The 134,342-nt window shown below is 31.2% G+C and overlaps 11 protein-coding genes and 1 long non-coding RNA gene across 18 annotated transcripts; 5 read left to right on the forward strand and 7 right to left on the reverse strand.

Moving 5' to 3' along the window:
- The first annotated feature begins 318 nt into the window (after nt 1-318).
- On the forward strand, nt 319-2,585 carry LOC129919803 (coiled-coil domain-containing protein 63). The gene is made up of 8 exons (XM_056000858.1): nt 319-622; nt 686-847; nt 913-1,017; nt 1,087-1,277; nt 1,495-1,669; nt 1,739-1,921; nt 1,993-2,143; nt 2,197-2,585. Exons 1-8 carry the CDS (start codon nt 560-562, stop codon nt 2,583-2,585), a joined length of 1,419 nt encoding a protein of 472 aa, XP_055856833.1. The 5' UTR covers nt 319-559.
- A 95-nt stretch (nt 2,586-2,680) lies between these two features.
- Nucleotides 2,681-3,237, reverse strand: LOC129919812 (uncharacterized). Its single transcript, XR_008773118.1, has 2 exons — nt 3,053-3,237; nt 2,681-3,000 (listed from the first exon to the last, which is right to left on the reverse strand). It is a non-coding gene; the product is annotated as an uncharacterized LOC129919812 (long non-coding RNA).
- Nucleotides 3,238-3,923: 686 nt separating this feature from the next.
- On the reverse strand, nt 3,924-33,925 carry LOC129919808 (bicaudal D-related protein homolog). Of its 2 annotated transcripts, XM_056000866.1 has the most exons (9): nt 33,659-33,924; nt 32,962-33,158; nt 6,096-6,218; nt 5,867-6,040; nt 5,616-5,804; nt 5,296-5,554; nt 4,993-5,234; nt 4,522-4,776; nt 3,924-4,439 (listed from the first exon to the last, which is right to left on the reverse strand). In XM_056000866.1, the coding sequence occupies exons 2-9, from the start codon at nt 33,139-33,141 to the stop codon at nt 4,290-4,292; spliced, it is 1,572 nt and encodes a 523-aa protein (XP_055856841.1). In that variant the 5' UTR covers nt 33,142-33,158; nt 33,659-33,924; the 3' UTR covers nt 3,924-4,289. The 2 variants fall into 2 exon arrangements, with proteins under 2 accessions (XP_055856841.1, XP_055856840.1); XM_056000865.1 differs by having other exon boundaries at nt 32,962-33,925.
- A 3,195-nt stretch (nt 33,926-37,120) lies between these two features.
- On the reverse strand, nt 37,121-41,909 carry LOC129919806 (G patch domain-containing protein 1 homolog). Its single transcript, XM_056000863.1, has 3 exons — nt 41,763-41,909; nt 40,276-41,706; nt 37,121-38,486 (listed from the first exon to the last, which is right to left on the reverse strand). Exons 1-3 carry the CDS (start codon nt 41,818-41,820, stop codon nt 37,198-37,200), a joined length of 2,778 nt encoding a protein of 925 aa, XP_055856838.1. The 5' UTR covers nt 41,821-41,909; the 3' UTR covers nt 37,121-37,197.
- Nucleotides 41,910-43,486: 1,577 nt separating this feature from the next.
- On the forward strand, nt 43,487-47,771 carry LOC129919804 (dynactin subunit 1). Of its 2 annotated transcripts, none has more exons than XM_056000861.1 (3): nt 43,487-43,683; nt 43,725-43,825; nt 43,900-47,771. In XM_056000861.1, the coding sequence occupies exon 3, from the start codon at nt 43,915-43,917 to the stop codon at nt 47,593-47,595; it is 3,681 nt and encodes a 1,226-aa protein (XP_055856836.1). In that variant the 5' UTR covers nt 43,487-43,683; nt 43,725-43,825; nt 43,900-43,914; the 3' UTR covers nt 47,596-47,771. The 2 variants fall into 2 exon arrangements, with proteins under 2 accessions (XP_055856836.1, XP_055856835.1); XM_056000860.1 differs by having other exon boundaries at nt 43,744-43,825.
- Nucleotides 47,772-50,946: 3,175 nt separating this feature from the next.
- Nucleotides 50,947-54,726, forward strand: LOC129919805 (membrane-associated protein Hem). The gene has a single exon (XM_056000862.1). The coding sequence runs from the start codon at nt 51,235-51,237 to the stop codon at nt 54,598-54,600; it is 3,366 nt and encodes a 1,121-aa protein (XP_055856837.1). The 5' UTR covers nt 50,947-51,234; the 3' UTR covers nt 54,601-54,726.
- Nucleotides 54,722-58,852, reverse strand: LOC129919811 (transmembrane protein 161B). Its single transcript, XM_056000871.1, has 9 exons — nt 58,695-58,852; nt 58,142-58,519; nt 58,000-58,079; nt 57,715-57,930; nt 55,774-55,890; nt 55,570-55,710; nt 55,341-55,515; nt 54,986-55,273; nt 54,722-54,924 (listed from the first exon to the last, which is right to left on the reverse strand). Exons 1-9 carry the CDS (start codon nt 58,695-58,697, stop codon nt 54,805-54,807), a joined length of 1,518 nt encoding a protein of 505 aa, XP_055856846.1. The 5' UTR covers nt 58,698-58,852; the 3' UTR covers nt 54,722-54,804.
- A 5,336-nt stretch (nt 58,853-64,188) lies between these two features.
- On the forward strand, nt 64,189-67,807 carry LOC129919807 (heat shock 70 kDa protein cognate 4). The gene is made up of 3 exons (XM_056000864.1): nt 64,189-64,655; nt 64,742-64,951; nt 65,475-67,807. The coding sequence occupies exons 2-3, from the start codon at nt 64,747-64,749 to the stop codon at nt 67,181-67,183; spliced, it is 1,914 nt and encodes a 637-aa protein (XP_055856839.1). The 5' UTR covers nt 64,189-64,655; nt 64,742-64,746; the 3' UTR covers nt 67,184-67,807.
- Nucleotides 67,808-73,404: 5,597 nt separating this feature from the next.
- On the reverse strand, nt 73,405-83,992 carry LOC129919809 (uncharacterized). 4 transcript variants are annotated; one of them, XM_056000870.1, is made up of 7 exons: nt 82,909-83,992; nt 79,514-79,660; nt 79,280-79,441; nt 79,040-79,216; nt 78,799-78,957; nt 74,550-74,848; nt 73,405-74,488 (listed from the first exon to the last, which is right to left on the reverse strand). In XM_056000870.1, exons 1-7 carry the CDS (start codon nt 83,414-83,416, stop codon nt 74,411-74,413), a joined length of 1,530 nt encoding a protein of 509 aa, XP_055856845.1. In that variant the 5' UTR covers nt 83,417-83,992; the 3' UTR covers nt 73,405-74,410. The 4 variants fall into 4 exon arrangements, with proteins under 4 accessions (XP_055856845.1, XP_055856844.1, XP_055856843.1 ...); XM_056000869.1 differs by lacking the exon at nt 73,405-74,488 and having other exon boundaries at nt 74,686-74,848; nt 78,434-78,957; XM_056000868.1 differs by lacking the exons at nt 73,405-74,488; nt 74,550-74,848 and having other exon boundaries at nt 77,233-78,942.
- A 3,676-nt stretch (nt 83,993-87,668) lies between these two features.
- On the reverse strand, nt 87,669-99,175 carry LOC129919813 (Golgi apparatus protein 1). 2 transcript variants are annotated; one of them, XM_056000873.1, is made up of 7 exons: nt 97,224-99,175; nt 97,037-97,160; nt 93,273-93,670; nt 92,789-93,157; nt 88,773-89,142; nt 88,610-88,716; nt 87,669-88,555 (listed from the first exon to the last, which is right to left on the reverse strand). In XM_056000873.1, the coding sequence occupies exons 1-7, from the start codon at nt 99,006-99,008 to the stop codon at nt 88,385-88,387; spliced, it is 3,324 nt and encodes a 1,107-aa protein (XP_055856848.1). In that variant the 5' UTR covers nt 99,009-99,175; the 3' UTR covers nt 87,669-88,384. The 2 variants fall into 2 exon arrangements, with proteins under 2 accessions (XP_055856848.1, XP_055856849.1); XM_056000874.1 differs by having other exon boundaries at nt 93,285-93,670; nt 97,224-99,174.
- On the forward strand, nt 89,266-91,371 carry LOC129919814 (glutactin). Its single transcript, XM_056000875.1, has 7 exons — nt 89,266-89,536; nt 89,596-89,739; nt 89,798-90,310; nt 90,367-90,502; nt 90,564-90,760; nt 90,817-91,132; nt 91,190-91,371. The coding sequence occupies exons 1-7, from the start codon at nt 89,297-89,299 to the stop codon at nt 91,315-91,317; spliced, it is 1,674 nt and encodes a 557-aa protein (XP_055856850.1). The 5' UTR covers nt 89,266-89,296; the 3' UTR covers nt 91,318-91,371.
- Nucleotides 99,176-110,768: 11,593 nt separating the features above from the next.
- On the reverse strand, nt 110,769-119,303 carry LOC129919815 (zinc finger protein sens). The gene is made up of 4 exons (XM_056000876.1): nt 119,138-119,303; nt 117,155-118,044; nt 111,524-111,674; nt 110,769-111,073 (listed from the first exon to the last, which is right to left on the reverse strand). Exons 1-4 carry the CDS (start codon nt 119,301-119,303, stop codon nt 110,856-110,858), a joined length of 1,425 nt encoding a protein of 474 aa, XP_055856851.1. The 3' UTR covers nt 110,769-110,855.
- Nucleotides 119,304-134,342: the final 15,039 nt, after the last annotated feature.

Below are 134,342 nucleotides of genomic sequence, written 5' to 3' on the forward strand. Positions count from 1 at the left end.
GTCTAAGAAAATTTAAATGGAACCAGCTGCCCACAATATACACTCAAGAAAATTAAGTTCGGTGATAAGAAGAAACCATTTGAGATCTCGTAAAATTTAACTATAAAAAATAACTTGTGTTGTTTTGAACTCATAATCTGAAATCAATTCATATTTCATACCTATCAAAAACAAAGAGAAGTAGTTTTGAATAAAACAAATTCTTAGCTAAAAATAGTAAATTTTAAAATTAAAAGTGTTTTGGGTCACCATGGTGTATACGTACTATATTTTTAATTCTTTCTTTTATTAAAACACATACAAATCGTGCTTTGCAATTATTCTGAAACCATAATATTGATGTAAATTCTTGGAAAATTACTATTTTTTATATTCACACTGATTAGATATTTTGTTTATACTACGTAACCATGCACGCTTGGTTATTGTAACCATGATAAATATTTACTTAAATTAAACACATATCCATATTCTTGCAATTTTTTTTTTTCAAAACAAGCGATATTAAATTAAAAAGTTTAATTAGACAACAATTGATATGATTTAAAAAGTTTAAATTATGCCTGAACAAACAGAACTCGATCTACTTGCAGCTGCTGAGTATGCACGTCTACAAAAACAAGTCTGTTTTTACATTTTAAATACAAATCGAAAAATATTTATGAATTAAATGAAAATTTTACAGTTAAGAACTCTTCAATTGGTGTTAAGAAAACTTCTAGATGACAAAGCAAAACAACTCAAGAAACAAAATCGAATGATTTCTGTTCTTCAACAGGAGCATCAAGATTTACTGGTTCAGATAAATTGCCTTGAGAGTGGAAGCCATGCTAGAAAAAAATCAATAGTCTTTGAAAACAATTACCATAGAATACTGTTTTGACCTACAAATGTTTATTTTTTATTTTTCAGGCTGAGAAAAAACTAGTCAGGATACAAGAGCAATTTGTTGATCAGAAAAAAACTCTTGAAACCGAAAAAACAAGCTTGTGGGAACTTGAGGGTCATATTAGAAAGGTTTTATGAATTATTATGTATATTTATTTACATACATATCCTTTTCAAATATTTAAACCAAATCTTTAGATTGAGAAAGAGATTGAATCATTACGGAGAATTGAAGTTCCAGATAGTTGCTACAAAGAAGCAATAACTAAGGTGCAAAAGAGTGTAGTCAAGCTTGAAAATCGTCTAGATGTTGTTAATAAGAAATACAGTGATGCCTTGACAGAAAACTCTAAACTAAGAGACTCTATAGATCACATGCTTCAGGATAGGTATAATTAAAAATAACAATGTTTTTTGTATTTTAATGTTTAGTGTTATGAATGCACTAATTACTCTATCTAAAGAAAGCTTTTATGCAAGGCTTTTTAGTTTTTATTTATATTACTCTCGTATCTGATATTGTTTTACAAAGATCATGTCCTAAAACGTTAAAATATTGAAACCACAAAGTAGTTGAATATTCATTAAAATAAAAACCAATTCTAGAACGAGCTTTAATGAAATGTGGCAATCAATGGTGGAGCAATTTAACGAGGGCAAAAAATACATAATGGAGCTGATTGATCAATCAACTCTTGCATTTGACCAACGCGAGGAGTTAAGTACCAAGTTGCAATCACTTAAAGATCGAAATGAAAATGACAAACTCATGCATATTCAGGTTAGGAAGAATATTGTCCACAGTAGTTTTTGAATTGTATGTTTGAAAAATAATTTTTAAATAAAACAGGAAATGCGTGAAATGCAACGTCGATTAGAACATGATGCTAAGCTTCAACAATTTTTCGATGTAAAAGGACAAAGAAGATCGAATCCTGAATTGGAACAAAGAGAGTTTGATAAGAAGCAACAACAAAAGGAAGACTTTGAACAACAACTCTCCGAATACAATGGCATTATTCAAGAAATAAAAGTAAAATCTAATAAGTTTTTTGACTTTTTTCAAATACTCATTTATCGTTTTCATTTACAAACCTACAATAGCGTCTTTATCAAGAAGAAGACACCAACTGCTTGGCAGCACAGTTCAAAAGACAAGAAGAAGAAAATTTTGCACTATTCAGTTATGTCAACGAATTAAGTCATGAAGTTGAAATGTTGAATGATTCTACTCAGGAGCTTAATGATGAAATAGGTAAGATGCATTTAAAATAACGAAGCATAGTTTATAAAACTGCTTTATTCTAGAACGACAAAAAGCTGATCAAGCTGAAAAAGAGTTCAAACAAAAAACTGAAGACATTGATTATCTAACAAGTCAACATCTTATCATTCAAAGTTCTACCGAAGATTCGGTTAAAAGTAAAAAATTGGTTGAAGTGCAACTAAGCAAGTTATTGAGTGGAATAGAGATTATCTACAGCTTAATTCATTGCGATAATTCACCAATTCTAAATGTACTTAGTGCTAAAACAGCCTTGAGTGTTCATAATGTAAAATTGATATTAGGAGTTGTGGAACGACGAATTAATTTAATCATTAGTGAAAATGTTGAAGATTTATCTTCGAAAATTCTTGCTAAAAAAGATCGTGTTCCTAAATTCAATATAAAGGAAACTTCCAAAATGAAGAATTAACTGATAAATTTACTTTTTTTTTTTAAGAACTATAGTATATTTTAACTGTAATCAAGTATCAGAGTTTTACGTTTATTTCAAAATAAATAAAAAGATTTTCAAAGAATTAAATAAATTTTATTTTCAAATGAAATATAAAACAAGAATGAAGAAAATTGATTCGAATAATATACATATGTATGAGAAAGAGGCTTCTTAAGAAAAACTTCAACAATTTTTCCTATTGGTAAGTTTTCTTGTTATATTTTTCATTTTTGAATGCATCTCGTAAAAAGTGATATCTTATATCCGAATACGTGGATATGATTGTCGATTAACATAGTTTACCTTAAATAATTTAAATAATTTGTCTTCGTACCAAAGTTCCCCGATGAATTCCTGTAAGAAAAACTGCTTCACTGCTTTTTGCTAGCAGCTAGCATGCATAACTTATTGCCTGTTCTTTCATTCTGAGACTCTAGTAATACCTCTTCCATTGAGTTATTAATCCTGCATATAACAACTATAAAACAATTTCTCAATTGTAAACTGCGTTTACCTGTCTATTTTTTTTGAAGTGAAAACTACTGTTGCCGATGACCACCCACCAGCGTAGGAAGTTGGCTTTAAAAAATTCTTACTTTTATTTGTAGGCATGGTAGAAATATGATTGATACGTCATATAAAAATTGAAATAATAAGCTTTCAGATGATATAAAATTTATTATAGTTTATCATTTTAAAAAATTATTAAATGGTGTTAGAAGAGAAAAAAGATTGATTTTTTTTTTGCTTTTTTGATAAAAAGTGATTGGGTTCAAAAAAATCTAGCTCTTTTTGTAGATGTTGTATTGACATGGTCGATAAAAATATTTTGAGCTGAAACAATAAAAAAGGAAAGAGGAACTTTTTTTACAAAAAAGAAAAAAAATATTTAAAAATCTTCTTCGTCAAACGAGTGAAAATAAACTTAAGCGTTTTCTCAAGCTTTGAATTATTAGTGCGAACTGAGGAATTCCTCAAGTAAAAATGTTTTATCAGACTTTCACTTATGAAAAATCTCCACTTAATTCTTAAGATAATTCTTGACTTGAAATTTAATTTGAGTAGTCCTATAACCTTGACTTTAGTTTGATTCAATTCATTCAAATCAAACTAAACAATATAATAATACGTTTCTCAGATATAAGCAAACCTACAAAATTGCTGCAATTTTGTTTAGTGGTATCCAAATCTGAAATAGAATCTTTTGAAATCAAATGCAACTTTTTTACTTCAAAACCAAAGCGATCGATGTTTATGAAAGTGAGTGTATTTTTTAATACAATAAGATAAAAATAAAAACAACATTATATGAAGTGAGTTTTCGATGTTAAACATTTATTTATTCAATTTTAAATTGTTTTACAATTAAATATATTGATCTCTTTTGTTTTTTTTTTAATAAGGCAAGTTGTGAAAGATTTATACAACTACACACATTTTTTTTTTAATTTTGTCATAAATAATAACTATATTCATACTACATACAATTTTTTTGTTTTTTTTTTTTAAATATTAATTAAAATCTTAATAAAATTCATTTTAAAAGAGATACAGATTTTGCTCTTGATACAAAAAAAAAAATAATAATAAAAAATATCAGATACAAAAAGAAAGCTATTTGTGGTTCAAGTTTACTTTTTTTATAATAATTTTAAATGCAATAAGTCGCTTTTACTGAAGTTACCGTTGAAATAGGCTCCAAAGCTTGTACGAGGAAAATTTCTTGGCTAAAGTAATAGACTCTGTTGATGGTTGTTGTTGTTGTTTTGCTTTTCTGCTTGAAAGTAGTTTATTTTTCATTTGTTCATCTATTAATTCCTGCATATCCATCTTGTATATATAAAAAATAATAAATAAGTATCATTTAGATAAACTTATATTTAATTATTATTAATTTATGTGCTTAACTCACCTGCCATTGTTCAAGTTGTTGAGATAATTCAACCTTTTGCTGAATTGCTTCCAATAGCTGACTATTTGCCTGCATTAGATCAACTCTCGCCTTAGCCAAGTCAACTTCAGCTTTCGTTCTTTTTGTATTAGCTGCATCACGATCTTTTTGTGCTTTTGCAAGTATCTCATCACGATCACCATTTTCAGAAAGGTCTCCGCGAGCCTGATCGCGTTCCTCTTTGACATTAGTCAACTCAACATCAGCCACAGTAAGCTGTAATTATAAATGTACAACAAAGTTAAGTTAAAACCTAATTATTCAATAACCCTACAAACAATTTTGCCTCTATAAAGCTTTATAGAAGCAATGGTAGCATCTATAAAGCTTTACAGAAGCAATGGTAGCATCTATAAAGCTTTATAGAAGCAATGGTAGCATCTATAAAGCTTTATAGAAGCAAAATTGTTAGTTGGGAAGTTACTGACTTACCTTAGATTCAAGCTCTTTGATAATGCTTTGATTTTTCTTGATTTCATCGTCCTGTTCTAGAACAATGTTTCTCGTTTGATCCAACATTTTTTTAAAGTTTCCAGCGTCTAAATTAAGTAAAAGTCGTGTTAACTCATCTGCAATAGCCGAGAGCATGCCTTGACGAAAATCGGTTTCTCCTTCGGATTTAAACGTTGAGAGCGTAGTGTCCATTGACTCCAATGATATGTCTGAATGAAGGCCTGTTAAGGAATAATATTCTTTGTATTAAAGAAAACAATGCAAAAAATTATCTAACTTTACCTGAATCTTCTTCATCACTTATTTTCAACGAATCAACAAGCGTTTTAAGTTGAATGAATACAGAGCGTGCCTCAACCCACATCTGATTTGGCTTCTCTGAATAACTTAGATCGTTCATATCATCATCACATTCCATTTCAAATTGCAACGATTTTTTGCCATGTGAACTATTTGAACTGCTTGATATACCATCTGTACCTAGACGTTCAGTAAGGACATTGTTTTCCCTTTGTGATCGTTCAAGGGCTTGCAAAGTGGTCTAAATAAAAGGATAAAGAATCAATAAAGCTCGAATAAGTTTTATGAAGAATCTATCTCACTTCAAGTTTAGTCTCCTGCTCTCGAGCATGTCTCTCAAGCATGTGTATCCTATCGGATGCTTCTTCCAAAGCAGATGTAAGTGATTCTTTTTCTTCCTGAACATATTGTAAGCGTCTTTCAAGATCCAAACGCTTCTCAGTTGTCAAATTCAATTCACTCTTGATGGACTCTAAGCTATTCACATGCTCCTAAAAAAATTAAATTTATTTTTATTTAAGAACTTAATGAAGATGAAGTCAATATCATTTACTTGTAAGCTAGAGTTTCTGTAATTGTATTGGTCTTTGAGCTGTTGAATTTGTGCAATGAGTTTGGCTTCTGTTGAATGTGCTTCTTGAATCTGCTCCGTAAGTCTAGAATTTTGATTTGATAACTCGTCAATGAGAATTGTTTTCTCTTTTTCTGCTTGTCGAATTGCATTTTCCTAAAATTAAATTACTGATTTAGTAATTTTTTGAACTGATTTAAATTCGACTTACTTGTGCTTGCAATTTATCTTTTAATTCATTTAAGTCAGATTGTAGTTCCAAAACTCGTTGATCGCTTTCTTCTTCTGCAATCGCTAATTTTTGCCGCAAAACATGTTTTTCTTGTTCCAATTTCTGAAATAATGTAAAAAAATTTTAAAAAACACATTTAATTTTTGAATAAATATGTAAGTCTTAAAGTTAAAAGATTCTTATTTTTCTTTCAAGCTTATAAGTTTGCATTTCGTGTTTAATAAAATTACTCTTTTAGCTTAATATAGACGGGCAATAGAAAATTCAGCCTGTAACCAAACTTCCAAAAAGAAAAAGAAGGGTTTCAGTCCAATTAAAATAAGTTCCCCTTAAAGATCAACAAAGGCGCCCACTAGTCTTGTCTTACATAAGTCCATTGGTATTCAGTCTCTAGACTCTTACTTTTGTCCTATAAATTAATTAGCAATAGTTATTTTTACGAAGTCTATTTCGAGTTTATCTGTTGCAACTTTGCAAAGCAATACTTTTCTGCAAAATAAAAGTGCAAAGTGTTTCACCAAAAATTAAAAGTTCCCCACTTTGCACTTTAGAATTTTTGATTTGTTTTTTTTGCAAAGCAAAAAGTGCGGGCGTTGCACCAACTAAAAATGGAACTTTGCGTAATTTGAAAATTTGTAAAGTAAAGCTGTAAATAGTCACGATTCGTAACTATTCCAATGCACTTCCACACAGAGAAAAATATGACCCGCTAAAAACTAACAGATTGCCATATTGTTTTACCGTCCATACATTTCATAAGGAAACCTTATTAAAATCAACGATTAATAAGGTTTTTTTAAGGAGATTTCTTATTATTTTTATAGAGAAAATCTTATTAAAATTTGACTGAAAAGTTGATTTTTTTTTTGCAACTTAGCACTAGAACAAAAATCGCGATCAATAATTTCATGGCAGGTTGGTTCAGGTGGTAAGGTGGGCGACTAATGATTTGAAGTCTCCAGTTCGATTCCCAGCCTGGTCATCGTTTTTTTTATTTTTTTGCAGATTTTAAAACAATAAGGAAAACCCGATTGTTTTAATAAGGTTTCCTTCTTGGATGAAAACCATAGAGAAATCTTATTGTTTTTGTTCTATTTTATGTGGTCTATTTTTCTCTGTGCATGATCTGAGTTTAGTGTTTTGATCTGTGAAATTAGATGTTTGGTTTTCAAGATAATTCAAACATTTTTATTTCTTTTATTAATCAGCGGAAAAATTAAAATGGCATTTTTTAAATGTTATCTTCTTCTTCTTCCTTTTTCTCGGCGCTGTTATGATCTCGATGTCGAGGGGATCATAACTATCCCACGTAACTGCTTCACACTAGTGATCCGCCTGTGGGGTTCGCCGGGTTGACCTCAGAAATCGGCGGCAAGCCTCCCGGTTTTGTATTGTTCCATTTCTAAGGCCAACTGAATGCTGGTGGTTTTGCATTTGCTTGTACCAGGAGTTTTTAGGCCTACCTTTCTTTCTATTTCGTGTTGGAACGTTGGAACATTTTTTAAATGTTATGATGGAAGAAAATTTATTTTGAATTAAAACATGACTTTCGGTTATAATAATGAAATTGGCATTATTCTAAAAAAAAATTGGTCGTTTGACAGTTTAACATTAGCCGTTTTTTATTATCCCATTTTTGTTTTACTTTTCAATAAAATAATTTTCTCTCTGCAAATTGGAGTTTGGTGCAAACAAATTTGCAAAGTTAGAGTGCAAAGTTGCAAAATGAAAAGTGCAAAGTGGTTTGTGCAATATGACCCTGATCAGTGTCTATAGGCTCTTCTATAAAAAAGTTTCAGTCGGTTTTCTTTATTGTGGGCCCGAATAAAAATTTAATTCGCTCTAAAGGGCATCATTCAAAACGTTTAAATACCTTGACAGATAGAGAATGGATTTTTCACTAAAATTAAATTATAAATTTTATAAACCATAATGCAATTAAGCTATTTACTAAGTCGTGAAGTAGCAGCGATTTTTAAAACTCATAAAAAAAATAAGATATGTGACATATCACCTGCATCTATATTTGAATCCACACTCCCCTATTTTTTTTTCGTACAAAAATATTTACATAGCTTGGTCTGAGATACTTTTTAAAAGTAGGTACAATTGCTATTGCTATAAGCGTCATTCCAAACAGCTGCTAGAGGTACCTACAAACTCAACTTGTCAACTTAAAGAACAAATAACAAGCTGCTAAGGCGAATATAGAAAAAACCAAAACAATTTATTTGCGTAATCTTTTTTATATTTTGTTTATTATGAAAAAGAAAAAAATACTTTAGCGACAGTAACGCGTGTGAACGAAATTAAACATAATACAAAGTATAAAGAAAAGGTACACTTGCTGCTGGAGAATCTACAAAAACCCAAGTCTGCCTTTAAACACACTTTCTCTTGTTGGGAAGCAGCCATGTAGCGCCTAACTATATTTTTTTTCTCTTCATAGATTCATACATTCATGATATACAAGTAAAAATAAATACAGTTTAAATTTTAAAAACGAAGAGTTAATTAAAAGAAACAATAGTTAAGTTACATACTGGCTTGTTTGCGTGACATGATAAAAGCTGTTGCAAAAAATTCAACAACAAAATAAGTTTTTAATGCATCCAAAAAGTTGCTATTCGCATTACATTATAGTAAGTACATGAATTATACACTGACACCTTAAATGGTTACACAATGAGCGCAATTCAGTCCTCCTTCTCAGAGCTCACGGCAAAACATCGTTTTTGTTTTTAAGAGAGAGAGAAAAATAAGGCTTTGTCTTTTATGCAAGTTGCATAACGTCCATGGCAGAAGTCCATTAAAAGCGATTTAGTTGCTCCATTAATCCGCACAGAAACAAATCTTCAATATGTGTGTCTAGATCCAAATGCGAAAGCATGCAATATGGTCCATAATATGATGGTAAACCCAGTTGGCTTAAACACAATAATTTTACTGGCAACGAACTCTGAGTAGCGATGGGCCAACAATTATACGATTATTATGAAATTCCTATCCTATATACCTAGTTACATAGCTCGAATGAACTTGACCAAATTTGTATTGTGATGATGTTGTGAATTTTTGATTAAAAACGTAAATTTTTTAACCATGATGTCATAGTAAAGTTTTCAGATGCAAAATGGATCAAAAGCTATTGGTTTTTACTTTTATTTAATCTGATGAGTGATATGAAAAATCATGGAAAAAAGTTCAAAGATTTGAGTTGCAGTTCAAAATGTTTAAAATGAGAATGCTAGTCTCAATACTAAACCTGCAATCGATCTTATCATTAATAACTATTGAAATTAAGGTTTAAGCTGTTTAACATATTTTTTAAATTCCTTAAACCTTAAATTTTATCTGTAAAATCTTAAAACTATAAGATTGCAGCCGAAAAACTCATGAGTATCTCAATAATTTTAAGGATGATTGCATGCAGCAAATGCAGGATGTGAGTTTGGTAGGAAAGGGCATATGGAAGATGGAATCCTGTGATATTTCTACTACGGTGAGTTCGATAACTCCATACTTAAAAAAAAAACGAGTTAGGTATCTATTTGTTGAACTATATTATATGAATACAATTTTAACAAAATTGGAAGTCAAGGTTTTGCTTTGTTTTCAATTCTATCATTTTGATTGAATGATTCTTCTTACTTTTTTTTTCACTTGTTACCAATACAAACTTTTCTATACATTATCTTAACATATTCACACCATATTGCTTCTTGGAATAGTAAAAAAACAAATACCAAATGACTCATTCTGCTATCACACCATCACCAAAAGTGTACTTTTTCATTTTGCTTTTAAAAAAGAAAATAAATAAAAGATAGATAAGATAGTAGGTCTAAGTACCTAGATACATTATTGTAATTTATGGCAAATGCAGAATGTACAAGTAGTTTAGATAACAAAAAAAAAAAAAAATGATCAATTATTGTGGTGCACGTTCTTGTCTTTAATTCTAAATGCTCTTTGTTTGTTTATTAAATGAAAAGAACATTTAAATTATTATAAATTAAAAGGTCGAAATTTGTTTACAAAACCTGAAAAGGCAACATATTAATTTTGGAAGGAAAGTCCCTCCACTGACTTTCTTTTTGTCTAGAATTTAAAACACCAAAGATGTATGTCAAAGTATGAGGGAGCTGAATAAGAATTGAACATACAAAAATGTATAGAAATATAACAATCACGGTTTGCTATTATTTCTTGTGTGAGCAACTCTTTTAAAAAACCGATAATTAATATTTATTCTAACCGATAATTATATGATTTTATAGATCAAGGAATTGTCAACAGAGAAACACTTGTTGTAATATTTGATCAGCGCTGTAATCTTTGTAAAAACAGATGAATTTGGTATATAGCCGAAAATATTACGCATACACCACGGTGACCCATTCATTAGAAATGTTAACATTTCATATAAAATCGTTTTTTATTGGCCATAAAATAGGAAATAGTTGTTCTTTTTTGGTCACTCATCAGATTTTCTTTTCTCATTGCTCATTTTATTCCCCTATTTTGTGGTTTCATATCATAATCTGGTAATCCTTCGTCCGGTTTTTTTTCGATTTTTTTTTTGTAAAACGCATAATTTCCCTTTAAGTACAAGTTGAAATATTAATTGCATTTATTGTCATGTCCTTTTATTGAGAATTGTTTGTTCAGCTATCACAATATTTGAGCATACTCTTAATTTAAAAACAAGTGATGGTGTTTTTTTTTGTTTTATCTAAAATGTTGTATTTTTTAGATTATTTGAAGCAGTATTAAAACGTGTTTGTTTTTTTGTTTGTTATTTGACTGAATACCTCACCAAAAGTAATATATCAATTTGTTTCAATCTTTAGCATCATTATCGGGAGGAATGACTAATAAACAACTACAAACAGTATTCCTATTGTAAGGAATTTCGAAACTCTGGGTTAAGTGGAAAATTATTTGAGGAATTATGTGTTCAACCAGAAATTAAAGGGAATTGCCTCGAATTGAGGTTTTAAATTTTGTATGCAAATAAAATATACATTAAGGCTGTAACCTATAGAACACTGTTTGAAAATTTCTATTAATTGCAAAAATTGTTGAGGTGAGCTTTGACAAGACAACCTTGGTAGGTACTGTTTTGTCGTACAAACCCTTTCATTCCTATAAATGTACTCCATTTTAGACCAATCAACCTAAAAATCTTTTTCTAAAAACATTCTCCCTTCAAAGAGCAAGGCTAAACTTTATTTGTTCGAAGTTTGAAAACCTTCTTTATTTCAACCCAATTCATCATCAACCAAAGCTTTTTATTTATGCAAAGCAGGTATTCGCACTCTTGAAGGTCGGTCGTTCCTTAAATAAAAATTAATAAAGTGTTTTTTATTGCATGTTGGGAAATTTATTACTCACTATTGTGTTATTTTATTAGAATGACATCTCAAACACAAAATGACCATTTCGGTGGGACAAAAAAAAAGTAGAGCGTTCTACTATGTAAACACAACTTGAATATGTATAGGAAACTCTTTTTATTTTTTGTACTGGCCTTCACGGATTCATAATTACAATAAAAAAAAAATACATACTTTTATTTATTAAATTCGACGAAGCTTCCACGTATCTTTTTGGATTTTGTATAATTGAGAGATGTGTAGGTATACATTTGTGTAGGTTCAATTTACAATAATTTTAAACATCAACTTATATTTTTGAATGACAATAATTAAGTATAAAGTTCGTCAACCTTAAAATATTCAATCGTTTGACTGTCGATTATATTAAAAATTGTTATTGATGTAGATATTAGTTTTTCTAAACCCAAATGCTAATTTTCTGAATAAAATTTATGAGTGTGTTTGTATTTAAATGTTCTGCGACTCCCTCTACTATACACTTATTGAGTGTGATACTTTGTTCTCATCATGGAGCAAATAAAAGCGAAAACGCTTTCACCATAAAATATTTTTTTGAGAATTGAATGGGTTACTCTATCAAATGGATTCCTACTTTCGCCAGCATTATTCCATGGAAAATTGCTTACAATGGTTTGGAGCTCTGAAGATTCCTCAAAACAAAACATAATGAAGTAGTTGGTGGCGGCGGCGCAGTGGTTGTTTGGTTGATGGCGAAACGAATAGAAACTAACTTTGGCACGCTTTGTTCTTTTGCATATTTTTTTTTCTCAGTGACTTATTGTTTACTGTGGTATTATTCAAGTAAACAAAAAAAAAAAAAAACCTGCAGATATCTAGCAACCGTTAGATCCTACCTTGAAAATACGAATGTATCTTGTAAGTACCTACATTAATTAATTTGTTTCTTAAGAAAAAAAAAACAAAATAAAACTTAACTTTATTAAAAGACTGAAATTACCTTGGTCTTTTTTAATCATAGGTACACTAAAAAGAAAGAAGATCATGGCAATTTGAGTCTATCGAATCGGTCTTTTTCTTTTTGAGTGATAATGCGAATAACTTGCAGATAAAATATATATATTCTAATAAAAAATAAATTTCTATGTAAAAAAAAAAACCTTTAATTTGTATTAATAAACAAATAATTACCGATAGTGTTTGGTTAAAAGGGCCAATCTCTCATATTAATTCATTGCAGATATGTATTTGGGTATGTCGGTGTCGTGTCAATAACGCAAAATTATTAAATAAGTAGGTACTCGTAATCCGAACTTAGTTAGATTTTTCATAAATATATTTATAAATGTTCAACAGGGTCGCACGTATTTACTTTAAAGTCAAAAGACAACCTTGGAATCTCAATAAAATTATAATTATAAGCTTATGAAGAGGAAACAGTAATATCAATGTGTAATGTATAGTACAAAAAGAAGATCAACCACGTTTTTAAATATGCAGGAGCACCTTAATCCGTATTTAAAAATGTATTTTTACCCTTTTGAGTAGTTAGATAAATTAGTTTAGCCTAAACGATTTGACATTAGAAATTTGATAGCTTGAGAGATTATTTCACTTGGGCTTGAAACAGGCTATTAATCTTGAATTTTAATAATATTAGAAATTTGAAAATTTGTACGAGTACATCTAGCTTAATTTAAACTTGTATGAATTAAAGTCCGTGTATGATCATAAAAATAGGTCATCTTTTTTTTTAAAGCGCAGGTCTGCAAGTTTACACAAATTCAGATATGTGTAATAGATTCTCATCCATTTTATTTCCCAATACTAGTCTCTAACAAAATACCAAAAGTGAATAAAATTATAATAACGAACAAAGAACTTTATTTTTCTGGTTGTTCTTTTTCAATATCATCAACAAATTTAAATTTTTTTTTGCATGAAAAAATGTTTTAGTCAAATGTTTTTATTAAAAAAAACCTTTCTATGACAAGAAGATGGGTGTAAAGAAAAGCTTGAATGAAAGGAATTTTAATTTGATATAAAAGCTCGTGCCAAACGTAATTGCATGACACATAAATGGACCCGGATGCCTACTTAAATAATGAATAATAGCAGTTAGTATCTTCCATGTTCATGTACATTAAAATATATATAACACGACTATGTATTTAAACAAAAGATAGAAAAAAAAAAAAAACATTTGTAGGTAACAATAACAATACAATCAACTGCTCAAAGTAGACAGACACATAGGTACTTTATATCTCACGACAACACCAAGCTGAGTTCTGCATAACCAAATTAGGTGAAATGCTTTGTTTTCAAAAGGGAAGACTAGATATAAACACATTAGATGGTCGCTCTAAAGGCAAATAAACTTTAATACTTCCGCAATTTAATTAACAAAATAAAATGGAATTTTCATTAAAAGAGCTATGGGAATTTGCTCTGACATTGAGATGTCTTTGGAAAATAAATTTAACATTTCTTTAAATTCAAAAAACACAAAGAATAAAACAAAACTCTTTTTTGTTTATCAGAACAAAAACATGAAGCAACAAATGCTTATCTACGTGTTAATTAAGAAATACAATTTCAATTTCCTCATTTGAAAAATCGAAACTCAACACGTGGATGTAGAATTGGAATAGGTAGATGCTTCAATTCTAAATAAATATCACACTCGAAAGTATATTGTGCTTACTTTGTGTGGGTAGTGTTAATATTAAAATACGCCAACGTCAGCTTAGGAAAGGATTAGATCATACAAACAAACTGGTCACCACTTTTTAAACACAAACTTACAAATTAAATAAAATAGTCACTTTTACCATGAGATCATTTTTAAATCAGGTTATATTGAAACCAAATACATATGTGAAGTTACCCATCAAAAGAGCTAGATACATTGCCAGAGCTAGAACATTGAAAGGTTTTTTTCATTGGTTATAATTTAATATTTGGGAATCTACTATAGATTTAAATCTATTATGACAAATAAAAATAAAAACAATTTCTATAGACGAACAATAGAAAGGAAATGAATAGTTTGCAATAGATTAATTAATTTTCGTTAAAAAATGAAACAAATTATTTCCAAGTTATTACTTCACAAATATGTTAGATTTTTTTTTTATTTGAACTTTAAAAAATGGCAATATCTGGGAACCGTATCGAAAAGCTCCGATTTTGATGATTTCTTTAATCAAACGTCGGCGTCGGATGTTAGAAATATTCTGAATACTGTGTGTCCTGATTTTACCCCTGGTCCTAGAAAAATGGTTTATATCTTTTTTAATACGTTGTTTAATGTAGACAAGAACCTCATAAAAAAAATTGGTTTAAGTCTATATCTAAAAAAATGGAAAATTGTCCCCACTACTATATTAGAGTGTTTTCCTTAAATAACCAAGGCAATATTTTGATATCGTTTGATTATTGAAATTAAAAAAAAAATATAGATTTGATTAAAAAGATCTAAATTTTAACTTAAAAAAAAACAACGCAATAGCGACAATTTTTAATCCATAGACGTTAGAGGATTTTTAACTTCCGAAGTTTGAAAAAATAAAACAAATAAATCGGAGCTGTTCCGCTAACGTACATTATTTCAATTTTAAAATATGAACTTATTTTATTATGTCAATCCAACACCCTTTTCTATCCATTACCCATCGCTAGCATAAGCATCGTTCGGAAACATTCTTAATGCGATTTGAAATGTTGCTTTTTGAAACGTTTTCAATAGAAATTTCTTAGATGTATCTTTTTTTTGTAATTTGATGCAGATTTTTGTGTTTTTAAGATAATAATAATTAACTCTCACTTTCATAAAAAAAAAAAACAAAAAGGTACAAAATATTTGTATGTTTGTTTTAGATATTATTTAAAAGAGTTTATTCACATTCACGATGGCAGATCATATGCGAGGCACTTAGCAGTTTGTTGATTGCGCTAATTTTTCTATTTTACTAGACTCTACGCCACCAAAATATTCATGGGTATTTTTCAGTTTCACCTCGAGAAGTTGGTCATACAGTTGTGAGTCATTCTTTACACGTTGCAACCATCTTTGTTCATGAAACAGAATTTTTGAATTTAAACCTGTTTTTTTCTTCAATAATGTTCAGTAATATAAGTGGTAACTGGTAAGTGTGATTGATTCTGAGAATAAAAAAAAGCATTTCCACAGATTTGCATGGCCAGCTCTTTAAGTTAAAGTTAAAAATAACAATGATATTCCTATTGTCAAATATTCATTCAAAGAAAAAAAAAATATTAATTAAGACTGCAATTCACCTTAACAATATTTTTTCTTGAATTATACAAATAATGTCCAAATTCTCAAGCCATGGCCTTTAAATTTGAATGGTTTTTAATTTCATCAAAAAAATACAGAAATAAATTTATCACACCTCTTTTTCATCTTCACGGTCAAGCTTTATCAAATCGAATTGGGTAAAGAAAATAGTAATTTAGTTAATCATCTGCATTCTATGAGTCCCATTCCCATACCGTGTCGTCATTGTTTTATTATCATAAATCATAGATTAATGCATGAAAAAAAAAGGTTTTCAAAATGTCAGCGAAAAAGAGAAACTATAGTTTTCTTATGATCCACTTTGCATTGCTTTTAATGTTTAGGTATTATTTTACAAGAAAAGAAGGTCAAAGGTGTAAAAGTTGAAAGACTTACAATTTACCACCACAACTTGGACTTGCCTATGTTAAACCAGTTCATTGGATACTTGTTCAGACCTTTAAATGAATTCATACACTCACAGAGTAAAAATAGGTTAGGTGGGAATCCTAGCGATCGTGCGGCTATATCATTTGTATGTAGGCGCACTTGAAACTTGTCTGGCCATTTAAGAAGGCAATGTCTATACTAAAGTGTTCTGAAATGCACAGCAGCGCCTTGTATAAACAACTATAATCTACTCACTACTCCAGAGATGTAAGTACAAGTTTTCTTTATACATTTGTCATATCATTTAATGCAGGGTTGGATTTAAACCCGCCCTGACGCATTTATTTTCTCAAATCTAAGTTCATCTCCAAAGTCGCGTATGTGAATTCATCAAAATTTGGGTCCATATAATTTACTCATTAATAAATAATTACTGATTAATGAAAAAAACGCAAAAATCGAGTTATAAGTTATAACTTTTTACTTACTTTTTAATTTAGAGTGCACAAAATTTATAAAAATAGTAAAGGATAATCTTTTGTATAGAATTATAACAGGTAACAAAGTTAATTTCAGAAAAGAAAATGTCTGTATCATCAGTGAATACCGGCTTATGTTTTTCTATTACACAAGGATGCGCCCAACACAATACAATCTTTTTATTTAAAATCCAGCCCTGGAATTCAGTTCAACTCATTTCGAGGTCTTAGCTTTGACTATACTTTTTGTAGAGCGTGAGATCTTAAAACTTGTTTTTGAAGCTGATTCAAACAGGAATTAATGTTCAGAGTTTTTCATGGTTTTTAGTACATATTTTCCGGCCTTTTTTTCAAGTTTGTAATGTTAATTATGCTATCTTATAACCCATAAAAAAACATCATAACTACTATTACATACCAAAGAGGTCGTCGATTCAATGTAAATAAAGTTGCATAAATTAAGCACATTAAACATAAACATGAATATTGCCGCATCTCGTAATTAAATTGTTAAAGAAAAGCCGGCTGTGTAAATTAACATTTGTTTTTTTTTTTTTTACAGTCAATTTGTATTTGTGTTTGGCATAAATAAATCGGAACTTGTTGGCAAATCCAAGTTTAAACAATCTTTTTGTTCTTTGCAATATTGCAAATGCAATATCTTTTCATTCTTACTGCGCTTAATAAAAAAATACTTTTGATTTTTCAGATGATAAATGTTTATTATGCTGTAAACACAAATACATATTTGTAATGCATACATTGATGAATGTAATTGATAGTTTTTCCATCATTTTGTAATATCGTAATTTTTATTTACGGTTCCATTGGTATAAGAAAGAAGATAATAAGCGAATTGTTTTTTTGTGTATTTTTTGTTGGTATATATTTTCAGTAGTTGGTTTTTGGTTTTCTTCTTGTTTCTTTTGCTTTCCGTTGGAAGTATGCAGACTGCAGAGTTATAAACAATATAATGTTGTTTTTCCGCGCGGCAAATGTGAATGCGCTAAATAAATTCAACAGAGTCAAACGCGTCGGACGCATTAACATGAACGTGAAAACGCAATATATACATAAATACATATGTATTTACACGTACAAGAGTATATTTGTAATGGCGTTAGCGCGCACTGAGTCATGATGCACGAATGTTTTTGATGGAGCGATTTACAAGGGCCTTAACGAAGCGTAAACATAAGAAAAAAAACAAACTATATCACAAGCTTATTCATACTTTTTGCATCAACTTACTTTTTGTCCCACAACAATTGTATGTGGTACTACTATTATAAACCAAGTATACATGTTAATTAATAAACCGTTGGTTTATGCTAGACTGCGTGTTTTCATTTGACATTGTATTGGCACAATTGTGCGATGCTACAAATAATTATACAAGAAGATTTAGATTAACCTTAGAAAGGTAATCATATTCTAACTCGAATGTAGATTTGTACAATTTAAGATTGGTAGATAAATATATGCAAAAGTTACAAAATTTTAATCCAGTTAGAATGATGTTTAGATTATTTTTGTTTAATAAATATTCAGGGGACTAAACTGTTACTTTGCAAAGCATTTTATAAAGCGCTCATCACCTACAGTTGTTCGATCTTTTTCAAGCCATCAAAGACATACATAGACGTACAGACGCAGAAAAATGATCGTTTAAAAACAACGTAAAACTCGTGTAAAATTAACAGAGGAAGATTGTTAATATAGCACCTGCAAACTAACACCGGTTAAAATTACACGAGTCGACTCGGTTAATCAAAATTGTTTAATCTTACCCACTTTCCCGGTTAAATTTTACTAATATCTCAAATTTTAGCCGAGTATCTTGATCAATGTAAACAAGTTGATCGGTTCAAAAATGGTAATTTTAAACAATTTAACTTAACCGAGGCGACTACGTTGATTTTAGCAAGTACGTAGTTTTTAACCAATACTACGTTATTTTAAACACATCTTTTTCAACCCACCGAAAAAACCTCTCGGTACGTCCATTATTTTTCTCAGTACATGTATAAAGTGATAATCAACGAAACAAATATCTTGTAAATCTGATGTTTCCCAATATTTGGATACCTACTTTACTGATAGAAATGCTACTCGACAAGCCCGACTAACAACTTTGATTTTATAAAGCTTCACAGATGCTTTTGTTGGCTTCTATGATGACTTAAAGAAACAAAACCGCTATTGGAATGGACCTGATAAACACCAAGAATGATAAAGAGGGCATTAAAATCTACAGTGACTCAAACATTACAAATATTGGTTGATTTCTGGTTAAAAACTTTTGCTAAAAACTTTTATTTATTCCAAAAAAAAAAAAATGCCCCTGAAAGCATTTTTACCAGAGAAAATAATAGACAGAAATGTCCTCATTTATGAAATAAAAGCTTTAACTAAATGGATTAAACTATATCTTTGAGATTTAACAAAGAAAGATTTACGGGTCACTGTGGTGTATGCGTAACTTTTTCTCGAAAAAAAAATGTTAATTAAATTAAATAGGTAATCTTAAAATTTTTTTTACATGATAACTAAAATTAATTCTAAAGAATTGCAAGGGTTCTCTTGAAATTATCTCATGAAACTAAACCTGAACTATCTGTACTCAAATTGCACGCACCTTAACACAGTTTATATAAAAAAGAAAAAAACAGAAAACAAATTCCATACCACAACTTGAAGTAACCATCACCTGAATCTCATTGTATCTTCAATGAGACCTCATTTTTTTTATTCGAGTCTTTCTATCTATGGTTCTTAATAAAAGTGTATATAAACATATGTACGTATCTTTCGTAACCCATCTCTGGTACATAAGGTTAAACATCGTTACTATATGCGGCCTCTTGTTAAATATTCCATTTCAAAACTAGATTAATATTTCCGTTTCTTCTCCATTAGTGATTTATTGTTGGTATCTGAACGGAAGTAGTTTTTTGTTTTGTGTTTGTTTAAATTCAAAATCGAAAGTAACAAACATAAAGTATTCATTTTGTTAATTTAACTGTGCTGTGCGTTTTTTCTATAGACAACAGTTTACCATCCAAATATGCATTCATTTTTAACAAACATTCGATTACAGCAAGCTATATGCATAATGTTTATTCCCTTTGGTAAAAGAGGCGTAGGGTACGCAAAGTATTGCATAAGCATTTTGGTCTTAACTTTTTGCTTGATTAACGTTCCAATTGTGGTAAGGTTTTTTTGTTTCTTTCTTTTAATTGATATTTCAAAACAAAAACAATTTCGTACATGAAGTGCAGTAAAATCTTGTACAAAGAGAAAAAGGAAGAGAAATATCAGGTTATGGTGTTTGATATGTTGTGTATTTATTTTTTTTAGGTGAATCTAATGCTTATCTCTTCAATCCATTTCTAATCAAAATCCAATGAATAATAAAGATGTGTGTCATTTTCTCAGAAATTGTATCACAAACACTAACTTTTCCACTATCTTACTATCTTATTGTAAAAAAAAAATATTTGTTTATCTCACAGTACTGATTTATGTATTTCACGAATTTTCATTTTTTCATTGATTTTGGTAGGAACTTATGATTTTTTCACGTGTGTTTCCCCCTTTTATTTTGATTACTTTTAACTTAGATTTGGACACTTAGATCAAATTTACTTCATAAGAAATAAAGCACTTTGCAAAATGATGAAAATTCAATCTTCCATTTAAGCTAGGCATGTCAGCATTGAGGCAACTCTATATAGAGGGCTCACAGCTGTACTGGGCCAAGTCACAATAAGTGAATTTGATGGAGAAATTAAGAGTGTATGTTAATACTTTGTCTTTAATTACCATACAGAAACGGCTTTATATTTTTATCGTTATCTTAGAAACGAAAAATTTTTTGACATAGCTCTTCACAGACCTTAATAAAGTTTAGTCTTGTGCAGAGTTTCGCATTAGATTTGAAAAAAAAGACCATTACCCCTTGAATACAATGGTTTAGCTGTGGCTGTAGCGTAGTGTAGTAAATAAAATATTTGCTTTACAAAAAATGAAAAAAAAAAAAAATCAAGATTACCTACAAAATCTAAAAATTGAACTGTCACTAGCACCCTCTTGCGATAGCGAATTAAAATTTCACAAAGTTAATGTTATAGATAAGTGGAACAAATTTAGCGAAAATCGAAAAAAAAAACATTTTTTGGATCACACTACCTACTCTCCATATATTCACTTATTGAGTATTTAAAATCAACAGCACTAATGGACAATTTTTTTTATTTTTAGATTTTCGTAAAAAATCAATGTCGAAAAAAATTAATTTTTAAAAATTTCTTCAAATGCATTGAACGAGGTGTTAAAACAAAGGCCTTTTCACAAATCTGATCTGGTTGCTAATGTCGTTTTCTATTGACGAATCTCAGAATGAGATTTGTGAATTTGACAGCTGAAAGGGGGGTGAAGAGGGAAAATAGTGGACAAATCTCAGATTTCATGATCTATTTGCGTCTTGAGATTCAAAAAAATGACAAAAAAATGAATCTGAGATTCAAGAATCTGATTCTGGATTTTTATCAAGATTCACGCATACAAACACACGCACTTTCACACACACTCCTCTGTTTGACATTTGTCTGAACATTTGTTGTTGTTTTATTTTTTTTATACGCACATATTTCGCACACAATTACAAAACTAGATTTCATATTCTATTTGCAGTGGAAAATCTGGGAATTTTACACACAAATCTCAAAAGTCAATAGAAAACGACATAAGTTATTTGCAATTGAAAAAAATATATCAAAAATGTTTTTTACATGCGGAAGCAGCTACTTTCGATCAAAGTGTCGAAGTAAGTTTTGGTTTAATGACGTAAGTTAATAGTGAACTGGTGGCAATTAAAATGACACCAGTCTGGTACTTTCATGAATTACCTATATATTTTTTTTAATAACGAGTACCTAAGGTAGTAAGTTTTGATTTTGGGATCTATTTTCTGTTGTGTCTAGTTTCGCGTAAGAAAATTGGAATTTTTTTAATTATATATGGTAAATGCACCTCTTTCTTAGTTTAATTTATTTCGTTTAATTTTCAAGTTCGAGTTTGTGAATTTGATTTCTTTTATTATTTAAAAAACAATTGAATTTTATATATTTGCTTTCTTTCAATTTTTATTTTTTCTTCAATACGAAATAAATAATATAAAATTTTATTATATAATGTTTTCATTCGCCAGTCGTCACTCAAATGTTTCTACAGATATTTGTTTATTTGTTAATTTTTAAATTGAAACCAGAAGTATTATAGGGCTTGAGCAAAAGTACCTGATAAAAACGTCTGGAAAAGTTTTAATGTCTACAAAAGAAATTTCTTAATGGCGCCACGTGTTGTTCAAATTAAAATTTGTACCAGCTTTTTTTCTTTGTTCTAACTGGAGAGTTAATATTATGCACCTATCATGTAGATTGTAGATACATTTCATAAAAATACTTTTCAAAATTGTTACATAAACTCAAAATTGTTGTCTTAATTTTTATTAATTTTGTTTTATAAAATAAAATATTTTAACTAGCAGAAAAAAAAGAGAAATTAAAACTCCCAAAGCTACACACTTGAAAGGTAGAAGTGACCGACCTGAGTCATCCATTATTCCAACACTTACCAAACCAACTCAATATAGATATACAGAGATACAAATAAAATTTTAACGAATACAATAAAAAAAAAATAAGCAAAAAAAATAAATTTTGCAATAGACAACAATAATCAAAACAAAAATAAAAATAAAAAATTCCTGACGCATAACTTTTCAAGTCATTTGTAAATATTTCTTCAGTTTAATAATTAATTACAATTACTGTAGTACGATAATGAGTTTTAGCAGTGAGTGTCTGAGTGAGGTAAGTTGGGTTTTGTGGTGCGATCAATTAAATGAAAAATGTATACAATCGCATACTTCATACCTGTACCTACCTAGTCGAAGAATTTCTCTCCGGACTTCGGATTCGGATATATTAAAAAGTGAAATTGCAATTTTTCTCCAAAGACACTTTTTTTAAATTTTAATATGGGCCGAACGATCATAGATAAATGGAGTGCTTTAATATAAAAAAAACGTGAGATTCTTTATAAGTTGAATGAACCAAACTCTCTTAAGCCCTCATTTACAGAGAGATATGTATATGTAAGGCATGAGAGAAAGGGTAAACAAATAATATTTAAATGCAACCCGTTACTAAAGTATAATGAAATATCCACGTTTAATGACTTATCCAGCTGAGAAATAGTTAGTATAGGTATTTCAAGGCCTCAACAATGCTAAATGGATTTAATTTATGACTTGAATGTTTCCTTTAATGCTTTTAATAATTATTGTTTGAGGGCATTGAAAAATGATCATTCATTAATCCATTCTAATAGACAAGGTGTCATTATTTTTGTTTTAATCAAAAGATCGCAATTCGCAAGTTTCAATCAATAGATCTCAATTTTGAAAGTTTGGTCTTTTTTGGAGGTGTTCCCATTCGTAAATACATATATTTGAATCTTAATCCAGTTTCTTTTGCAAATACATAATAATGGATAACTGGTTCTTGGGTGCTTTGTCCACTGTGTGTGACTCATTTTATAGCTTGGAGTGTGTTAAACTTTAGCATTTTAAACGTTAAATAAATAAGCTTGAGTAATTTATAATATTCGCTTTCCTCAAGGTTTTAGTAGCACTTTGGTTTGAATGGCGGATTTGCGCTTTCTGATGGTTGTGTTATGTTAATTGATGACTTCAGTCGCGAGTTTCATCCGTTTCATCGTATAAAATGCTCTCTTCGCAAACATCGGCAAATATGAATTTTAATCATTTGATTAAATGAGTTTCTTATATTAATACGCCCACAAGATACTCGTTTGTATACAAATAATAATAAACAAAAGATTGTTGAAGTTTTTATCATATTCATATTTTAACCTATAAATTTATATACTATAGTAAATTAATATGTACGATTGGGTTGCACATGTTATTGCTCATAGAACTATTAAATAAGTAAGCATTGATAAATATGTAAGTAAGTAATACCTAATATTAGAGCTCTTTCTTTATTTTTTGCTGACTAAGCTAAGAAATTTTTAAGATGAGTTTTTAAAAAGCTTCTGAAATAGTACAGGAAAGATAGACTTTTTCGTGGAACGAAATACAGGACGGCTGAATTTTTCAAATCTGAAAAAGGGGTATTAGAAAAGCTTAAGTCCTGGTTTTCGGGACGCCACCCCCCTGGCGAAATCCGCCATTTTGGAAAACGCGAATCACTCTATATCTCCAAAACTATGGGTCCTATTGAAATGGTTGTCAGACCAAAGTTCTTGGAAATTTAATTATCTTTTTCTTTGTAGTACATTATTTTTCTCAGCGGGCAATAGTTTTGAGGTTATGTTGTTTTAATTTATTTTTTTTCGGTTGTCTTAGGATTATAACAATCCCAGTACTAGCTACATAATTTTTTAAACAGTAAAAGTTATAGACCATCAAATTTCCAATAATTTGGTATATTTTCAAAAGTCATGCGATGTATGAGTCGAAAGTTATTGAATTGAAAACTATAGTCTAAGTACAGGAAAGTTAGTAAAGAAATCAGGCATTTTGTGGAACGAATTAAAGGGAGGCTGATTTTTTCAAACCTGAAAGAAGGGTATTAGAAAAGCTTAAGTCCTGGTTTTCGGGACACCAACCTCCTGGCAAAATCCGCCATTTTTTAAAACGCGAATTGGTCTATATCTCCCAAACTATTGGCTTGATCGAATAAGTTACTGAACCAAAATTGTAGGTAATATAAATATCTTTTCTTGTGCATGCACTGTTTTTCAGCGAGGACAACACTTTTTAGGTTATGTTGTTTTATTTTTTATTTTTTCTGTTTTTTTAATTTTTCTCAGTCTCTATGATAGAAACATAATTTTGTAGCATCATTAAAGTTGTAGAACATCAAATTTACATTAATTTGGGATACTTTTGAAGATTATATGACTTACGGAACTTAAAGAGCAATCCCTCTCAATATTTTCAAAAAATATACTAATATGTTTTTGCATAAGGTATGAAAAAAAGGCTAAATCGGGTACCTAATGTAAAAACAAGAAAAATATGATATGAGGGGGAGTTATTAAGGTGGGTAATGGTAAAACTTACAATATTGAGGTACACATATTTTGTTTTAAGTCAAACATCATACTTTTATGATGCAAAAAATTATGTTTCTATCTGTTTCTATCTTCTACTGAGAAAAATTAAAGAAAAAAAAAACAGAAAAAAATAAAAAATTAAACAACATAACCTAAAAAGTGATATCCTCGCTGAAAAACAGTGCATGCACAAGAAAAGATATTTATATTACCTACAATTTTGGTTCAGTAACTTATTCGGTGAAGCCAATAGTGTAGTAGATATAGACCAATTATCGTTTTTCAAAATGGCGGATTTCACCAGGTGGTTGGCGACCCGAAAACCAGGACTTTCGTTTTTTTACTATCCCTCTTTCAGATTTGAAAAAATCAGCCGTCCTGTACATCGTTCCACAAAATGCCTGTTTTTTTACTAACTTTCCTGCACTAATATTATAGTTTTCAGATCAATAACTTTCGATTTATACATCGCATGACTTTCAAAAATATACCAAATTATTGGAAATTTGATGGTCTATAACTTTTACTGTTTAAAAAATTATGTAACTGATACCGGGATTGTTATAATCTTAAGAAAACCGAAAAAAAAAAAATAAATTAAAACAACATAACCTCAAAACTATTGCCCGCTGAGAAAAAATAATGTACTACAAAGAAAAAGATAATTAAATTTCCAAGAACTTTGGTCTCACAACCATTTCTATAGGACTCATAGTTTTGGAGATATAGAGTGATTCGCGTTTTCCAAAATGGCGGATTTCGCCAGGGGGGTGGCGTCCCGAAAACCAGGACTTAAGCTTTTCTAATACCCCTTTTTCAGATTTGAAAAATTCAGCCGTCCTGTATTTCGTTCCACAAAATGCCTGTTTTTTTACTAACTTTCCTGTACTAAAACGTATTCTAATAGAATAGGTTCTTAGTAATTTTACAATAGTCGACTGTCTAAACTCCGTATTTTCCCTATCAATAACAAATCGTCTTCTGTCTTACTCCTCAATGCTTATGATATAGGATTCTATGTCGTTCTTTTTTCAGTTTATATGCAGACCAAGTATCTGTTGAAAATAACTTGCTAAACAAAAAAAAAAAAATGATATTCCTTAAAAACGAAACTAAAAAAAAGGTTTTATGGCGTGTACGAAATATTTACAGCAATTTTGTAAGTAAAATTACCTCACATCCAGAGGCGGCGGAAGGGGTGTGCGGAGTGTGCCCCCGCACACGGCCCCGCGCTTGGAGGGGCCCCGCGGGCGCCAAATGAAAATGTCTCAACCTTTGGAAATAATAACATCCGAAAAAAAACATGTCTCTTTTCTTTATTCATATGATCAAACAAAAAATAATTCAAATTGGCTTGTTTCCACTCGATTTCCATAATTGCATTGGCCACTTTTTGCAAAAGGAAGAAACGAAGAATATTTGTTTTTTCGCTAGAAAAAGAAAATTAAACAATAAAAGATTATTGTTTAACTGTTTTTTTCTCAAGTGAAGCACATAATTAGTTTGCCAAACAATATGGATTATTTAAAATTTTTGCTTTTTTTATTCCCAATTTAATTTAAAACTTAATGGAATGCATAAATTTTTTTCTACAAAATCTCAGTTTGAAAAAAGTTTAATTTTCAATTTTGTAGGTGTAGGTATTTAAAATTGTACGAAGCTTGTATAAAGCTTAGGAATAGGTAAACTTAAATTCCTCTAAAAAAATTTCTTTGCTCGCTTACGCTCGCAATCAGGGTTCGGACTTCAGTTTCAAAATTTCGAAGCAAATTTGAAAAAAAGTGAAGTAGATCCCAAATTTCGGAAGTAGATTTCAAAATTAAACTTTCAGAACATTTATTTACAAAAATTTATTCTAAAATAATTATTTTTCAACAAAATTATTTTTCTTTACTTTTTTTATTATAATCTTTTCCAAAAAACCTTTCTCATCTAGTGGTGCTTTGGGGTAAAACGGTTAATTCAGCATAATCTAACAAATTTTTGATCAGGAATTCTCCAAAATCAGTCAAAATTATTTTGATAAACTTTATTTATATCTTCAATTCGAAGAATAATTGACCTCCATTCATCATTTGAGATTTCAGTTGAGCTTTATTTCTCAATGCCTCGACCAGATTTAAAATTGAAGTTAAATTCCTTTCTCTAAATTTATTATTTGAAAAATATTTTTCAATCAAGAAATAGAAGTAGATCCTGAAAAAGAGAAGTAGGGAAGCAGATTTTATTTTTTTCCCAAAATCGAAGTAAATCTACTTCGATCGAAGTAAAGTCCGAACCCTGCTCGCAATTTATATGATATAACAGATTTTTCACACTTTTAAACACTTTGTTAAGGGCTTAGAACATTTCTGTTTTCCGCCACCAATTTTTTGATCTTCTGAAAAATTATTAATAAGGACCATTTTATTCAGTGGAATTTTCGAATTTTAGCTGTTCCGTATTTGAACACATTTTCCCACACTTTTCCCGTTATAAATCAACAATTTTTCTCAAACAAAAACGTGAATAATTTATGTATTTATTAGTTATTAAAAAATAATATTAAATTATTGTTAAGTATATAAGTATCTAACAGAGGAAAGCAAACATCAACAGAAACAATTACCATTAGTCAATATAACTGAATTGAAAAACTTCCAACTAGACCATGGATAAACACAAACAATAGGTCGGAAAACGAAAAATATGTATAGTCCCACAACTTTATTAGTTATCTTCCTGTATTAAGCAAGGCAGAGAAAGCCCCTTGATTTTTCCGGTCTCTTCTTCTTCAGGTCAAAAGCCAAAATGAATCACCAATTAAAAGAAGCAATAAGTCCTAAATATTCCTAAAATTACATTTTGATGCAAATAATGTCGCCTCTATACGTAAGCTATCGCTTCGGTTGGGCCAAAGAAAGAAATCACAACCGTTTTTATAATAGAAATACAAGTGATTTTAAAAACAATAGTTCAATGAAAGAAACAAATCCCTTCTTGCTACTGATAAATTTTAAAAAATACAATAGTCGGAAAAAGTATTTTGACAAAATCAACAGTTTTCTTACTGATGAGAATAATCTGTTACGGTTAAACATAAAATAAGGAAGTTCACGGTTATTTAATAGGTATATTATGGTGAATCTCATGATGGTCAATGGCAATCATATAATTGGTATTATGCTCCGAGACTGCATTTTTTTGTATAAAAAGTACTAATTTTTGAGGGAAAAAAGTATTTTGACAAACGTTCTTTTTCAACGTTGGTAAGGTAAGGTAATGCATTTTACGTGCTTCAAGCACGTATAAAACTGACAGATTTGTTAAGGATTCCGATATGTAAAAAATTGGGCAAAACGGCGGAACTCAACATTGAAATTAGTCTTCTGTTACAAGTCATAATTTCGGTGTGTCTGTTAAAAAAACTGTGGAGAACTGAATTTATAGCGGGAAACTAAAAATTACTAAATATGAAAACACAAAAATATAATTATAGGTACTATTCAAAATTTACCACAAATGGACAAAAAATGCACTACAAAAAAAATAGACGCATTTTGAAGAATTTACTTTGACTCAAAAAAGTCTGGATTTGAAAATGTCATTCTCTCATCAAAAACTTTGTTAGCAAAAGTACCCTTTGCATTGAGCTCGAAAAAGACAATTTTGCCGTATTTATGGGAAGATAATACAGTAACCTCATTAAACAAAAATTGAATTCTCAAAGCAAACTTTTTGGCCAGTTTCATTTGTGAAACAATTTTTGTTGATTTTATGTACTATTTTACGTGTACTATTAGATTAATAATTTCTGCAAAATTTCATACCAAATTTATTTAAAATAGTTTTTTTCGAGAAATGTTTATAGTCATTATTGACTATTAAATAGTCATTATTGACTATTAAATAGTCATTATTGACTATTTCAAAATAGATAGGTACTCCAAAATTATTTTCCTAGGGGCCCCGCAAATTTATCCTCGCACACGGCTCATTTTGGTCTAGCGCCGCCTCTGCTCACATCCACTAATAACTAAAATTAAGTTGAAAACAAAAATGACTACAATCTAGTGCAATGCAATATTAAATTAGGCTTGTTTTTTTTTGGCAAATCTATAGACATGATAAGTGGAAATACGGCCTCTTGTTTATTCACTCCAAAACTTCACTTCCTTTCCCTTAAATTTTTTGAAAACGATTTATTTCAATTACTGTTGATAAAAAAATAAAGGGCCTGTTTATTTGGGGTCAAAAATACTGCAGTCTTCAAGCTTCTCCAGAAGAAATTGAATGTGCTGCTCAAACACTTTTCCTATCTCATCCATAGTTGAATCAGTGGCGTAGATAGCTTTTTGCTAAGGGGGGGGATAGATTTAGTTCGCAAATTTTTTTTTAAGTTTTAATAATGCTTCTTTGTATTGTTTTTATTCTCTTTAAATTGGAGAAAGTTCTTTCGGTAGTTGACGTAGAAACCAGCAGTGTAGCTAATATCTTTAATAAAATATAAATACCAGGACAACTTTTTTCGGTGCAGCTTTCGAGCGCTTTCAATGAGTTCATAGAGAAAGTATTTTTCCTTCTGATCAAATATCTTTTCTGAGTTTTTAATTCTTCACACAGAGAAAAATATGACCAGGACCACCTAAATACCAACAGATTTCCTTATTGAACTGTTTTATGAAGAAACCTTATTAGATACACAGAGAAAAATATGACCCGCTAAAAACTAACAGATTGCCATATTGTTTTACCTTCCATACATTTCATAAGGAAATCTTATTAAAATCAACGATTAATAAGGTTTTTTTTAAGGAGATTTCTTATTATTTTTATAGAGAAAATCTTATTAAAATTTGACTGAAAAGTTGATTTTTCTTGAAACTTAGCACTAGAACAAAAATCGCGATCAATATTTTCATGGCAGGTTGGTTCAGGTGGTAAGGTGGGCGACTAATGATTTGAAGTCTCCAGTTCGATTCCCAGCCTGGTCATCGTTTTTTTTATTTTTTTGCAGATTTTAAAACAATAAGGAAAACCCGATTGTTTTAATAAGGTTTCCTTCTTGGATGAAAACCATAGAGAAATCTTATTGTTTTTGTTCTATTTTATGTGGTCTATTTTTCTCTGTGTAGAGATTTCTTATTATTTTCATGTACCTACAAAATCTTTCAAAATTTTTTGTAAAATTTTCATATTTTTTCCAACTTGGCACTAGAACAAAAATTGTGACCAATATTTCTATAGAAAGTTGGAATAGGTGATCCCGTACATGATCGTATTTTTTTATTAAAGAAACAAAACCGACTTCCATGGATCAAAACTGGGTTTTATGGTTTTTCTAATAGTACTGAACAGGCACCAGCTTTTCAATACCTACAAAAAGAATTATCAAAATTGGTTCACTCGGTCCAAAGTTATGAGGTGACAAACACAAAAAAAAAAGTACAGACGAATTGAATAACTCCTACTTTTTGGAAGTCGGTAAAACAATTAGGAAATCCCGATTGTTTAAATAATATTTTCTTCTTGGATGAAAACTATAAGGAAATGTTATTGTTTTTGTTCAATTTTATGTGGTCTAGTTTTTGGTAAAACTCAACAGTTTCATTAAATTTTTTAGCTGCTTTGTCTATTTCAGACGAAGAATCCTTAGAAGGAACCGGAAACCCTTCTAGTGTGTTTTCATGGTTTGTACATTTTTCTCAAGGCCCATTACATAGAAATCGAGAAAAAGATTGAAAACAGTAACACGAAAATATTCTTTACTGTACTTTGAACCGAAGGGTTCGAACGATTCTTTTGTCGCTTCACTATTCTCTTATGTTTAACGCCTATGTCAAGGATTTCAGCTAATTTTTCTCATATACAAAAAAACTTTCGAAAATGAGTCGTCTTCTGCCCGTTTAATTTTTAGTTGATCCCTTAAATCTTTAGCGAGCTCCATTGCTTGGACCAAGTCTAAACTCACTCTTTGAAACACCGACTTAATGGCAACGAAAGTTGGTAAACCATATTTATAACCTTTAAGCTAATCAAGAACTCGAAATCCGTAGCGTTTTTTTCAAAGTGCGCTTCTTCAACTTAATTATTCATGACTGTTTGTACTGCACAATTATCGATCCCAATGGGGGGGGATATATCCCCCTGATCCCCCCCCTATCTACGCCACTGAGTTGAATCATTTATTTTCAAAACATGATAAGTCCATGATTTAAAAATTTTTCAGGAGAATAAAAAAACGTTCTATTTTCTTTTGTTAAGTGTAGCAAAATGTATAAAAAATATATTTTGTAGAACTTTTACCTAGCTATAGAATATCGTTTGGTATTTACTTTTTGGACCGATTGTTTAAAAGATAAAAAAATAAAAACGATTTTGGACTTATCATACTTTGAATATAAACGAATGTGAAATAAGTTTTAAAATGAATATACAATTTTTTTAAAGCCTCAGTCTATCAAACAATTGCATTTGGGAATAGAATATAATGTTTCGAGTAGTTATTTTACTTGAAAGACGCTTTCAACTTAAGATTTTGAGTCAGTAGTCAGCTTTCTCTATGTGTAGTCAATTACTCATAAAAAAGTTGCTGTTTATTTTTAAAAGATGATAAGTCCGGGACTTTTATGATGTTTTGACAATAAAAATTTTTTCGCTTAGCTGTAAAATCGAATATAGACTGAGTAGATGCTTCATATTTTGAAGGCAGGTGTGGTTATCCCCCAAGAACATAGGTATTCAGTTAAAAAAACGAATTTTGAAAAAAAGTGGACTTATCATGTTTTGAAAATAAACGATTCAGTTCGGAAAAGATGTACTTTTTCTAAGAGAAGGGTTAATCCATACCTCTATACCTCAAATACTACTGGCGCAAGACGCAACCTGAAAAATGTAGATACTTCTTGAAAAAAAAAATTGTTTTCAAACTAAAAATTTTGATTTTTTTTTTGGATTTAACGTTATTCAGAACTAGACACATATGTTGTGATTTTTTACTTGCTTCTTTGTTCAATATTTAAATCTCAAAAACAGCAAAAACTTCTTTTTTCAAAACAGTAACTAATTATTCTTTAAAAGCAATGCATGGGATGGGAACTATGTACATAAGCACCCGAAAGGCTTTTATTAATGACCTCTTTTTGACCCCATCAAACAAATTTGTCTTGGTTCTCTGGGCTAGGCAAATATAGGTAATAGAATTAAAATGAAAAATTAAGGAGGCCTCTTTTTTTCAAAAGCCCATTATAAAAAATATTAAAAACATTTGATCTGCCTAGAACCAAGGGAGGGCAAATGCCTCTTTTACCCCTCTTTGTGGGCGCCAATGAATCCACATTAAACAAGTGTTCATAATAAAACTGGGTAAATATTTTAAGCTTGAAAAAATATTTTTAGAAAACTGCTAAAAGGACAATAAGACAAAAATATAAGACAGTTTGGATTTCATTTTTATTTTGTTCTAGTCCATGTAGCAATAAGAAAATAATTATCAAATTTGTAACTTTTTGTCACGTAAAAAACTATGGGCACGGAACAGCGTATATGAAGTATACTTAACCTGCCTACATATAAAAATAATCATTCCCTTTTTAACATACGCATTTGCAAATTATAATTTATGTTTGTGGTACCTATATTTCTTGGTTTCATGAATGAGAGCCATAACTTGATTCTTACGAAATGGACGTTCCCAAATTTTTGTTGTTTTTTTTTCCTTTGTTTTGTTTTTAACCAAAATAACTATGATGTCAAAACAAACAAATAGCTATACCACACCATAACTGTCCTGTTGTGGGTCATAGTGCTCGTCAAATAAGGAGTGGATATATTCTCTATCTTCATCTCTCCATTCGTAATATTAACCTACCTACATAGACATACCTACAACTGCTGCTTACATACTTAATGTGTGCTGTGCCATACTTTAGATATTTTATTCAAATTTTCATTTCACGAAACACTCAAGGACATTTGATATGAAAAAAAATGGCGTTCGTTTTTTTTTGTATCTGTATGTGTGTGTATGAGTGTGTTTGTATAGTGTATCTGATGTGCTAAGTGTCAGTGTCCACTTAAGTGCCACTAGGACATTTTTTTGTTTGAACTTCTGACAGAGTGAAAAAAATCAATAAACTATAAAAAATTAAATTTGAATTTTCCTCCTTTTCAGTAAAACTTACCTCAAGCTTTTGAGAATAATCTTCTATCAGTTTTTCTTGCTGTTTAACCAGCTCTTCATTTTTCTCCAACAATGCCTTGCCCAGTTCTGCAGCTAAGAGTATATCCGCTTCCTTTTGCTGTAACTGGCTCCAAATATCGCCATCAGCTTTCTGGCCAACTAATGTTGATCGGGCCTCCATATCCAAAATATAATCCTCTAAATTTATCGAACTCGTGCTTTGATTACTTATATTCATTAAATGATTTTGCTTATTCATAATACTTGAATAAGACATACGTGTGATTGAATCAACTAATATTAAAACTCATCAATACAAAAATTAGTATTGCACTGGCTTCAATCACTTTTTTTTAAGCATTTGCATTAAGAATAATAATTAATTAACTATATACTTTGATGAAATGTTAAATATAACATCTTTGGTTGCTTAATATTTTTATTTTAACAGACAGCAGATACACTATGTTGTATCTAGATACATTTTATGCGATGGTATAAAACTTTATTTTCTTTTTGTTAGCAATTTTGTTAAAAAAGCGAAACAATAAAATAATAATGAGAGGTCATAGAATGAAGGTAAAAATTTGTATGAGATATATTTTTTTTTGTTGTTGTTGGTGGTTTAGAAACAATGGATGGACGGGTTAGTCACTGTCACAATAAAAATAGCAAAAGTATAAGACTTTATTCCTTACAATTTTCTTTGTTAAAGGGAATTTTGGGAAACGTATTGCATCACAGAGTAACACAGTAGAGCGTTTCTTTTTTTTTTTGATATTTCTTTTTTGTATGAATGTATTTTTAGGTTAATAGATGGTATCGATAAAACACTGTACTGCACAAGGTAAATCCGCGAACAAAACGTTGTCTTACTCTTAACCAAGCAGGCTTTGTTTTGACTGAAAAGTTACCAAGCAACTTCGTTCTACTCACGCCAGTTGCTACTCGCCAGTGGCAGTACCAGAGCCAGAGCCACAGTACCTACATTCAAACTGACAAGTGGCGCAATCAAAAGTGAGTTAAGAGTATCTTCTAACCTGTTATCTATTTTTGGTGGTGTATAACCATGTTCTCTTAATCGAAAGTACCTATGTGTGTATAGTTTGGTTATATTTACCTTACCTTTATTATGATTTTATATGAAAGTAACACTGGCACTATAAAGGTAGACAGAGGCAGTGAACCTAGACAGTAGGCATATGAAGATGGAGTTTAGACTTTTAGGTACTAAAACTATAATAGTAATCATAAGGCTTCTGCTTTGTTATGGTTACCGTGTTTACTCATAAAACCAGTAGGAACTAGGAACTTCTACCCTTATTTTATTATTATTTGACAGAAGTTGTTTTTAGCTTAAACATAGATACATGCCATTAATGAATAATTAATATATTATCGAATTTTTTGCTCTTAAAGACTGGTATAAAACTATTTTTTTGATGTTTAAAGAGGGTTTTCTAGGAATAAATATTATTTTTATAGACAGATGTTCATATTATTTAAGATTCTATTCCTTTCTATGCATTTGTTTTTGTAATTTTTGTTTTTCTTATAAGAATGATGAACACCTGACATTTATTGCAGATTGCAGGTAGTTATAATGGAAATAACAAGGAAGCAATCATGTTTATGATGCACCGCAGTACCGCACGCATGAGGTAATCTGTCTCTTTATCATTGAGAGGGATATATAGGCTCTTCACAACAACAATTAGCAAAATGGAGCGAACAGAAAAACATTGTTGTTGGTTGTTGGTTGAAATACTAAGAAAAGAGAGTTTTTGCTGTAGGTGTGTACAGTGTAGGGTAGAGGCCTAGAGGAGGAGGGTGGTACGAATAGATTCTATAGGTTTAGATGAAATTACGAAGATGATGAGTCATAAAATAGAGACAGTATTTTTTCATGCTCTTAAATAAATAATAGAAATGAACCAAAAAACCTATCTTGGCCAGTTTTGATACTTCCACTTTAAAACAAGACGTAAATATTGGTATTACAAAAATTAAAGAGTGGCCAAAACAACTGTTTCTCTCAGACTTCAATTCAACAATATGCCCGGGTTAAAGAGAAAATAACCTAAGTTTCTGTTACCTTACCTAGATAAAAGTAGTTTATAGGTACAATTTTATCGTGACATATAGGGTTCGGAGCTGTGTTAATTTTTTTTACTTTATTGTTCAACAAATTCTATTTTAATATATGTATAACTCTTGATCTCAAAATAAATTTTCGTTTTCTATATAAAAAAAATGTTTCACATACGCCACAGTGACCCTCTGGTTTCTTACCAATTTAATCACTCACTAAATTAAAAATTTAAAAACAAATTACTTTTGTGTGACGGTTCACCAGTTGTGATAATTATATATCGTTGTTTAGCAGAAATTTAACATCTGGGGATTCTATCATCTCAGAACTCTAAACAAGGGAGTGTGCACATATTTAATAATATTGTCCTAAAAAATTTCACATCAATACGGCAATTAGTTTTAGAGAAATTAGCGTATTTGTAAAAACATATTGACTTACAGGTTACAGCCCTATTCTGCTATTTGATTCACCTGAATCGAAAGATTTCATTCCTTAATCAAGTCAAAGAGGCTTTGAAAAATCTCAACTTTTCGAAAGCATGTGATGTGTCCCGCTATCTTAGAAACTCTAAGAAAAAAAAAAATTGCTTAAATATAATTTTAATGCCCATTTAAAAGTTTCTTGTATAGGGCCGTTAGTTTGCATGGTTCCCAAAATGTTTAAACGCGTTTTTCTCGAAACTGTGTTTTCAAAGTCGGTGAGAAAAATTTCTCCTAAACGGCTCCGATCGGCTCACACGGAATATTTTGTTTGACAATAATTCGATTTTTTAAGCCACTTTAGGAAGCCGCCATATGGTCAAAAATCAAAATTTTGACTATTCCTCCGTTCATTACCTCTATTCATCTATTCTTAAAACGAATCTTTTGGTGTTTTCTATTTTAAGTAATTTTGATCAGAGATATCTTCCTCACCGCTAGACACCTATAATTTGTGGAAGTCCTCTAGTAGATATACTACAAAAATAAAAGAACTTAATATTTTTGTAAGTACTTCGCGAATTCTTAAAATACAATAAATTCTCTATATGTACATTTATTGTAATAGAAAGCCTCTTCACAAAAAATTCAAGAACGAAGCAAGATTTTTCGCACTTACAACTATAACACCTTAATCAAATGAGACATAAAAAAAAGACCTTTTTAAGGTTTGTTCATAATTTAAAACCAAAAGTTTCTTGGATATCTGGTTTCTGAGATATTTCCAACCCAACAGTTTTTTTTTCTTACATTCTGAAGCCGATTTGACCAAAGTCTCGAAATTGGTTTTGAATTAAAGACATGAGTTCAAAATAAACAGGCCCTTGCATCAGGTAAAAAAAAATGAAGAATATTTTTTTTTGATTTTCGAAAAAAAAATCTCTTGACTAACAAATGCATTTTCAAAAATTTCTTCCAAAGCCATCGACTTCATCAAATGAAAGGTTCTTTAAGCTCTATTCATAGCTGAAAACCAAAAATTTCCAGGAGGTCTGGTTGCTGAAGTATTTGCAATCGAAATCATTCCGGAAAGATATTTTCGCATAAAAGGCTAGAAAAAAGTTTTTGTTAACAGATATGAGTTCACAGTAGACAGGTCTATGCATTCAGATAAAAAAATTACAAATCTATTTTTTTTAAGATTTTTGAGAAAAAATCAAAATGCATTTTTATTTATTTCCTCCAAATCCATCGAGTTACACATCAAAAGAAAGGTCTTTTTAAGCTCAATATATTATTAAAAACTTGGAGGTCTGGTTCCTGAGATATTTCTAACCAAACATTTGTTTTTCTTTTTCTTTTATCTTTTGACCAAAGCAAAGTCTCGAAATAGGTTTTGAATTAAAGTTATGAGTTCATAATCAACAGTTATGAGTTCATAATCAACAGTTATGAGTTCATAATCATTCAGGTAAAAAATTCAAATCTATTGTTTTTTTTTTGATTTTCGAAAAAAATCCAAAAAAAAAAATTGCCAAAAAATACATTTTTAAAAATTTCCAACCCAACATTTTTTTAATTTATAAAAAAGAAAGTTTTTTGCACTATATTTCTTTAAAAAAGTTACCAACAGTGAAAATACTATTTTTTAAAGATTTTATTATAAATATTTACACATGTATTAACATTTATATTGAAAAATAAAAAAAAAATTTGTATTAATTTATTTTTTATCTTTTTTATGTTTCTTTGATTTTTTGTGTTTGTGATCATCCTTCTTTTTCTTCTTTTCCCGTTTTTCCTTTTTACTTTTCTTGGAAGATCCGCTTTTCTTTTCAACCCATTCTTCAACAATTCGAGTGGCTTTTATCGGTTTCGATGACAACAGCTCAGCGAGTCTTTTATCGATATCAGCCTCTTCGCTAGTTTGTGTTTTACTTTTTAAAAGAGAGTCTGGTATTTTAGGACCATAAGTATTTTCTAATTCTGGAGAAGTTTCTTTAATATTTCTTTCATGTTTTGGTTTGAAAGTTATTTTGTTTGAGTTTTCATTTGTTTCGACTTCAGTCTTTTTAGATTGGTTTTCTGTTACTTCGGGCTTTGCGAAGAGGGCTGCAAATATACCCCGGGGTGGTGAGTGATTTCTTAATATATTAATAGGAGCCGATGGCTTTACAAGACTATCGGCTATATCAGCAGGAATAACAGGAGCGGAGCTTTTTGTTTCATCTTCATTTTTTGTCGCTTTATCTTCGTCATCCTCCTCATCTTCACTGGAAGAATCAAATATACACTTGAATAGATCTTTCTTTTCTGAAGGATGTTTATTTTTGCTCTCCTCAATTCTCAGTTCCAATTCAGTTTTTGGCTTTTTGCTATCCACAAGAGGTTTTTTCAAACCAGGAGATTCAGGTGGTTGAATATCTCGAGATGTTGACGGAATAACATCGTCAACAGGTGAATTACTTTTAGTTTTCTGAATGTTTTGTGGTTGCACCTGTTTTGCTTTAGGTTTTTCAATATGTTTTGGTATAATAACCGGTGTCACAAAATCTTTCTTAGAATTTATTGAATTTTCTATGTAATCAAAAACAGAGAACTTGTTCTTTTTGGGGACTTTGGGCTCAACTAAAGTTCCTCCAAAGGGTTCGGGTATATTGAAACGCTTGCATATCAACGAACAAGGTTTCCAAAGAACTTTAGTTCTCTTCACAACTACCGTAATTTTCTTATCGATTATATTGGTGGGTGCTTTTGCAACAACTTCATCAGTGGTTTTGGAAACAAATCTTTCCGACATCATTCCATTGAGTGGTTTGTATATGCTTTTAGCTTGAACAAACTCTTTAAGCTCCATTTCCCTGTCCCATTCCGACAAGTGTACTGGCTGGATTGTGATTAAAAATGCCTTAATGTCTTCCTCTTTTTTTAAATTTGCCTCTAAAAACTTTTCATATCGTTCTTGCTTTGCTTCATTACTAGCAAAAGGTTTAAATACTCCAGGTGTAGTGTCTGTATAGAAAAAAAAATTAATAAGCATTCATGTTTTCAAACAGAAATTTATAGTGGAGTTACTTAAGCTCAAAAAATGGCAATATTAGGGAACAGTTTAGATTTTGATGATCTCTTATTTCAAACGTCGGTCATTAAAAAAAAACTTTAGTCTATAGATTAAAAATAGCCGGTGTTGCCGTTTAGATTTTTTAAATTTAATTGAAGATTTTTGTGAACAAACAAAATTGTTTTGTCAATGAATTAATTGTTTGGGGTAAATATTGCCAATAAAAAACATTTATTAATTTGTTTTCAAATATTTTATTAATTTTTAAGAATATTTAAAACCTAAATTGAGGTTTTGTCTAAAACCGCTTTGATTTTTGGAACCCGAACTTATTTTGTAAATTAGAAAAAGAGTAATTTAAGCCGTAATTTTGTAATTCAAAAATATGAGAAGGAATCGTAAATATATAAGCTATTAAATACGGAAACAAAAAATTTTAAATATTGAAATGCAAGAGAATTATTGAAGCACATAAAAAGGGCAAACAAATGCTTATTTTCTTATTTTTATGTAAAATTTTGCGAAATAATTTTTTAAAATATTTTTTCCGTGTTATTGGGGTCAAGTTTAATTATTTGAGTAACTTTTTTTCAAAATTGGAAAAATCATGAATTTAAGGGTTAAGCTATAGATGCAATTTTCTCATAAATTGACTTCAAACACAAAAAATATATTTGAACATAACGGCAACACCTACCATATTAAATATACGTTTTTAAAAAGCTAGAAGCTTATTCATATTTGTAAAATTAAAATTAATTAAATTTAATGAAGGGCTTTTGAAAGAATGGTAATTAAACTCAGATTTTTGAAAAAAAAAAAAACTATTGAACTAATTTTAAGATGTCCTTTTTAAAACTTTTACGTAACATAAAATGCATTTATTTTTCAAATTTTTTGGGGGACATTTGTTATAATTTAAAATTATAAAAGGAAATGTCAATATGTATTGCAGTTTATGAAAAAAATTAAAAGTATTCGAAGAACTTTTTTTAATAGAAGTTTTAATACAAATTTAACTTATTTTTTTTTTAAGTTTAACATTTAAATTAAAAGTTATTTTATCTTCATTCAATAGCCCTTATTATTGAAAGTTAAATAGCAAAAGTTTTAAGTTCTTATTTGTCTTTGAGAAAATCAGCTATTTCAATGCACAAATTCAGTTTTTATCAAAAAATCCAATGAAATTGAATAAATTTTTAATTTTTTGTTAAAAACTGTAATAAATATTACCTTTTTCTCTTCGGAATTCATCTAATAATATTTATGGCCAAACAAATTTTTAATAACGTTGAGGACTATTCTTTCAAAAACTATACATATTTTCATATAGAAATGATTGTTTTTTTTTTTATTGTATGTAAATATTGTAGGTGTTGCCGTTGTGTTCAAAATATTTTTTTTTATTTGAAGTCAGTTTGTGAGAAAAGTTAATTTATCGCTTAAACGATGGAGGACTGTCCCTTACTTTCTTTTTCCATACATTACCTAGAGAATCTTTTGTTATTATTTATTTTATGAAATGTATGTTAAAAAAAATTAATTTTAGTTTTAAAAAACAAAACGGCAGCATCGGCAATTTTTAACCTATAGACTTTAAAGTATTTTTAATTACCGACGTTTGAAAAAAAAAGATCATTAAAATCAGAGCTGTTCGGCCGGGTTTCCTAATAATTTGCTTTAGTTATTTCACTAAAAAAGGAAATAAGAATTCATGTTTTCAATCAAAAATTTACTTACCTAAAGACTTTGTAAGTTTCTTAGCTTCCGACAGAATTTTCTGATTTTCATTGTCAACAGACTTATCAAGCTCACTGGACTGCATTATTTCAACTCCAGCACTGGTAACAAGACCTCCTTTAACAAAATTATCTTCTTTCGACGAGATCAGTTCCAAGAGTCGTTTGGTCTTATCTTCTCGTTCCTTGTACTTTTCATTAATTTGCTGCAAATATGACTTTTTAGATTCAGAAGCCTCCATTTCGGCCTTCTGCTCAACTGCCTTTTTATTCACTCCTTCCAGTATACTCCTACGATCATCTGGATTCAAATCATGTCGACCTAATCCTTTTCGTTTTCCTTCTTCATTTTGTTTTAAAAGTGCAAGTTTTTCCTCTGGCAGAGGATCAAAGCGGGATTTTCTATGAAGAAAGTTTCTTGGTTGGAAATTTGCTTTAAGCTCAACTATATGCACGATTTTGTTGACATTTGAATTTTGTGATGGTTCGGCAAAACCCTCAAGAACTGTCTGATCTTGAGTTTTTGGGAGTTTCGACTTCTCGCGTTTCTTTTTGTCACCCAAACTAAAGTCATACTTTGTCATATCGTCCCTAGCGTAAATATCTTCGTCCTCTTCCTCTAAAGCACCCACCCCAAATGCTTGTCCTCTTATAGACAGTTTTTTGTTATCTTTCCCCAAGACTTCTAAAGGTCCGAACAAGTTTATGTGAGACCTTGTTTCGCCAGCGACCTGGCGACTCAATCCACTATAACCCAACCCAAAGACGTTATCTTTTATGCTACAAGTGAATGGCTCGTAATCATCGGGAGCGAATGTAAGTGCTTCTACATCGTCATCATCTTCTTCAGACCCGTCTGAACCTAGATTAGGAGAGATTTCTTCTTGACTATCACCAGACTTGGTGCAGCCATACATTTTCATGACATACATTTCTCTATTGTTCTGTTGTTTGGAGCGGTTTTTCTCTTTTCTAGTTTGCCTAGCTCCAATGCCTTGGTTAGGCTTCCAACCCATACGTTTCAACAAACGTACAGCAACTTTTTCTCGAGCTGGCTCAAGAAGTTGCTGCAACACGGGAATACCCGGAATCGCGCCGCTGTCTCTTAGAGGCAACTTGCGTTTTCGACTTGAGGAAGTGTCATCGGTTTTGGAAAAATCTTCCCTAGCTTGGATACGCTGAGGTGCAATACCAAACTCACCCAAATCTTCATCGTCCATGAAATCGGTAGGTAATTGTTGTTGGCGTTTTTCAGCCTTTTCGGAGCGTGAACTTTTGAAACTTTGCGGTTTCCAACCTTCAAGGGAACCAACAGTATTCCAGAAACCAGCACTAAATCCACCAGTGAATGCGCCATGGAATCGGCGTTTTCCATTTTCATCGGTAACGATTTGATCTTCGATAGCGACGGGTTTTTTTGATGGAATTTCATCTGAGAGAAGGAGGTTGTTTTGTAGAAGAGAATTACAAAATGACTTGGATACAAACCTTCTTCTAGGGGATCTAATGGAGTTCCATAACGACAAAGTGGGGCATCTTCTTCCATTTTTTGTTTGGTTTTGCATACAAAAAATAATTCTTAAAAATTTTTCCTAAAAACAATTTGGAAAAGAGCAGAATGACGATGGGAAGCAAAATGTCAAAATCAGAAAAATCACAAATGTCATTGCGAGTAGGCACTGCCAGACTCGTTTTTTTTTCAATTTTTTAGTCCAAATAAAAATAATGGGAAAATAATTTTTTCTCAAACTTTATTTTCCAAAATAAACAGATCATTTCTTTTTTATTTTCTGACCATGGACTGCCAGGAGCCAACTGCATTTAAAGCCAGTTGTACAAGTTGTTTTATTAGCTGGCTATTTTAACATACATAGGACCGACCTTGAACCATTTCTAAACCTTAGCTTTACCACCAATTTTAGAAAATAAAAGTTGATAACCACGGATTAAATATTTGTACGGGACCTTACAAGTTTTGGGCTTACAGAACTGTTAAAATGAGTCGGCTGAGTGAGGCCAATGTGAACACCTTCTTAAGTCTAGTACACTGCTGATGCGAAACGAAAAATTTTCAAGTCTCCAAAGTCGCCAACAAAAATGCTAACGAAAATATATCATCGAGTATTCTGTCAAAGTCAAAATAAAGAATTCAAAATTAACTTAAAATCAAGAAAAATCCACAGAAACTGTATCAAATTCGAAGAGGACAGAATAGCAGAGTACAAAAATGTACCTTTTATAAGTTTTGGATGCGTAGTTTTGATTTTATGGGATTTTGAATTTTGCATAGTTTGACCCCACAAAGACTCATATTAACGGAGTTATGTATTTCCGTTTTTGTGAAAAATTATGATATTTTTTTAAGGTGCATATTTTAATTCCAAAATTGTATCCAATTTTCAAAGAGGACTGAATAGCAGAGAATAATTTTTAAAGAATTAAAGGTATAACCCTGGTACGCTGCTCGCGCTAAATTTTAGCTGAGATAAAATTCCCATACAAGTTATCGATAACTTGTATGGGATCCATTTTATCTCGGCTAAAAATTTTCGATAATTTGTATGGGAGCTAAAATTTAGCGCGAGCAGCGTACCAGGCTTTAAGCTTTAACTAGATTGGCTCGAAAAGTGAAAAAGTACAAAAGTGAAAATTTTCAAACGCATTTTTGTATAGTTTCTCGTGATGAAAAATTAAAACAAATGATGCAGAAAGCTTATTTTTTGGCCTAAAAAACACTTTGTATACTCTTTATCACAAAACAATTGCGATAGCCAGAAAAAAATCTTTTCACTTTTGTACTTTTTGAAAAAGTGGTGTATGTAGTTAAGGCTTTAAACAACAATTTTTGTAGTTTTTTCCTAAAACAAATAGCGCTAAAAAGAAATAAAAATTTTGTACTTTTGTAAATTTCCCACTTTTTTCACTTTTAGAACTGCGTACTGAAAAACGAAAAGCAAAACGAACGAGTCGATTTTTGCCGTGCGGCGAAGCTTTTCAACTCGTGTGAACGTAAGTCGCAGGTGACTAAAGTGACACTCCCCATAGAAAAATCCTAGTCGATCGACATATCGTGCGGCTAAAATCGACTCGTGAAAAGTTCCCATAAGTTTGGAAGGGTGTATGCAAGTTTGTCATTCGTATGAATCCAGCATTAATAAAAGGAATTTTCTTACAAAACAAATTTATCCAAAAAGGGAAATATTTTCCCTATATCTGGTAACACTATTGACAACAATCATCAGTCATCTGCGTTCCTGTATTTTTTTTTGCAAAAAACCAAAATCCACAAAGTTTTTTCAGAAATACAAAAAAGTTTTTAACAAATTCCAAGTGTTTTTTACCCCAAATAAACCCTGGAATCACTTTAAATATAAAAAAAATAATTCCAATACAAATATTCTGGATACAGGTATGAATAATGACTCACTTTCTATATGCCCTCGATTAAAGTTGATTTGTATTCGCAAAGGTGGTTCCACTTGGCGACTACGTCACTCATTGGGAGAGCCTCAATCTCTGCAATACAAAATATCACCTCAAGAATATATTAGGTAAAAAAAACAACTTAAAAACTTTTTCAAAATTCATATTTATCCCATCATATTCATTATTTATCCCAAAAAAGTCGCAACCCTAAACGATGTCTGAAAAGACCATTAAAGTAAATGCCCGAGTCGAGATCGCCGGAAAAGGTGTCCGAGGCAAGGTTGCTTATGTTGGCGTCACCGGATTCGCCGGTGGCAAATGGGTCGGAGTCATACTCGATGAACCAAAAGGTAAGAACAATGGCAGTGTAAAAGGTCATTCCTATTTCCACTGCATCGACAAGTACGGCACATTTGTCCGTCCCACTCAGTTGATTCTGCTCGACGAGTCTACCGAAGATCTCACAGACGGTACACCGACCACACCTCAACCCACAACCACTCGATCTCGATTGAGCACTTCTCGTACTTCTCTTTCTTCAAGTAGACAAAGTCTAACCGGTTCCCGGACACAACTCTCAACTTCTTTGACTGAACGCAACTTTACCGCAGGCAGAAAAAGCCTAATGACACCGCCGACAACAACTGCAACGGCAACTTCTTCCACAGCTTCTTCATCTGAATCTCATCCATCTTCGAAGCGAGCTTCTTTTGTCGAAACTGGGTTTTTAGAGATTTTAAAGCCACAATTTACTCCCAGTCAGCCAATTCGGTCCCCCTCGTTTACTGCTCCTCCTCCAACTATGAGTGCTCAAGCTGCTGCTGAAGAAAAAGCAACTAATGCTGAACAACAACAAATAATCGAGGGGCTTAAAAGTCAAGTTGATGATTTGACTGAAAAACTAGAAACACTCAAGCAGCGTCGCTCTGAGGACAAGGAACGTCTGCGAGAGTTCGACAAAATGAAAATTCAATTCGAACAGATGCAAGAGTTTAGGTCGAAAATAATGAATGCCCAAGCTCAGCTTCAAAGAGACTTGCAAAGAGCAAAGCAAGAAGCTAAAGATGCAATCGAGGCTAAGGAACGTCATGCTCAAGAAATGGCCGATTTGTCAGATAACGTTGAAATGATAACTCTTGACAAGGAAATGGCAGAGGAAAAGGCCGACACTCTTCAGCTGGAACTAGATTCCACTAAAGAAAAGATTGAAGAGTTGACTCTTGATTTGGAGCTTTTGCGGGCAGAAGTCCAGAACAAGGCTGAATCAGAACATGGCAACAGGCCTAGTGGCGATGGCACTGTTAGTGCTTATGAAATTAAGCAACTCGAGCAACAAAATCATCGCTTGAAGGAAACACTTGTCCGTCTTCGTGACTTAAGTGCACACGATAAACACGATATTCAAAAATTAGCCAAGGAACTTGAAATGAAAAAGTCTGAAGTAACTGAATTGGAACGTACAAAGGAAAAACTGTCTGTAAAGTTGGATGAACTGGAAGCAACTGTTGCTGATTTGCAGGAACAAGTGGATGCTGCTTTGGGTGCTGAAGAAATGGTTGAACAATTGGCGGAGAAAAAAATGGAATTAGAAGACAAAGTAAAGTTACTCGAGGAAGAAGTTTCCCAATTGGAAGCTCTTGAAGAAATACACGAGCAGTTGGTGGAAAGTAATCATGACTTGGAAATGGATTTGCGCGAAGAACTCGACATGGCAAATGCTGCCAAGAAAGAGATTCTCCGTGAACGGGATGCTGCCATTGAAACAATATACGATCGCGATCAGACTTTGATAAAGTTCCGTGAATTGGTACAAAAATTAAATGAAAATATTATCGAACTACGTGAAAAGAACTCGGAAACATCTGCTGCAATGAAAACATCAATGCCGGATGTAGGAGGAAAGAAAGACGCACTTGTAAATGATTCCATTGACTATAAACAGATGTTTGCCGAATCGAAGGCCTACACTAGAGCAATTGATGTTCAACTAAGACAAATCGAATTGACTCAGGCTAATGAAAGAGTTCAAATGCTAACGGCTTTCATGCCAGATTCATTCATGAATCGTGGTGGAGACCACGATTCGATATTGGTTATTTTACTTGTCGCTCGAATTGTATTCAAATGTGGCATTGTTGTTAGCCAGACGCGGGAAAGATTCCCAGCCGTTGACAATATTACCAAGGACGCTGTCATTCAGGGTCATAGTGTGCATCAATTTGCTTTCAAGTCTAGATTATTGCACTACATTCATAACCTGCAGTGTGCTTTGCATCAAATTCTATATGGATTGAACTGTTGTCAGCCTGATACTCTGCTCAGAGCAGGTGGATCGCTTCCTGAAATGATTGCACAGGAAAAAACAGTCGATTCGATTATAGAACTGCTGAAGCAAAATCAACTCGATGAGAATTCATTCACGGAAAACATTGAAAAATGTGTTTCCTTCTTCAATGCTATGAATTCTGTTCTTTTAGCTGGAGAGGATCTTCTCAATGAAACACAAATGATTAGAGATTGTGTTGCTTCGCTGGGATCTGCCTGTGATTCTATACTCACAGATGCTTCTATGATTCGCGCAATTATTCGAGAAACAACCGATACCAGCGACACAATACTCCTGATGCAATATGTCATAGAAAATGCCGACAGCGTGAAACAAAATATAAAATTGATTAAACGTCGCCTGCCTCAAGATCTCCATGTGGTTAAATGCAATATATCGCCACATAAAATCGAAACTATGCGCACAATTACAGGTTCATTGAGTAAAATAATGTCTGCTCTGCACATCGCTTCCAAACAGGCTGTGCAAACAATAAATTCATCAATTGAAAGCGATAACGCAGCAGAGACAACTATTGAACACTCCAAGTTCTGGGAAATTCTCTCATCGGCTTGCGAACGTGTATACGAACAAGACGATAGAGGACCATCGCAGAACTTTAAGGCTGTTCTGGCTCCTGCCAACACCGATCTAGCTCAGCTCGCTCAATATCTGCTGGATAACGAGTATGAGATAATGTCTAGAGCCAATGCGAGGGCCGCTGAGAAGCAGGTTTCTCCGATTTTATTGCGTGCTCAGTTCATAAAGAAGCAATTGGAACAGAAGAATGTTCTGGCTGCTACACTGGAAAATCGCGAGGCTGATATAAAGCAATTAAAGTTAGCTGCCAAGATGAAACAGAGTGAACTCTCCGAGATGCAAATACGCAAAGATATCGCAGAGAAAAAGCTGTCGGTGCTACAGCATGATCATGAGGTGACAATTGAAAAATTGAAGCGACAATATGAGGAGACTTACGATCTTCTTAAAAAGAAGGAGAAGGAGTTTGAAGATACAATGGATCATTTGCAGAGTGACATTGAAGCTTTGGAGAGTGAGAAGTCGACGTTACGTGAAAAACTAAAACTTAACACAGGTAGCACTTCAAAGAGAAGTGACACAACAACTCCTGCTTCGTCAACAACTGTGAGCACTACTGTAACTGCGGGCTCGCCAATACTGGCGGAAGAGGTTAACCTCCTGAAGAGTGTGCTTATAGGAGAACGTAACGAACGATTGCGCTTGCAAGCTGATTCGATCAAACAAAAGTTAAAGAAATTCGATCCCATTCACGTGCCTCGAGCCAAGGATAAACGTATTATTGAGCTAGAAAATCAGTTGGCAAAAATGAAGCACGAATGGGCATTGTCATATTTGAGAACATCGCCCTCGACTAAAGCTTCAAGTATTGAAATGTATAGAAAACAGAAAATAGCAATTGAAAAAGAAGTCAGAGTACTGGCATCTGAGGTGCTTGATGAATATTTTCATAGAAATCCCCATCGGGCAGCGCCCTCAGACTTTTCTCAATTCCCAACAGTCGAAGTTAAAAAAGTATTTCAAATGTAAAATTAACTCAAATACTCCTTAATTTTTTTTATCATTTAAGTTATAAACAAAAAGACACTATAAGCGCGGCAGCCATTGTGCACTAAAACCTTAAAAAAAATCAAAATTAACTGTAATACATTATTCTAACTTATTTATATGAAAATTATTAAAATAAATTGTTATAAAAACAATCATCTGTAGTTGTTGTTTTGTTTGCAATGGAAATGTTGATATTTGAATAAAGTACGGTGGGTTAAACAATAGAGGGACAGTTTTAAGCGATCGATGATCCTATTTCTCATTTTAGTAAAGTTAAAGTCCAAGTTTTCGACTTCGAAAAGTTTTCGTTTTTCTTCAGCAGCGTACCACGCTTATTTTGTAAAGTGAAAATTTATAGTTCAGCGTTCAAAACAAAAATTAGATAACTGGGGACTTGCGACTATCACTTGTAGTTGTAGTTCGGCTAGTTGTGGTGTTAGAGAAAAATGTTATGAGACAAAGTTCTAGTAAATTGTATTTCCCACAAAATATGTTAACTAATTTTTACTTGCGATATAGGTACTATATATCAAGTTATGCATTCGTACAAAAAAAAAAAGTTGAGATCACATTTTTCCATGACATTACGATGGTAGACAATGCCAAAAAAGTGGGTCCCGGAAGTCCGTCTGTCTGTCTGTCAGTCTGTCTGTATAAGGAACTAGAGCCTAAACGGATGGACCGATTGATGTCAAACCTGGTATGCAGCGTTATTTGGCGACTCTCCAGAGGGGTTTTTGGAATTAATTTTTTTGGACCAAAAATAACGGTACTTGTCATATACCGATTTTAGTAAAATTAAAATATCTCAAAAACGGCTCTAACGATTTTGTTTAAAAAATTCAAGTGTTAGTTTAAAGTTAAGGTCTATCTTCTAATAAAAAAAATTTTTTTTGAAAATCATTATTAACGGTACCTGCCATAGAACCGTTTTTTTTAAATCCGATTATCTCCGAAAGTGCTTACTCGATTTCAACGAAACTTTTTGTGAAGAAGCATTTATATAATTTTAATATCAGCCAAAAATAAAATTTTGAAAAAAATAATTTTTGGATTTTTAAAAAAATTTTGAAAAATCAAATTTTCGAAAACGGGACATTTAATTTTTTTGAAATTTTGTTTTTAGATGTTGATTAGTGATTTCTACAAAATGGCATACCAATTTTATTTTTAAACTTTTTTTCCAAAAAATTATTTATAAAAAATTAGTTTTTTAAAAAACGGCTCTAACGATTTTGAAAATTTTTTTTCTAAAAATGCATGTTAATATATCAATCAAAACTGCATACTTGTTTTGGAGGGCAATTTAATTTCAGATTTTATTTTATTTTTTTTTTTTAAACGAAATTTATTTTTTTTCCAAATTTCTATATAAAAAGTCTTAAACATTTCAGCAACTTTAACTCTAAGAGCAAGTTCGTGCGACCCCAGTCGTGCATTTTATTTACTCTAAAACCCATCATTTAGGGATTATAATGAATTTCGTAAAATGCTATGATCACTTTTGTTTATTATCAATCAGCATAATTTTATAAAATTAAAAAAAACTAATAAAGGTTTTTTTGTCCGAGTTACCGTTCCACAGTGCGGTGATTCAGTGCAGACAAAGTATGGAAAAAATTCAAAACACCTTGATTTTTATGATTTTTTCTTTTAATATTGTTTTTTAGCCTGATGGCAAGTAAATAGAGTGTAAAAACATTTTTTACTTAGGTTATAAGTTTTTGTTACATAGGAAATAAAGAAAGTTATTTTTATAATTCAAAAACTGCCTTTTTCGTACAAATTGTGTATAAGCTGCGTTCCTTTGGAAATATTTATCTACTGCTTAGTATTAAAGCTGCTTTGAACTACTTTTTCAGTATAGCAAAAGTAGTTCAAAGTAGTTTGATTTTTATGATTTTTTCTTTTAATATTATTTTTTAGCCTGATGGCAAGTAAATAGAGTGTAAAAACATTTTTTACTTAGGTTATAAGTTTTTGTTACATAGGAAATAAAGAAAGTTATTTTTATAATTCAAAAACTGCCTTTTTCATACAAATTGTGTAAAAAGGCTTGAAACAAATAGTTGTTACAAAGAGGGACGGAGAAATAATCCGTTACTTAACCGATGTTTAGATCCATCGAAGGCTTTCGAGTGCAAAAAAAAAATAAAATAAATTTAGCTTACCCTTCTAAAGAGTAGCAAATTAAAAACCGGTTTATTTGGAGCAATTTAACTATGTGGTGCAGCGCTTCGTAGGTCACCTCTAAGTGGCCTACTTTTGACATGTTAACCTTAAAGGGGTTGTATAGCTTGCTGTAGTTGCATTTTACAGAAAAAAATGTACAGTAGTTAAAAGTCTAGCTATAATTTTGCATTTTTCAAAACCGGTTTTAGAAGATCATATTTTTTTAACTTTTTCTCACTGGTCGCGGCACTCTGTGCGTTCCCTCACTAGTACGCAGCTGAGGCGAAAAGAAATTTTCCATAAAAAAATTCGTTACCGAAGTTAAATTTGTTTTGTTTTTGCTTTAAAACTTATTTTCTATTAGGGGTACTCACGATCCGGTGCAACGAAAAGGTGTAAAATTGCAAAATTTTTTTTTTCTACTACAACAACTAAAAAAGACACATTTTGCACCATTGTATTTTATTTTTGCAATAGGGTTAGGGTATAGCAAAAGTGTAAAAAAATTTTAGTCTATAGATTTGGCTGTACAAATTTAAGAAAATGTTACACTTTTACACTTTTGCAGCGATACAAGACCATTTGCATCGAATCGTGAATACCCCTATTATTTTTACTTTGCTATAATACCCGATGGTATTTTTTCGTTGACATGTCCGCTGTTGACTTTGGAGACTTCAAAATTTTTCGTTTCGCTTCAGCTGCGTACTAGGCTTTAAAACGAAAAATCAAAAAAAAAAAATTGTAAAAACAGGGTGATGAGAGTACGGTATTTTTTAGGGGGGGTGTCAATCTGCCCCGTTTAGGCGCGAGGTTCAATTTTCTAAAAAACAAAAAAAAAAAAGTATATTGAATACTATTTTTGTCATGACCATTAATTTTAATACAAAAATCTGCCTCAATTGATTTTCTATCAAACACCATATATTTCTGTCTGAAAATAAAAATGTTTCATGGTTTCAAAATGTTCAATTTCATTTCATTTCATTAATTTTCACAAATTAAGTTCGTTTTTGTTGTTTTCCGTAAAAAATTTACATAGTGTGTACATGGTCTAAGAATATTTTATTGTAGACCAAGCTTAATGACATCAAGCCCTCTGCATGTGAAACCATGTTACTATAGGTTATCGATAACAAATATAAATCGAGTGTCTGTCACTTGAGAAAAGTCATCATACATCCGTCATATTTATCAAAAATTTTCGTGTTGTATTTTTTTCATTTTCATCAAAAGAAATTTCAATTAAAAACTAAATAAAACTATCAATTCTCGCACAAAAATATGTAAACAAGCTTCGCAATTAAATAAACTCCATAATATTCCACTTATCGTCAACCAAACAAGTAAAAAAACTCACTGCACAAAAGAAAAACAAAAATTCCCCCCAGAGATAGGCGGGGTCGTCGTCTCCTCTGTGTACACAAATAATTGAAACAATAAAAAATGGCTCGACCAATCTATCCAAATCAGCAAAAGATAGCCGAGAAACTAATCATCCTCAATGATCGTGGCACTGGCATCCTCACCCGCATCTACAATATCAAAAAAGCATGCGGCGACACAAAATCCAAGCCCGGTTTTCTCTCTGAAAAATCCCTCGAGTCATCAATTAAATTCATTGTCAAACGATTCCCCAACATCGATGTCAAAGGACTTGGGGCAATCGTCAATATCAAAGCCGAAATCATAAAATCACTCTCTTTATACTATCACACTTTTGTAGACTTGCTCGACTTTAAAGACAATGTCTGCGAACTACTCACGACCATGGATGCTTGCCAAATCCACCTCGACATAACTCTTAACTTTGAATTGACCAAGAATTATTTAGACCTTGTGGTAACGTATGTTTCGCTGATGATTGTGCTGTCGCGCGTCGAAGACCGCAAAGCCGTCTTGGGCTTGTACAATGCGGCACACGAACTACAGCATAATCAGAGCGATCCAGGTTTCCCACGACTTGGTCAAATGATTCTTGATTATGAGGTTCCTTTAAAGAAACTCTCTGAAGAGTTTATACCTCATCAAAGGTTACTTACAAATGCTATTCGTTCGCTGACCATTATTTACCCTTTGCGGAACTCGACTGCCGACAAATGGCGCGAGATGCAGAAACTCAGTCTCGTTGGCAATCCGGCTATTCTACTGAAAGCCGTCCGCACTGACACAATGTCGTGTGAATACATTTCTTTGGAAACAATGGATCGTTGGATCATCTTCGGGTTGTTGCTCAATCATCAAATGTTGGGACAGTATACCGAGGTCAATAAGATGTGGCTGTCCGCATTGGAATCCAGTTGGGTTGTGGCACTCTTCCGCGATGAGGTGCTCCCAATCCACCAATACATCCAAAATACCTTTAATGAAATCAAAGGTTATAGCAAGCGTATTAATGAAGTTAAAGACGCTCATATAACTGCCATTCAGAAGGCAGCACTGGTGCACCGGGAGCGACGCAAGTTTCTGCGAACTGCACTCAAAGAATTGGCTCTAATAATGACCGATCAGCCAGGTCTGCTCGGTCCTAAAGCTATTTTCATATTCATTGGCTTGTGTTTGGCTCGCGATGAAATCTTATGGCTTCTCCGGCATAATGATAATCCACCGGCCAATAAGAATAAAGGCAAAAGCAATGAGGACTTGGTTGATCGCCAACTACCCGAGTTGCTGTTTCATATGGAAGAATTGCGGGCATTAGTCCGCAAGTACAGTCAAGTAATGCAACGTTACTATGTTCAGTATCTTTCAGGATTTGATTCGACCGATTTGAATATCCGAATGCAGAATTTACAAGTTTGTCCAGAAGATGAGAGTGTGATTCTGTCATCGTTGTTTAATACTTCATCAAATTTGACTGTCAAACAAGTTGAAGAAAATGAATTGTTTGATTTTAGAGCTTTCCGGTTGGACTGGTTCCGTTTGCAAACTTATATGAGTGTTGGAAAAGCAGCTTTACGAATCGCCGAGCATGTTGAACTTGCACGTCTCCTCGACTCGATGGTCTTCCATACACGAGTTGTCGATAATTTAGATGAAATACTTGTCGAGACCTCAGACTTGTCGATATTCTGCTTCTACAACAAAATGTTTGATGATCAATTTCACATGTGCTTGGAGTTTCCAGCTCAAAATCGTTACATTATTGCTTTTCCCCTAATTTGCAGTCACTTTCAAAATTGCACCCATGAAATGTGCCCCGAAGAACGTCATCATATACGTGAGCGTTCATTGAGTGTTGTGAATATCTTCCTCGAGGAAATGGCCAAGGAAGCCAAGAATATTATTACAACAATTTGCGACGAGCAATGTACCATGGCTGATGCACTATTGCCAAAGCATTGTGCCAAGATTCTTTCAGTTGCATCGACTCGCAAGAAAAAGGACAAATCCAAGAAGCAATTTGATGATATCCGCAAGCCTGGCGACGAAAGCTATCGCAAGACTCGGGAGGATCTAACGACAATGGATAAATTGCATATGGCACTCACGGAATTGTGTTTTGCTATAAACTACTGTCCAACTGTGAATGTGTGGGAGTTTGCCTTTGCTCCTCGGGAATATCTTTGCCAGAATCTAGAACATCGTTTCTCGCGGGATTTAGTCGGAATGGTCATGTTCAATCAGGAAACAATGGAGATCGCCAAGCCATCTGAATTGCTGGCATCAGTGCGAGCTTATATGAACGTTCTGCAGACGGTCGAGAATTACGTTCACATCGATATCACGAGAGTTTTTAACAACTGCTTGTTGCAACAGACCCAAAGCCTCGACTCGCATGGCGAAAAGACTATCGCTGCGTTGTACAACACCTGGTACAGTGAAGTTTTGTTGCGAAGAGTGAGTGCTGGAAATATTGTCTACTCAATGAATCAAAAGGCGTTTGTGGCTATCGCACCAGAAGGATGCGTTCCATTTAATCCGCAAGAATTTTCTGATTTGAATGAATTACGAGCACTTTCGGAACTGGTTGGACCATATGGCATTAAATCGCTCAATGAAACACTCATGTGGCACATTTCGAATCAAGTGCAGGAACTCAAGGGGCTGGTTGGGTTAAATAAAGAGGTTCTTATAACCCTGCGTACAAGTTTCGATAAGCCGGAAGTAATGAAGGACCAATTCAAAAGACTTCAGCATGTAGACAACGTCTTGCAACGAATGACAATAATCGGAGTGATCCTCTGCTTCAGGAATCTAGTTCACGAGTCTCTGGTTGATGTGTTGGAAAAAAGAATACCATTCTTGTTGAGTTCAGTGAAGGACTTTCAAGAGCATTTGCCCGGTGGTGATCAGATTAAAACCGCATCAGAAATGGCATCGGCAGCAGGGCTCCAATGCAAGGTTGATCCCACTTTGACAACAACTCTCAAGTCAAAGAAGCCCGAATTTGACGAAGGTGAACATCTAATTGCATGTTTGTTGATGGTTTTTGTCGCAGTGTCTATCCCCAAATTGGCTCGCAACGACAACTCTTTCTATCGTGCATCCATGGACGGCCACTCGAATAACACTCATTGTATGGCTGTGGCTATAAATAACATTTTTGGAGCTCTCTTTACAATTTGCGGACAGAAAGACATTGAAGATCGCATGAAGGAATTTTTGGCATTGGCCAGCTCATCGTTACTCCGTTTGGGTCAGGAATCTGATAAGGAAGCCACACGCAACCGAGAATCTATCTACTTGCTACTCGATGAGATTGTCAAGCAGTCACCATTCCTCACAATGGATTTGCTCGAATCTTGCTTCCCGTATGTATTGATTAGGAATGCATTCCATGCTGTCTACAAGCAGGAGCAATGCATTTAAATTAATGCATTCTAGAGTCTAAGAGTTACATAAATATAACTTATTTTATATTCATTCAAACAGTAGATATTGTACGTTAGTATTATTATGGCAAATATAATCAAATACTTATATTATGCAATTTAAGTCTATCTACCCGTTGGTTGTTATTTTTATTATTTTTGGTATCGTTTTGTTTTTTTCTTTTACAAAATGTTTTGGTTCTTATGTCTTTGTGAAATAGGACTGGTACAAGATGCCGAGTGATGATGTGGCGAAGAGGGTAAAGTAACTCCACCAGGTTGCAAAGCCCAAGAATCCTTTGAAGACTTCAGTTGTAAAAACCTGCAAGAAAATTCGGAATGAGAAAATTTGAAATTTTGATGGTAGTTCAATTTGCACTTACACTTTTAAGACTTGTCCAGGAAACTTGTATATTTTGTGCTGATTCGAGAATATTAAACTGGTCATCTTCTCCTTGACCACTGCCGTCGATTTGTTCGAGAATCTTAACAACGGCTAATTTAGCTGGGTCCTCATCAGGACATTCGTCTTGTAAGAGATTTGGACTGAACATTCCAGTCCAGGTAAAACCACCCAAGCTTTTGTACATAAGTGTCAGGAATAAGCAAATAATTAAAGGTGCAGCAAATTGCAAAGTTACAACACAAAGATAGTAGAAAATCGATGAAATCTGTTAAGAAGACAGAAAGGGGATGAGAAACAAGTTTATGTTTTTATTTTTCTTGAGAGGAAATTACCTTCTTTTGGTATTCTAGATTAGTTATGCGACCAGCTTCGGTGCGCAAGTCTTCTATTCTATCATGAGCAATATTTAGATATGATTGCAGGTAAATAGGCATTAGGGCGAATCTAAGGAGCACCGTCAACACTACCAGCAGCAGACGGATTGTCTCAAAAGCCTCAGGTTGCAATCTTAAAAAAAAAGTTAACATTATGGTATGCCTTTGTAAAAATAATAAAAATTACAATGGTTTGTCCATGCCTTCGAAAACACGAACTGTTAAATAATTTCGACTTATAGGACGGATCCAGAGTATGACTAGAATAAATGGTAATATAAAACTGATGTTTAAGAGAATTTGCAGGATGCGTTTTTCTTTGCAGAATCTGAAAAAAAAAAATAACTCATTAATGACCATTACAGTTAGTGGGAAGTTAATTGTTGATTACTTGAGTGAATCCCAGTGCATTCGCGCCATGCGAAGTCCTGGAAAAGTAAATAGCGCTCCCAAAATACCGCAACCAATGGCAATAAAGAACTTAACGACGATTTTCGAAGCGGGGCCACTAGAAAATAATAAATAAATTAGAAGTAAATGTTCAAAAAATGTTGACTATTTCTTTAACTTAGAATATGTGTTGCTTCAAAAACGGAAGCACAATCGTCACAAAAATTTTAATCAGGGGGTCATTCCGTAATTTTTAAAATTATAAAAGCATAGGCGATAATCGTTTCACAGTTTGAAGCTATTTGAAATCATGCCTGATTCAATATTTCCTAAACAGCTTATATCTATACATAAAATTATTCATATCCTTAGAAGTCGACTCGCAGTCGCTACTAAAGTCGATACTTTTTGGCTGTTTAGGTAATTAAAAAAGGTCTGTTTTTGTGAATGTATTTATTTCCAAGTGATTGATGAAAAACAAAAGAATAAACACAACTTTATAGTAAGAACAAAACAACGTAAGATTTGTTTATTTTGTTCTTTAAAATTATTTTAGAGCCCCCTCACACTCCAAGCTATCTATCGGTCGAAAGGTTAGTCGGTCTCTTAAGACCATATTATTCACTAGTTTAAAAAATACATCTGGATGTAAACAATGTCAAACGTCAAAAATAAATCCAATTCCATAATATTCACTACTTAAATCAAATCTCGTTAAATCCAAACAAATTTAAACTGCTCTCTGGAGGTTTGTTTAACTTTATAAATCCAGATGTAAAATTAATTTTCACAGTGTACAGTTGTTTTGTCAAGTATTTTGTGAAGGAAAAATTAAGATAAATGTAAATTATACAAAATTTATTGAAAAACCACATACATTTTTTTTTAATTGAATAATCTGAACAAAAAATTAAATCCTTGGATTTATGAAACTTAGATTTAATGGATTGGATTCAAAATTAGGAGCCCAACCCTACTAAACTATCGTCCGATAGAAAGTCTGTAGTGTACGGGGACTCATATTTCACACATAAAAAAAAATTGGTTCTTCATTTCTCTACAAAATTTTAGTTTGATTTGACATTTTGCATTTGGCAAAATTCAAGAGATTTAAAAAGGATCGATTCTTCGGGGAAAAAGTAGCGAATTTATTTTCATTGGAATTCATTTAAGGAAAGAGTAGCGACTGCAAGTCGACTGCAGATCGAATTTTTGGTTGTTTGGAATTCGACATTTGTGGTTGCCTCTTACTCGGGTGGTCAAGGTTCGCATCCCAAAATTGGAATTGTTTTTTTTTTTAATTTCATAAATTTTCTTTGAATTCTTTCAAACAATATATAGGACTTCTGGTTATCGTAAAGTCGTGTATTTGGAAAACTGAAGCGAACTGAGTCACAACATCGCTATGATCGTATTCGATCGGAATAAAGTTGTGAACAATTATTTTCTCTAGCAACCGTTACGACCGACAAATCAGATAAACAAAATAAAAAATTAAAATTCATTGAATACTTTAAAATACAAATTGAAACCAGCTTTTTTCACATTCATGAATCAATTTGCATTGGTCTAGTATACCTACATATGTATATCATTTAAAAAGGACTCGATGAGTTTTTAGTATTTTGTTATGGGCATAAGTCTGTACTTTGTACAGGAAAAGGGCCAAAGTGGTCTTATTTCCAGTACATTTTAAAAGGGAAATTCAAAAATTTTTCAAAAAAAAAATTGATGGAGTTTTAATTTTTGCATGTATGTTATTTGACTATTGCCGTGTATAAATACAATTTTTTGACCAGAAGGGTGGGGTTATCATTCTACAAGTTTTGAAAAAAAAATGTATAGTAAGTAACTTCATAAAAGTACCTACTTTGAACTTACAATAATACAAGAGGAACAAAAAAAATAAAAGCTAAATTTTTTTTTAAATTCCAAAACTTACGAAGAAGGAAGACCTTGTTCTGTGAGGAACTTGGATGCACTTTGATTAAAACTGGAATAAGCATCTTCCAAGCCTGTTTCTAACATACTTTCATCAACAATCAAAACAACCATTGCTACCAGAAGATACACAAGTCCGGCAACAATGCACATTGAACGTTCACCAATAGATTCATCAGTTTGAAAGTAAAGTACTGTCAACGAGGTAAGAAGTTTGCTGAAAATATAATTAAACTTTTCAATAAAAATAATAATCAAATGCAGTCCGAGTTTGGTGGCTACTTACAAAGCAAAGAAAACAACAAGAAGGCACCAAACCATGCTAAGATTAACTTCTCCCTTCAACGGGAAATAATAATGATAAATCTGAAATGAATGAGAAAGTTGATGAAAAAAATTAAAACCAAAAACAAAAATACTTCAAATACCTCAGAAATAACATAGACAATACCGGCATACAGACTGAAATCCAGTAGCCATTGGTATTCCGTGAAATACCTTAAGTAAACCACTTCGTTCTGAGTGACCGGAGATGTTTCCAATTGAATATCGACTGAACGAGGCACATGAAATGTCGAGGCACTCTTTTCGGCGGCGGCATTTTGTTTGTAATGGTTGCCCTTGGATTTGGTAGGCTTTTCTTTGGGAACACCAGCTCGTGTTCTAAGTTCAGCATCGGTTGGATGGAGATATCGATACAAGCCCGTCGAACAGAGGATCCATTTAGCAAAGGAAAAGTGTGGAGTGAATTTCTGAATTACACTGACCATGACAAGAGTCAGTACTAATTGTGCCCCCAAAATTGCCTTGGTTTTATAGAAAGAAAAATTATTTAATATTTTGTATGCTGCCCTATAAAAAAAATTAGTGTGTGGGCGAAGGAGGGAAGTGTGAATTAAAAACCACTTAGCATAATTTAAAATTACTTTACTCATCATTGAAAGTCAATTTATTCGATTTTGTTGATAAATTAGAACTTACCATTTTGTGTATTTATTTTTGTACGTTAATAAAATATGAATTAAAGTAGTGATTTTTTAATATTTTCATTCATTATTTTTAATTAATTCAAAAATAAATAAGAGCTCGATTCACTTGCAAATCCTCCGGGCGAAAAAAGTAAAAATAGTTTCACTGACAGTTGACAGTAGATTGACAATCAGTATTGCCAGATTAAAAAAAAATGGTGGTTTGACGACGAAAGGGAATTAAGGTAAGGTCCGTATTCATCAGCTTCAAATTATGACTTTTCAAAAAATACACTGATGTCGTTTTCTTTCACTCCAATAAGAGTACCCTTTTAGTACTTATTTTTGCACTTTTGAAGGTTTTGTGTTCTTTGACGCCACAAAAGTGTACAAAAAAAATTACTCCGGAGTAATTTTAGTACTACGGAGTACCCCGGATTTACTCCACATTTTTAGTCAGTTTTACACCGATTTGCACACACACTTATGAATTTGAAGTTTGACATTTTAAAATTTTGTTTGAAAATTGAAAAATGCGAAAAGTTTTTCTTTCAAACTCTTTTGTTATTAACAGAAAACAACCATTATGAATATATTTTCTACTGTATTATATTCCGTCAGATATATTTCTTCCATTTTTTCGTTAATTCTTCACTTTTTCCAAAATAAAATTGAAAACCGAATAAAAAAAAATTTTCCGCTAGTGTTCTTCATCAATAAAAAAAAGCCTGTGCCATATAACAAAAAAATCCCATTTTTTTCTACGTTGATGGGATATTTTTATTTTACAATTATAACACCCTTAGGCCCAATTTATTGACTCTCCATTAAACTTAAATCGCCATTAAAAAAGGGAATTTTAAAATTAAAAACCAATTTCGTTTAATTCAGTCTCTTTTAAGGATTTTTTTGAAGTTTGGCATCATTAACTAATTGAGCATTAAATTTAAAAGTAGTTTTAGTTAAAACACCAAATTCGACCTTTTAAGAGGGATTTTTAGAGCTAATGGAGGTTTTAAACAGAATTTCTATTTATTCACTGTCCATTAGTGTCAAATGTCATTTCATTTATTTTTTTATTTGAATTATTATTTTATTTGAAAAATGTCAAATGAGCTAAAGAATTATTAAAAAGTCCAGACTAGAATTTTTTGTAGGTATACACACATGCATTTGTACCATAAAAAAGAACAAAATTCAAAGAAATTAATGCATTTCTTGTCTACTTCGCACAGATAATACTAGATCTACTAGATTATATTCTCCACTTCAAAACTAATCATTTTTGAGATGCTGCATAATACATACATAACATACATAACATTGCAATTGAAGCCATGAGAAGAAGAGATATAAAGCTTACTTCTAAACCAATGACACGAGATGAATGCCGATAACACTTAAATTTAAGTTGTTATTTGACACCGATGGAAAAAATTAAAAATTTCACTTAACTCCTTCTTCTTCTCATGGTTTCAATTGTAGGTTGTAGCATTCTTTGGTTACCACTGGTATATCGTTAATCTCTTGCATTTTCTGGCGTTTTCAGCTGCAAAATACTTATGGGTCATAGTTTTTTGATTTTTCTTCCAATTCAAATCTATTTGATTTGACAAAATTGTAGCTTTTGACAGATTATTTTTCAAACAAAATAAAAAATCCCTAGGATATTTTTAACAGAGTTTTAAATTTAAAGTTTCCATTAAAAGTAAGGACTTTAACTAATGAAGAGTGAATTAAATGAATTTTTAATGATGTATACTTAAAGGCGACAATAGTTTAACGAGGCCGTTAACTAAAGCGATAAATTTCAAAATTTAATGGAGGCTCAATAAATTGGCCCTTAGTGTGTCAATTAGGCTGAAAAACCGATTAGAAGCATAATACCGTGAGTCTCCGGTAAAATATTTTGTTACTCTTTTTGACGAGTCCCTTTGATTTTGTTCTTTTTTTTTTTGCTGTTCTGCTTTATTTTATTTCGTCGGTTGCGGAATCTTTTTCGTCGGTTGTGTATTATTTGCATGTATAGCAACGTTTTTAATTTATTCAAAAGTTTTCGTTGCACATAGACCCCGCACGGGAGTTGTTTTTTTTTTTGGAATTAAAATACATAGTCTGCTTCTACACGAAGATGTAGACGCACAAGATGCACACAAGAGCAAAGGAGAAATCGATCTTTCTCTCTCTCTTGTTCTTATGTGCATTTCGTGCGTCTACGTCTTCCTGTAGAAGTCGTCATACGAAAACAAGAACAAAATAAAACCAAAGAAAATAACTCAAATTTGCGTCTTCAAAAAAATAATACGCGTAGAAGCGCGTTACGCACCGAAACGAAAATCAAGAGGAAATTGGAAGATGATTTCTGCGCCTTCCGTCTTCGTGTATTATGCTTCATATGTTATTAATATTAATTTTTCTTTTCAATTCATAAAATGTTTTCCCTAGGCCCTATTTTTTTCAAGGAAATTATCCATTTTTGCCTTGTCACACACACAATTACATAAAAAAAAATTACTCTCATTATGTTCTTTCACTCCAGAAAAAGGAGTTAAAATTTAGAGTACTCCTTAATAGAGTGAAAGAAAACGACATGAGTTTACGCAACATCACTTTTTTTGGAGCCAAAACATACATTTGCTGAATAAAAAAAAATGTAAGTGCGTTTTTTTAATTTGTTGTAAAATAACTTTTTTTTTTCAATATCAATAATGCTCAAATAAAAATATTGATACTATTTTTTTTTTCAAAAAATTGAAATTTGCAATAAATATTTTTGTTTTCAATTTGCGGTAGAAAATAAATGCATTTTAAGAACATTTTATTTTTTATTTTTGCAAAATTTAAAAAGTGTCACTCCTGTCCTTACTATATAATCACTCCGAAAAGAAATCCAAAATTTAAAAAAAAAATCATGTGTGCAATTCACACGTGGTAGAAGTTTTTCTTGCAAAAAAAAAGAAAAAATCTACCTTTTGTTTATTCTATCACTTTTAAATCCATGTTATTTATATGAAAACCTATATTAATTTTATATCATCTGAAAGTCTATACAACATCTACAAAAAGAGCTAGATTTTTTTTTAACCAAATCACTTTTCATCAAAAAAGCAAAAAAAAAAATTAAGAATACTTCCTACACTGACTGGTGGCTAGTTATCGGCAACAGACCTCCACAGGTGTCTTGAGGTATTTTTCAAGTTTTTCAATTTAAGATTGTGTAACTTGTAGAGCATTTACCGTTATGTGTGATATATCAAATGCAAGGTAATATTAACAGCATGCGTATAAAAGTCAAATAAAATGTTTGTGTGCTCTAGATCAAAAGATATAACGTGTTTTGAAAGAGAGCATCTTTTTACCGTTATCTGAGGATATTGAATACGAAATTAATTGAAATTTTGAACAATTATAGATTATTTAATTACCTATCTATAGTACAAATTTCATTTATCTTTCTATTGAAACGCCTTTTTCGTTTCATCTTGTTTCAAATCACTACGATACTAAAGAAGTTTTCACTCCAAAAATGAGTGAATTTTTGGAGTGAATTCTTCGATACTAAAATTTTTAAGGAGTAAAAAGGGAGTGATTACCGATACATCTATACCACAGTACACATAATAAGGTAATATATTCCGAAAAATGTCAAAATTTGTTTGTCAAAAAATGGGCACCAATCTGTCAGGCCGGCCTTTAATTTTTATATTTCAATCGCAGTAAACAGGAAATTTGTTTTTGTTTTAAAGGCTTGGCCACACCAGAGGGTATACGGTAGCGGTACGGGTAGCGGTAACGGTACTTGTATGAACAAAATTCCAAACTGACACATCAACGTTCAGATGTGGAATTTTTTTAATACAAATATCGTTACCGCTACCCGTACCGCTACCTCATACCCTCCGGTGTGGCCAAGCCTTTAATTTATAAAATGTCATTTGAAAAAATTATAAATTGAAAAATAACAAATTTTCTGCGTGTTTCGTCTCGGAAAATAGTAAATAACTGTTAAAAAATTAGTTGTGTGCGTGGTTTTTCGGTTTTTGTGCGTTTTTCGTCGGTAATTTAAACAATTAAGAATTACGGTAGTTGACATTGGTCGCCAAATTGTCATGTTTTGACAATTTGGCGACCACTGTCAGTTCGGAATATATTACCTTTTTATGTGTACTGTGCATCTATACACTTCTTTCAGGAATAGTTGTCAAAATCTTGGGTGGTTGTTTTAATTTCTAACAATTTTTGTTTTTAGAGTGAAAAATTCTTTAGTATCGTAGTGGAAAAAGTAGGAAAAATCAATTGATTATAACTTTTTTGTTTTAATAGATAGATAAATTAAATTTATACTGCGGATTAAATAAAATATAATTGTACAAAACTTCAATTAATTTCATATTCAAAATTCTGAGATAACGGTGAAAACATGTTCTTTTTTAAACATGTTATATCTTTTGAGGTAAGCACATTAAAAATTGACAAATCTACCAGGTGTGCACACACGTTTTTTTTTTAGAGGTCGGTTAATAAGATGAGTAAAAACTAAGAATCTTTCTCACATACCATTTTTTTAAGCCTTTGGCTGCCGTGTCACACATTTTTGAACGACACCTAATGCAAAATTGTAGGGCCTTAAACAGCTAGATACTGCTTGATAGATTCTTGAGATTGCCTAAAAGAATAAAGGAAACATCGTCTTCCTTCAAAGTTTAGAACTATATCTTTCACATCGAAACTTTTTAGATCATCCCCAAGCCTGCGAAACGTTATAGAACACTTATAATTTTAAATAAGGTGGCATGAGAAAACTCCCAAATGTTTACCCGAAACACTTCTGATTTTCAAAAGTAAACGTTATCACCTTTAACTTTATATGTTTATCTTTACTATTTAACTCGATAACATCAGCGTACATTTTGATTTTTCCTGAATTATTTTGTCGTTCTACAAAAACTATTAAGATCATTTATGTACAATGCCTAGATAGTTATTTAGAAGCTTCACACCTGAATGTTGATATTCCGGTTTGAAATTTGTTCATACCTTTCCGGTGTGGTTATTCCTTTATTCAAGAATTAGGGCTCGATCTAAAAAGTCATATTTTCATTTCTATTTGTACATTTTTTATCTGATGAATGAAGAAAAAATGTCTGCTAAAATTAAGCGCAGTATTTCCAAATAACCTAATTTTTATTCCAAAAATATACTTAAAAATAAAGAAATTTGTTATTCCTCATTAGTTCTTTAGATTCTACAGTAATAGTACGTATGTATGCAAAGTGGGAGCCCTGTGTTGACAATTAGTACTGAAAATAAAAATGACAATTTTTACTATTTTGCTGAATGCAGGGGTGGCACCTACAAAATGAGCTAAAACCCACCCCAAGCAACAACAGGAAGTAGTAGGACATCGGAAATAGAATTTTAAAACAGCACACCCAATGTTGACTAGTCTATGCATCTTCAATGAAAGTCTAGTGCTTTCGTTTTCCGCCTTGGCACGATCACATTATGTTGTGCTTTAAAGCCGTGCGTCGATGCTATTTCTTAAGCACATGCGTTGCAAATTGGCAAGCTAAAATATATTTTCAATTTCATTTGTTCGCCTTCATTGCCAACAAGTGTTCCAGATTCTCTTCTCTTGGGCTATAATTTAAATAGTGTTTGAGTGCATTATACATTTGAATTGTGCTCGTTCCTTGACCAAGTTGTACTACATCATTCGACTTTTGATTTCTTTGGCGATCAGTTGTGATAAGATTTTTCTCAGAAACATTAAAATTCAAGTAAATCAAATAATAGTAATAGAATACTATAAATTCTGCATTGAAAAATTCTATCGGAAAAATATATCTAGTGGACGCAGTGGAGCTGCAAAAGGAGAAAACTATTGAATTTTTACAATTCGTTACTTTTGTAATAGTTTTCATAGTAATATCGTTATATTTATACCGATTTGCTTTTTAAATTAAAACTTAAGGTAACTAATTGGTTACGTAACGATCGAATTGTGTCCCATAAGCCAAATATTCTAACATACTCGTGTGCATAATTTATATCTTGCAGACAGAATGGCTAAAGTTCCGGCTGTTGGCATTGATCTTGGAACGACGTATTCATGTGTTGGGGTCTTTCAACATGGCAAGGTCGAAATAATTGCCAATGATCAGGGTAACAGGGTCACCCCGTCATATGTGGCGTTCACTGACACAGAACGTCTAATTGGAGACGCTGCCAAAAACCAAGTAGCAATGAATCCAAACAATACAATCTTTGGTAAGCATAAATAAATGTGTTGTTGCGAGCGATCTTGTACCGTAGAGCATGATGTTTTTAACACGCAGATGCATAAAATATAGCGCAAGTTTAGAATTTGATCACGAATATTCTATATTATTCATAGGTGGCTGTTAACATATAAAAACGAAAAAAATTACACTTTTAGTACCTACCTACAAATCTACTTATCTCAACTTATCCACGATATAAATAGACACTTTAGTTTCTTGTGTCTTGTAACTTCTAGAGAGATGCTAATTTCATTTATTTTGTGTCATGTTTTTTTGCATCTGTGTCGTCGAATGCAATTCGATTATGCAGCTATAAATGTTTAATGTTTATGTATTCGTTAATATATCTATACACAGCAATGCACGGGGAAGCAACAATATTTCAATGACATCTTGCTGTTTATTGATAGTTTTGTTGTTGTTATGAAATTGAGCAAAAATAAACACAAAATATTTTAAAAATAAAACGTTTGCAATTTGCATTATTTGAGTACGATATTCAATTTCAGATGCCAAGCGTTTGATTGGGCGCAAATTTGATGATACAACGGTACAAAGCGATATGAAACATTGGCCATTTGAGGTTATAAACAGTGATGGCAAACCAAAACTCCAAGTTGAGTATAAAGGGGAGAAAAAGTCATTCTTCCCTGAAGAAGTTTCCTCAATGGTCTTGACAAAAATGAGAGAAACTGCAGAAGCTTATATGGGCAAAACTGTCAAAGATGCTGTGATAACTGTACCAGCGTATTTCAATGATTCACAGCGTCAGGCTACAAAAGATGCTGGCGCAATAGCTGGCCTCAATGTCCTAAGGATAATAAATGAGCCAACGGCTGCAGCTATTGCTTATGGTTTAGACAAAAAAGGTGACATCGAGCGAAATGTCTTGATTTTTGATCTTGGCGGTGGAACATTTGACGTTAGCATTCTTACCATTCAAGATGGTATATTCGAAGTTAAGTCTACTGCTGGTGATACGCACTTGGGTGGTGAGGACTTTGATAATAGAATGGTCAATCATTTTGTGCAAGAATTTCAGCGAAAGCATAAAAAAGACTTGACAGCAAATAAACGCGCATTGCGACGCTTGCGAACTGCTTGCGAAAGAGCCAAGCGAACATTATCAGCATCTTCTCAAGCAAGCATAGAAATCGATTCACTGTGCGATGGCATTGATTTTTATACCTCCATAACAAGAGCACGTTTTGAGGAGCTGAATGGAGACTTATTCCGTGGCACAATGGAACCGGTTGCAAAGGCAATTCGAGATGCGAAGATGGACAAAGGTCAGATTCATGATATTGTTCTTGTTGGCGGTTCGACGAGAATTCCAAAGGTACAGAAGCTTCTGCAAGATTTCTTCAATGGCAAAGAACTCAATAAGTCAATTAATCCGGATGAAGCAGTTGCCTATGGTGCTGCCGTTCAAGCTGCCATCTTGCATGGAGACAAGTCAGAAGCAGTACAAGATCTTTTGCTATTAGACGTAGCTCCTCTTTCTCTAGGTATTGAAACTGCTGGTGGAGTAATGACTGTTCTCATCAAAAGGAATACCACCATTCCTACCAAACAAACTCAAGTTTTCACAACTTACTCCGATAACCAACCAGGTGTTTTGATTCAAGTATTTGAGGGTGAACGTGCCATGACTCGGGATAACAATATACTTGGCAAATTTGAATTAACTGGCATACCACCAGCACCTCGTGGTGTGCCTCAAATTGAGGTCACATTTGACATTGATGCCAATGGTATTCTCAATGTGACAGCAATTGAAAAATCTACAGGTCGGGAAAATAAGATCACCATTACGAATGATAAGGGCCGCCTTAGCAAAGAAGATATTGAAAGAATGGTAAACGAAGCCGAAACCTATCGAAACGAAGACGAAAAACAACGCGAACGAATCAATTCGAAAAATGCTTTGGAATCATACTGTTTCCAAATGAAGGCAACAATCGATGACGAAAATGTTAAGTCAAAAATTTCCGATTCAGATCGTCAACATATTATGCAAAAGTGTAACGATACAATTGCATGGTTAGACGGAAATCAACAAGCTGAAAAGGAAGAATTTGAGTATAAACAAAAGGAACTGGAACAAATATGCAATCCTATTATTTCTCGGATGTATCAACAAGGTGGTGGTCCCCCACCTCAACAATCTCGGCCTTCTGGGGGCTCGACAGGGCCAACAATTGAAGAGGTTGATTAAGCTCTGTAAATCATAAGAGAGGTGTGTTCCCACAGTACACATATATAAGGCAATATATTGCGCAGGCGAGTGATGTCAACTTTGACATTCCTCTCTTGGAGTTGTTTTTTGTTAGGACTTTGACAACCTGCGCAAACTTGAAGAAAAATACACTGAGAAAAAATAACGTTTGGAATTTTTTTAATTTTTAATCAGAATATAGTTAAATATACCAGATATTAGTTAAATATACCTGAAATAAAGTTAAATTTACCAGAAATAAAATAATCCCTGCATTATTTTCTTTTCTTTCCGTGTATAATACAGAATATTACCTTAAATATGTGTACTGTGGTATGTGTTCCAGCGGTCCTTACAAAGTTCTTGTGAGTACTTTTATCTGTATCTGCATTCAATGCCTTCTTTTAAAAAACGTCGTTGAATGTACTGAAGTCCTTTGCAAGACCGAATAGTATGCCATTATAAGGATTATGCAATAAATAAACATAACACAGTCAAAGAATACTCGTTTTAATTTTATTGGCCATTTTCAGCTAATAACAATATAATTTATTAGTTTTGTTTTGTATCTCCTGTTTAATTTCCTCACAATAAATCAATTTATAATTTATCTAAAACACAAAATTTCTTTTAAAACTAAATAATATTTCTATTTTTTTTTTTGTTTTGTTTGTTTATCTATCTACACTGCACTTTATGTGTTGTTAAGTTTTATAGGTTCATCAATTTTCATTTTGGTTGCTTTTTTTGTCTAAAATATAAGATAAATACGACTTTAAATAAATGTCAATTTTATTCGATACGTTTAAGTTGACACGTAATGTTTATAACGCTTGTTCAAGAATTCGATATGTTAAACATTTCGATGGTCATGTTTTATATTTAAATGTCTGTTTTTTTTTTTTAATTTTATCTCAAAAAATATAAAGTTTTTCTTTTCTTTTTATGTAGGTATGATTTAAGTGACGGTTTACAAGTTTAAGTGTAGTTTGAGAGCCAGTATTGAATATAATGTTCATTTTATGAGTTTGTTTAAATGTTCTTTGGTTGAATAAGAATTTTCATCATACTAAATTTAATATTAACGGATTTTTATATTAGACAAGCTATATGGGAAATCTCCACTACCACCTTATCAGAAAATAATTCTCTCAGTGGAGCAGAGTATTAAAATATAGTCAAAATGAGACAAATGGGTAGGGCCGGGTTCATTAACGATGAGAATATAATTGAGTGAGTGAACTTGACTAAAAAATGGTAAGTGACTTTGTAATGAAGCATTTTCATGAATGGCTCTCGAATCTAGGATGATATTGAAAAATAAAAAACAAAAAAAAACATATGCGTACATAGTTATTGTCTATACAGATCAGAAAATTTAAAGAAATGAAATTTTTCTGAACATTGATAAAATATTTTTAAATATTTTGTTTGTTTGATTTTGTACTCTTAAACTATATTATAATAATGTTGTAGGTATTAAATGTAAAATTTAAACGATCTAGGTTTATACAGATTTATATGCCTATTATACAGATTTTAATAATCATGTATATTTTTTCATAAAAATTTATGATTTGCAAACCTAATTTTAGTAACATTTATTAGATGTAAAGAATATTTGTAAGAAATAAAGTTTTTAAACATTTTTGATTTCATAATTTTTACAAATAACTGAATATTAATAGATTTAGTTTTGTTTTTCATTTTGTTATGTTATTTTACCATTTTAGAGAGTTCTTGTATTATACCATTGATGCATGTTAGTATCTTAAAGTTATTTTTGAAGATAGCTATAAGTAGTTCAAGTCTCCCATATTAAATTAATTTCAAAATTTTTGGTAACAAACTCAATAATCCTCAATGTCGTTTCGGTTCAATGAAACGGTTTAGATCCCTTTCACTTTATTTTGAAATTTTATAGATATGTTTCTGTGTTGAAGAATAATGAACTACAAATTATTTGTCCTTGCATCAGGAAATTTTTTTTATGTATTAGTGCTTTTGTATGGATTCTCACTTCAGTTCGAGAAGCGTTCTTTTATTTTATAATAAATTCTGGGAAAACGGTTAAGAATCATAGTTGTTACAGAAAAGCAATAAAACAATCCCCGGGAATTATATCTTTTGACCAAAATCTCGAAAAAGGTTTTGAAATTATGATACGAGTTCATATTCAAAATGTTTCCTCCAAATTCATGGAATGAGACATCAAACTCTTGAAAACCAAGAGTTTCTTTGGTTTTTTTTTTTACTATATAATTCTCGTGGGGCCCTGGCATCCGTTGGCGGCCCTCCGCGTCCAATCGACCCGTCTGCCCCAATGGTATGTACTCCCCTGTCGGCAGCTGAACGCAGCAGCTTAACTTTAGCTTGTCAAAATTATATCGCAAAAAACACAAACCACAAAACCATAAACGTACCATTGACCATGGTATAAGAATAAAATGGTAAGTTCTATATCACGTAATTTGTATGTGTGTGACGTCATTTTTGTTTTCATTGTTGCGGAAACATAATAAGCAGTATCTTACTAAATTGAACTAGACTAGGAAAACTCCAAAGAAAAGTTATTTCCTAAGTTTACACTGAATTGGAACTATGTTTGAACTTAAAAACGGCTAAAAGACCAATGAGATATTGGAAGAATTTCCAAAACAGGAACTTTTTCTAAAAAAATTGAGTATTTTACACTTGTCGTTCAGACCATAATTTTACCAACTTTGAAATTATTTTACATCCAGTTTTGCATTGTATGATAATTGAATATATACATAACGTAAAAAAATATTAAGTATAGCTATTTAGAGAAGAATTTACACTGTAGATTCATAATACCTACATTGTAATTTTTTTAAAGTTAAACATAGCATTTAATGGCTGTACTAGAACTCTTGCAGATAAATTTCGTTCAAATAATATATTTGTTGTTCTCAAAATTTTCATAAACAAAATTTAGTGAAGTTTTGAAGGAGTGCAATGAACCTGTCTGTCACAAATTAAAATACAAACAAAAATGTAATGCAATTTTGTTCGTATCAATTCTTAATTATCAGTTGGAATCATTATCAAAATGTCAGTCTGTTTTTAAATAAAATTATATCTTAAAATATTTTACACATTATTTTTTTGTTTTTTTTTTTTTATAATTTTTTTTTTTTTACAATTTGTCTTAACATAAATTGTCTAATTTCTAAAATGGATGATAAATAACAAATACATGTCAGTAATAAATACTATATATAATACTGGTACTACTCGGTACATATAAATCAAATTCTAACGTTGTATCTGTACACATGTTAATTTTAATTTTTTTTGTTTTATTTTATATAAATTTTGTTTCTAACTTTACAACATCCAAGGTAATACGAGACGTTTTTCGCTTCACATTATGTTAAGTGTATAAAAAATTCTGCAATTATGTTAAGTAGTTGTCGACACGTAAAGCTCGTATATTTATTTTTTATATTTTTTCTTTAAATATACACATCTTCACGTTTGATATATGTATATTATATAGTTTTATTATAATAATAAACCTGTCATTAAATATAAGATTGCGGTTTGAAATATATATATGCATCAACCCATTTTTTGAAATATTATACCAATTGCCTAGAAAATAATTTTTATAATATAATTTGTTTCAGTTACATTATTATATTAGCTTTAATATCGAACTGATAAAAGCACAAGACACACTTTTACTAGGTTTAATTTTATTTTTAGAAAACATCAAATAATGCAAACGGTAACATTTCAGGCTTTATAATACTATGGGGTTTTTTGTTAGAACAATAGTAGTTGTAGAGTCTGCGACTATTTAAATTATGGGATTCGGCCTTTTGATGTTGTGCTTTTACATAGTTTTAATAATATACGATTTATTTTTACAATGAATTTGGTTCAATTGCTCAACATCATCTTACTTTATATTAAACGTTAAAAATAAATTTTTGGAGTAAAATTTCAAGTTTGTGATCTCCGCAGAAAAACTTTCGTAACAGAAACAACAATGTTGTTTTTAATTTATATTTATCTACACCAGTCATAAGAATTTTATTTTTGTTCTAGATGGGAACTTTATTCTAATATACACATTTCACATAATTAATTTATGATTATTATCTAACAATTACATTCTTGAATTTATTTTTTGAAGGACCACCTAAAAAGTTTGATTTTGATGCAAGTTTTTATTTTTAATATTTAATTTAATTTAGGAATAATGGTTAAATTTAAAGTTCCGATCTCGGAAATTTGGAACTTGTTTCGCGAGTCATAACGTTTAAAAAATAATTGCGAATGAAAAAAAAAATAAATTCTGCAAATAAATCAGTTTTGAAAAAGTGTATCCTTCTCATTTTTTTGGATTTTGTAAAAATTTATTTACAGAATTTAGTTTTCTTTTGTGCAATGTATTTTATGAATTAATAGAATTTCAGCTTCTGTGTATAAATATCACATTCATTGGAACAGCCATTAATATTACACTTGAATCTCATCTTTGAAATCTTGGAAGACGCGACGCCGCGCCGCTCCGACGACGCCTTGGGGCCTTTTTTGCCGTTTGAAATCGTCAATTTTCGTTATTAAGATGGAAAAAGGTCCTTTTTGTCTGAAGAACATCATTTTTTGACAATTGTTTTTGATGTTTTTGTTTTGCTTAACAAATGTCTCAAGGAATTTTTTGTTCAACCAATTCTTATCTAAAATTAACTCTTTCCTGATGTTTTTGCCTTCCACTTTTAGGCCGTGTGCGAATTGCGTTAAAATGTTGGTTAAAATTTCTACCACGATTAAAATTTGACGTTTGGTTAAAAAAGGGATCAAATTTATTTTTTTGCTGTGCGAATTGGGTTAAAATGTATTTAATGGGACTTTTTTCTTGGTACTACTTTGAATAAAATTCCCTCAAGATAAAACAAAATTACCCTCAAAAATGGTTTTTCTTATATTCAATTAACTATTTTTTTAACAAAACCCAGTTGAAAATATATCAAGGTAAATATTCTAGTATGAAAATGTAAGAAATTCTCAATTTCACATACTTTTTTTTTTATTTTATAGATAAATTCCCATTTAATTATGATCAAAAAAAAATTTATTAATTCAGTCTTCTAATACTAATTCGTAGTTCACCAGCTGCCAACAAAATAGAAATATAAAAAATAAAAAACAAACAAACAATCAGTAGATTTTCAATTTTTCAAGATGAATATTACTCTCAGGAAGTACTTTGTGTTAATACTTTTAACATTTCTTAAAATATCAACGCATTATAACAAATATAATTTCAAATCTATCTTGATCTTTCTATCTTGAGAAACGTCAAATTTTAACCACTAGTGTCAAATTTTACCCTGCTCCGCAGCTGGGTAAATTTTAACCCATTTTATTCACCATGCTAGTGTCAAATTTTAACCAAACGTCATATTTTAACCAACATTTTAACGCAATTCGCACACGGCCTAAGGCTGAAAACTTGAATCATTTTTATGCGGAAGCTTTCGAGTGTAAAAACATTACCAAGTCAAAAAATTCGAAAAACATACAAATTTAGTTCTCTAAACACCGAACTTTATAAACAGCTATTAGACCATCTTAAACATCTTTAAACTACTAACTCAAGTCTGTTCGTAAATTTTTGTCTAATTGGTGCTCAGATTTCATAGCATACCATTAACTTTTATGTTTAGAACTTTTGTTGTTTATTCAAACTTTTTGGACATCGTTGAACGTAAGTATACGTAAATGAGATTGTTAGTTTGCATACTTGAAACTAAATTGTGAAACATACTGTAAAACTGAAAATCACCATTTGATATATTTTATTATACTGCCCATAACCTTGTAAAGGTCCTCACTACAAAATTTTCTCTTTTGATTTTTTTTGTGCATATTTGGAGTTAGGGCAATGACAATGATTTATTCTCCTTTATTTTTTTAGCCTAGGTCTTCAAATAAGTCAGAAAATTCAAAATGGACTTTTGTTTTTTTTTTCATTTTTATATGCAAATTGCGATATTAGATTTAGTTTTTCCCTCTAAAACTCAGAAGTAAGAAAAATGTAGTTAGGGCCTTATCGAGATTATGGGCAGTATAATAGAATATATCAAATGGTGATTTTCGGAATTATAGTTTGTTTGTTGTTTAAATGTTTTTTGAAAAAAAAAAAAAAAAAAAAAGATAGAGCTGTTACTATTTCGTTCATATTCATAAAACTGTTATTATTTGTGAACATTATAAAAGAAAATTTCGAATAATTAATTTAAAAGTTTTTGGAAAATAACCTAACACCTTACAACTTATGCATCAAATATTTAAATTTATACAAAATCAATCGATCAAAACTAAAAGTGAATCATTTTGTAAAATGGAATTTGGCTAGCAATTCAAAGAATGTTTTACAAATATTCAACCCAAAGCTGCGAATTTAACTATATCAAACCCAATCAATAATTATAAATATATGTTAAATTCGTAGTTTTTAAATGAGAAAATAGAAAAATACATAGGTACTTTAAACAATATCTTATCTTAGGTGGTCCCTCCATAATTACATTTAACCGTTCGTCTTTATACGGATTATTTATACAAACAATGTTTTTTTTTTGTTTTTCATTTAGGGGCGTTTTTTGCAAGTCCATCTGGGCTTCGATGGAGTTTGACAGAGCTTCATAATATAAATCTTGAAATCACTTTAAGCGCATGTCAAACCAACATAATATAAATATAAATAATCTTACAAACATATGCTGTGTCATAATAAAAAATAAACAAATTATTTTCTAGGAAACATTTTGAGATCTCTTTGATTAACACAAAAAGAGTTTGATGTTTTGATTAAAAAACACAAATATCTATAACATAACATCGATTGCTAAGTTCGATTTCGATATCACTGCATTTCTATGAAAACAAGATGTTTAAATGTAAAGCCTCGAAATTACCTAGACTTCACTATACACCATGCCTGTATAGAATTGTTGAATTGCTCAGCTTCCATGCCATCTTTGACGGGCTTTCAAAGAATTCGGCTCCTAGTTTAGGCTCAGACCTCACAATTTTAGGAGCGAGGGCCTTAATCACTGCGACGACGACGACGACATTACCACACCTAATTCAATCTTACCTAAGCTTGCGTTTGCTTGATCCTCATTTAATTCGTTTTTGTATAAAATTGTTCTACTGCGATCGTTAAATAATAAATTATAATGTTACTCAGAGATCTTCTGACGAAGAGGCACACGGACCGTGGTAAGCGTTTGGAGCTGTAACAGCTTCCGGCTTAGAAGCAAACTTGACAAAAATACAAACCCATTAGTTATGGCATTATACAACTGACAATTTATATACTTACTTCTTGAGTTTCATCTACGGAAGGCAAAAGTTCATCTGTTGAATTCGGCGTTAAAGGACTCGGAGTTGGCACATTAACTCTAGCAATTGCACTATGTTGTTGGACTGCTGCAGAGTCTCCAATTACGATTTGGGGCTTATTATGACTCATATGCTGCTGGTGCTGCAAACGTGCTAATCTCAGTTTCATTTCTTGGCGCAACTCTTTTTGTTGAGTTTCTTTTTCAAAACGCATCATACTATAACTACGAACTGATGAACTTGTACTATGAACTGATGCTAGACTTGGTCGTCGAGAACCTGTGATGAGTTATGTAGCAAAATAAAAAAAAAACAACAAAAACAAGAGATTACGTCTTTTAATTTTTAGTAAATAAGAATTTAAAAAAAAAAAAATATATTATTTATATATATTATATGATTTATAAAATTTTGCGATTGAGTATTTATAAATAAAAAGCATAAAGGTGGGTAATTCAAAGTAGTATACTATAAAAATAGAGGAGGTATAATATGATCTTAAAGTTTTGAAACGAATTTAAATAAAATAGAATGTTATAGATAGTAGCTTTAACTTGAGGATTGTGCGTTATTATCAGTATGTTATCATTTCAATTAAATTGGTTTATTCTGCAAGCAAATTTTATTTATTACTACAGTATTTTTTTTTTAATAGGACTTTTAGGCCATGAGAATCCATTGAATTACCCTGGTTTTTAAAATTATAAAGGAAGCTTAAAATTCGATTGACCATTTAGATACATACAAGAAAGCTTTTCAAGCTAAAAAAAGAGAGAACATATAGCACGAGCCATAAGTATATAGTTTAGCTCAAAACAAGAATTTTTTCCAAGTAGAAAGAGAGAGAGAGATAGATTAAAATACAAAACATTCCAATCTTGAAGCTTTTCCATACTAAAGGTAGGTATTCAAAACAATTATTGATAACAGAATTTATAAATATATATAAAAAGCTCAGAACGATGCATTTAAATTTATGATAAAGGCCAAAATCATAGAAGTTGAAAATTTCATAATAAAACAAAAATTCAGTTTGTAAATAAAAAAAAACTCATATACATTTATGACATTTTTTAATTTATCCTCAAAATTTTTGAAAGTGCAAGAGGAAAAGCCATTTCGGGAACGTTTTTTAATATGAATCTAATTTTGAATAAAAGCAAAACATACCTTGAAAAACAAAGAAATCTAATGAAAGGTTTTTTTCAGGGGAAGTCAAAATATTTAACTAATAATCCCAACTTCAGGGGGTCGGTCGGTCTCAAAAGTTCAAACCCTCACAACAGAAAAACAACTTGATGAATAAGTCTGAAACTTTGCATATTAATTTTAGGAATATTAAGCTTCAATAACCAAGGCACAGTTTAATCTTATCACCCATAGCTATAAAATATCGGCGCATTAAAAAAACCGTAAAAATGCCTATTTTGATAGCTTTTCTAAATTAATCTCAAATGTAAGCAAATATTTTTTTTTAACAAAGTACGATTAATTTCTCTATAGAAAATTGAATGAAGATTTTAAATGTATCCTTGAATTTTCTGCAAGGTAATTCGTTGTTAAGATATTGATAGTCAAAGTCAAAGGTATGGGTTTTGGTGTAATGACTGCAGTCTAAAAAAAGTGTAGAAGTTTGAAACAAAAAAAAATCTTAAAGCCAAAAAACTACTTTTCTAAAAATAATAATCATTTTATCACAAAAAATTTTCCCACCTTTTTATTAGAAAAGTAAAACCAAAAACAATTTTGAAAATTTTGTTTTTTGAACAGTTCCAATTGTCATAAAAACCTAAAATTAGAAGAATGTAGCTTTCACATGCTTTTTGTTTTGCCATGATGCGATCATTTTTTACTGAGATACAGCCTATCGAAAATTACTAAAAAAAAATCACGATTTTTTTTGTTAAGTTAATTTTTCTGGCCAGTGTATATAAAATAAGCCACTAAAAACAATTTTTCCCTTCCATTCTTCTAAATGAATTACACGCGCTCAAAAACGGTTGACAGTTGTTAGTCACTAGGCCTTGCTCCTTCATGGGGTGTCGCATGTAAAACATATCATGCCACAATATTATTATTACTAAAAACAATTACACCATAAGTTTCAACTTAAAGCCCAAGAAGAACACAATACCGGGGTTCGAATAATATAAAAATAAAAAATAATTAAAATTCCTAGAAAATATTTATGTTGGTATACGAGAAATGTGAAAAAGACAAAGCGTTCCCGGAAAGAAAGGATTTGCTCTCGAAATGACAAAAAAACTAGCTTTAATTAAAATGCATAATTGAAACAAATCAGTTTTTTTGCAGCCATTGAAAACCTCTCTCTAGGGATATTTGAGGTAGAACTGATCACTGAAAAAATAATGCAAAAATAGATTCATTTGAAATGAGCAACACAAGTTAAAGAAACAAATATCAGAAATTTTTTAATTAAATTTTAATTATTTTAATTAAAATTAAATATTTTTTGCTGTCAAAAAATATATTTAAAAAATGGTGATGCTAAGAAATTAATATATTTGTTAAGGCAACTTTAAGATTCAATTTACTTTCGGATTGGATTAATACAATTACAGTTTTAAAGTACTGAAAGCGTTCCCGATATGATTGTTTTAGAATGTATATTACAGTTGAATAAAAATGAACATTTTTTGAATAACCTTATTTTATGAGGAGATAGATAATATTAATACCTTTTAACGAGAAAAAAACTTGAAATCTAAGTGAAAAATATCTAGAACAAAAATTTTTAACCTCCTTGATGTTGGCCCACAACCGCGTGAATTTAAAATTGCATAGCATTAAAATCATAACAGAAAAAAAATATATGTAAGTTCTTGTATTGTCGAATTGTTTTTATAAACATAATCAAAATGTTGATGTAGTGTGCTCAAAATGTATTTTCATATAATATACAAAAAACCAAAATGAAAGTGTGATTAAAAAAAGTTGAAAATGTTAGAAAAATATGTCAAAAAATGTTATAAGAATTGATATTTTTTACAATTTTTTTTTAAAGATAGTAGATAAAATATTTGAAATACGTAAAAATTCCTTTCAAACATATTCACCGCCATATTGCTCTTGTGTTAACATTTCTGTTAAAAGTCAAAATTTAAAACATGTAGGTATATATATAATAATGGATCTGCGCAGAAGTATTTATAGTATGTTTGATGAGTTAAAAAATATTATAATGAAATTATCACTTGTCCATTTAGGTTTATATTGTTATTAATTTTTTTTTTTAAATAAAATAATAAATAATACGGTTATAATTAACAATAAACTCCATTCGTATATAAACTGCTTACATGTATCAACATTATAGTGTTTGTATGTAAGGGTAGTGTAAGTATACATCGATAATCATGTATTATAAATTATGGTTAATGTAGGTATATAATAAAAAGAGGAAAAGGTGAAAATAAACAATTTTTTTAAAAATTATTATTACATACGTATATACGAAAAAAACACATAACACTGATTAGAAAACATATACGAGTATTAGAGTCACTGTTAAACTATATATGTATATATACGAGAAGTTATAATTGTCTCTAACAAATATAAGACTTAACACAAAATCTTTAAAAAAAATGCTAGCCGCACAGTAGTTTTTTGAACGTGTGGCTAGCATATTCTCAAAAATCGAATACAAAAAGAAATCAAACGGATCTAAATTCAAGTACATGACGAACCAAATTTTGTTAATATACTGTTTAATTTTTTTTTGAAAATGAAAAGGTTTGTAATATTTAATTTTATAAGTTAACAAAAATTAAAAATTAAAAAAAATTAAGAGAAAAAGAAAAATTTGTTTTCATGAATTTTGAGAAGAGGAAGGCTTTTTACCGCGAATCTGGGCGTGTCACTGGCTGGGGTTGGCAGTGCGCCGATTTGGAGGCTTCCGTTTTCTAAACTATTCATTTCGTCATCATCGGATCTATTATTTATTCCGTTTATGCCCAACATTTGTCTAATTCTATTATTGTTCTTAGCTGGGGATAGTTCTAAATTAAGTAACTGCCTTTGATGATTCAATTGTTTTTGTAAATATTTGGTCATTGTGCTATCATGATTGAGTCCAAAACCACCACCTTCACCGCCACTACCGCCACTACCACCGCCACCACCACCATTGTCTGATTGGGATTTGTTTTTTCTAATTGCAGAAATGTGACACGATATAAGCAATATGGCGGCTGATCTAGCCGCACCTGTTCGTGATGTTGACACCAATATACCCTTAGAGCCGCCACCAGAACCCGATTGCATTGTGCTCGATGAACGCCGATTGCCATAGGAACCGATCGATCCGCTCGAACGCATGCTAGAACGTGAAGATGGCCGTCCGGATTGAACTGTGAGTGGGATACCTGAAGACGATCAACATATCATATTCGCAGAAGATGATTGAGGGGGTGTGGAGGGAGGTGGGGGTCTATTCCCTCGCGTTACCTGTATCACTGGAATACATTATTGGCGGGGGGAGGTTGGCATCACCGAAATTCCGATGGCGAGGGTATTTTGTTTTGCTGAACAAGTGCAGGACCATGCAAATTAATCCAGCTAGTACGGCGATACCAGTTGATACACCCAACAGTGTTGGAAGGTCCGATGTTAGTTCGTCAATGTCTATAGAAAAAAAATTTAAGTATTAGATTATTTCGAGAACATTACAAAAAATTTATAACAAACCTTGAGTGCAAAAGACTCTCCTAGAAGGTTTCGTATAGCTGACTGAATGAAAGCCATTAGCACATTGGCAGCGCGCATTGTGGCGTACTTGAACACATAGGGAATTTTCGTCATTATAGATGCATGTTTCGTGGTAAAAACATTGCTCGCCAAGTTTCTTAGCTAAAATATGTACATATTTTGGTTAATAAGGTTTATTTAATCAAAATTTTTGTAATTATTGGCTTTGGTTACGTTTATCGCATCCCTTTGTTAATCCAAGTACAACTGGATAGTTTTTTTCACAGCCACATAAGAGAGTTTCTTTGTCACAGGAAACGTGCACAAGGCTGGCTTCGCACTTTAAATCGTTGCAAGGTGCTCCAATATACTTCCCTTTTGCTAAAAAATTAAACAAATATCAATTGTGTAAAGCTTTTAATAAAAAATAGAATGAAAATGTTTTTGTTTTAACTCTGAATTAACTTGAGATAGTTTTATTTGCCAAATAGTCATTGAGCAAATTTTTCAGACGAAATAAGTTAATAAATTTAAGAAACTTGATTCGTTTCACTATGAAGCTTAGATAAAAGCCCCTAACAAAAGTCGACCTCCTTAAGTTCGTTTATTTTTTTTTTTAATTCAAAGAGTTGTCCTACCGATATCAGAGGTGTGTGTATGCGACTTATTTTTGTTTATATAGACTTTGGGACTGGCTAAAAATTTATCGCAAATTAGGAACATTAATATTCTAAAGAAATTTAATAATCACCATTATAAACTATTTTAATTCAATTAAATTGTTCAAGCCTTTATATAGTTGTAATGGTTTCTTTTTTTAAACTTAAAATGGTTTAAGAACTGAAGGGCAATAACTTTTTTTAAGAATTTACAGTTCGTCTCTATGAAGAAAATACAAAAACCAGCAGTTATGCAATGTAGAAAGAGGAACCATCTGAATAGAATAAGTACCTTCCTGAAAAGTCCACACTACGTCTTTATAATACATCATGCTTTGTAGCAGACACTTAACTACATTCTACTACATTCTTACCTATAATTTTGGACTTTGTTTATCAAAAGAAACAGTCAAAGAAAATTTACCCTGGCCTTGCGTGGTTCTTTTTAAGTTTTCTTCTGTGCTTCAGTTTTTTAATTTTATACAGCTATAGCCAATATATGTTAAAGGGCGGAATCAATAAAAAAATAAAGAGGTTAGAATACAATTTCGTCTTAACATTGATTCAAGGGCCTTTTGTTGTTCTTAATATAACATAAAAGCTGAGCTAAAAATTAAACAATACATTCAATAGAAAAAACACTTTATGGTTCTATACTTGGATCAGTTTTTAGGTTTAAATACAAAAAAAAAAAAACACAATTTTAGTAGCCTTATAATCTTATACATTGGATGGATATAGATTTATTTAAATCTCAATGTCATATAAAGAGTTAAAAATAAGTATTAAAACAAATATTTACTAAGAGCTAAGGAAGAAAGCGGCAAGAAAGCTAAAAAATTGGTCAATATAAGGTCAAATCTTCAAAAAAACTCAGCCCTTTAATTGGTCTATTCTGAGGCATAATATTGCACGAGGTCATAGTGCTAGAGTGGATTTAAAATAACTTCAAGACTTTGGTATACCAACTTTGGATTGACCACCCACAAATTCGGTTTAAATTCAATATAATATGCGTGTCAAATACTAAAGAGACGTGTTCACGACACGAAATCAATCTCTCAATCACGAAATCATTATTGAAGCGGGTCACTGTGGTGTATGCGTAACATTTTTGTCTAAATATTTCCAATAATTGAATAAAATGTTAATGTTTCGTATATTTTTTTAATCAGAGATTCACATATTAAATAAGTAAACATTGGCAATGATTAACCAATCATGATCAGCTGAAAACGGCAGCGAAAGAAGATTCGGAGAATATTTTAGTATTATTGGAAATAATGTTTTGAAACTTTAGTTATCGTTTCGTTTTTAAACCGAGAGCTGAGAATTAAGAACATGTTAAGCAAAAGAACAACAACATTTTTTATTCCTTGCCAATGTTTACTTATTGAATATGTGAATCTCTGATTTAAAAAAAAAAATTCGAAACAATTACATTTTATTCAATTATTGGAAATCTATAGAAAAAATGTTAAGCATACACCATAGTGATCCACTTTAATAACTCCTTTGATAATGGGATATTTTTAAAAATTCTCTTCTGATTTTTACGAAAAAATAACATTTTATTCAGGAAATCTATAGGCAGAAATGTTTCGCATACGCCATAGTGACCCACTTCAATAACTCCTTTGATAATGGGATATTTTTTTAATTTTTTTGAGACTTCAATTCTTGCTTCAAATATATTTTCTTACTACATCAATTTTACTGTTGAAACTTTTGGTTTTAAAAGAAATAAGTTGCTGGTTCAACATTTTATTCTTAAAATGAGAATGTAAAGAATAAGAATAAGTTGTTGGGAATTTTTTAACCCACATAACACTTGGGACAAAGTATAAAATTGTTGAAATTACCAACGTTTTTCTCTGAGTGAACGATACTGCTTCACAAGAGTGACCCGCCCGCGGAGAAGATTTAAATGTTTTTGTATTTTATTTATAATGCGACGATTCAAAGAATACGTTATCGATATCAAAGTCAAAAATTTGTTTAAATTGAAGGTACAAGTATATACCCCGCAACTTCAGCCAAATATTATTAGGCAGAAAGTTTATCTTACTTTTGGAATGATTGGTTTTTGTTTTAACAAATGTAAATTTTCTTTTAAAAAATCTAACATTTACGTATTTTGAAGTGTTGCAGTAAATTTGCTTTTATGAACTGGACGATATTATTGGAAACATAAATATGATGCCCCTTTATTATTTCATTCCTTATCATCCTTCTCAATACTATAGTTTTTCTTACAAAATTTCAAAGCCGCCCTATAAATTAAAATCATCGAGCTCAATAGAGAAAAATATGATGTCATTTGGAAATCTACATATGTTCTATGAGTGACGCCAAAAAATTAAGAGTTTTTATACTTAAGACATTTTTATTGTGTACATAATCTTTAATATTTTTTATTTGTTATATTTTAGCAAACTTAATTTGAAAAAAAAGATTAACCGTTTTACAAAAACCAATAAATGATTTCTGCAAAGAAAATATGTATTTGGGTGAGTTCAGAAAAACGTAGGCTTACCATCCCTATCCCTGTTTTGTAACTTTATCACCAACCATAAACATTTTGAATGATGATAAAATATGATGATGATGATCAAATATATTCCTTAAATATAATAAAACAGATTTTTTAAATTAAGAAAATATTATTTTGAAGAAAATTATATTTTGGTGGATAAAATGTATTTATCTTGTATCGCCAGAACAGGTGCAAAGTTAGGTTTCGAAAATATATAATTATTTCAACCGTTTTAATTTGTTATTTTAACATTATTATTTTTTAACATTAATATATTTTAAAACATTTGTCTTTTTTAACAATTATTTGTGTACGGTACCGTGATAGATACGAACTTTTCCATAAACCTTTCATACTTATTAATTTAGTTAATTCAATTATTGTCAGTTAGACTTAAATTTTTATGGATATAGACAAGTTTGTTTATAACTTACCGGATTTATTATTTATAAGTAAATCGTACTCATCCATTTCGTCATCGCGATAACTTGAATCATCGTCTTCATCAGGCACATGGGATACATCACGAGTTACCCTACTTGGTTGTAAAATCTCATCCTTCCTAAATGACGTAATTTCATCACTCTTATTCAGATGCAAAGACTTATTAAGAGCCAATCCATCATTATCATTGTTGTAGCCAGCCCTGATGGTAGTAGACTCTTCCGGCGGAATAGAAGTCGAAGCTCTTATGAGTACACATGAGTACAAAAGCAGAAGCAAAGATAGATAGAATACATTAGTTCGGTTAGAACTAGCATTTGTAGAGTACAATTTATTCAGCTGATGGATTTCTTTGTGAAGAAGGTCGGCGTTGACAAATCCCTTTTTCACTCGATGTTTGCAGCGTATCCTTAAGAGCTTATTTTGATTGTTGTACCTTAAATCTAAAATACTGTACGGCATTTTCGCTAAATTACACAAATTGCTTTCCGATCGCATTGCATTGGTTTTTCTTTGTTTTCTTGCTTGGTTTTTATACTAAGGGAAGCGCAGTTACATATATATGAGAAAATTACATGACACTTCCGTTTCCCTTGACCACCCTTGCTGTTAGAAAGAGGCTTTGTTCATTCAAAGGTTAACCAAAACATTAAACAATGAAATTCTTGGTGTTATTTTTTTTGTTTTATTGTTGTTGTTTTTTTTAACTACATATTGTCCTTAGTTTTGTGATGCATCCACTTTTGAGCAGTGTTCTTTATGCAGTACACGATAGCGAGGGTTCTCAATAGTTCTTTTAATTCCATTCAATCCTTTTATGCAACAGTCCAGATGAAAGCCGCTTTAGTATATATTTTAGTGTGTTTTGTTTGCCAGGACATGGACATGTTCATAAATTTAATTTTCAAAAACACAGATATAGCGATACACTGTGGACTGTGCAATAATATATTTTCAAAGTTCGGTCATAGATTGTCATAGGTTCACGTAATAAATCGATTAAAATGTAATCTAGAACGAAACGAAGAAAGTTGCATAAATCCGTATGAGTGCGCTTAATTGATGTGAGAGCACTTCTATTTGCTACTTGATGGTTACACAACTTTAAAATCAACTTTGGTAATTTTTTCTTCTATGAAATGTTCACAATTAGGTCCTCGAAATCACAATTTTTTTTTTTCTCATATAAATTCACCAAAATGCACTCTTTTATCTTTGGAAGCAGAAACAATTGAAAATATAATTTTATCATTTACAGGACTTCTAATTCTTTTAGTAGACCATTTGGGGGAAGTTTTAAGGATTTCGTTTTTTTTTTTGTTAATTTTTATTCAAAGTGTTCTTCTTTTGATTTTAATTGATTTTGAGTTTTAATTTTTTTTTTCATTTTGTGTGAAAATTATACTTTTGTTAAAGAGATTTCAGACTGTCCTGAATCGTACACACTATGAATTTAGTTTTTTTGTCCGCAAGGAAAAAAAAGTATTGAATCCGTTGCAATGCGCACGTACAAATAGAGCTTTCCTGTGACATCCTTGTAGGCTTTAAAGGGCTTTTTGGAAGATGAAACTCTCTGTTTGTGGCAATGATAGCTTAACTCTTTCGGTTTGGTTATTTGATATTATTTTATTGTAGAGCTAAATTACCGTTATTTTTGTTTTAGAGGCTGGATTTCGTCATCAAGTAGTGAAGTAATATAGAAAATATAATTTGGTTCGCTGTAATGATTTCATTTTTTATCTTTTCTCCAAAGTTATATCTTGGGCAAACCTATGTATGTTCATGTGTATTTGTAGTGAAATTTTGTGTATATACTTATAAACACTTTGTGTGCTGTGGAAAAGCATTCTCTGGAAAAAAAAATTGGCCCGAATGAGAAGACATTTCCGGAAACCATTTTTTGGTGAATAAATACGATGATTTTACAAATTTAAGAGCTTGTTTAAAATATATGTACATACGCAGAAAAATAATAATTCTATCAATTTAAATTTAATACATACCTACATATAAAAAAAATAAAAAGTATTTTATTCTCTCCACATTTTTTGCAGTTTTCCAGTACCATTTAAATTCAGAGCATTTTTAAGCTCAAGCTTTATACTAAAAAGTAATTCTTAAAAAAATAGTGATATTTTACGGATCACAGTTTAATTTTCTAAAGACGAATGTATCGTTTTTAATTTCCCGGGAGGCGATCGCAATTCGACAGGGTCACTGTCACGAATAGACTGATGATTTGTGGGTAGATGTTGTTTTTCTGTTATTCTTCCAATTTTATACTTGGCATTATATAGGCTAAGTATTGGTTTCCACCTAACAATATATGTATGATGATGGAGATATCCAAAAAAGTGGTTTTCGTCATGCCGTTCGTACCGGTCTATGAATCTATGTGTACACATTTTCGTAGCAGACACGGGTGAACTATTTTCTTCAAATTCGATACAGATTATTTTAAGGGAATTTTTAAAGGTTAATTTCTTTTTAACCAACTTCAAAAAAGGGGGTTCTCAATTCAATTGTATTTTTTTTTTATCTTTCCTACCGCAGAACTTTTGACTGTGTGAACCGATTTTGATAACTCTTCTTTTATTTAAAAGCTGGTACTTCCAATTTAGTCCCATTATGGTTTGGTTCAAGTCAGATATATCATCCATGATAAAGAAGTCGTTTTTTTTTTTGTCATCTTAAATTTGTATTCCAATTTTACAAACATTTCAAATAAACACTTGCAAGAGCAAGTTCGTGGGACCTAGTCGTGCATTTTATTTATTCTTGTGTGGAGATTGTATTGGTGTGTTGTTTGTGCATGCAATTGGTTTGCTGCTTTTTGTTTCAGATGCAGTAATTGTTGTAATCTATTTTTAACTATTAGCGCAGAAATTTGTGTGATCCTGTGTTGTACCTACATAATCGAAACGAGAGAGTTGCTGAAATCTATATCAATCATTATAAAAAAGAATTACGAAAAACTAGAAAAAATAAAATGCACTGTTGGTTCGTAAAGTTAAAAGTCGCTTAGAATATGAAAGCTTTGTATGTTATGTAACAATTCATAAAAGAATAATATAAAAATTTAATTTTATCATTAATTTTAAAAGAAATGTTAAAATGTATTTAAAATTGTTTTTTTTTTTTTTTTAATTACCAAGATACCTTTTTAAGTGGTTTTGATCTACGAAAAGAGAATTCTATTAGATTTCTTTGGATTTTGGACAAGTAGGGACAAAACCGAACTTAACTGACTAAAAAACTAATAAAAAACAACTTTTAACTAAAATACAAACTGTATTCATTAAGTTTATTGTTTTTTTTTTGTAGGAACTCTCATTATGATAAAAATCAAAACTGAACAAAAGATAATAATAAATTATTTTTTTTTCACCAAAAATTGATATTTTTGAAAATAGTATTTTTAAGTTTTTTTAAATAAAAGCAACAAAGGCTCTCGTACAAAAGTTGTCTTTGAAATCGGTTGAATCGTTTACGAGAAAGTCAGAAATCAAGAAAAAAGATTCTATGGCAGGTAATGTTAATAACTGTTAAAAACCATTTTTTAAATTTCAAAAGTAGGATCAAAAGTAGGATAAAAAGAAAGGTAGGCCTAAAAACTCCTGGTACAAGCAAATGCAAAAACACCAGCATTCAGTTGGCCTCAGAAACGGAACAATACAAAACCGGGAGGCTTGCCGCCGATTTCTGAGGTCAACCCGGCGAACCCCACAGGCGGATCACTAGTGTGAAGCAGTAACGTGGGAAGGTTATGATCCCATCGACATCGAGATCATAACAGCGCCGAGAAAAAGAAAGAAGAAAAGTAGGATCTTATGTGCCATAGTACACGTATTTTTTTATCGAAATCATCAAATCGGTTTTTGAGAAAAAACAACTTTTTTTTAAAGTTTTGGTTATTATGCCAAGTACCGTTAATTGTGATCCTTTTTCTTCTCCATTATCGACGACAGTTATGATCTCGGATGGGATCACAACTCTCCCACATTATTGCTTCACACTATGGCTGCAATTCGCCGAAGTTAATTTTGATATCACTCAAAAACCTTAACTACAAAGTTTGAAGCAAATCACTATCGCTCCAGTGGTTTGGGCTATAACTTGAGATAGACACAAAAAGAAAGAATTGCGAGATCCATTTTTTTCACATTTTCCATCGTCGTAATGTCATGCCTCATTCGGTTTTTACGAATTCCAACTTGCTTTATTTTAAAAACTTGCCCCAAGTTAAAAAAAAAAAATATGCTATCATTATCGACTTGAAAAAAAGTAGGTATTGTACTGTCATAATAATCTTCATGTCACTTGGCTGTATAATAGATGTAACATTATTAAACCTAAGATTAAATAAAAATGGACCGAAGTGACTTCCCTGTCATACACAATAAAGCACTGTGCCAATGAGAGCGACCAACGAATGAGCGAATAAACAAACAAATGAACATTTATACATATATTTTTAGAACAAATAGGTACTGAAAAATTGGATTAAATAGTAAAAAGCAAAGTTGAGTTTAAATTTTTCAAAAAAGAAAAAAATTTACCAAATTTTAATTCGTAACGGCCAATTATTTTTTTTCATATATTTTTTATTTCCAAAATAAAAATGAATTTTCTTTTTTTTGAAATTAAACTTTAGTTATGTAGTCGCTGTTATTTGCACAGTGCACAGACAATTTCCAAATTTCAGCTGATATTTTTTTTTTGAAAAATAAAAAAAAACGAACGACAAGAATTTCTAAAAATGTAAAATTATCACTTTTATTAAAAATATATTCAATGATTAAATGTAAGTTATTTAGAATAAAACAAACAAACAATCAGTACAATAATTTTAATCTTCTATCCAAAATTTAAAAGAATCAAATAAAAAAAAAAATATAAACTAAAATCTACACATAATGTTAATCCAGTCAGCGAGGTTTGCAAACAAAAATGTTTGCGATATCGAAAATTGTTTCAGACAAAATAAAAGTAAACTTTTATCGTTTTTAGACTAAAAATGACTCAAATACGATGATGAAATGGCTAAAGTTAAGGACGAAATATTTGTTCCGTTTTGTTTCTTATCTGTTATTTCTAGAAATTAAAAAAAAAATAAATGACTCAAAGTAGATTTTATAGATTTGATAGTTTATCAGATTTGATATTTTGTCAAAGAAATAATCAAAATCCTAACAATCATCATCGTTAATTCATACCGTCGCAACATTTTTGTTTGCAAAGCTATTCTGAACTGAAAATTATCTAATTTTATTTCTTTGTTTTTTTGGTAGTTTTGTGTTGAGGCGACGATATTATGTAACTAGAATAAACACACATTATAAACGTTAAATAAAAAAAACTAAAAAAAACAAACGTTTCTAAAACAAAAAGATGGACTTTTGAATAATCAAATTAAGTAGAATCAAGAGATCTTTACTCGTATCTCTTGCAAAAGCTGCATCGTATCTATTTATTTTTCAAAGTCATCGCACGTTTCGAAAATCGACCCAAGAACATTCCCAAGATGAACACCATCCCCAGGCATGTGAGCAATATCACCATGAAGAATCTCTTCGCTGGTGATGTTATCACTTGGCTAACCAATTGCTCCATATTCTCTGGTGGCAGTGCTAAAACCTGTGAGAAATATATAACTCAATAAAAAGTCTACAATATGAATGATCTCCTTACAGTGTCAGCATTTTGGAACATTTCAATGCGGCGACGAAGTTTATTTCGGCAATCTTCTTCCATTGCCTTTGATTGGTCCTGCAATATTGTCTGGAGGCATTTCAGTTCTGAAAATTCATCGAATAAGATTAACAATTTCTTTATATTAAAGTGTGTTACTTACTTCTCCCATTACCACTTTTAACATTCGAACAATATCTCAATAAATCAACAGTACACGCCTCTTCAAGTATCGGATCCACATGAATATCCGCTTTAGCTTCGGCAATTAATGTCGCCACTTCGATTTTACACTCACGGTTTATAATTTTCTGATTTAGAAAAGCTGTTTTCAAACACTCCTCAACAATTCCATGCTCCTCGATGTCACCTCGAGGCTTACAAAGCACCTCGATTTCAGATTTACAAAAACTCAAAAGCAATGGGTTAAGTTTATAGTTGAGGGCCTGCTCATGCAGAATAATGTTCATTTTTTGTTCACATTTCTCCTCTAAACGTGCCTCTCGGAATTTTATTTTTAAACATTCAATAACCTGAAAGCAAATTCAAAATTTTATTACTAAATTATCAGAGATTCCGGTTTTATTAGTTTAGTGCCTTGAGATAACGTATATAATTTTTATGTTATGGAGCAGAGATTAAAGCAAACTGAATTGGCAAAGCCCCATAATAGTTTAGTTAGTTATCATGCGGAGAGCAATGTGTTTGGTGGCATCTATTGTTTCGGTATCGTTGATCGCAATAATTGTTATCAATATTAGCACTGACGTGATAGCAGATACTAATAATGATCTACTTTTATTGGATTTGCCCGGTCAAGGTCTAATTCGGGGAGGAAAAACGTATTCAGCTTGGACAAATCAAACAATATTTCAATTTCTTGGTGTTCCTTTTGCTGAGTCACCTAGCGGTGCTTTAAGATTTAAGGTTTGATTGATTTTTTTGTATTATTTATATTTTATTTTCAAATATCTGATCTTATATAGGCACCCGTTGAACGTTTGCCATGGAAAAACATTCGAGATGCAAGTAAATATGGACTGCGTTGTCCTGAGATAAATACAATAAATAATAACAATTTAAATGATGACTTGGAAGATTGTTTGAATTTATGTGTTTACTCAAAAAATGTAAGGTTTCTTGCTTGTAAAGTGTTATCAGATCATTTTATTGCACTTTTTTTTAAAGCTTATTGAGAGGCGTCCAGTAATTTTTTATGTTTACGGTGGAGGATTCTACAATGGTTCTTCCCAAGACCATCCACCACACTATTTGCTTGAAAAGGATATTGTTCTAGTTGTGACACAATATCGTGTAGGAGCATTAGGATGGCTTTCAACTCAGACCAAAGAAATGCCCGGAAATAGTCCAGTTTTAGATGTAATGTTGGCATTACAGTGGGTTCAGAAGTTTATTCATTTATTCGGAGGAGATCCTGAACAAGTGACTATCATGAGTCAATCTGCAGGGGCAACTGTAACTGGAATGCTTATGATTAGTCCAAAGACTCCTGATGGTTTGTTCAAAAGAGCAATAATTCAATCTGGGTCAATTTTGGCAACATGGGCAACAAATAATCATCCTCTTGATTTGACAAAGAAAGTGTGTAACAGATTATGTGCAAAATGTGATGAGATTGAAGATATTTACGGCTGCTTAAACAAAGTGGACATTTTGAGTATATTGAAAGCTTCAACTGATGTAAGTAAAATGCAATTTATACCGAGATACTTTTTTATTTATGGTTTTTTATTAAGTTATCATTTGGTATGACTATAAATGATGTACATGGGGTGATGCCACATACACCAATCGAACTATTGAACAAGAAATCAAACTGTTATCCTATTATGACGGGGTCAACCAAACATGATGGGACTTTTGTATTAGCAAGTAAATGGATTCAATATTCTTTCTCTTGTTTTTATTTTTCAATGGACTATCATGTTTTTAGCGATATATGATGCATTGAAAGCATCTATTGGAAACATGAGTCTTATAACTCCAAGAGAATTTTCTTCAAAGATGTTTGACGAATCTAATGAAGAAGATATCACAGGTCTAGCAAGAAATTTGTTAACTACTTTGTTGTATAATGCTACCGAACTTGATGGGAACGATCACAAGAAGCTTATTCCATCATACATTGATGTAAATATGTTTTCAATATGGTTTGCATTTTTAATAATTTGTTTTGTTTTTATTAGCAAGCTGGAAGTATGTTTATAAAATCACCAATTTTTACATTTGCCATGAATATAGCAAAAAAGAAATGCCCAACATATGTTTACAGTTTTGATTATGAGGGCGAATGGAGTCGTTTTGGATATGAATTTGGAAATGAGCATTATCCATTTAATGGTGGAGCACATCATTCAAATGATAATATTTATCTATTTTCAACACACACTTTGAATGGGAAAGATACTGAGATTTCTAAAAAGATGGTTAGCTTATGGACGTCATTTGCAATTGAAGGTGTTCCTGGAACGGAAAATGCTCCAGTTTTGTTACCATTACAAAGTAAGACTTTTGAATACAATTTCATTGTAAAAAAGATTAATATTTTTGATATTTTAGAAGAAACAGGACCTTACTTTCATATTGATGAAACAATTTCAGTTGGCACTGATTTTTTCGAGGAACTTCGAGTAGCTGTTAATGATCCCCGTAAGGAAGAACTTATTCGACCTGACGTTGAATTTTAATTTTTTGAAAAAAAAAAAAAATAAATAAATAAAATAATTGCTTGAATATTTGAATGGGTTATTTCAAATACAGCTTAAATCCAGCAGTTAAAGTTCTGTAGGAGTCAATAAAAACTGTTTCATTTCAAATAAAATGGATTTCAAGTAATTTTTTTTTGAGCTGAATATAATATTCTATCTGCAGCACACAAAATTCCTAAAATCTCATTTTATTTGTGAATGAAAAGTTTGTATTGACTGTGATTTTTGAAATGACCGATTCTTTTATATCTATGAGAAGAAAAAATTAATTTTATTCGAAATTTTTATTTTATGTTCCCTGGTTTTTAAACTTTATCTTCGCGGATTAAAAATAAAGGAGCGTCTTAAAAAAATAAATTTGCTTTTTTTTAACTTCTGGAAAACTACAAGACATTTTGTTTTTGTTTTAAAACAAATAAGAGCATCGAATTTTAAAAATGTCATAAGTACTTAATAACATACAATTTTGAAATAAAATGCACGACTGGGTCGCACGAACTTGCTTAAATTTTTAAGACTTTTTATATAGAAATTTGGGAAATGTAGGTATAAAAACAGAAAATAAAAAAAAACATAAAATTCGTTAATATAAATTCGTAAGAATAAATCAAAATCTGAAATCAAATTACCTTCCAAAACAAGTATGCAGTTTTATTTGATATTTGCATTTTTAGAAAAAAAAAAAAACGAATGCATAACTTGATATATAGATCCTATATCGAAGTAAAAAATATTTCGAATTTTGTTTTTTATATTTTTTATTTTTCAAGATTTTCAAAAACTTATCCACAAAACAGCTTTATTTAAAAACAAGACAAAAGACGAGGTTTTTGATTTTTAATATTTTTTTTCTAAATTAAGTAGATTTTCAAGAAAATTGCCTCTTCTGGCTAAACGAGAGGTAATAGAGATCAATATAAAGGCATATTAACCAAGCTCTAAATCTTCGACTTGAAACCTAGAAAAGGGTGTGTTATGGTCAAAGATTGCTTCCCTGACCAAAAAGTGGTTCCAATGCATAAAATAAATGGTATAATGAACATTTTTGTGTACAGAGATGTCTGCAGAACGTCATGGTTCTACGTGCTGAGGAAGATTTTTTACTGAAATTAACCCTCCAATATTATAACGACTTGAAGAATATTTCAAAAATGATCAAGGAGTGGTTTAGGGTGCATAAAATTGATGTTGTGAATTAGTCAGTATTTTTTTTTTAACTCCAGAATTGTTACGAAAAACACGAACTTTGGATAAAAAAGGTTGATTGTAAGAAACATTTTCTAGAAAGTGCTTTTTTAAATTTCGTACCAAAACCAAAAAAAAAAACAGATAAACAATACAAAATGTTGTTTCGTTTTTTTTCAAGATCCATTAAAAAAAAATAGTTTTGCACTCAGCTTAGAACTTAACATATGTACCTACTTCAGAATATTTAAAAATTCATACTCACTTTTCCATTTAATTCTTCATTTGGTTTAGCTTGCGACACAATATGCGAACAGTATTGGTCAATATTCTTGCCACATGCTAATTGTAGTGCTGGATTGAAACGGAAATCCGTATTCTGTTCAATCATTCGATTAACCACAACAAAATGACATCTCGAATCAAATTGTGGATCATCTTTGTAGACCTTTAAGCAATCGAGCAGCTTCGAAGTGTCATAGCTTGGACAAAATTTGTAGGTCATTTCACGACATGTATTGACCAAAGTATAATCTGTGGCACTATCTCCAAGTTCAGATTTCTTAACCAAAAACATTGCATGATGACAAGAATTACCAAGTCTAGCTGTGTTTGTTGAAAGGCATTCCAAGGCCTACAAAAACAACAGATTAAATTAATAAAAGGAAAATGCAAAGAAAAACAAAAAAAAAAAAACAAATGAGGTGAAAACAAAATTAAATAATGGAACAATGACAAAGACAACTTGCATTTTTCATCACCTGGCCAGGTCCCGTCGCATCGCTACAAAACTCTGAAAGTTCTTTTTTGCAAGCATTTGCCAACTTTGGATCGAGAAGTATGCTTTCTCGTTGTTGATATAATTGAGCTTTAACTTGCTGTCTACATTCTTTTGGAATCGAATGACGTTGTCCTCGGATTGTGTCATTTCGCATGACTTCGCTTAGACACGAGACAACTTCGTTTTTCGTTGTACTTGCTGCACAAAAACGAACCACATACGGTCGGCAGGCTTCTTTGAATTTATAGGTAAAATGATAGTTTTTAAGTGAGATTATTTGAAAGTGCTCGATTGCTGCTCGGCACTTCAAATCCTGTCTGAGATCGGCGTCATTTTTATGCGAGATCAAACAATCCATCATGTCACCTGAAAAAAATTGAAATTAGTGTTGAATGATACATTTTTTGTGAATTGAATTTACAATCGGCCTTATCATGAATTCCATGCGTATCGGAAATTAGCTACTATTCCCGAAAAAAACAATCACGGAATCCGTTCGTAGTGGGAAATTTCATATAAATCGTTACTACGATCGGATCTTGTGATAGTGTTTTCGGAAATCGTAGAGAATTTCCAACACGAATAAAATTTGTTATAAGGCCTAATAATAGGAAACTGTTGTGTTGTGGGTCGACAATCAGTAATATGATAAAAAAAAGTTAAGCAATTCAATAAATATATTGTTGATAATTTAATATTGAATCCTAAGCGGGCTTTAGGTCTTTATTGAATCTAGATTATAGATTATTTATCGATGTTTCGAACGTGTCTACGTTCTTCTTCAGGACTAGAATAGTTGGATAAAAAAATTTTTAAAAAAATCTAATAAATAGAAAAAATCTAATATACTTACAATATACAAAATCTGTTTAAATTTTAAGAGGTTTCTTAAAATTTATTTTGTTGGTTTTGGATGCTTTTTTATTTTTCAATATTTCAAAATTCAAAAATTCAAAGTCTTGAAAAAGACGTTTTAAACTTTCGAAATTAAGAAACCTCTTAAAATTTAAACAGATTTTGTATATTGTAAGTATATTAGATTTTTTCTATTTATTAGATTTTTTTAAAAATTTTTTTATCCAACTATTATAGTCCTGAAGAAGAACGTAGACACGTTCGAAAATCGAAACGTCGATAAATAATCTATAATCTAGATTCAATAAAGACCTAAAGCCCGCTTAGGATTCAATATTATAAGAAAAAGGTCACGAAGATAGAAATTATTGTTGATAATTTAAATTATACAGGGTGTCCCACAGTCACCACCCCAAATGAAAACCATGGATTCCTGAGGTCATTTGAAGTTGAAAAACTTAAGAGGTAATTTTCTCGTTTTCGTCCCGTTTTCGAGTTACAACGGTTTTTATGATTTTTGCTCTCTTGTTCTTTAACTGGCCCTATCTTTGCCAAACTAAGTTTGATTTGAAAGATTTTTTTTACAACCAATCAAGAATTTATTACAGTTTAAGTTTGTCTCAAAACTTTTTTTTCTGCGGGCAACCGTTTTTCCACAATTTTGCATCAAACACAATTTTCTTCGTTTTTTAAGTTATTTTTTACACTTTCATATCATTTAAGTCAAAAAAACACGTTAATGAGTATTAATTTTTTGTCTTTTTTATTAAAGCCCAGTTTATTTTCATAAAAAAAAATAAGTTTTATTTCATAAAAAAGGCTACTGAAAGTAATTTAAAAAAAATAAACAAACTGAGTGAATTAAAAAAAAAATAATTTTTAAATAAAAAATTGATTTAAATGAATTAAAAACTTTTTCTGAGCTATTGTGGTTAAGAAAAGAACAAATAGATAAAGCTCAGAAAAAATTTTCAATCAATTTTTTATTTAAAAATTATTTTTTTTAATTCACTCAGTTTGTTTATTTTTTTAAATTACTTTCAGTAGCCTTTTTTATGAAATAAAACTTATTTTTTATGAAAATAAACTGGGCTTTAATAAAAAGGACAAAAAATTAATACTCATTAACGTGTTTTTTTGACTTAAATGATATGAAAGTGTAAAAAATTGATGCAAAATTTTGGAAAAACGGTTGTCCGCAGAAAAAAAAGTTTTGAGGCAAACTTAAACTGTAATAAATTCTTGATTGGTTGTAAAAAAAATCTTTCAAATCAAACTTAGTTTGGCAAAGATAGGGCCAGTTAAAGGACAAGAGAGCAAAAATCATAAAAACCGTGGTAACTCGAAAACGGGACGAAAACGAGAAAATTACCTCTTAAGTTTTTCGACTTACAACGACCTCAGGAATCCATGGTTTTCATTTGGGGCGGTGACTGTGGGACACCCTGTATATAGAAAAATAAACAAATTCATCAAAATAATTCGTAAAAATTAAGCAAAGTTATACATTATGTACTTATTTTAAAATTATGATAAAATTTTCAACAATAGTTTTCAATAGAAATTAAGTCAAATGTGAAAAGCCAGTCTTTTAATTTTTTTAAAAAAAAAGTTTACGTTTTGAGCTTTTGTGATAGCCAGATGTAATTTATTAAACGATTTTGGTGCTGTGGCAGTTTAAATAATGAGTTTTGTGGGCAGTAAGTTCAAATACAAGATGCATGTTGTTTATTTTAAGATTGTATAACTGTGAGTTCCTACTAGGAATATTACCACTTTGCTTGAAAAATTCTTTTAGCACTTTTAAAACATTAAGATGTCTCATAGGTAGAATTCGCAATTCATTGTATAAGGTCCAACTTTCAGTAAAACGATTTTTGTTCCAAATAATTCGAACAAGATGTTTTTGAGCAATCAAAAAAACCAAGTTATTAGTAATTCAAGGTCCTCTTTAATTAGCACAATTTAGTTCCGAATTTGACTGGTAATTAAATGATATATCATCTGCAAATGCCGTCGAAAAGCCATTCAAACGCAGCTCAAAAATTGAGTTTATATACACAAGGAATGACAAAGGGCCGAGTACAGATCCCTGTGGCACTCCACTTAAAAAAAAAAAACGGGCTTCATTATGTGTACCGTTAATAACAACTTTTTGAACTCTTTCATTCAAGTATGATTTTAACCATTGAAAAATTACTCCTCTAAATCCTGCATTATAAAACTTATTTAATAATAACTCATTGTCAACCATATTGAATGTCATGTCGATGAAAATAGCCGTTGTAGATTTATTTTTATTTAAGCTGTAATAAAGTTGACTACACAACCTAAGAATGCCATCTCAGTTGATTTACCTGAGCGGAAATCAAATTAATTTTCGCTAAAAAATTTGTTTTTATTTGGGTAAGAAATATCGTTCTTTTTATCATTAATTTTTCAAATATTTTTGAAAAGTAGGAAGATTAGAGAAAAGTCAGTTAAGCATATTTTTTTAATCACCCTTTTTAAACAGGGGAATAACCTCCGCATACTTTAACTGATCTGGAAAACAATCTTGTTCAACACTTATGTTAAATATGCAACTTAAAACATCAGAGACATAAAACGAAATTTTTTTTAAGTAAGTTACTGGATATTTCATCTGAAGAGCAAGAGTTTTGGTTTTTCAGAGATATAATAGTTTTGTAGGTTTCAAAAGAAGTGATGGGGCTAAAAGCAAAGCTATTAGGTTATAAGTAGTCATCATCCAGGCGTGTTTAAATCTGTTAAAAGAACATCATTTACTATAATAGTTTCTATAACGTTAGGTTTCCTTGTTTTTTACTAGTTACTTAAATATTTGAGCTGACACTTTTTCTTCCCATTTATACCCACCATCATCTTTTCGCTTCAAAATATGTTCACAATGGGTGTTCATGGCTTCAGAACACACCGACATTATAATTGGATTAAGTTCAACGTGACCAGCTTCTTCCTCTGTGTAACTTGTTACTGCAGCCTGCAACAAAACAAATTCATGACAAATTAAGACCCCATTTTTTTCTATAAATCATTTCATTACCTTGCAATTAGCTTGAAGTTTCTCAAGATTCTCCTGCAAACATATCATCTCCTCCCCTTTTTTTGTCTTATCATAGCAGAATGCTGACAAATCCTCCAAACACACATCCTCCACTTCGGGAATCAATTCCACCGAAATAGCTCTCTGTCGCATTACCCGCTTGACTTCCTTATAACACTCGCTTCGCAGTACTATTTTACTATCCGAACTGTATGCAATTCTGTGAAGACATGGTAATATCAAAGGTCCCCGTTCCGGATCCATTTGAGCGTCTGTAACATCATCCCATGATTTCTTAGCTCGGCAATACTTAACTGCATCTTGCTTGCAGTTCTTATACAATTGAGGATCAAGTTTAAAGTCTCTAGCCACAAAGTATTGAATCAGTAACAACGCTTGTTCGCAATCTGGTGTCATAACCTGAGTCCCAATATGCTCCATCAGACACGTCATCACCCGGGCTTCCCCACCATCAGTGTCTGTGCAAGCAACATCAACAACGGGTTTACAGGCTCTTCGCAAAACCGGGTCCACCCGCCAATCCTCTCCCACGTCCGATGTCTTCACCAATTGCTCAATAGCTCTCTGACAAGTTGATGTCACGCGGCGATCTTTACGACGCTTCGGCCGCGCATGATCCATCAGACAATGAATGATCTCTCCTCCAGCTGTATTCTGAATAAAATCAGTGTCACCACAAAATTTGGGAATATCGTCGGCACACCCAATTAGAATCTCTGGGGATAGTTGGTAATCGAGCAAGAGCATTCGTCGGTGGTCGTTAATCTCGATTCGACATTCCTCCAAGATCTTTGTGCCATTTTTAATAACCGATTCTAAACAAAGTAGAATCTGAGCCAAGCGAACATTCTTATCATCGGACACACCTCGTCTGCAATGATGCACACGAATGTCATCCTTGCAAGCTTTGGCCAAGCCTCTACTCATGCGGTAGTCTTTGGCAAGGATTTTATCCCGCTGAACAATCTGTTCGCGACACTTGCCAGTCATGTCTGGACTGCTTTTGTGCTTGACCAGACACTTGTAGGCAGCACTCGTGCCCGGGTGCTCATTGACACAAAAGCGTCGCAAATCGTCACTACAAATCTGATTAAAGTGATAATCGATTTGCTTGGAAACAGATGTCTTGCATGTTGGATTGAGATTGTCCAAGGATTCTTGCAGACATGCAACAGTTTCAATTTGGGAAACAGTGGCGCGTTCGATATTCAAACGACCACATTGAAACTGTTGGATGTCATTGTCACATCCGACAAAGAATTCATTCAAAAAGCGAAAGTCATTGAAGACGACAGATTGAATTCGCTGAATAAGATTCCTGCAAGTGTCTTGATGATCAAGACTTGAACTTTTATCAATTAAGCAAGAGAGAAATGTTCCATCAGCGGAATTTGCGGAGGCAACGGAATTGTGACAATCGGCGAATTTGATTTCATGTTTGTCACAGAGTTTGTCAGTAAAATGGTGAATTGAAGTGTCAGAGAGGAGAGTTCTTTTGTGGTTCCAAATTATTTGCTGGCATTTGTTGGACAGAGATTCAAGTTGGTGGGGTGGAAATGTTTCTATGCACTCGAGAGTGGATAGATCATCGATGGATTTTGTATGTCCGCATAGGTTTTTCAGTTCTGGGCATAACGGGTCATCGAGGAGATTAAGTTTAGGAGTGTTAGCAAGGGCGGCTCTAGAGAATCGAAGGTTTTCTTTGGCAATGGTCGATTGTGATAAGAGGCTTAAGAATAACACAAAGAAAAGTGACGAATTCATTGTTTTGACTTTGTTTTAGAAAGTTGTTTGAGATAACATTTTATATAATATAGCAACAGTAATTTTTCTTATCGTTTATTTTAAATATATTATAATAAAACAGTAAAAACACCGATGAAAATGAATAAATGCGAAGTTCAATTTATTATCTGTCAAACAGAATGTTGACGTGCCGAATTCCAGATTCCAGTTTGAGATATGACAAGAAATGTCATTTTTTTCCAATGAGAAAAGTGAAGCCAAGTCGATGCATATTTAAGGTGAATGCACAATTTGGTTTTCAGTTTAAGGCCGTGTTTGAATTGGGTAAAATATTTAGCCGAGGATACCTCCATTTTTTAGGTGAAAAGATTAATTTTCAGATATTGACGTGGCTAAATAGTTTGTCTAAGTTGCAAAAACAAAAGAATTATTGGTGTTAAAAGCTTTTAAGCTGCGTTCACATTATGTTGATTTGTGATGATCGAAACGCTTGGTCAACAAAGTGGAGTAAATTTGGACGTGTTGCTCAATAGCGTTGCTCTACATTTGTTGACCCGAACGCAACCCGATTGAAGGCGGTAAGATAAAAGAATGTTGCAAATGTTCCAGCTTTATGACAGTGAATTGGCAGTTGAATTCAAAAATGACATTTCACTGACATTCAACATCAACAATAACACGTCCACACTCAACTGAGGTAGTGGACGGTCAATGCTTCTCAACAACTAAAAAAACAGTGTTGATCAACATAATGTGGACGCAGCTTTATAAATCCTTAAGCCTGGTACGCTGCTCGCGCTAAATTTTAGCCGAGATAAAATTCCCATACAAGTTATCGATAACTTGTACGGGATCCATTTTATCTCGTCTAAAAATTTTCGATAATTTGTATGGGAGCTAAAATTTAGCGCGAGCAGCGTACCAGGCTTAAGGATTTATAAAGCTGCGTCCACATTATGTTGATCAACACTGTTTTTTTAGTTGTTGAGAAGCATTGACCGTCCACTACCTCAGTTGAGTGTGGACGTGTTATTGTTGATGTTGAATGTCAGTGAAATGTCATTTTTGAATTCAACTGCCATTTCACTGTCATAAAGCTGGAACATTTGCAACATTCTTTTATCTTACCGCCTTCAATCGGGTTGCGTTCGGGCAGCGTACCAGGCTTTACAACATACACTACCAATTTTTTCATGATCAATAAAGTGAAATATATGTATTAGGGGTAAAATGGTAAATGTGGTAAACGAGCTGTCAAATTTGTGTGGAATAACTTTACAAGAACATGGTAAACTTTCCCGCACAATTTTGTGTGGTAAATGTATATCTGTATGTTGTGGTTATTAAGGTGAAATTTCAGCTTAAGCTTCTTCACAAGAATGATATATTTAGTACAGTGGATTTAATTGTTCTTAATTATAAATTAAAAAAAGTAAAAAAGGGCACTGTGGTGTATGCGTACTTTTTTTTGGTGTGGTGAATAAAAACTAATTCTTCTATTATTTTCAAACTTAAGCGTAGTACGCTGCTGAAGCGAAACGAAATTTTCCATAAAAAATTTCGTTAACGAAATCTTGAACGAAATTAAATTTGTTTTGCTTTAAAACTTATTTTCTGATGTTTTTTCTGGAATTTTTTTATTTGTACTCTTATTATGTTTCCTTTGCTATAATACCCGATGGTATTTTTTCGTTAAGATGTTCGCTGGTAACTTTGGAGACTTCAAAATTTTTCGTTTCGCTTCAGCAGCGTACTATTCTTAAGAGTAGAATAGCGAAAATAAAAGTTGGGCTATCCTGGGCTAACCTTGGGCTGATATAAAAAAAAGTTTTTTGTTGTATCTTTTGAAAAAATGGTTGAATAAAAAAATCGAAGGGCAAACGATCCCAGTGCAAAACACACAATTTTTACACTGAATGAAAAAAATTATTTTTTGTGATTTTTGAGGTGAAAAAAGAATAATTCCGTTATAATTTAAGAACCAAGGGTGGACTATCGAAAAAAAAATTTGCATTTAAAGGTAAGAAAATGAAAAATTCCGCCAACTTATGCCATTTTATGATTTTTTTTCTGCATGGGTTAGTGGGTAAAAAATATTTTACTCATTTTCGCTTATTCTAAATGACTTCAAAATCTTCTCAATCCATATGCAAAATTTTGACATTTATTTGATGGTCAACAACTGGTGTAATTGTTTAGTCAGCTATAAATTTGTTTTAACTATTTTGTTTGCGTCTTAACTGCGGTTCACTGTGGCGAATGTGTAACTTTTTATATTGAAATATCTTGTTGGTTAATATAAATTAAAAGAAATTGTAAAATATGGTAAATAATATTTGTACTTATTATTAATTACACTTCTTAAGAACCTTTTTCATTTGAAAATACGAACAAATAATTAATTAATTTAAAAAAAAAGAAAAAAATTAAAATTTTTAATTCATTAATTTCGGCGGATTATTTTTGGTTCAAGCACGTGTTTGGCTATTTCAACTTTTAAGCCTGGTACGCAGATTCAAGCTTAATTTTAGCTCCCATAAATTATTGATAACATGCTCAGTAGGGTGGGTCAAAAAAATCGAAATTTTTTTTTTTGATTTGGTACTCCGAAAAATCGATGGCTAGACCCCTCTAGAATATACACACCAAATATGAGCTCTTTATATTAATGGGAAGGTCCTCCGCTTTGCAATTTTCCATTTTTACATCAAGCTTCTACTAAAAAAAAATAATTTTTTTATTAATTGACTTTTTAGCAAATTTCTTTTCATATTCTTGTAGGAAATTGAACAGATAAATTTTAGCTCGGCTAAATTGGTTCGATAATTTGTATGGGAGCTAAAACTTATCTCGATCTGCGTACCAGGCGCTTAAGAAAAATCTGATTTTCTTTCTGAACAATATCGTTTTTGAACTTCATATTCAAATATTTAGGTTTGGTATACATACCTATGCTTATCTAATCCCAAAAATGTGTCTAACTAAAATATTGATTGAGTTAAGACAAAAACAGAAGCTTTCTCCTATTATGTCTTTTATTTGATTTCGTATTGATTTACTTTTTATACACAAATCATCCAAGAAAGCGAAAACAAAATCCAATTTATGTTTCTTCAACCTGCCAACAAAGCTATACAAATCCTTAACCCTTTTGTTAGCATTCAACAAAAACACAATTTCTTGCTAAGTATGTAAGAAATCAAACTAGAATATATGCATACATGCATCTAAGTAAATATATACAGGTTTGTACTTATGTAGGTATTTAAATTCGATCTGCACTTTTGTGAAGTATTTTTCTTTCTTTCCTATAAAACTGTCAATCTGAATCCATACAACTGCACCAGTTTCTGATTAGCTAAATCCTTTTAAATTAATCCCAGAACCCTGACTGGGTTGATTAGAAAATCTAAACATTGTGACTTATTGTTGGGGGTGCTTTGTGAAAGAAATGACATGATGTGTGAAGTGGTGGATATTTTTGTATTGGCTATTCTTCCATCCATATAATATTGTGGCGACAATGGCTATCAACCTTTAGACAAAGTAGGTATACCTTTACCTATGTAGGTATAATTTGTATGTTGCTGTTGTTGTTATATCCAAGCATGCATAAGGCATGGTGAAAAGGAACTCGTGCTAAGGTCATTAAGCAGCAAAAGTTATTCTGAAGTTTATTTTTGAGATCTATCGACTTTAATTTGCAAAACAAAACTAGTACCAATATTTCAATATTTGGAGTTTTGTAAGCAGATTTCAACCAAAACTTATATACAGACATTTTTAAATAATCGCCATGTAAAAACATTTAAAAACTTAAAAAGAGACATTTTTGGATTTTTTAAAAATATTTTAAAAATTTTTGTGTGAAAAATCAATTTTTTTGAAAACTGATTGATGAATTTTATCGAAATTTCGTTTTATGTTGAATAATATTTTCTTCTAGAAAACTCTATTTCAAAAAATGGCTCTAACGATTTTCGAAATTTTTTTTCTAAAAATTCTTTTTTATACAAGAAATCGAAAGGCATGCTTGTTTTTGTTTAAGAGATCATTTAAAACGGGGTTCGATTAATTATAAAAACTGATTTTATTTTTTTAACTCTACTTATAAAATTCCTTAAAATTATCAAATTTTAAAATTTTCCCTAATTTAATATTAAATGTAATATTAAAATGTATCGACTTCATTATTTTGATGATCAAATTTTGTTCAGTTAGAAATTTTAAAACTATGAAAGATATCAACTCCCGTTTTCAATTATTGAATGGCAGCACGCGGTACAAACCTATTTTAATTCGATTATACCCCGCAGGTACCTACCTACACATAACCTAAAAATCTTTATTCGTACTCATAAAAGACCGAAAAAAAGGAGAATCTGCAGAAGTGATCACTGATCATCATCACACCGTATGTTGCTTTCGATGTTCACTTTCGGGTCTTTTTTTTTAATTTCCTGCGTGAGGCAAGATGCAATGATCTGGCTATACCATAAGTTAGGTAAGGAAGGTTCGTAAACAGATCAATAAAATGAAGACCATGTTTTTTTTAAGTTTTTTTTTTTTTTTTTAATGACGGATGGCACACGACAAAATAGTTCCTGTTTTCTTTTTGATGATTCGTTCGCAATTTTGTTTTTTTTTTTTTTTATTTTGTTGACTTCTTTTGGTTTTAACCAGAATATGATCGTGAAGTGTGACATGCAAGTTAAAAGAAAAAAAAAACTATAACAGATAACTTTAAGGAATTCATACAAATTCAACATCTGTCTCCATCCCCAATATACAGCAGAACGTAGAAGCCATATTATTTCTACTGGTGGCGTATTAGCTTGAGATGCGGGTCCTAATGGTTGATATACCAACCTAATCCATGTGCGACCGGTCTTTAGAAAAATATATACATACATAGAAACCCCCAGTTCGTTGACTGGAGACTTGGGGTAGTAACTTAGACCCAACAATACAAAAAGATAAAAACGATTGACTGTCGGTTGAAGTTCATTGCTATCATTCTCTGGAAGTGACGGCAACAACAACAAACTGATGTCATGGAAAGATTAATAAAAAAAATATGATACCTTACTGTAATTTTAAGCTCTTAGAATTTTCAAAACTTGGCAAAGGAAACATCAGACAATATACGTTTTATTAATAATAATAATAAATTGATAGTTTTAGTTAAGATATTAAGAGGAAGAGAAGATGATCCATGTTTATTTATTTTCGAATATGTATTTGTTTTACTGATCTTTCAATAACTCGAATATCTACTGGGTAGTGTGATTACTTAAAATTTCTGGTTCTGCCACTTTTATAACAAATATTGGTTTTAATGAACCAACAAATTATTTATCTTTTGTTTTTAAGCTAGGAGATTTTTATTTTGGCACGTATAAACCCTTAAAGAGTAGGTTAGTTTAGTTAAAAGTGAAACGGAAATGATTTATTTACAGGAATAACTTTTTGGTAAGCAATTTTTTTTTCATACAATTACCCGTACCGCTACCGCATTCTTTTCATGTGTCTCTTCCTGAAATTCAAGAAAAAGCGTTGCCGAAATGACATCTCAATAAATGAAATTTTCTTATGCTTTTCTTTTAAAAAAGCACATATTTTTATTTTAATAATCATTTTTAACAAAAAAAACAAAACCAACTTCCATGGATCAAAACTGGGTTTTTTGGTTTTTTTTTTCATACTTTATATGGCAATAACAGCTTTCCAATACAAAAAGAATTATCAAAATTGGTTCACTTAGTAACAAACAAACAAAAAAATACATTGAATACCTCCTCCTTTTTGGAAGTCGGTAAAAACTCAAGTATGGGTTGGTAAATTGTACGAACTCCGTAAGTTTTTAAAAATATACCTTTCCACTGGAAAGTTTCCAGTATAAATTGTTTTTTTTTTTTTATTTAACTTACTTGAGCAGCTTAGATATGTACATTTGTAAGTAAAACTTGCATGTACGAAATTTTGAAAGCGATATCTTTTTAATTTTACTTGATTTGGCCCAAGCTTTTTTTTTTTGGAAAATGGCTAAGAGAATTTTCAATTGTTTTGTTTATAAATTCCTCTTTAGAGTAAAATAAGATGACATTATCACGTTTCGAGCAGCTCCAAGTGCTTAACTGTGACCTTCCATTTCTCATTTTGTTTTTATAAGGCCCTTTAACAGTTAAAAACGGATAAAATTTCTTAGAAAGTATCTTTTCTTTGTCATATGCATATATCTAGGTTATTTCTTAGGTTTCCAATCTTTTTCATTTCTGTGAAACCAGTATTTTTTCAAAAAATTTTGAACAATGACAATTACAAATTATTATCTTTTCAAAGGAAGACTTAGATGCACATAACATCCCCCTTTAATACCTAAACAAAGAAATACACCTGAGCCCCCATACAATATGTTCAACATTTTTAATTTTATCTAAGAACCTACCCTAATGTTTTAAATAACCCCTATATACGATTAATTTAAAACTATAAGACGATGCACCCAATACCTAACCTGAAATAATACGAGTCCTGCATTAGTTTCATTAGTAACGTATTTTAATAGAATCCACCTGCATATCTGATATTCCTTTATGAACACCATAACACATACCTCCCTATTAGAATGGTCTCCAATAATATTTCGTATTAAACTCGCCTCTGATTTAATAGCCACCTGCCGACTTAACTGCATACACACGTGAATATAAAGATTTTAATGGTTGGTAAACTTCATTCACAAATTAGCAACCAAACGGAAAAACAAAAAGCAAACCAAAAGATATGTCAGCTTCAATATCAGTTCGTCCTTTTTAAGTTTCAACTTGACTTTGAGTCTTCCTGATGGTAATACAAAAAGCACTTTTGATAACAGTGCAGCGGAGAAAAGTTATACAAGTACCTTGCATACACACAAGAAATTTTATAAGGAATAAAAACAAGCGGGATACCAAGCACCTGTCTCACGACGACCGATTGACGATTGACGACGTGACCCAATTCTTGTCCTGCATCAATGTGCAGTGCCTTTCCAATCACAGTCAATAGTCTGGTTGAATTAGTTTTCCCTATGATCGAAATGCACTTGTATATATTCTGTATTTTTTTTTTTTATTACATATTTAAGCCCAATGTGTAGGTAGAGAAGACGAATCAAATTCGAAGGATCAAAAAAACATCAGAAATGCACTAATGAACGATTCCCGCTCAAAGGAATACATAAAAATCATTTATGCGACAGGTGTATCATGAGTATAGAGTATAGAGATTATCGGCGCGGACCCCATTTGCTTGATCATTTTTTCTTTGTCTTCCTGTCCTTTGAGCCAAATAAGTTGGACAAAAGAGAAGAGAAATGAAAAATCTGTTTCTAAGGGTTAACACATGACACGAGCCAAATTGATTAATAACCCTCATATGTTCAAGCATGGTCAAAGCGATCAAGAAAACTAATCTTTGGAGATTCTAATGATCTCAGGTTTAAAGTTTGTATTATTTGAATATGTGTTCTATTATAATATAGCAGCTGACAAAATTGCACAATTTCTGTCATTCATATAAAAAAGACGAATTTAAATAACGTATGGTCTTCCTGCTATAATACGACATTTTTGTTCCAATTTCAGAACCTCTTACTCAATCAATTGATAGGCTCTAGCACAAAAAAAAACTCGGTAGAGATGCCAATACCTACCCCAAAAATAAAATCAAGTTTCAATTAAGTTCCTTGTGTTCCGGCCGAATCCTTTCATTATTTACCGCCACACGACCGACACATCGAATCAGCGGCGGCGGCGGCCGATATTATTGATGCAGTTCCTCGATCATTGGACCAAATCAACGATTTGCCGATTAAAAAATCTGGAAAAAAATGCACTTGCACGCAATGATGAAATTCCGGACATTCCCCAATATATATCTTCAAAAGCCATAGAGCGGTGCCCGCGTATACCGAAATTGCATTGAAATTGCCGATCGATCATATGACTACGCGGGTTGCAGTAGCCAGTAGCGGCAGCGAGACGGTTGAGTGCGATAACATCAAATTAGCGAAAACACGCTTTTGTTTTCGGAGCAATTATGTTATGCGACAATCGTCGATACAAATTGATCACTTTTTTTGTTTTGTTGTCCCCCCAAAAATTCGCTCACAAACAGAAAATCTTGAAATACTCAAACTTTTTTTTAACGTCGCCGTCGGTCGGCGTTGTGGCAAAAATCCAATTGCAATAATATATGACTTTCATCTTGAGATAGTGCCGACAAGGAGGCATCATCAGTAAGATTTTGAGAAATGAATTGAATCGAATTTATAACCGTATTGTAATTGTAATATTGGAATGCCACCTGGATTTATATTTATTATTTAGTGATGAGGTCCTTATAATAACTATAGAAGATTAAATTTGAAAACATTAAACAGTTAAAAAATCAAGACTGGTGTTAGTTGTTTTTGTTTGGTTCTTTACACCTGCCTCAAAGCTTCTTATCTGGCAACAGACGACGACGTTGTTCAACTCAAAGTAATTATTGATTAAATGAATAATTTTCACCTGTAGCTGTTATGTTGGTATATCTTTTTTTTATATTAAACGTTTTGCCATCGAATTAAAAGAGATCATGGCCTCGGTGTAGTGAGTGTATTGCAAGGATATTTTGTATCCAAGGACAAAGAGATATGTTGTTGTTTTGAATCCTGTTTTTTTTTTACCTTTGAATACCAAAATGATTATTATGATTGAAAAATGCCTCATTATTGAATGCATCAGATGTTTTATATTATCATCTTTTTTTTTGTATTGTTTATTTATTTGATGTACATTTCTTTCAACTATCAATGATGTGAGTGCCAATAAGTTATTGAAATAAGGAGTTAGGTGCTAGGTTCAAGGAGTAAATCAATTTTGAAAAACTAAAACTTTGTTTTTATAGAAAAAAAAATTAATCGGAACATTTTGCTATTTTTTTTTACTTTGTAATGTTTGAACAAGTGTAGCTTCTGCAGTTTTCAATATAATTAACAGAAATAAAAATAAATAAGAAGCTCAACTCAAACATTAATACTTGGTTTTGTTTTTCAGGAAAAAATCTTAATTTTTGAGAACTTTAGAGAAAAAAAGTAGGTAAAACGAAGAATAAAATTTTACTTATGAAAAAAAAAATTATTTAATTATTATTTCCGAAAAAGTAAAAATAAAAAATCTTTTTTAAACATTTTTCTTTGACATTTTTTCAATCGAAACATAATAAAATTGAGGATTTTCCTTCATTTACCGATACATGTTTTAATTGTTTTTTTTTTTTTTTACTTTCATACATAATTAAGTGAAATGGTAATATAAAGTCTTATAAAAAAAAAACAACAAGCTAAAAATAAACTACGGCCACCAAATGAGCAATCGAGCAGCTCACGTTCCTTGGGATTCAATTTTGCTTGTCAATTATTTGGTGGCTGAGCTTATAGCGTGGCCATAGTCTTAGGAGTAGGAATTTAATACAAGCAAATAAAGATTTTATTGTTACAAAATTCAATAATTTTAAAGATTTATCTTACCAAGAGCTTAAATAAATAAGCCTTTTTTTTAAAATGGGTTAAAACCAATTATCGATTTTCAAAAAATCAGGAAACAAATTTGATAAAATTCACTTTTGGAACAAAAGTTTGGTTTAAAAAAAAAAAAATTAAAAAGTGTTAATATTCTTAGGATCTTCAATTTTATCATCACCCTTTTTGTACAATACAAGTTCTAATAATAATTTTCTTAACCTAACTTGAGCATACAAAGTTGAGTCCAAAGCAGATACGTACTTTGCCCGGAGGCAATACATTTTTTTCTCTCAATAAAGTGGGATGTCTATTTGATTAAGAAAAAAAGTTTCTTTAAGCTCTATGCACAACTGTAAAACAAACGTTTTTACCGACTTCCAAAAAGAAGGAAGTATTCAATTCGTCTGTATTTTTTTTGTTTTTTTTTTTTTTGTGTTTGTTACCTCATAACTTTGGACTGAGTGAACCAATTTTGATAATTCTTTTTGTATTGGAAAGCGGGTGGCTGCAATGTGGTCCCATTTTATTTTCGTTCAGTTCTGGTCATAGGAACAATTAGAAAACCCATAAAACTATGGATCCATGGAAGTCGGTTTTGTTTTTTTTTTTTTTTTTTGATAAAAATGATTATTTCTAGGCAAGCGAAATATTTTTCTTTACAATCGGGGGAGGATTACTTGGAACCTAAGTTTCGAAACACGTTTTGGTTGCACGCAGACAAATGGTCTGGTTAAAAATAACGTTAAATTCTTGTAAAATTAACAGAGGGAGTTTGATAATATAGCTCCTGCAAACTAACCCCGGTTAAAATTACACGAGTCGACTCGGTTATTCAAAATTGTTCAATCTTACTCGGTTACGTTATGATAAAATCTCTAATTTTAACCGAGTTCCTTGATCAATATAAAGAAGTTGATCGGTTAAAATAACCTCCTAAAATGGTAATTTTAAACAATTTAATTTAACCGAGGCATCGACGATGATTGTAGCAACGAGAACTACGTAGTTTTTAACCAAGACTACTTTATTTTTAACACATTTTTTTTTAACCCACCGAAACAAGCTCTGCGTTAATCCATCATTTTTCTGCGTGTAAGGTAGAGATATGAGATCATTGTGAAAAGGCCTGTGTATTTTGGCAAAAAAAAAAATACAAATTTATTTTTTTTAAGATTTTCAAAAAAAAATTAAAAAATGCCGAAAAATAATGCATTTTGGAAAATATCCTCCAAACCCATTGAGTGAGACATTAAAAGAAAGGTTTTTTTAAGTTGAATTCATAACTGTAAACCAAAGACATCGATGCAGAGTCTTACTTTTTACGCATATCAGAATTCAGGAGTAAACATTTCATTCATCTTAAGTCAAACTAACACTTCCCTGACTATGTCCTTCTTAAAATGCCTGAGTTTTGGGAGACTTAAGATGTTCGATAGAAGCTAAAATTCTTGACACTATTTTTAAAAATTAATGAGTGAAATCACTTACGCTTTTGATACCTATAAACTTTTTCTGTTCCTGTTTCTTTTGTCTTTTTTTAATATCACTTTTGCTTTTAAGAAACCTTAGCAAAGATCATTAATAGAGTGAACTTAGTAAGCTCACGTGAGGATCCGATTTATATAAATTTTTCTTCCAATAAATTTTTTTCCAATAAAAAATATCAATTTTTCTTTTAATAAATTATTTTTTCCAGTTAAAAACAAAAAAAAAACACATGGATCAAGTTTAATATATATTTATTTTATTAACAAAATGTTCATATAAATTATAATTCATTCTTACATTCTCTTAACAATCGCAAATTAAATTTATTAACTTAAACTATAATTTAAAAATAGTTAATATTACAAGATAATCACTTAAAAAAATTATATGTATCAATAAAAAATTTTCAAATGACATCAATTAGACATAATATAGATTTTTTATAACTTATTTTACTTACCTATATAATATTCTATAGAAGTCTTTTCTTTTTAATTTTTAAAATGAACTATTATTTTTTAACAAAGACAATCTTTAATTTAAAAACAAAATTTTCTTTGGTTTGATTAGCTGCTGGGCCCTATATAATTTAATACAAAGAAATAAAAATAATTGAAACATAAGACTAGATATAATAAATTATTAAGTTATTTACATTTTTCTTCCTATTAAATACAAAAATAAAAAAAAAACTTTGGTTATAGAGACTATTTTCTTATATATATATTTCTTACATCTTGATCTTAAATATAAAAATTAAATAATATTAAATAAAAAAATAAATAAATACATAAAATAAAAAAATTAAGTTAAAAACTAAAATTTTATTAGCAGCTACTTGTTACTTCCATTTTAATGGATGCTGGGTTCTCCTCTCCATGACGATTCTCTCGATGGCGTCTCAGATCGACTTTTCGTTGAAACGATTGATCACACAATCCACAAGCAAAGGGCTTATATCCTGTGTGCTTACGCATATGGGTGATGAGATTTGAACTCTGGCTGAATGCTTTCAAACAAACTGTGCATTTGTGGGGTTTTTCGCCTGCAATCACAAATTAGAACAAAAAAAAAAAATCATGTTAATGAAATTGTTTTAACCTCGCCACATTACAAAAGAGAGACATATTCATGCAATCACATATATAACCAATTAGTTAAATTAAATCAGATAAGGATATATTAATTGTTATAGAAGGGGGGTTTTTTTAACATGCATTTAGATATGGAAATGGAAATGCTTTTGTCACACAAAACAAATGCTTTGTATGGTCGTTGTTCGTTTAATCAGGACACTTCAGCGAGTTCTATTGGAAGGACATTCTTTTTTAATTGAGGTTACTTTTAGAATTTAAATCATTTACTTATGGTAGGTAAAAGTATCGTTGGTGGGTAGGATGGGTGATTGTGATGGGGAATGATAAAAAACTATGAAGGATTATGAATACTGGGTGACATGTGGCATGTGAAAATGTAAATAAAATCGTAAGCTCACCTGTATGAATGTATGTGTGTTTTTTCATGTCAGATTTTTGATGAAATCGTTTTCCGCAATATTGGCAGGGATATGGTCGGGTGTCGCTGTGTATAAGTAAGTGGGTGGATAGTGTTGAGGAGCGCTTGAATGTTTTACCACATTGTTTGCACTGAAAATTAAAAATAAAAATATTTATATTGTTAGATTTATTTTTTTGTAGTTGTATTTGCTTTAGTATTAGAATAAGATTTATTTATTTTATAGCACACACAATAAACTTATAAGGTTCAATTAATTTTTTTATTAAAAAAAAATGTAGGTACAAATATGGCTGAGTCAGGGATGGAAAATTACATTTTTTAATTGTATTGAAAATTTAATTTGGACTGTACTGACTTGGATACAATTGTATTAAAATATATTTTTCATATCTGCAAAAACTCTAAAATTTTGCACTGAGGGAAAAAACAAATTGAAGTTGAAACGTCGTTGTTTCAAAGATGAACTACTTTGATTTATGTGACTTTAAGATACGAAACCTTGATTTTAAAATGTTCATCTTCAACGCAAAATCATTCCGAATAATAGTTAAATCATTGTGGTTTTCATTGATTTTACGTTGTTTTATGGTGGCTTTTCCCTCAGTGTGTATACATTTCACTATTTTCTACGTAAAAGAGTAATTTTTATTTAATTTCGGTATGAATAAATATGGAAAAATGTAGGTACATAAATACAATATTTTCAATATTTGCTGATGAATGTCAAAAAAAATGTTTACAATCAGTTATATAAATATTTAAAAAAAAAAAACAAGTCACTATACTCAAATTGTAACATTTATTTTGGTTAAAAAAATCTGAAACTAAATTAAAACTTTAACAAAAAAATCTTTCGTTTTAAATACTTTCGATTTACTCTTTTTTTTAAATATTAGATTGCAAAATAATTTTTAAGACACAGATTAAAAAATTGTATCGAATTTAGACAAATTGTATTTTTGAATTCGATTCCATGCCTGGGCTGAGTTACCAAAATTCTTATTTAAGGATACTGTGTGATGGTATAGAAGTTAAAGTAATTATAGTTATGTAAGTTCCGATTGGTGCGATGCTTCGCGATGTGAGGTTTTCAGAAACATTTAATTTTCGGAATCATTTGAATTAAAACTCAACAAAATACAAAATTGGACACGAAATTCAACCCTGTGGGACGGACGCTTACAATTAAGTTTGTTTGCTTTTCCAGTGGTCTTGAATAAAACTTTTGTAAGAACTTTCTAGTGAAATTAAAACACTCTTTTATAATATCCAGCATACCTTCATAGAAGCAGCTAAATATCTTGGTCAAACAAGATTAGGTAATGCATTTGATGCACTATTATCAAAAAATTTGAGACGTCGAGGTTTATGTTCTTATGAGGTGGATATCAGCAGATTTATTATATGCGATATATATTTCCCAAATCGAAATAGTTTAAAAAAAATTAATATCATCATATTATGTATGTATCTAGAGATATCAAGTATCGTTTAAGTTGATGGAGTAAAAAACTGGTGCAGAAAACAGTATAAAAACAATTATTATTTTGTGGTTGTATTATATAAAATATAAGTATAAAAACAATTCGTGCAAGTGTTTTTTTTTTCTAGGCAATAACCAATAAAATCACATAAGTTGCCTAATTTTTAAGGTTTTGACTTTGTTATGTTTCAAAAGAACTATTAAATCACATTAACTGAAATATTTATAAATTATTCATTACAAGTTTTTATATCGCTCTTGTATGTTTTTTTTATTTTAATTATTTTTCTAGTTGGAATTTTTGACAAAAATTATCAAAATACCATCTGAGTCAACTTATACTAAAACCAACAATGTATCCAGCTTTGCATAAAATCAAAATAAAGTTTGTTTTTCATATGAATCTCTTATTTTCAATTATTGTTTTTGTCTCGACGATTCCTTTATAAAAAAAAAAAAGAATTTAATAGAACTTTTGTCAAAGCGTTGTTGGAAGTACTCAAACAAGCCAACACCTATGTCTACATAAAATTAAACTAGACCTTTTCTATATGCCTTTACAATATATATGTCAGCAGAAAAACCAACAACCTGAAAATGATTTTTTATAATATTTGTTCGTTAACAGTCATTTATATTTCTGAATAGAAACAGAATGATTCTCGATCAAAAATCACATTGCTTTTCGATCAGAAAACACAAAACAAAATAAAAAAAGAAAAAAAAACATCAGAAAACACAGCTAAGTCAATAACTTCGAAGCTACCAGAATACGAATGATATGAAACAGATTTCAAATATTATACGCATCACACAAATCTAACACTGACACAGGCATTTCTTTTAAGGCCAAGAAGTCTGCTTTATTCGACTGTTGTCAAACACAACAATATTGTCAGGACAAAACGATATTTTTTGATTGTCTATCTATACACAAGATGAAAACAGATTTTTGTTGATGCTTTGATACACTTTTAAATGAGTGGTGTACACCTTATACCTAGAAAAAATAATAAAACAAATAAAAAAAAAAGATATTTAAGTCAATGTCTGCAATAAGCACGTTGACACAAGTGACGAAGTGACGACAACCGACGACGATCTCTATGTTTGCGTATTTGTCAACTTGGTCACTTTGTCGCTCATTGAAGTTGTTGTGGGATTAGGTTGATCTCTGCTATTGTTTCTGTTTGTTTTTCTCTGATGGCGAACTATTTGACTGACTGATGGATGCTACTGGGTGGAGGTGATGTCGACGTGATGATGACACGTCTGATGTGTCCTTAGTTAAATACTAATTAAGAATTTATTGTTATTTCCAAACAATCGCTTGTTAAATGCTTTCTATTTACTGGGATTTCCACTTCCGATCAACTCAATTATGATTCATTTTTTTTTTTTCATGACACTAATGTTGGAAGACCTAAATATAAAAGGGTGAACACTCAAGAGTCGCGAATTCGTTATATAATGTCACAGTATTGAAATAGTAGATATTAAAATGAGAACAAAATATTCGCCCTAAAAGTTATTGTCCAAAAAGTTAGCGATCAGTCTAATACTTTGGAAGCTTGTTCAATATTTACGTTTCACAACCACAACTTGTTTAATCTTTTAAAAAGAATTTTAAGTCTGCGAAATCTTTTTTAAAAACTGACAGAACCAAAACTGGAATCGATAGCGGGGTACTGACGGACGTTACGACCAGTGGTTTATTTCACAAAATACTATCTACAGTCACAAATTTGACATAATTGTATTTTTTTACAAATTGTAATTTGTTGTAGGTATGTATTTAAAAATTGGTGCAACACAAATTACTAATTACACTGGGCGGCAACGAAAATGGAGCATGAACCAAACTGAACTTTTCTAAAGGATTTTTGATTGCTGGAGTCCGAATCCGAAGTCAAAATTTCACTAGCACGTCACATTTTTCAAATACTTGAATATTCAGAGGTCAAAAACGGTTTTTTTTTGGGTACATTTGACGTCGAATTACAAAACTTTCTATGAAAACTCAAAACGCCATATTAAAACGTTTTTAAGGTATTTATTTTTTTTTTAATTATTTTTTTTCTCAAAGATATTGAAAAAAGAAATTTATGATAAATATCTTAAAATCTGCTTGTTTTTTTTTCAAAGTAATGAATGGTTTTTTGAACCACATTCCAGTTTGCGTCTTCTGATTTGGACCTAAAAAAGCAACATATAACGGAAATAAGAAATATATATAATTTTGACTAAACATCAAAAAGACCTTAATTTGAAATTAGTTCTTGGGAGTTTATAGCGAAAATAGTGATGCGCGTAGCTCAAAAAATACAGTTTGTAGAGAATAACCCATTGCAATATTTGAAGAAAGTAAAATATCTTAAGCTGAATTCCAAAACTGTTTTTCACAAAAAACTTTATTTGGACAATTAACAAAAAAAACAAAAAAAAAGGCCAAATGGGTTCAATTGATGCCCTTTTTAAAAGAACAGCTTGGTATTTAGCCAACAGTAAAAATTGTTATACGTTCGTTTAAAAGTCTCGTGGATGAATTAATTCATCGAGTCAAAAAATTGTACACCAGGTGAAAATATAAAAACAAATTGATGATATGATTAATCTAAATAAAAAAAAATTACTGGCTTAAGCCTCAGCCCTCATTTAAAACTCGCTCGAAGAACCTAAATCTAACATATGTCCAGTAGAGTCCCTGATATCCAAAGAGAAGAAAAAAATAATAAAAAAAAACTCGTGCACACTTTATTATATGTATTTGTATATGTAGATCTCCCATTAAGGGAAGAAGCCCTTCAACCGTGTCAAGTTTCATCTTTCCTTATGTTTAAAACCTACAGCCAATATAGGTATAATAATTGTTCAAGCTGTTGATAGGAGAGTGGACATTATTATGAGTGTGGGATTTTTTATTCTTTTCAGACAGACGTATGCCGTATGCCTTTTCCTTTCGTGTGCGACACTTTTTTCTGTCGTGTGCCAGTCTTTTGTTTTTTTTTTGTTTTTTGTTTTTTTTAAATTAAATGATGATAATTATTAAGCATTTACCATAAATTATAAGCCCGCCCACGCAATGAGGTTCTTTGGTATATATGGGGACTCATTGTAACGGATTTTAATATTTGTTTTGTTTTTATCAATCGGGTTATTATAATCCTATTACCACTTTATTCACGTAGGGAACATAGTCAGATAATAAAATTAACATTTCGCAATGCAATTGGTCTAGTTCAGCTGGTTTGGAACTAGTTCAAATAATTTTAATGCTTTTCTTTTATTATTATATAATTTTTGATGTCTATTATTATTTATTATTAATTATTTTCCTGTCATTATATTGTATCAACATTAAAAGTAAAAAATATAAGTTTTCGTACATGCCATACAAAATCTATAATTTGTTATTAATTTTGGTCACACGAATTCATGAGAATCAACAAGAACAAACATTTTAAATGTTTCAATTCTCTTATTCTCAGCCTACATTCCGTTTAGGTACGACTTTGTTTTTATTGGAAACACATTATGTAGCATATTTTTTGAAGGTTTATGCAGGTAACTACAAAAATTCTTCATCGGTGGTCAAAAAAACCAAGTTGAAATTATTTAGGGTTAGCTATTTAGTAATACTTTTATATATTTGTATCTGGGGGTAATAAAACGTGCGACCTATTGAACAGAAAAAATCATTTGCACGGAATTTATCAATTAAAACATGAAATCGCTGTCCTCACTCGACTTTCATTTAATTGGGGACAATGATTTTGTGTACCTACTTTTCTTTTTATTATAAGAGGGCCTTGGTGCTTATAAAATGTTTATTAGACATTAATAACGATAACTCTATTAAGGAATTATATTATGAAAGTGTTTTCAATTTGTTTAATTTTACTTCTACCCCGCACGCAATGGATTTTCGAAGAAGATACCAACACAAACGGACAATCAAACGAACGGACGCCAATCGTGTGCCGAGTATAGTGTTGTTTTATTTTTCATTATTAAATTAAACCGTTTTTAGGGGTGAGGGTTTCATACTTGTATACTTTATTTAAGGGGAGGAATTTTTTTGATAAGGTTCGATAGTTTTTGAAGGGTTACGTTACACACGCTTACCTGGAAATTACGATATCCACGTTTTTCCTCTTCCTTAAATGACGAACATCTATTGTTTGTGGAATTAATGAGCGATGCAGTAGAATCTGGATGTTGTTCGTGTATCAAATCATTTTCAAATTTGTTAGTCAAATCAAATGGGCTTTTGATATCTCCGCCAATGGCATTGCTGTTGGTTGAATTATTGTTATTATTGGTGGCGTGAATTGTGTTGTTGTTATTGTTGAGCAGGAAGAGGTCGGTGCGACTTTGGCGTAACATATCCAAATCACGTTTGGTATTTGGTGCTTGCAATTGACGTTGAAGGAAATCCAATTGTGATGGATGGTACATTCGTGGTTGTCCAAAGGATGTTCCCAGTGATGGCTCAGATGATGTTGGACAAACATCAGCTGTGGATGATGATGATGACGATGTAGTTATGTTGGAAATTTGATGGGAACGATATTTGTTGTATCTGAATTTCTTGGCAATCGGATCGATATTTATTGATGACGAACTTGTAGCTTCTCTTTCACACATACTTGCTGGTGACCATATAATTGACGAATGTTGAGATCGCTGTTTTTCATCGACCAAATTTAGTGAATCCTTATGATCGTCTTTAAGGATATTTGAAGAATGTTGGTTGATGTTATGAAGGGGTAGTGGTGGGGTGGGAGAATCGGATTTTATTTTTGTTGACAAATTTAAGGGCATATCTTCTGTAATGTGAATATCTTCTTTTTCCGGAGTCAAAGTGTATTCACGATCACGTTGATTTGAGTAGTTCGGTGATTTGGGTGTTGTGGGAGTTGTTGGTGTCGCCATACCAGAACTTGATGAAAAGAAAAATTGCGGCCAAAGCAAAGCGCTCGAGTACAATAGAGGATTGTACAAAAATGGCAAATCTATTTTGGGAAATAATGAAAATGTTAAGAGTGCCTAGGACGAATAAATTAATTGTAGCCTGAATGAATTTTAAAAACTAAAACTTGAAAGAAAAACAAATTATGGAACTTTTAACTAACTTTAATTATTCTTTAAATAATTTATTTTTTTTTTTTTAAATGTCAAATCAAAATAATGGTTGGTTCTAAGCTAAGTAATTATATATTTTATATATGTGTAAATAACAAAACCTGTAAGTATTCTTCATAAAAGTCAAAAAGTGTAAATTTTAAGTTTTTTTTGACATGCTTTAAACAGGCACAATAACTGAGGGTGTTTTTAATTATTATGAACAACTTATTTAAAGATTTCATCAAAATCGGTTCAGCCGTTAAAAAAAAAAAAAACAAGTTAAAAACAAAAAATATAAAAGTAGGCTTTAATAACGTTTCTTAAACTAAATTTCACAAATGGGCACTTGATTTCACTATAGAAATCCCTTGTGTCATTTTTGAGAACGTAAAGGTATTCCAAAATTGATATAATAAATTGGAATTGAAAAATAATTCAAAAATAATTTTAGTATTAAGTTTTGGATTTGTAAATCTCTCTCCAAAATACTTGACTAGTTTGTGAAAGTTTAACAACAGTTTAATCAATACTTATTGTGATGAGATAAATAAAATTAAACATTAAAAAAAGATAAGACAAACATTTGGAAACTATATGTAGATCTCAAAACCAAGTCAAAATATGGTATTCTGATCCAAAGTTTTATTTTTTATTTATTTCTTAAAACATCATGCAAAACTGTTTCTTGTTTTAGAAATTTTTAGAAATAAAACATATTCTCAGCAATTTAAACTGTTAGGATCCAAAGTTTTGAGAATGTGGACACATACCTAATTTGTTTTTCGTTCACATTCTGTACTTGGAGTCTCATTAATGTCATTAAATACTCGTCTTTTGAAATTTAACTTTATCTTTTATGAAAATCTTCAAAAATTGTCCAAAGTTCGTATGCACATACCTATAGCAAGGATATAAGATTTAATTTTACACTTAATTTATGTATATTTAAAATTCATTCAGACGGATGGTATAATTTTTTACCTCGGGTGCTAAGTTTATGGCCGGCCGTCGCTAATGCAGTACTAAATGCTGAAGCTCGTTGTATCCATTGTTTTGAAGATGTTAAACTCATATCAATAACCGTATTGAATGGTGCCATTTGCCCTTGTTGAGATTGTGGCGATGGCGGAGGGGACAGGTGATCCATAATTTGTGTATTCAGCTATATAAGCTGAAATAATATACATATCCTTGGTAATCACTGGTATTTAATGGTTGAATGGGAGATATTTTTTTAAAAGTTTATTTGAGAAATACTCAAACACACATTTATGGTTTCAAAAAAAATTGCAAAAATAAACATCCCTTAAAAGAAATTAGCAATAAAATCCGTAACTTTGAAATTTGGACGAGTATCCTTTTTTTAAATTTTAACAGAACACTTACAATCAAACCAATAGTTTGGCGACACAAAATAGTTGTTAATATTTTAAATCTTTCAAATCACTAAAAGATAGCACTTATGTATACTGAGCCAAATGGGCTTAGCAATGTACTTTTTTTTTGACAAACTCAAGTTTAAAATTTTTACAACTTTTTTAAAGGGCCGTTTCGATATTTTGAAACTCTTAAATTTTTTCAGGGATTTCTTTTGAGCAAACATTGCCACAAAAGACAAATCTTCTTACCTTTATTATTTTTTTAAAGTTTTACTAAATTTTAAGTTCCAATCTAACACAATTTGGTAAATCCTTTTATAGAAGTGTTTTTGTTTTTTTTTTTTTTTTTAAGTTAAATGTTAGCTCATTTTGGTAAGACTTTTATCAAAACACATTTGAAAATCTTCTTTTCAAATCACTTTAAATAATTTATTCAGCTTTAATTTGATTAAAAAAATCTTTGAAAACATAAAAGACAAACAAATAATAAAGTCTGTTTAATGTTCAGCTGCCGATGAACACTCAAAGTTGAGGCTAAAAACACACGACCGCTCGATTCGGTGTTTGACACCTGACTGAAACTCTTACCGTTGTTTCGATTCTAAAAAGCCCTGGTTGAGAATTCAACTCAAATCCTTCCTTCGTGTCTTCCCATTCCCAATTCCATGTAAAGTCCCATATGTGGTAGTTTGTGTGTTGAGCCAGGTTCCAACCTGGAGTCTGATTCTTGTTTCTTGTATCACAGTTTCACAGTCCAGCAGGAAAGTAAATCGAACTTAAGTTCATATACCTAGTAGTCACACAGATACAGGTAGATTGAATAAAGGTGAGTCTGATGGCGAAGGGCACCACAGATGATGGAACTCCTGTTTAATAACGTTTTTTTTTTTTTTAAATGTTTTTTTGCCTTTTTACCTCCAGGTATTACCGCCAAAACAGGGGAATATAATATAGTTAAACAACAGGCCACACTCTGAATATATTTTCTATATAGGTAGATTTCGAACTGATAATAAATGTACTACGAATAATGAACAAAATAAAAAATCCATTATTAGAGAAAGGTGTAGAAGTATTGGGGGTTTGTCATCGTCATCTCAATTCTTGACTTGGTGTTCGCTGAGTGTATGAGTATACAAGTGTATAAAATTTTATATTTAGTTAGATGAAATAAATAGAATCGTATTTGATTTGCGTTCGAATCGTTTTCGTCGAATTTCTATTGGATTAAATGTGAGATTTGATGGAAGGGAAGTATGTGTATACTTTGTGCTCACAACAATATATTTATAGAAACAGAAGTGTAAATAACAAGGTTATGTACACTTTTAGCAGATTATTGTTTAAAAAAAAAATTAATATTGAAAATAATATATTTTATCTCGAGTGAATAAAAAGATCAATTAAAAAAAAACAGGTACTACAACGTGGGGGGTAGGTTCTGCGAAAATTGTTTTAAATATTTTTAGTTTGTTTTTGTAGATAAGGATTTCAGCATTTGCAAATTAAAGTGCAATCTTATAAAAAAGCGGCGAATATAATCTTCTTGAATATTTTTTCTACAAATTTGCTGCCAAAACTCATAGGTTTAAAGCTTCTTAAAATTATACTTTTTGATTTTCAATGATCATGCAAAAGCATATGTAACTATTCTGAAAGAAATTGGTATCTATAACAATTTGAAAAAACTTAACACTTTTAATAGATATGGAAATAAAAATGTAGAGCTGTTTTGCCTACTTTCTGCTGATGTTATTTGGGTGGTTTGAGTTATTACCATTTTTAGTTTGAATAAATGGAAGTGCAAACAAATTGGATCCAAATTTTGGAGACTATAGTCACTTTTATTTGCGATAAAGGTACCTACTTAAGGACAAGTTGAGGATTCGTAAAAAAATCAGGTTGGAGATGTTTTTCTCAAAAACAGTGTTAACGGTTTAGGCCCTACTTCTTATATAACGAAAAATATTAATGGACTATTGTTTACGGTAGCTGCCATTGAACGGCTTTCTTGTTGTCTAATTTTTTCGAATCAACGCAACCGATTTCAACGAACATTTTTATACGAAAATGTTTTCTTAAAATTAATTTTAAAATAAAAAAATTATAATTTTTTTTTGAAAAATCAATTGTTTTAACTTTGTTTTTATGTGTATATTATTATTTAAATAGCAAACCAATTTTTTTTTTTTAAGAATGTTTGAAATTTCTTTTTGTAAAAGAAAAAAACTATTAAAAAAAAACGACTCTTAAAATTTTCTTCTTTTTTGTTCTAAAATTTAATTGTTGTTGTGTATAGTTTTTTTTATTAAACTATTATCCGTCGACCTTAATACTAATTAGTAGAGTAGGTATTTATAGCTTTAATTTATTATATAAAATGTTTTCGCCATAAAATTTCAACAAAAGTAATGGGATGAAAGGAGCACGTTTGATGCGAATAAAAGAAATAAAAAACAAAAACAAGTAATGATTCCATAATAGCCCAGGGAAATTAGTAATTTAAATCGCATTTTTCGCGGGACAAAATTTTTTTCATGGAATGTGTTCGGGTGGTTGTCCTTATCATAAAAGTCAATTTGTTGGGAAAATTGGAGGTTGGGAACAGCCGCCATCTTGGAAAAGAGATTGGTATCGTTTTTATTGAATAGCTCCATTGTTATTCATTTTAACAGAAAATGACAAAGGTAGGACTTATTAACAATAAAATTATCTAAACAATGATATACAAAACAATTCCGTGAATTGATTAAATAAAATTTTATAGTTGGTCAAAGTGCGGCTTTGTATCGCAAGGTTGGGACAAAATGACATTTTTTCATATATCTGACGAACTTTTGATTTGTTTGGATAATTCTTCAAGAATGAATTATAGTACTTATAATTACCTATAAAATGAGCCCACAATCGTTATTGTAACCATCGTATTGTAGAAGTAATCTAACTCCGAAACTCTCCATGTACTAGTCAAAAGTGAGAAAAAAGCTAGTTTTTTGCTAGTAGGCCGAGAAAATTTTGGGAGTAGAGGTATAACCAAAATATAAGTTCGCAGTTTTGCTGCCATACTAGTGTTAATGTCGATTTCAAAGGTCTGAAAACTCTAATTTTGGGCTTTATACGGTTTTTGGGGGGTTAAATAACGTAAGTTTTCCAGTTAACGTGAATGGGCTAAATTTATACTATTTGAAATTATAAATATACAAGCTGATGCTCTATTATTTTTTCTAAATCTGGACACCTCAATCTCGGCTATGGGAACTCACGATATAAGCTTTTTTAACTAACCATATCAGGCTTTTCAATTCAAATAAACAAACAAAAATCAAAACAAAAAAGCCTCTAAAACATAATCGTATAAACGGCTTATATCTTGAGTTCTATTGGTCACATAATCAAGATTGGGGTGTCTAGATTTAGGAAAAATGATAGAGCATCAGCTTGTATATTTATAATTTCAAATAGTATAAATTTAGCCCATTCACGTTAACTGGAAAACTTACGTTATTTAACCCCCCAAAAACCGTATAAAGCCCAAAATTAGAGTTTTCAGACCTTTGAAATCGACATTAACACTAGTATGGCAGCAAAACTGCGAACTTATATTTTGGTTATACCTCTACTCCCAAAATTTACTCGGCCTACTAGCAAAAAACTAGCTTTTTTCTCACTTTTGACTAGTACATGGAGAGTTTCGGAGTTAGATTACTTCTACAATACGATGGTTACAATAACGATTGTGGGCTCATTTTATAGGTAATTATAAGTACTATAATTCATTCTTGAAGAATTATCCAAACAAATCAAAAGTTCGTCAGATATATGAAAAAATGTCATTTTGTCCCAACCTTGCGATACAAAGCCGCACTTTGACCAACTATAAAATTTTATTTAATCAATTCACGGAATTGTTTTGTATATCATTGTTTAGATAATTTTATTGTTAATAAGTCCTACCTTTGTCATTTTCTGTTAAAATGAATAACAATGGAGCTATTCAATAAAAACGATACCAATCTCTTTTCCAAGATGGCGGCTGTTCCCAACCTCCAATTTTCCCAACAAATTGACTTTTATGATAAGGACAACCACCCGAACACATTCCATGAAAAAAATTTTGTCCCGCGAAAAATGCGATTTCATGCCCATATTTTGACTAATTTCTCTGAGCTATAAGTATTGCCAACATTTAAATTTTATTTAAGTGCAGTGATAAAACATACTTATTTAAATTTAATATTCTTAAGGTTTTGTAGGCTGAAAATCAGTTCAATTATCACAAAATATTTATGTACCTACATAAATTTTACTTTTATGTACATAATTAAAAAGATGTGTTATTGAAATAAATATTTGGAAAATTATGAAAATTTAAAATATTTATGTACATAAATTTTACTTTTATGAACATAATTAAAAAGATGTGTTATTGAAATAAATATTTTGAAAATTATGAAAATTTAAAATAGCAAGATAGCTATTATGTTGATCACAGTCTGATCGTCTATTGATAACGTTATCATTTTTTTGAATAAGTAGCATTTCTCTGAGCATCCTTTTCGAATTAAGTTTTTCGGTTTCTAAAATTTTAAAGTCTTTGAAATCAGCCAAAATTCAACGAATTTTGCTTTACTTTGGCTTTACTCCTTCCTTTCATTTGTCGCTTTATGTGATCTTATTGTGGCCTTCGAGGGATCATTATATTTTCAAGAAAAAAAAAATAGTCTTGAAAAACCTACAAATTTATATCCAAAGATTTTTCTTATTTAATAATTAAACGGCGAATATTCGCCATTTTGTAACCAAACTTTGATTATTTTTTAAAAATCTGTGCAGGTATAAAAAGCACCTACCTTCTGCTACTTTTAAGCTTTTAATATCTTATCAAAACAAAAATAAATATTAGATATACTATTTTAAACTTGAAAATAAATAACTTCAAGCCATATACCAATTGTTTCTATATAAAAAGACCATTTTCACATACGGGTGTTACATATATTTAACCCTCGTATAACGAAGGTACCTACAAGAAATGGCGGGAAAAAACGGACGATTTCGGACACGTGCCACAAATAAGCCAAAGTCCCCCATTTTTAAAATACCATCACTCAACTGAACGTTAAATTGGCGGCATGCAGTGCAGTTAGATCCCGATATAAAAATTTACCTGTCTATCTAACTACATACATGCATGAGAATTTAATTTCTTACAAACCCTCGGCTTCGGCTGACACAAGCTGCACTCGATAATCATATAAGGTAAATGTTTAACAACATTTGTTGTCGCGCGTCATGCTAACTTGATTTAGGGGTGAATAATAGTTATACTTAAAACAATGAAGGAATCCGCAATGGATTCCAACAGTTCCATTCCTCCAACAACAGCGTACCTATAATGCCATCTTTTCGGCTTCACTTAACAAACGTGTGGTTGGTAGTTATAAAATTAAGCTGCCCTTAACGTATGTTGGCATTGTTTGAATAAAAAGCAGAATTTATTTCTTATGAAAATAGTAGCATTTTAAAACATTTGAAGACTTTTTAAATAAAATATTAATTGAAAAGGATTTACATATAACGGAATTTGAACAAAGATTCACTAATATTATTCACCATTGCTATGTGACTAAAAGGGGCGGAGCTGCGCGGTATTATTTAGACTGGATGACCAATAAAACGAACGTGTTTGATGAAGATAAAATGTATCATTGTATGAGTCTCGTGCAACATCGAACTTGTACGAATTTTGTTGAATTCAGTTTGTTTCAATTCCACATATCAATAAAATGGTGAATTATAATAATATTAGATACTTTTTTTTATTTCAATTAGATATTAGGTATAGAAAACTTAGGTGAATCAAAACTTACAGATGTTTGCTCAGACAAAATTCAAGAATTTAAGTTCTATCTTCTGTTATGTGAGAGTTTATGCAGAGGAAAAAGTAGAGAATAAGAGTTTAACCTTTTCTAACTTCACAATTGCCACCTAATGTCATCATTGAGGATTAGCTCGATTATTTTAGGATATTATATGGTAATTATTTTAAGGTCATTAATAAATAAAAATTACATTAAAACAATTTTTTTACTTAGTTTGAATGGTTTCATTATTAATTTTAAGTGGCGACATTTTTTAATAAGAGCAATAAAATAGATAATTGAAAGCAGTTTTTATATATTTAAGAATAAATGCAGTAGAATAAATATTCAAAAAAAAAAAAAAAACACCACAGTAAATTAATTAATTAAGTACTTAGACTAAAAGTTCCAAACCTTTTTTTTTTTTACTAAGTAACCAAAACTATAAAAAAATGTATTTTTATTGAGTTAAATTTTTATTTGTTTAATTTTCAGTTTTTAAAATAAACTCCTGCTCAAAATTAACGCACACATTTTTCGTCTGAAGTTATACCCCTGCATCTTATTTTAAAAGGCTTTAAAATTCTTTGGTGCATTTTTTTGTGTTTTGTTATTGGTTAGCAAGTCGAAAAAATGCTAAACTGCAACAGTATTATCAACCAAAAAAAGATAAACCAAATTTAACAATTCAAGGTCTGAAAACTGATTATAAAATAATTTTTATTTTTAAGAAGAAAACTTCTTTCACTGAAGTTTTCAGTTGATCAAGACTGCTTGGAGGTGGATTTCGGTCGCGAATGCATCTTTTCAATATTTCCTACACATGTTCTATTGAATTCAAATCCAGATTTCTGTGTGGTTAATCCGAAGCTGGAATATTAAAATCTTGAAGATATTCTCAAACTATTCTAGCATGCATTATCGTGCATCAGACTAAACTGTGGACCAAATCTAGGGGTGATTGGAACCAAATGCTGTTCGAGGGCATCAGTCAAGTATTTTTGGGTACTTAACTTAGGTCTAGAAAGGCTCGCTAACTCCGTAGGTGTTGTAAAGCAGATTTAACTCCATGAAATTTTATGACTCTTCTTTAAAAGGCTCGCGGGTTAACAGACAGACTTCAGCAAATCTCTCCCCAAATCTTCCCGACAAACATATTATTCCATACCTTTAATTTAAGATCACTATTGTCTCATTTGAGAAAATAACCATGATGCTGTGGCATAAAGTAATAGCAGGACTTTACTTTAAAATAAATAGGATGTGCGTTAAATTTGAGCAGGAGTGTACTTTAAAAATAATAAGAATTTAAAAGCACGAAGAAATTTTAATTTTTTAATTATTATGATTTGAAAGGTTTTTTTCTGTTTATTTATTAACAATAACGAAAAAAAAAGATGAAGTTGTTGTTTGATTGATTGATTGCAAATGTTATTTAATATCAATTTAGGTGTAATGACAGCTGGTTCAAAGTTGTAATTCACATAATTTGTTCGTTGTCCACGTGCACTCTGGTGTATACGTGATATTTTTTTTTATTTTTTTTTTTTATTTTTTTTTAATTCAAGTGAAAACTTGGAGGAAGAGAAGACGGTTTATCAAGCTAGACAATGAAATAAGAAAAATAAGGCACTTTAAAATAAGACGAAACCCACTTTGAATGCCATTTTCTTTCTTATCAAAATAAATGAAATCCGTTTAAATTCTGTTTAATTTAAAGTAAATTGCATTTTATTTTAACATTAATTTTCTTAAAAAAACTCGACTTAAAATGAAAAGATTTCTTATCAATTTTATGTGTATACTAATTGATATTAAAAGTAAAAAAAAAGGGAATCATTTAAAATTAAGAAAAATGTCCAAAATTACAAAATAGTATCAGAATGTTGACCCAAACTCATATATTTACTGAAAATCTAGGTTTTTATCATTTTTAATTTGTAAGTTCGCAATATTAGGTAGGTACATATCTACTAAAGTTAATACAATTCATGATCTCCAAATGACAAAGTGCTTCCCATTCCCACTATTTTTTGTATACTTGCCTTTAAAAGGGATATCTAATTACATCTTTAAAGATTGTGAATTAAATAACAAAAAAAAGACAAAAACAAAAAATAAGCAAAACCAACATTAAAATGAAATGTAAAGATCAACCGATTTAAGGATCATGCCAAATTAAAAATGATTCGTGCTGCTAATAGCAGTCCAACATATGGCTCTTTGTACCATGTGGAAAATAAATGAATCGTTACGGTATCATTGGGGGTTCTTGTTACCTATAGAGCCTTTTTTGAAACAATAAACTAAAGATTTTGTTCGATGTAATTTTACTATCCTTAAGGTCAGTTCCAACAAATGAAATGAGGGTAGAAATCAAAAGGGATGAATGGTAAATTTATCTAATCGAAATGGAAAAATGAAATAGCAGTTAAAAACATTATGAATTGTATCTACAGATAGGTGAGCCGAAAGACCAAGAACGGATAAGAGATAAGTGCAGGAATGTAATGTAAAGAGAATAAATGAGAGGGGTTGTTTTTCGATTAATAGTAAAGAGATGGAGAAAGGATTTTTTCAAAAATCATAATAAAAGATGAATTTTTTGTAACATGTTAACACCAATTAAATCGATAAGATCTGATCATTTTCAATAAAAGTGCTAAGATGTTTTGTTGAATTTAATTTAAAATATCCAAGACAGCCAACATGTGATAAAAAGCGAAGCTTTATTTAATTTTAAAATACTTTGCCAACTAACTAGTTTGTATACATAAGACTCACTTCAACTCCCAACTGCCACAAGCTAAAGGCACGATAGTTCCGATCGAAATGTCAAATGAACTTATATACCCAATACCTATGCATTTCTTTATATAATTCAAGCCATTGACTTCTAACTCAAAAAAAGAGTCCTTTTTTCTAACAAGTTTCATGACCTCAAAAAGACAACAGCAAATATTTTAAAAAGGCATATGGAGGCGCTGTGTCATTATGTTGTTGTTTTGTTTTTTTTTTTTTGTTTTGTTTCTTCCAAAGGGATAACCTAACACCCTGACTTGCAATAACATATGTTTACTCCAACTACAGCGGGAAGATATTTATGCAGGTACGAGAAGCCAAAGGATCAGAAAAATTGAGAGACGCAAGGTCCCTACACACAAAACCAAAATAAAAAAAAAAGATAAAGTGATGATCGAAAGCAACGGTTTTAATTCGAAATTTTGTGCGTGCATGTGTTTGAGACTGACGCGTGGAGGGAGAGACGTCTAGTAATTGATAAAACGGCATTGCCTCTGCTCCTTTTTGTTTTTTGTTGGTTTGGCCAAAATGTAACGTTTTGTGGATTGTGGGTACCTCAGTGCGGCTACATGTGTTAAAGACTTGATCTGGTACCAACGGACGACGCATGGAGCAAGCAGAACAAAAACACAAAAAATTACTTGCCGATACTCTAGGTATAGAGTGCACCTGTCCTAACCACACACGGACTTGGTCCGAAGATCACAGAAGGACGGCTGAAAGATTGAGATGAGGAAAAGAAATAAAGGAAATAAGATTCCGATATCATAAAGATGACAACAAAGAGAGGAGGCAAACGCAAGTAAGTTGTGGGGAAACCACCGCACTAACAGAGACTAAACTAAAGGTTCGTGCCCTTGTCCACTTTCGAACAGTTTTTTTTTTGTTTTTTTCTCAATTTTACTTTATTATTCCTTACCGCAGTTGGATGCCCCTCTTGACTCATCGTCTAAAGATTACTACTTTGCTTCACAGCCGCCGCACCGTTGTTGTCTTGTGTCTGACCTTCTTCTTGAATTTGTCTTAAGTCGCGTGCTTAACCACGTGCCATTAAACGCTCCGAAAGAAACACCTTGCCACAACAATGCGCCTTAGGGTGAATCGCTTTTGGGTTTGGGTTATGCTAGGACTAACTGGTTTAGTGGTTATAAGTTCATGTAGAAATACATATGTTTTTAATGCAATATTAATGGGCAGCCGATTGTTTTGGTGTGTTAAGGTCCTAGAATATATTAAATAATTTATTTTTGTAATTTGTCGAAGTCATCTTTTTCTCTTTGTGTGGTCATCACTTTAAAAAATCCCAGACAAAAATTCAAAAACTCCAGATAAAACTAGAAAGGGAAATGAAGTATCATGTGATTTCTTCAATCTCGTTGGTCAAAACGTCATACGTGTTAATTGAGAAGTTTACCCACCTTGGAGTTCAATTTCAAGAATATCTTTTAGGAAGTTTCTTCGTAATTTAATTCGCGAAGAGTCTACTCTGCAAAGTGTGGTGCAAAGTGGTGCAAAGTGGTGCAATGTGGTGCAAAGTGGTGTCAAGTGTTGTAGTTTAGTAATTTATAAAGAATTCTTTTTCAGCAGATATACTACATATACAATTCTCTAAACCTGCTGGCCAAATCAGGTAGATAAGGAGCACCTAAGAATGGCTTCCAAAAGCCTTAAACATATACACTATATTGGCATATAACATCGTATAAGTGTATGTATTTAGTTTTGAAATTAATGATAACATGTTTTTTTTTTTTGTATTCATGCCATGCAAATGTATTCGTTAACACACACTGACCGGCAGGGTTCTCAAAAATGACAATTTTTCTAATATAAAATCATACAATAATCTTATATAATATTTTTATGAAAAGCTGTTAAACGTATCATAATTTCGAATTTACCTTGCAGCACAAAACAAAACAAAACATACTTCATGCTACCTATTCGCATCCGAGTAGTTTGGCAGTCAAAACGATTTAGAATAGAACGAATGCAATAAACTCATTTGTATTTATTTCTCCGTGTATGCAAATCTGTTTGCGGCACCAAAAACAGAGCGCCACTGATGGTTGTACAGACTCTAGGTCTTCACATGTTGTTATGTGATGTGATACCAAACCAACAAAAGGCCTACCTACGAAGAGAATGAGTCTTTGATGGCGCAAGAACACAACGAGTTAAAGGTATATACGCACATTGTAAGCACTAGGAACCTGAGAAAAAGGAGCAGACAAACCAAATGTTTGCAAATACAATACACACTGGACATGGATACCCAAATTTCTTTGGCATCATGGAAAAAACAAAAACATAACACTGTTTTCTGTTTTATTGGTAATGAAATCTGAGTCATATTAAACAAAACTATAATTGTTGTAGTATTTGTTTGCAACATTTCCAAATTCCAAAATTGTCACATTATTGTGAATACTTTGACTTGACAAAAAAAAAAAATAAAAAACTAGTTCCGGTACGTATATGAATAGCCTTACGAATTTTATATAAAAAAAAGTTCCTTTGTTGCATAATTTAGACTCCCATTGAGTCGGAAGATTGTTTGTGGTACTAAGACCGCGCGCTGCTAGGACTACACATGACACATTGGTTACAAACGATGCTCGTTTGTTTACTCATTTCATTGCGAACACACTGTCTCTGGTCAATTGGAGCTGGGATTGCTCCCACCGACCGACCGTAGGAGAACTTCATTGCAACCACAGCACAGCCTGCGTCTGCTGCACCAAAGCAGTAGCAGTTGTTTTGTGTGTGCCTTTTGGCATGTAAAATGTTAACGTTAAATGGTGACCACCAGAGACCAGACGCATTCAAACTACGCTAGTACGGCGTCTTGGTATGTAAACCTTATGTGGCAATGGCGTTTTGTTTGGACATCGTCGTCGGACGAGAAAAGACGAGTAGGTGAGTGTTCGTACCTCCCCTGCGCTCAATAATTGTAAGGAATATCCTTAGATGCAATTAATATGTGTCATGCTCATATCTTTACTTTTCCTCCTTTGGATATTAATAACAAATGAAGCCGCATTACGATTACCACTACCATTTAAAGTATATCTGTGATAGATATAGCTATTCTCAAGTCAACAAGTTATCTTATTTTGCGCGTATAAATGCGTACGAATATACGTCCTAATCTTAAGCACTTGTTTAGTAAAAAAAAAAAAAAGAAATCAGTTATTGTTACTCCTATCATTCAAAGAGGGATGCTTTTTTCTGACAATATTCATATTAATAAGACCAAACACTTCAGATGAACACATATCACAAATAATAATAGTTAACCAAATTCTTTGTAAATTTATACAAAATAAAGTTCGGGCATCAGCTCTTTCGTTTCAATACAATTAATTCTTACTTTGGTTTCCATAATCATTTCATGTAATATAAATACATATTTTTTAATTATACACAATAAATTGAATCTATATTAGTTGTGAATATATCCATTTTAAATGAACACTGAAAGAAAAACAATGTTAAAAAAAATGAGAAATATTTGAATGGCATGTTTATATGGTATGGGTAATGGTCCCATTTCATTTTGTTAAAAATACAGGATAAAATGAAGAAAATTTACCATTTCACAGGATAATTTTTTTTTTCTCAAAACAAGATTATTACAGGATGTTATGCTTTTACCTATAACATGGAAAAAAAAGCTTATCTTTTTATTTTTAAAAAACGAAAAAGAATTTTCTAATTTCTGATATTTGATGTTGAAAAATAAATTGCTAAATAGCTAAAATCTGGTGATTCGGGTTTTTGGCACGGTTGTATACAGATATGACCAAATGAATTGTAAATTTTTGTAAAAAAGATTCTAACGCAACATTGTCAAAAATGCAAAAATTTAAGTTTTTTTTAAGGTTAATTTTTTGAGTTCACGAAGCTTACAAAATTTGTAACAACAGGAGTGGAAAACCATCTCTTTCAGCCAAATACAGTTTCCAAGATATTGCTTTTCAAACAACGCCAATTTCTTCGAAATCGAAAAAAGTAGGTAGATTGTGGATAATTTTGACCTTCAGGAGGTGAAGGTTGTTTGGATATTTTCTCTTTTTTGAGTATAAACAAACACAACATTAGACTACACAACACAAGTAAATTCAACAGTCAAAACAACAAGTTCCATTTCCTTCTATTTGAACACCTTTCATTATTCAAAATTAGATTCAATTGAATTTGTTTACAGATTCTGCTCAGTGTAAACTCAACGGTAATCGTTTAAATTGCACTTGGAAAGTTTATATAGTATCAGTGCTTTATTAATAAAAATGAGAATATAATCGCAGCAACACACAACATTTCATCCACCTGCCCTCTATATAGAAGTTGGATTAAAAATGCATGTGAGTCTGAGTCTCAGTATAATATAATAAATGTCGAATTTACGAGATAAGCAACGGGTAAATTGTTGATACAGCACTGCTATAGCAAGTGTTGTCTTAACAGCCGCTTGCAGTTTGAGTTTATATCATCATGCATCGCTCTCTATACACCTCGCATGCCATCAAAAGAAGGCCAGGTATCAGGCAGGCAGGCAATCAGGTAGCAGTATTATTGCAGGTTACTTACTACCACATCTGCGTTATTTTCATCGTTATTGGGGTTCCTTGACAAAGTGAAACTGCATTCGAACATATTCTCGAACAACGAACAACCAGCTTTACCACAGAAAGTGATGTAACTTTCTTTGCCTCTCCAACTAAATGTCCTTTGATCGTGACCGTATGCCTTGTGTATCCCTTTTTTATAAAAATAAACGATCAGAGCTCGTGCTTGGTGTGCTTCAGCTCCTGCAGCAGGATAGTCCTTCAAAATCGAATTGTGTGTGTATAAAAATGTCAACGTGTTATCTGCAGGGGTCATCCGCAATTACGTTGAGTTATTGTAGACACTTTTGAGCAGATGGAAAATTGATTTCCATGTTGCAGCACGCATCTTGGAAAGACAAGTGAATAAAATGTCTTATAACGCATGCTAAAGTAATATGTAATTATTTTTTTTTGTTTTGCTTTGTGGAGGGATTGTTGTTTAATTATTGTTTATGTTTGCAATGCAAATACAATGAATGTGAATAAATCACTTAACTAATAGTTTAAATGAAATTGAATTAATGTGTTTTATGAATGGACGAAGTATACTTAGTGCTGATTCATATCCTTATCTACAGTTAGATCCTTCCTAGGAATCTCTATTTAAAGCACATTCTACTTTAATTTTATAATTTTGTTGGATCAATTAATTAATTTATATCAACTTGTTCAAAAATGAGAATTGCGGCTTACGTTAACCACATTAAATGCTGCTTTCTACTATATAAAAAAGTTTTCAAATCTTATACATTTTTATTAATATTTTGTGGTTGCATTACTTCCTTTATTATTCAAATAAAAACACCATTTTTATTAATTAATTTATTTATTAATTTTGAAGTAATACAACCACAAAATATTAATATTATAATTCAGCAAAACAAAATAAAAAATATACTTATAAATTCTTTTAAATTACGTTTGGATGTATTTAATTTGGTATGATCAAAAGTTTCCATGGAATACCGTCAACTGAATTATATAATAATAATTTACCAAATCGTTTGTAAATGAACTTGCTTTTAGAATTCAAATTGTTTAAATGTTTAAGACAGAAATTTGAGAAATATAAAAAATATATATACAAAAAAAAAAAAAAACAAATAAAAAAAAAACCATAAAATTCATTTTTTTTTATTAAAAGAAAATCTGAAATCAAATTACCCTACAAAAGAAGTTTGCAGTTTTATTTGATATATTAAGATGCATTTTTAGAAAAAAAAATTTCAAAATCGTTAGAGTCGTTTTTTAAAAACTATATCTTTATAAATATTTGTTTGGAAAAAAAGTTTCAAAATAAAATTGGTATGCCATTTTGTAGAAATCACTAATTAAATCTATAACTAAAATTAAAAAAAAAAATCCCGTTTTCTAAAACTTGATTTTTCAAAAAAAAATTTCAAATTTTTTTTTTAAATCAAAAATAAAAAAAATTTCAAATTTTTTTTTTTAAATCCAAAAATTGATTTTTTTTTAAATTTTATTTTGGGCTTATATTAAAATTATATATGTAAATGCTTTACTACAAAGG

The sequence above is a fragment of the Episyrphus balteatus genome, chromosome 4 (assembly GCF_945859705.1).
Source record: "Episyrphus balteatus chromosome 4, idEpiBalt1.1, whole genome shotgun sequence".
NCBI lineage: Eukaryota > Metazoa > Arthropoda > Insecta > Diptera > Syrphidae > Episyrphus > Episyrphus balteatus.

Excerpts from the sequence above, each read along its gene's own strand:
- LOC129919803 (XM_056000858.1), top strand. The coding sequence starts at position 560 with ATGCCTGAACAAACAGAACTCGATCTACTTGCAGCTGCTGAGTATGCA. Across the intron at positions 623-685 it reads ATGCACGTCTACAAAAACAA|TTAAGAACTCTTCAATTGGT; the intron begins GTCTGTTTTTAC and ends AAAATTTTACAG. Across the intron at positions 1,278-1,494 it reads GATCACATGCTTCAGGATAG|AACGAGCTTTAATGAAATGT; the intron begins GTATAATTAAAA and ends AACCAATTCTAG.
- LOC129919808 (XM_056000865.1), bottom strand. The coding sequence starts at position 33,237 with ATGTCTTATTCAAGTATTATGAATAAGCAAAATCATTTAATGAATATA. Across the intron at positions 4,777-4,992 it reads TCAAAGAGCTTGAATCTAAG|CTTACTGTGGCTGATGTTGA; the intron begins GTAAGTCAGTAA and ends TTATAATTACAG. Across the intron at positions 4,440-4,521 it reads AACAACTTGAACAATGGCAG|ATGGATATGCAGGAATTAAT; the intron begins GTGAGTTAAGCA and ends TATATATACAAG.
- LOC129919806 (XM_056000863.1), bottom strand. The coding sequence starts at position 41,820 with ATGGAAGAAGATGCCCCACTTTGTCGTTATGGAACTCCATTAGATCCC. Across the intron at positions 41,707-41,762 it reads ATTAGATCCCCTAGAAGAAG|ATGAAATTCCATCAAAAAAA; the intron begins GTTTGTATCCAA and ends TCCTTCTCTCAG. Across the intron at positions 38,487-40,275 it reads GAAACTTACAAAGTCTTTAG|ACACTACACCTGGAGTATTT; the intron begins GTAAGTAAATTT and ends TTTTCTATACAG.
- LOC129919804 (XM_056000861.1), top strand. The coding sequence starts at position 43,915 with ATGTCTGAAAAGACCATTAAAGTAAATGCCCGAGTCGAGATCGCCGGA.
- LOC129919805 (XM_056000862.1), top strand. The coding sequence starts at position 51,235 with ATGGCTCGACCAATCTATCCAAATCAGCAAAAGATAGCCGAGAAACTA.
- LOC129919811 (XM_056000871.1), bottom strand. Across the intron at positions 57,931-57,999 it reads CTTGTTGTTTTCTTTGCTTT|CAAACTTCTTACCTCGTTGA; the intron begins GTAAGTAGCCAC and ends TTATATTTTCAG. Across the intron at positions 54,925-54,985 it reads CCTGGACAAGTCTTAAAAGT|GTTTTTACAACTGAAGTCTT; the intron begins GTAAGTGCAAAT and ends ATTTTCTTGCAG.
- LOC129919807 (XM_056000864.1), top strand. The coding sequence starts at position 64,747 with ATGGCTAAAGTTCCGGCTGTTGGCATTGATCTTGGAACGACGTATTCA. Across the intron at positions 64,952-65,474 it reads TCCAAACAATACAATCTTTG|ATGCCAAGCGTTTGATTGGG; the intron begins GTAAGCATAAAT and ends ATTCAATTTCAG.
- LOC129919809 (XM_056000867.1), bottom strand. The coding sequence starts at position 83,416 with ATGCGATCGGAAAGCAATTTGTGTAATTTAGCGAAAATGCCGTACAGT. Across the intron at positions 79,217-79,279 it reads GAGAGTCTTTTGCACTCAAG|ACATTGACGAACTAACATCG; the intron begins GTTTGTTATAAA and ends TTTTTTCTATAG. Across the intron at positions 78,958-79,039 it reads AATGTATTCCAGTGATACAG|GTATCCCACTCACAGTTCAA; the intron begins GTAACGCGAGGG and ends GATCGTCTTCAG.
- LOC129919814 (XM_056000875.1), top strand. The coding sequence starts at position 89,297 with ATGCGGAGAGCAATGTGTTTGGTGGCATCTATTGTTTCGGTATCGTTG. Across the intron at positions 89,537-89,595 it reads GCGGTGCTTTAAGATTTAAG|GCACCCGTTGAACGTTTGCC; the intron begins GTTTGATTGATT and ends GATCTTATATAG. Across the intron at positions 90,311-90,366 it reads TATTGAAAGCTTCAACTGAT|TTATCATTTGGTATGACTAT; the intron begins GTAAGTAAAATG and ends TTTTTTATTAAG.
- LOC129919813 (XM_056000873.1), bottom strand. The coding sequence starts at position 99,008 with ATGAATTCGTCACTTTTCTTTGTGTTATTCTTAAGCCTCTTATCACAA. Across the intron at positions 93,158-93,272 it reads CTGGCCAGGTGATGAAAAAT|GCCTTGGAATGCCTTTCAAC; the intron begins GCAAGTTGTCTT and ends TTGTTTTTGTAG. Across the intron at positions 88,556-88,609 it reads TGTTCCAAAATGCTGACACT|GTTTTAGCACTGCCACCAGA; the intron begins GTAAGGAGATCA and ends TATTTCTCACAG.
- LOC129919815 (XM_056000876.1), bottom strand. The coding sequence starts at position 119,303 with ATGGATCACCTGTCCCCTCCGCCATCGCCACAATCTCAACAAGGGCAA. Across the intron at positions 118,045-119,137 it reads CCATAAACTTAGCACCCGAG|ATTTGCCATTTTTGTACAAT; the intron begins GTAAAAAATTAT and ends TTCCCAAAATAG. Across the intron at positions 111,675-117,154 it reads GTGGATATCGTAATTTCCAG|TGCAAACAATGTGGTAAAAC; the intron begins GTAAGCGTGTGT and ends TTTAATTTTCAG.